Source organism: Pezoporus flaviventris, unplaced genomic scaffold (genome assembly GCF_033815535.1).
Source record: "Pezoporus flaviventris isolate CSIRO_AGI_PZ_B2104156 unplaced genomic scaffold, CSIRO_AGI_Pfla_v1 ptg000007l, whole genome shotgun sequence".
Classification (NCBI taxonomy): Eukaryota; Metazoa; Chordata; class Aves; order Psittaciformes; family Psittacidae; genus Pezoporus; species Pezoporus flaviventris.
The window spans coordinates 21,020,095-21,122,750 of NW_026892555.1; the positions used below are offsets into that span (position 1 = coordinate 21,020,095).

The 102,656-nt window shown below is 38.9% G+C and overlaps 3 protein-coding genes across 16 annotated transcripts; all 3 read left to right on the forward strand.

The window, feature by feature from the left end:
* Nucleotides 1–4,257: 4,257 nt before the first annotated feature.
* On the forward strand, nucleotides 4,258–16,089 carry FBXO43 (F-box protein 43). Of its 6 annotated transcripts, XM_061448034.1 has the most exons (7): nucleotides 4,258–4,617; nucleotides 4,949–5,025; nucleotides 8,649–10,174; nucleotides 11,065–11,167; nucleotides 12,101–12,286; nucleotides 12,378–12,636; nucleotides 13,589–13,644. In XM_061448034.1, the coding sequence occupies exons 3-6, from the start codon at nucleotides 8,697–8,699 to the stop codon at nucleotides 12,621–12,623; spliced, it is 2,013 nt and encodes a 670-aa protein (XP_061304018.1). In that variant the 5' UTR covers nucleotides 4,258–4,617; nucleotides 4,949–5,025; nucleotides 8,649–8,696; the 3' UTR covers nucleotides 12,624–12,636; nucleotides 13,589–13,644. The 6 variants fall into 6 exon arrangements, with proteins under 6 accessions (XP_061304018.1, XP_061304020.1, XP_061304021.1 ...); XM_061448036.1 differs by lacking the exons at nucleotides 12,378–12,636; nucleotides 13,589–13,644 and adding an exon at nucleotides 15,921–16,089; XM_061448037.1 differs by lacking the exon at nucleotides 12,378–12,636.
* An 8,270-nt stretch (nucleotides 16,090–24,359) lies between these two features.
* Nucleotides 24,360–86,755, forward strand: RGS22 (regulator of G protein signaling 22). 9 transcript variants are annotated; one of them, XM_061448020.1, is made up of 28 exons: nucleotides 24,363–24,750; nucleotides 25,412–25,440; nucleotides 27,945–28,007; nucleotides 36,122–36,343; nucleotides 40,710–40,795; nucleotides 42,201–42,366; nucleotides 42,717–42,879; nucleotides 45,733–46,402; nucleotides 46,956–47,117; nucleotides 48,078–48,258; nucleotides 49,645–49,784; nucleotides 50,317–50,422; nucleotides 52,278–52,403; nucleotides 53,967–54,068; nucleotides 59,976–60,170; nucleotides 64,421–64,513; nucleotides 65,025–65,191; nucleotides 68,099–68,261; nucleotides 68,876–69,034; nucleotides 70,840–70,899; nucleotides 72,899–73,060; nucleotides 75,877–76,056; nucleotides 77,577–77,717; nucleotides 78,906–78,977; nucleotides 79,738–79,872; nucleotides 80,420–80,554; nucleotides 81,953–82,072; nucleotides 83,596–86,755. In XM_061448020.1, exons 1-28 carry the CDS (start codon nucleotides 24,726–24,728, stop codon nucleotides 83,704–83,706), a joined length of 4,134 nt encoding a protein of 1,377 aa, XP_061304004.1. In that variant the 5' UTR covers nucleotides 24,363–24,725; the 3' UTR covers nucleotides 83,707–86,755. The 9 variants fall into 9 exon arrangements, 7 of the variants coding, with proteins under 7 accessions (XP_061304009.1, XP_061304010.1, XP_061304004.1 ...); XM_061448019.1 differs by having other exon boundaries at nucleotides 24,366–24,750; nucleotides 81,950–82,072; XM_061448021.1 differs by lacking the exon at nucleotides 78,906–78,977 and having other exon boundaries at nucleotides 24,369–24,750; nucleotides 81,950–82,072.
* A 12,325-nt stretch (nucleotides 86,756–99,080) lies between these two features.
* On the forward strand, nucleotides 99,081–101,981 carry LOC133266630 (cytochrome c oxidase subunit 6C). The gene is made up of 3 exons (XM_061448046.1): nucleotides 99,081–99,215; nucleotides 100,060–100,187; nucleotides 101,794–101,981. The coding sequence occupies exons 2-3, from the start codon at nucleotides 100,074–100,076 to the stop codon at nucleotides 101,911–101,913; spliced, it is 234 nt and encodes a 77-aa protein (XP_061304030.1). The 5' UTR covers nucleotides 99,081–99,215; nucleotides 100,060–100,073; the 3' UTR covers nucleotides 101,914–101,981.
* The last annotated feature ends 675 nt before the right edge of the window (nucleotides 101,982–102,656 follow it).

Consider the following 102,656-nt stretch of genomic DNA (forward strand, 5'->3'; position numbering starts at 1 on the left):
ATGCTACTAACCTTTAAGTAATCCTATTCTAACACAGAAATATGGCTGCAACCATAAGTTTCAAGGTTGCTCCTGTAACCTCTAGACAGATAATCAATACTTTTTTTCCACACAATTCAAGACTAGACTAGGATCTAGTTGTACATGTTTTTGTTTAAGAGTCTAATCAGCACCTAACAAACCACCTTTTTAAAATCTCATTATGCCACTCCATTTGAGGGAACTGGAAATAATTCATTAAACTCTACAGCTTTCAAGTAAGGTTTTGCTCTACCTTAACCACAGTGGCAACTCGATCCACAGGTGTTATAGCCTTTTTGTGTCAGTACACTATAGTAAGATTAACATTACAGTGATAATTATAGTAACAGTACGTTATAGTAAAATATACTATAGTAATTCATTAGCACTTGAAAAGAGCAATTTCCAAGCCAGAGAGCTGAACTAAGGACCACAGCTGCAGTAGTACACTGAGTGCTGCTCATGCAACAAAATAATACTGCTACTAAAGACTACAGCTATGTATTTTGCAGTGAGGTGCCATGGATTGGCCGGCCTCCACGTACCCTGCAACTACAAGTGCTGCCGAGGTGCCACAGGCAAAAGGCACACAGCGATGCACCCGGCTGCAGCCGCCATCTACCGCCAAGACGCGAGACGCCGGCCGAGCTATTACGTATCTGTGAGAGACGAACCCGCTACTTTACGTCCCGTAGCACCCACAGAGGGGGACGGCCAGCGGCCTTCCTCAACTGCAGGAACAACAGCCCGCCCCAGTTCCGCACCGGCGCCTTCCCTACCTCCCCGGGGGGCTTTACGCAGGAGCAAAGGTCGAGGCTAGGCCAGGCCTTTCCCTACTCGCCACGGTCTCTGCACCTCCCCGCTCCCGCTCCGAAGGGGACTACCGGCTGCGACGGGAGAATCCCAGAACCCCCAAACAAAACCCAGACCACCACTCGCCTCCACAGCAACTCCACCCGCCCCGCTCTGCCCACGGCGCCGGCTGATGACGACACACCGTGCGCCAGTGCCGCCCTGCACACCAGGGCGTGCCGCTGTGGTACCGGCCGGCAGAGCTGAAGTGCGCACGACACGGGTAATCTCTGCGCGGCAGGTTAATCCCGACACCTTCAGCCTCCTCCCCTCTCGGTAGTGAAGCCGAGAAAGAAATAAATGCTTTTATAACGAGTGTGAGCGTTAACCGCTTATGACGAAAGCGCAGAATATTCGGTGGCATTTGTTAAACGCTCAAGCTTTCGGCTGAATCGTATTGCCGGTGTGCGAAGAAGACAGCGGGCGGTGCAGGGGTAGTGCGACAAGATCGAGCGCACCCGGCTTTTCGGTGTGGCGGCGCCCGACCGGCTGTTCGTGCGCGGGTCGGGCAGCAGCGGGGCTTTTAACACGCCTGGGCTCTCGCCTCCGGATCTTCAGTTCTATGTAAGACACTTGGATAAAAACAGCATCTTGGTATTCATAGAATCTCAGAACCGTTTGGGTTGAAAGGGAATTCAAACCTCATCCAGTTCCAACTCCCTGCCAGGGCCAGAGACACCTTCCACCAGACCAGGTTGCTGAAAGCCTTGCACACTGGCAGGGATGGGGCAGCCACAGCTTTGGGCAGCCTGTGCCAGTGCCTCACTGCCCTCACAGTAAATAAATTCTTCCCGATGTCTAATCTAAATCTACACTGTTATAGATTAATGCCATTCCCCTTTGTCCTATCACTACATACCCTTGTAAAAGTATTTTAAGCTTGTGGGCAGTATCATATGTACCCGTATTAATCCAAATTTACAAGCCGCGATACAACACATTTTAAGTGTGAGTTACTATGAAAGAAGTTCAAACGTCGATGATTCCCGAACTGGAATAGCACAGACGAGACTTGGAATTTCACCGGCTGCACTCTCGGTCCCTGGCTCAGAGTCACTGGCGCTGCAGATTTGGAATCCTCGCTGGGCATTTAGCAGAATAACCCATCTTTGCTTTATTTCTGGAAAAAAATGCTTAACAAATACTGTTTTGAGAATATGCCCATTTAAATTACTTCATCATTTAAAAAGTTTCCTAATTTAAGGAAATGTATTTCTTCTCCTGAATACTGAGTATAAAATGTTTCTTAACCACCCAAATGCGTGGATGTGCATGAAGTTTTACCAGTGGTAATTTATTGATACTGTTCTCATAGTAGCAAATCACCTTCATACATTACCTACAGCTTATCTAAAATAAACTCGGCGAATAATAAATAGTTGCGCTTTTCCTATTTTTTTATTTAAGTTAAACGTAATGAAAATACAGTAGTGATTTCAGGCAGCTCAAATAAATACATAGAATAAAGGGAATGTGAAGCAGAGCCGGGGGGAAACCTGAACCCTTCCCTTCATGGTAAATGCATGCGAAGTAATAACCATCTCATAAATAAACAAAAAAACCACAACTGTTATTTCCGCACGCCCGTTTTATGTTTTAAAACGCGTTTGTCAAACCGGTAATTTTAAAAGAACTTGTCAATAACTCCACACCATGAAGAAGTCAGTTGAAGTTAGTTCTGTGAAGCTGCCTCCCGTATTAGGGAAGGAATCTTATAATTGCTTGATTATTGTCAGCTTTTACCTGTTCGCTTGAAAAACCAGGATGTTTTTACCAGATCTTAAAGGTTCGTCCCTCCAGTCTGTTCTGAAACAGCCCACTTCCCTCAGAGGAGCGCTTTAACAGCAGCCCGTGATCTGACGGGCGGATAAACTCTTGCCCTAAGGACGCTCCTTGGATTTGGAGGAGCAGAAAGGGTTGGGAGCTGTGTGGGAGACCTCCACTGTCCCAGAAAGGGAGACAGCTCTTGGGGAATTGGTAGGAAAGAGTAAGGAAAGGCTTGTGGCGGGAGGCGGGGAGGTGCGGGGTACTTCTAGATGGTAAACAAACGCGGTCAGAGCCAAGCGCAGCGTATGTTGCAGACTGTCTTACCTCGTTTTGTTTAGAAGCAGTGTTCTCAGGTTTGGAGGGTTTGGGTTTGTAGTGTAGGTTTGCATTTTTCTGATTCGTTGGTTGGTGGGTGTGTAACGCATTTTGTTAAATCGCGCTTTGTTTTTAGCGCGATGTCTCTGTTTATTGCATTAAATGCGGCAATTACAAATTGTTACTTTTTTTTTTTTTTGTCTATCAGGGTTTGAGTGACCAGACAAAACTTGCAGCTACTGGCCCGCTTTAATGAGCTAGCAGGCTGCCAATTTCACAGAAAAAAAAATCATTTATTTTATAAATAAATACAACTATTTGAATCATGTTTTCTTCTGATACACGTGAAATAGACGATATTACAGAAGGCACTTCTGGAAAACTTGTATTACATGCTGGAAAGTTTCTAACGATTTCTTCTAAAAAGGAAAGAGCAGATACCCTGACTTTTAAGCCCGTGTTTCCTGAAGCCACTCTGAGCCTGCCGGGCAGGTCGGCTGTCAGAGACTGGAGGTTGCCAGAGGGGAACGCTGCAAATTTGGGGATGACAGTATCTCATTTCGGCCTTTTTTTTGAAAGCCTCTACTTTGCTTCTTTAGATGTAGGTGTTGCTTTTAGAGTCGCACACGGCGATTTCATATCTCTCCTTCATTGTCCTGGTGGAGGAAGAAAACTGGAAGTGTGAAGAGGGAAAGAAGCAACAAAATTAGAGATAACCCGGAGTAATACTAGCGAGATGAAGGGGAATAACACCCAGCAGAAGGAGAACACTACAGTGATTTAATTGGGTCTTCTTTATGCCCCTGTGTAGCAAGCTCCTGCTTCCCCCCCCCCCCCCCCGTGTAGCCCCACGTTATCCTTACTGAGCTCACAAAAAAACAGGCACCCAGGTACTCGTGGGTTTGTTTATTCCTTTTTTTTTTAATTTATTCTTAATATACAGATTAATTAAAACTAAAACCATGCAAAACCTAAGCGGCTTCTCACTGTCTTCCACCCGACAGTTTATTTAGATGGCGCTTGACAAACGCTCGGTGATTGCTTTGTTTCTGGGCTGCCGGGTACAAACGTACTAATTACTCGCATTAATTAGCACCCTTATAATTCAACCTTAAAAGTTGTGGTGTAAAGTTCGTAATGTGTGAAAGTCTGTCGCTGGCTGAGATCAAGCCGCGTCTCTGCGGCCCCCCAGCCCTGGCAGCCCCAGCAGGGAGCTGAGGGGGGTCCCACAGAGGCGGGAAAACCGCGCCCTCCCCAGGCACCTGAGGAGAAGCAGGGCGCGGGGAGAAACGACTCGGGGGTGTCTTTAATGGTGGGCTGGGTGCGGCGGGGGCCGCAGGGCTGAAGTATAAAGTGTAAGGAGAAGGGTAAGCCCTTTCGTATCTCGGAGGAGTGGGCTTTCACGTTCGGCGGAGCCGTCCTCCCCAGGCTCAGGCCCTCAGCCCGCTGCCCTGCCCTGCCCTGCCTTGCCTGTCCCGAGGGCCGCAGCACGAAAGGGGTGGGGGAGGCAGTGTGGAGCGGTTGGTGCGGCGGGTAGTTCAAATCCAAGCGAGGGAAAGCGGCGGCGGCCGCACGCGAGGAGCCGGTGTGGGTGGAGAGAAGCGAAGCGGCTCCTCACTAAGGGCAACGGGCTTCAGAGCCGGGAGGAGAGCTGCTGGAGCGGTAGGAGCCCTGTTCTCTCTAGTCTGCAGGTCCTTGCTTTCAGCCCTCAGGGGGTCCCGCCAACCGGCTCAGCTGCACCCGGTGGTAGGGGGCCTCTATGCTCTGAATCCTGTGCCCAGCCGTTTGCCAGATGAGGGAGTAAAGCTGTTACTGTCCGGCATCCCAGGTGCCTGAGGTACCCTCGGGGGTTGGTCCCTAGGTAGCCGTTACCTTCATCGCTGGATAATTAGATATTGCAGTAAACGCATAGATGAACTGACAGTTGTGTCTTAGCTAGGTAACGTTTCTTTTGCACCTCTCTCTCTTCTCTCCACATCCTTTCTCACTTCAGGTAATCAGTAGCGGTAAACAATACTTTGACTATAGAACCTTTCCTTTGGAAGATTTGTAGTTGCTTCACAAATTGAGGTAAGTGACCCACATCTTACAGATAGGACCTAGCTATACCATCTTCAATATTGATACCTTTGAAGGCACTCATAACTTCCCTGTTTTTATATATGGATGCTTACAGAGCAGGGTCTTCAGATAATTTTACTGCAGATATGGTATCTGTTTAAATCACAGAGAAAATAAGTCTTGTACCACTGGAACTTTGCCTTTATCTGTTTTGTTAACAATGGTGGCAAGGACAGAAAAGTTCAAAGCATCAATGTTCAGTGTGTGTTACTGGGGAATGTAAATTAGTATTGCAAACAAGTGTGACTCCGTCCTATGATCTCTGCTTAAGTTAATAGGCACCATATAGGCATCACTGCCTTCTATGACCAACATTTTTATCTCTTTAGGACACTGTAAGACTGAGCTTGTCAGAAATTATGTCTTGTCTAAATACCAGAATCCTGTTCTTTATTTAGTTTGGGACTCTGAATATGAAATATTTTGTTCTGTAAATTGCAGTTGACTTGTAGATCAATTTGAGAACTACAAAATTGGTAATAGATGTGAAAAATGCATACAGCACAAGAATCTACATCTAGAAGATAAGGATTTTAGTCCTTCCTTGGTAACTGACTTGCTTGTATGACCAGTCTTCGCTGCACATGTGTTTTATGATGTCTAAGCCAAGGTTAACAACACTTTCAGAAATTACCTCAAGATCACCAAATGAAAAGAGCTTGATGTATTGGATATAGTAGATGAAAATTTCCCCTCATAAAAAATGAGTGTTTTATAATTTAGATAGGTCATAAGAGGTTTTACTAAACATCTCTTATGAATGTGAGTAGCATCTCATTTCATATGAGAGATGTTCAGCAACTCTGAAAGCCTTTCCCTTCTGTAAAATGAGACTTTTTGTTAAACTTAAATCTTCATTTGTACAAGGAAAAAAAGTATATACAAACCTCAGCTGTATACCGGGACTTGCTGTAAAGAAGCGTAATGGACTTTGTTCGCTACTGTATTGCAGCAGCTTGCTTAAAATTTCTTAAAGTTGTTCTCTCAGAATCCATCTAATAAGTTTACAGGCTCCTCCTGCTGGGCGCTAGCGTATTTACAACGTATTTACAGTTTGAATTACCAGCATTCTGTCAACTCTACTGTTCTGTTCTCCCCTACAGCTGCAAAAACTTGTTTTTCTATGATTTTTGTGTTATTTGAAGCACAAGTTTGCTTAAGTTATTTTATGCTGTAATATTTTAAATTTCCTCTGCTTTCAGTTGTTCATAAGGCTAAGTGATTGGAATGTCCAAGAATGAAATTTGAAGAGTGAGGTTTTCCTTTTGTTGTTTCTTTAGCATGTTGGCTGAACACTAAGTTTCTAAACCTGCAAGCCTCTGCACTTTTGTTAAATGTGTGTTTAGTTTCACTGTGTTTAAGGAAAATATTAATATTTTTAAAGGTAAGTGTGGGTATGTGATTTTTGGGGTGTGGGGGATGGAGGCATTGAGATTTTGAATAGCCAACTCGAAGTAACACTCAAAGTTTAAAGGTCTGTTTATCAGCGTTTTTGGTAGGAATATCTCCTGACAACGTTTGTGAACTACTGCACTTCCACAAATTTCAGCATAGAAAACTGAAAGCTCTATTCTTGCAGATTACACAATGATAATGCCTTATTGTTACTACAGGTTTCTTACAGGTCTTCCTCCTTTTATGAAAACAAGAGATGTTCTTATGTGGTTCTCTGCTCTTAGAGTAAATAATCATCTGAAGAGCAACTACAAAGACTCTTCATACCTTTTTCCTATATTTTAAAGTTATTTTCTAGTTCATAACACAGCATTTTCAGCCTATTGCCTAAAATGTTGAAAAGTGAGGCAGTTGAAATGGTAAACACTGCTTGGAGTTGGTCCTCCACTGTTAAGGAAGTTATCCCTAATTCATTTTGTAACTAGCTTAATGCTGTGCACTTGTGTTTCCTATTTGTGCTGTCATTTATTTCACAAAATGAAAGCAAGGAATGAGGACAGATCAGTGAGGGGAAAACAAATGTGAAAATAAGGTACCTGTAGAGGTAAATGGGAGAGGGAAAAGAAAAAGGCCAGACTTCAGAGTTTGTTGTCATCTTGGAATTATTTTTACATACCTTTCTTTTCTGGAAGAATTTTCCTCAATTATATGGATAGATTCTTTTGTTGTTGCTGCTTTAAATCTATTTGATTTCATACTAATCCAACATGATGCTGTAGGACTTTATGCCAAGTTCTGTTTGCTGTTCAAGATCCTGTTCTTTTTGAGCTTCTATACATTGCTCTCTCCTCCAGAGTAGAAACCAAAACAAAGCATTTTCTATACTGCAATGATCTTCTAAAATGCCTTCAGTATGGGTCAAAAAATGCTAATTAAATCATCTAAAATCATCAAAGGATAGTTCCCCTTTAACCCTTTGGCAATTTGGGTTCCCACTGCCTGTATTTGGTGTCTAGGGGCTTGACTAAGTCGCAACTTTTGGAATATTAGCTATGTCTTAGTATTTGGTGTTTAAGCCATCTTTAAAGTTTCCTGTGTTTGTCTGTTCTGAAAATTCAGCCACTATTTCCAGGCTTTATGTTCCAGAATACCAGTTCTAGAGGCCAGTAACATACCCCAGTAAAAGGTGCCAATTCAAACTTTGAAAGTCTTTCAATGTTGATGTGAACTGCTATGGTCTCTGTGAGAACAGCCCTTAGACTGGCATTTATTCATAACATTTTTTACTGTGTCTTGTGTTCAGAAAGCAATGACCTATTGCCACTCTGGTTAACGCATGAACGGCAGAAAATAAGTCTGTATTCTTATATCTCTTATTTCAATGGATGCATTGGTCACTTGTAACTTTATTCTAGGAAAATATGTAGTAGTTCTTAAAAGCTTTTATACTTAATAAGTTTGAAGGAAACTTTATTTCTGTGTGCGTGATGAGAGAATGTGTATAGCCAGCCCATCAGTTTCCTTAAAGTGTAAAGCTTCAGAACACTCAGTTTACACACAGAACTGAGCAAAAGCAGAGAGCTTCTTTACAAGATAACATTTAAATGCAGGTAAGAATGCACTACTGTTCCTGTTGTAACTAGAGGTCAGATTTTATTCCACCCAGGGACTGTAGGGGTCTAAATAAAAGACTTGTGGACTTGTGACTTCATGCTTAATCCTCTCATTTTTCTCAAGGAAAATTTGTCTAAACCTTCTTAATAGCTCCTGCTAGTTCTTAAGACTGAACTGTTAGTGGTTGGATGTATCAATATTGTAGTGCTGATAAGAATCTTGGTGTTGTTGGAATGAGAGGGAGTTTTGTCACCAGTTTCAGCCCAGATGAGATTAGCTGCTGTGCTACTTATTTGAAATGTTTTTCCTTGGATGAGGATTGGCAGATCAATTGGCTAACTAGATGTACATTTTAATATGCCTCCTGGTATACTGTGTATTTTAATTAGTCATTCTAACGATCTACTTGATTGTAATTTATCTTTGTGTTCAACTATAAGCACTATTTCTACCTAGGACTAATATAAATACTTTTTGTCATGGCTGCTAGCTTGATAGATTTACAAAAGGCTTTCTCACTAATCTGAGGGTGATTTGGTGACTACTTTTATCATTTGTTTCAGAAGTAACACTGGTATCCTCATTTACAAAGTCAAAGTACCAAGCAGAAGATGTCGGACAGTAGTTCCATAATGTTCAATGTTCTTAAAAGAAATAGATTAACCTCTCCCAGCAGCAGCTTGAAATACTCCAGTTTTAAAGACACGTGTTGCACTTCATTATTTTTGGACAGCAAATGCAATGAGCCAGTAAAAGATCCTGATGTAGAACATAGAGAAGGACTGAGTGCAACAAGTTTATCTTTGCTACAAGAGCATTCTGAGCACATTCGTCCAAATGTCCCCTTTCCTGTGTCACCATGTATTGAAAATGAAATTAATTCTATCACCTTATCAGAAAGAAAAGAAGCAAACAGAAGTGCAGATTTTTTTGAAACTCCTAAAGTGAGTAGAAAAAGCTCCTCACTACGCAGGAGGCTGCTTTTATGTAGGGCTGTTCCAGCTGACGCAACTGTAGGATGCTGTGAAAGACAAGCTGGTTCTTCAGGAAGCATCCCGGGGAAAATGCTCTCCTGTGTTTTGAGCTGTGAAGAAAAACTTTCACAAACTGCTTCAGATTCTCTAAAAGATAAAGGTTACAAATGTCTTACAACTAGTACTTCAAAAACTGAGGACTCTATTCCTGATTGCTCAAAGAGGAGACTTTCCTTTTCACAACAAAGAACTTCTACACTAGATGAGTCCAAATGTAAGGATCCCATATTGCTAGAACCGGAGTGTTTATCTCCAATTCAATGTAAGGATGTTATTGTTAGCAATGCTGATGAATTCAATGAAAGTGCCCTTATAAGTGTTACTGACGGGTTGCTTAGGACTCCTACTTACAGTGTGTTACCTGAGGCCAATGAGGGTAAGTTTCTGACTTCCATCAACAGTCCTATAGAGAACTTTAACTTTGAACTATGTGATATAAATTCTCCCCCTGTTAAGCTGGCAAGTTACCAAGATCTTTCAACACCTGAGGATAGTGGATATAATTCACTTCATTTGGACAAATCGGGAGACTCATTGTCTGATCATGAGGGATCTTTCCAAGAGTTATCCCAAAAACGTAAAGAAGATTCCAAAATTCTGGATAGTAAAAGAAAGACAAGAAAACTTGAACGAGTTAGAAGGTTATCCACTCTTCGTGAACAGGGCTCACAGTCAGAGACAGAAGATCGTCATGGCAGTCCTTCTACTTCAGCATGTATGTTAACAGAAGAAAGCAACTTTGTCAGTGAAGACCATGCATTAGTTTCAGAACAGCCTACTGGAGATGTAGTTGTAAGTCATGGAGATCTCTCAAGAACTCCAGCTCTGAAAGTAGTTCATGAAATTTGCTTGCAAAGACAAAGATCAGACCAAAATCAAATATTGGAGAATATTGATGGAACAGAAATATTTGCATTAGAGCATGTTCTTGCTGGACTTATTGGCAAGAAAATGGGCCTTGAAAAATTAGATATTTTAACAGAGTTAAAATACAGAAATTTAAAACATGTTCTTGCTATAGTTTTAGATGCTTTGACAGTGGAAAGTCTATGCAGGTAAGTACTACTGCTTCCTTCTTCCCTCCTGCCCCCTCCCCCAAAGAGGAAAATATGTGTTTCTGCAAATAAATCAGAATAACTTCTGGAAAGGTGTCAATAGATTTTGTTTGTAAGGAAATGAAAAAGTTTTGTTGCCATTAACTGAGTGGCTCTTTCTGTGTAGTTTTAAAAATATATTGTATGGGGGGAATTAAAAACCAAAACAAATGAAAAGCCAAGCATGGGAATTAGTAAATTTAAAACTAAATCACAGTATTTTTAAAATGTAAAATGTATGAAAATTTTATTTAAATGTAGGAAGTTCTTCTCATTACAAGTTCCCCAACAATGTGTAGTACTCAAAACACATTTTCTAGATTTTTTTCTTGTGTATTTAATTTCCTCAGTTATTTCTAAGTACAGAGATGCTCAAAGAATTTTGATTCCTGAGTAATGTTCTAGATTAGTTTTTAATTAATAGAGGCTGTCACTTATTTCAAAGAAATCAAGAGTGCCATGTGTTCCATAGTTAGAGGGAATGGGAGAATAGGTATAAAGGCATGGATTTTTTTGGTAACATTTAATGCATGAAAATGTTACTTTGGAAACAAACTTGGTAAGTGGAAGGAAGGAACTTAAATAATTTTGTAAGTCAAAGATACTCTGTGTTATTTATATTGCAACTGTTCTTTAGGCTCTTCTACTATTCTATATAGTGGTGTGTAAGAGTACATGAGAGCTATATTTCCTAACAATATGGTGAACTAGAATATAGCAGTAGTCTGTAAAATGACCAATAGGACATGAAATCATGCAAAAATCTTTTAAAGGTAGTCTTACTAACGTGACTTCTGTACTTCTTGGCAAAAATGTGCAGGTGAGTAACTTTTTTCGTTAATTTGTTCCAGCATTTGGGAAGTAAGCAAAAGCTGGCGTGAAATCATTGTACAAGATAAAAGTGCAGATAAGAGGAGAAAGTTGTACATAAAACACCTGAAAGAAGAAGCTGGGGTAAGGTTGGTCTCAAAGGTAATTTTTTTATGTTTTTTTTCTTCAAATGTGGACCAAGGCAGGTCAGAGGAAAGAGGAAACATGTTGTAAAGCTACAGAAAGGTAGCTGGTACATTTCCAACATAAGTATGTGAAGGATTCTAGTAGGAGAATGTAATAGCTTTTATTACTTTTCAACTGTCCACAGTCTGAGTACTAGTCTTTCAGCTATGCAAGACACTGCCCTGCCCCATGCCCCTTGAGAATCCTGTAGGATCTCTTCCTTAACTGATTCTGGCTTTAGATCTGAAACCTTGTTCACACCTTTGTGCCATACTTTTCCTCATTTTCCATTTCACTCTATGCTGTAGGAGGCAGCCTAGACTACTTCCTGTTTATTTTCAGGACTGCTTGTAGCAAGGCTTCTTCATGGTGTACTTGTGAACATCAGGACATGTAGGAGTTTTTTAAGGGGCATCTAGAAAAGCAAGCATGTTAATAGCAGTATATATATATATGTTTGGGTTGGTTTTGGTTGGTTGTTTTTTTTTTTCAGATCCTCCACAAGTGTATACAGACACACTTCACTGTAACCTTGCTTTAATTGTGATGAAACTTATACTTGCTATTTCCATGCTTGCTGTTGAGATGTGTCCAGATTTGGAAACATGAAGTCTTCTGGTAGAGAGTGCTAAAAGACAGTTGGCTTTTTACCCTGTTCATGGGACTTTGTTTTTAATAGTTCCTGTCTTTTGTTCTCTTACTAAACATAAATATTTAAGGAAAATACAGGCACTATACATAATTTCATTTCCTAATGTGTTGTTGCAGAGGGAAAACAAAAAAAAAGGGCAAAACCCAGCTGCAAATCTTAACTAAAACCTTATTTCCTTTTGTGTGTTTTTGTTTTTTCTTCTCTCTGCTTGCTCCCCTTCCCCCCATGAACTTTAACAGGAATATTTATTGAAAGCTGAAGATGCTGCCACAAGACTTAATGTCCTCAATAGATCTGCTCTAAGACCTGTTCAAGCTCAAGCCAGAACTCCTGTCTTACAAACACCATTTTCATACACTGAAGTTACACCTAGGAGATGCAGTTCTGTTCCCCATTCAAGCAGTAGACAGGAAGAATACATCAAAGTAAGTAGCTAAGAAACTCGTCATTTTCAGTTTTTAGAGACTTTTCATTTACAAGGTCTGAGCAGCTCTCGTCTCCCTCCTCTTGCTACAGGTTGCTAAAACTCTGTGCACTGATGAAGCTATAAAACCTTGTCCAAGATGTCAATATCCTGCTAAATATCAATTGATAAAGAAACGGGGACTATGTAGCAGAGAGACATGTGCATTTGAGTTCTGTATTTTATGTTTGTGTGCATTCCATGGGTCAAAAGAATGTAATAGTTCATCTGCAAAACAGAACAAAAAAGATGCTCCTCCAGGAAGTGCCCAAAGCAAAAGAAATTTAAAAAGACTCTAAATTTGTAAGACATGTAAGTCCATACATTTAATTCCCTTCCCCCTTCTAAATTCCTAATCTTGTTCATATTATTCCTAAATACATGCATTTTGAAAGTCTCAATGTGTTTTTGCTGACTTGTTAAGATAACTTCTCATGTATATATCTTAATTTAGCAGATTTTTTTTTTCTGAAAAAAGTGAACATTTCAAAACATTTTGTCATATTTTACCTGTTGCGTAGTAGGTGGGCATTTGCTAATATCTGGATTATTTTAATAAAGTGTCTTAAATGTAGTCTTCAATATCTGGCTTCCAGCACCTCATAGATGTTTAAAAATGCAATTTTTGTCTTAATGACAAATTAAAGAAAATTATTTTTTAAATAAATCTTTTTAATGGAATTTATTTATTTGCTTTAAGTTACAGTGAATGTTATAAAGTGGAGCACTAGGTACATACCCCCAAAATACTCCTACCTATATAAATGATGATACCTCAAAAGCAATATATTAGTTGTCTGAATTTTGTATTAGAATAATTACTTTGTTTTTCTCTTAGCCTCTGTAATGTAAGTCAAAGGAATAGCAATTTCTAAACCAAGCTGTACTATGTGAATGTTACATTGTACTGTTTTTTTACAGTTTTTGTCTTTACTTGAAAAATTCAGGTGATACTGTATATATTCACACATCTAAGCATGCTGTTGCATTACCCTTGTTGCTTTGAACTTAGTTTTATACTTTGCCTGACTTTGGCTCCCGGATACTGGATTATCTTCATACTTCTGCTTGAATTAGAGGATTATCTACTGCTAGAAATCATTCTTTCTCTATCTGAGGATTTAGTTAAGGGAATTCACTGATTTTTGCTCTTGAACTGAATATGCTGAGCCTTTACAGTAGAAGAACTCAGTCTGTCTCTTATAATACAAAAATCATTTGAGGTATTTTTTTGTTTGCCTTTTTTTTTCCCCTTGAAATCCAGGTGACAGAAGTGGACACAGTACCTGCTCTATGAAGAGGTAGTATCAATTTACTTCTATTTCCCCTTTCAAGGAGTTAACTCGTCACCAGCATCTTGCAGAGTGCTTGTAGTCAGCTGGTGTTTCTTCCTCACTCTTCTTCTGATTTTTGTCCTATGTGTTATATTTGTGATGATGCAATTTTACTGTGTTTGTAGGTAAGCCTTATCACTGAGCTATTTAAAAAGTAGTCTTAAAAAAACCCCAACTTTCAACTAAGCATAATAAGCTGTGTATTTGCCTCTAATATTTATTAACGTATATAATTCGGTTCAGGATGTTCTATAAACATAACTTCCTCATCTCTAACTGTTGTGATTTGTAATTTGGTTAGTACTTTCAGTGTATCTGACTTCTGCGGTAGTAGCTCCACATAGCATTTGGAAGGAGGAGAAATAACATGGTTAATAAGATGCTTATGGAAGTTTTGGTACTAAATCTATTAACCAAATATGGTATTATTAAAGAAGGGATCAGTGCAATATATCTGCCAGAATCCTGTTTATTGCATGAATAAAATTATCAACACTTTCATTCCATGCATACTGGTATTTGCTAAGCCTTTGCATTATACTTGTCTAGGGTTAGACTGGTAGCACTTGAACTGGAAGACTGAAAAAAGAGTCTGTATAGAATCAATTCTGAAGAAACAATTGAGGGGAAGGATTTGGGAGCAAGGTAGGGGTGTAAATTGGTTCTGGTATAGGCATTATTGTTTTTTAATGGTAGCATCTTGAATATCTGCAGTGTCCCTCCAATGAGGACTAGCTTGAGAGGAAAAAATCTTGAATACTATTTCACAATTTTGAGGTTTTTCTCCTGTTTTGACATCTCTAAAACTTTTTTTTTTCCCCTCTTCTAGATCTGTCTCACAAAAATCTTTTCTTGAATCAAATGTCTCTTGTTCAGTTAGGTATCACAAATGTAAGTATGCTCTGGTGTTCAGGTGAAATGAGTTCTCTGCTGTCATCCAGTGCTATACTTAATGTGTGGGGAAAGAATAACATATCTAACAGAGCACAAGCTATGTTATAGATATCTTGTAGCCTGTAAAAGTTTGGGTAAAAGGAAACAGAATTCTTTCCTGATATTTGATTGCTTAGTGACAAAAATGAAGGCTCTGGGGTAGGAGAGTGGAAGTAGCATTTGAGTCCTTGTTCATATGCATTTTCTATATACTGTATCTCTCAATTAGCCTCCATCAGATACCACTAAGCTATATCAGTCTCAACTTGAAATAAATAGAAAAGGAGAACATAGGTTCCTACTTTGTTAAAAAAACAAACACACTCCCCTCAAAACAAACAAAACCAAATCATCAACCCCCACCCCCTAAAAAAAAACAAAACAACACCACAAAGTCAAACCCAAGAGCAACACCCCTCTTGTCCCTGCCCCAACCCAACAGTCCATGAGTGTCAGGGGGTCTAGGGATTCATGTCCAGCATCTTTTTCTACTGGGCTGAATTAATTCCCAGAGACTCAAGGTCAGGTACTAATACAGCTAGCACAGGGAAGAAGGATGCAATTGGTCTTTAGCTAAACATGACAATGATCAAAAGTTTCCAAAAAATATTCTGACCATCATTATTCTCTAGCTCAAGAATTTTTCTTACAATTGACAACAGATTGTTGGAAAGGGAGGAGTGAATTGTCTTTCACTCTGGAAGATGGGGATGATGAGTTAAAATTAACGTTCAAGATAATATTTGGTTTGTTGGCTGCTGAAAGTCTTACTCTCGCAACGCTTATTTCCCTTCAGACAGACGTGATCTGTAGTAGGAGGAGTGATATTACCTACAGAGCATGCCCAGGGAATGCTTTAATGCATTTAGTTTTTTGGAGGTGATGGTTTGAGCCAGACCTGTGGGTTTAAATTCCTGAACAGAAATCTTAGACGTAACATTTTGCTCCTGACAAACGTTGCTGCAAGAATTGTACTTCATAAATCTTTATTTTTTGGAGCAGCACCCATAAACCTCAAGGTTTGTGAGAAGGGAACTGAAATTACTTAAGCCTCTGATCATTCTTGGTGATAAGAATGGAACAGATTAGGCAAAAAATTTGTTATAAATCTTTTGAATTGTTTATAGGATAGAGCATTTGTATGTTCTATCACTAGTTAGCTAAAAATGATAAAAAAAATTTGTTTCTTAATTTAAGGAGCTCATCAACACCTACCATATTATTTTCCTATTCCATATGCTGGTTATTCATTAGTACCCCTTAGGCAATTTAGGCAACGTAGGTTAATTTTAATAAAAGAGGTAACTCCCTTTCTTTCTGTTTCCATAGGCACATGAAGAAATACAGCATTGTCAGATTAGAAAAGGGATTCCTGGAGTCTAGCACCAAGCTCTTAAATCAACTCATCAAATTCTGCCTTAAAACTGGATATGATACTGTCTTATGACCTTTATGTTGGAGACCTTTTGCTCTACTGTTCACTTAATTGATTGCCTTTTTTTTTAAGCATTGTGATTCAAGTAACTATTCTTCCACTGAGACTTTTTTCCCACAGTGTTGTTATGACTGAGTGGTACAAATACCACCCCACTCTTTATTTCATTGACAAAAAACTCTTAACTTAGTCTCATCTCTTAGATACAACCTTTGTTTCTTGTACTGTCTTAATGACCCTTTACTGTTACCATTGGAATCTGTTCTTTCAGTCAATGCAACCAGTATTCCAGGTAAAACCTCCTTAAGATCTTGAATAACATTAGGGCTTTCTTTTCTGTGGCAGAAATAATTGACGGGTGCATATGAAGACTAGCATTTTTTTTACGTCTTCTGCACACTCACAATTTAGTGACTAGGTGCAGTACTCCCATGTTCTCTCACAAATTTTGAATACGTTATTTTTTTCCATAAATTCTTACTGAATCTTAAGTGGGTAACCTTGTACTTTATGCTCCAAAGCTTCAGGCTTTCTTCTTTCTCTACTTCAATGTTGCAATGATTTAATATTTGATGTGATTATATTTTTTTATAAATTAAAATTCTTTGTGGTGACTCTTACATGATTTTTGATGCAAAACATCTAGCAGATTCTTTTATCACTTGTCAGATGCCCAAAGAAAATCTGACTGTTTCTTGGGAATGATGTGTTTCTTTTTAGTTAAACAAAAACAAAGCTTGCTTTTACTTTGAGCTCTGATTAGTTGAAATTCTCATTACAAGAAGACTTAGCACGTTTTTTCCTCTTAACTTTGACAAGCCACTGTGCAGTGTTAGAACCTGCCCAAACTTGTCAGAAGCCTAAATGCTCATAAGGCCTTATTGAGTTGGGTGCTAATGGATGAGTAGTAAAGAAACCAACTCTTCAGTTGAAAATATGTGTGGCTTGGCATTCTGAATGAACTCATAAACACTGTTGAATATTAGACGCTTCATATAAAAATAGATTTCTGACTTGGAGACTGAAATTCAGGAGTTAAAATCCTCTCTGATTCCCCTTCTGCACTCTAAAACTCATTCTGAAAACAGTTCTGCAAGGGTGGTTGTGTCTTAATTCCCCCCAATCCCTGGCAAATCGAATGTGGAAACTGTGCCCGCATTTCAGCTGCTTCCTTTCAGTCCTGAATCACAGTGAAAAACCTGTTTCTGTAAGCTGTTTAAACATTGTGTCATGACTAGAACCAGCTGAAGCAGTAGAAGGATAATAACTTCTGGGAAGCAATAGTATCCTAGATAAACACAGTAACACTTGCTAAAAGTTATCATTTGGAGCAGCAAGGTTACTGCAGAATTAGTCAGCAGTTGTGCAGTGGTCTTCCACTTCAGCAAAAATGTTAATTATCATCCTAAAGGACTTCTGTTGCTGAAATGGAGAACTCCTGTCTCATTCCCCAAGTACTGAATTGGGTGTAATGCGTTATTTGGGGCCCGAAGAACATGTTTCTAGAAGTGCTCCATCCTGCTGGGACATGGTAGCTCAGTGCCTAGAGTATATGTAGACCATCACGATACAAAATGAAGTTTTCCTCTGGTATGAATCCATCACATTTCCCTGGTGTACATTTCAATTGATCAGATGCTGCACAGATTGTGGCAATGGCAACATCTTTGGCTCTTAAATGGGAATTTCAGTTGTGCTGGCAACATTCTTCCATCTTTCAAAAAATTTTATACACAAGAAGAACTCTCATGAAATACTGGAATTTCCGATTCACTTTTCCTTTATCCTTTTCCCATTGTCTACTCTGTGGTGTGCAAGAACTATTATTGGGATGCCTTGCTGTTGGAAGCATTTCTGACAAGATACTGTTCCAAGACTCTGTATCGCAAATAGGCATAGTGTGAAGGAGCACAGTGGGTCCTGTTCTCTGCTTGAAACAGAAATGCTTAGTGGTGCACTGTTTATGTTCTGGACTTTTCCTTTATTTTAAAGAATTGTCATAGAGTTGTCCATGGAGAACATTATACAACACAGAATGGATAATAAGAAAACAAACTAATTCTTGAAATGCTTTGCTCAGTTAACTAACTTAAATGTAAAGCTATCTTAAGTGTTGAACTGCTTTTCTCACTGAAAACAGTTCTTGATTTCAAATGACTTTCTGTTGGTAAAAACATTTTATCAGAAGGGGGCACCAAAGATTTTTCTTACAGAGAACTTCAGTCATTTCCCTTCTTGCTTTAACCCTTATACACTAACTGAACAATACAAATGCAAAATGTTTTGAACAGCTTAAAGCAAGGGTGGCCATAATTCCAGTCCCTAGGAGCTTCCTTTGCAGGGTGAAGCTGTGCTGGGCACACAGCCAGGTCCTACAGAAACCAGGCAAGATCATAGAATCATAGGTTGGCCTAAACAGTGGCTGCTGGCTCAGTTCCTCTCTTAGCAATGGGCTTAGATTATCCTGCAGTCTCGATGCCAGCCTGGTGTTGGCTACAAAACGTACCTCTCTCATGGAACTGTTGCAATTGAAGTATTTGAAAAGCGATAGTTTCAGGAGCTGCATGCTCTGGGTTTTATTTCCCAAAGAAAATAATAAAATCCAATATACTTTTACAAAGTATGGATAATATACAAGTGCCTCTTCAATCTACCATGATTTAAAATGATCACAGGAAAAATAACTTATTGTGTATGTCTTATACTTAATTGATGTTCTGATGCCTTTAGTGAACAAGAAAGGGAAATTATTATCTCAAAACTGGAAAGGGACTAAGTATTTCCATGGAAAATATTTTAAACAATATCAGAATGGCAGGATTTTGTTAGGTTTTTGTTAAATGAAGATCGGGTGAGAATTTGAAAAATTAATGTGTTTTTTATCCTTTAACTAAGTACTTTTGGAGTCTAGGAGAGCAGTAAGTAGGAAAGTAGAATACCTACAAAATAAGAAGACTGTAATTTTGTATGCTTTTCTGAAGCATTATTGAAATCTTAAGGAACACTAATTAGTTATGGATTCTTACACCTTTCTTAACATCTATTGTGTTGACACTGCTGTGTTCTGGGAGCTGATGTCCATGAAATGTGTTTCCTTCTTCCTTCTGATTTCTTCTTCTTTCTTCTCCCACTCTCCCTCCCCAAAACCAGATCAGTCTCCCAGTCTGCTTCATTAAGCTGCTGCACAAGCAGCCATGGTGGCATGACACAAAAAGGTGGGAGGTGATGATCAGTGGGATGTGCTGTTTCAAACAGCACTGCTGCTATCCACAGGCTTGATGCACCAGTAGTATCTCTGATAACTTAGCTCTTAGCTGGAGAATCCTGGGTTTGAGGACTGTTGTTGACATCTGTTTGACTGTAACAGATGGAAAAAAGATGGAAAACAGACTGGAGAAAGATATGCATGCTTTTAGTGTTTCTTGTTTGGTATATGCCACCTACTGTCAGGAGATGATCTTGTTAAAGGACCTGTTTGGCATTACTGGTGTATGTTATTCCTGTCTGCTGAATAGTCTTCATACACCTCTTCTGCTGGCCCTCTAGTTGGCTGGAACAGCTTTTAAGCCAAGTTCAAGGAACTGACTGGCTTAAACCAAGCTACAAGTAACACCAGAAAAAAGAAAAAAAAATCATGACATTTGCTTCCACAACTAAAAGAAAGAAATGGTGTTAAACCTGCAAAGCTTAAATTAGCACAGCCAAAATGTATTACAAACCACAGCTCTAGTTTATCCATGTGAAACATTTAGAGTAGACAGTGACAGCACGATCTTTTGTACATAGTGCCAAAATTTCTGATACACCACCTGATAGCAAAATCTCTGTGAGAAATAACTGTTGTAGTTTCTTCTGATCTGTATCTTCTGTTTCAGTTGAAAGCTATGCTATGTTAATTGTAACGGGCTGCTAGGAAAAAAATCTCTCTGCTTGCTGTAAGCTTATGTTCCATGGTAGTTCTTTTATGTTGTATGTGGTTTGATAGCTGTGGGTCTAGTAGTTCTTTCCTAATTTTCATATTTTCATGGAATGACTTTATTTCTAATATACTTCTTCAAACTGCCACAATCTTGGTGAATGTTTTTTTTTTCAGTTAAGTCTTAATGCTCTTTTCCAAACTTAGAAAACGTAGTGTGATACTCTCCCAGAGTTCCAGCAGTTATTTCTTAGGACACTCACACAAATTTGTGAAGGGATAACATGACTGCAGGTATGTATATAGAATTGTAGAATCATAGAACAGTTAGGGTTGGAAAGAACCTTAAGATCATCTAGTTCGAACCCACTGCCATGGGCAGGCACACCTCACACTAAACCATGTCACAAATACACTAAACCATGTCACTAAACCATACCACCAATTGCTGAATGGTCCTTCCAAATCTAATTCACTTTCCAGGTGTGCCTTGTATTCCTTTTGTCTTTTCTAAGACTTGTACTAAACAAAGACTTATACGAAACTTTTAGAATCATAGAATCATAGAATAGTTAGGGTTGGAAAGGACCTTAAGATCATCTAGTTCCATCATAGTGCGGTGCCTATTATATCATACCCCTGTAGACGTGCACACATCTCCACATCTCTAATTCCTCTTGTTTGTTCGCCATGCTACGGGCATTTGTATAGAGGCATCTGAGCCGAGATCCAACTGAAGCCGGCTCATTGGCTGGAGTGGCTGGAATATCTCTACATTGCTCCGAGCATTTATTATAGGTTCTGGCAACTGACTGGGTGTGTTGGGATGGAATGATGCCCCCCTCCCCAACACATCTAGTTTAAAGCCTCCTTGACCGGTCTGGCAAGCCTCCTACCGAAACTGCTCTTTCCCTTAGACCAGCTCCACCACCCCCCGTTAGACCTGGCCTACAAACTTGGGTCCTGTGTTCAAGACACCCAAACCCCTGACTATGACACCACCCTTTTAACCCTTTATTAACCTGGCTGATCATCCTAGATTTTTTTAGGTCCTCCCCTGTATCCTGGAGAATTGACAAAAAGACTATCTGAGCTCCAGAGCCCCACCAGAACCACCTCCTGCAGGGCTCTGTAGTCCTTCTTTATGTTCCCTAGGCTACTACTGTCTATATCTCTAGCACCCACATGTACCACCAGAAGTGGGTAATAGTCTGTGGGACTTACTAGAGCAGGCAGCCTCTCTGCCACATCCCTGATCCGTGCCCCAGGACTTTAAAGACTTTAAACTCTTTAAAATTAAAAACTTCTAAAACCCATTTAAACTTCTACATTGTCCTGGTAGAATAAGATTATTATAGGAATCCTTTGGTTGTTGGTGACACGGACAATTCAAGGAATATTCTCCAGTGACTATCCAAAAAGAGACTTCTGCAGAGGTCTTGCACCCCTTGGTGCAACTTAAGGCCATTTCCTCCTGTCCTATTTCTTCTTACTTGGAGAAGAGACCAATGCCCACTTTGCTACAACCTCCTTTCAGGTATTGTATTTGTTACTTTTTTGAATGAGTAATTAATTATGGGGATGTTCATAACTTCACTGTGACCACTGCCAGGAATCAAACACAAGTTAGCACCTAAAAACACAAGTGCACGTTTGGATTCAATAAAGCTATTCAATTTATGTCTTTACTGAGCAAGTCACAAGGGGACTTGTTCACCCAGCAATCTGACATAGCTTACATGCTTGTTTCTCTTAGTGCAAATTTTGTCCCAGCAGTTTTGATCTGATTTGCCTGAGTGATACTTTAGTTGATAAATTGCTGAAAGCCTAAATTTCTGAGAAATGTGGAGGAAAGGGACAACGACAGCGTAAAGTCTTCACTGAAAGTCCACTTTTCCAAATGGCTCTTTAGTAAGGAGCAGAGGAGGGAGATGTCAGCAGGAATGGAGAGAATCAATCTATGTTTTCCTCCCATTTGTCTTCCTGTGCAGATCTCTTTCTATACCGGTCTTATGCTAATAATTTGAAACCTATTTCTTGTCTTTTTACTTTCTCTTGTCTAGAATTCTCTGTCATGCCTAGCCATTCATCTTTTCTAAAAGGTCAGATGCTTTTTGGGATAGATCATGGCTTTGACTATATTTATGAAACATTCTGTAGATCTTCAGTTCTGCTAAGTTAAATAATAATCAAAATGAAAATAAGAGCAAGGAAAGAAAAATGTGGAAAGGGGGGTAAATCAGCTTAATCAGGGACTGGTAGTGGCAGGACAAGGGCTAATGGGTTAGAACTTAAACAAGGGAAGTTTAGATTAGGTATAAGGAAGAAGCTCTTTACTGTGAGGGTGCTGAGGCACTGGAATGGGTTGCCCAGGGAAGTTGTGAATGCTTCATCCCTTGTAGTGTTCAAGGCCAGGTTTGACAGAGCCTTGTGTGACATGGCTTAGTGTGAGGTGTTCCTGCCCATGGCAGGGGGGTTGGAACTAGATGATTTTAAGGTCCTTTCCAACCCTAACTATTATATGATTCTATGATTCATATCTTTGTTTCACCTGCTGGTGAACTTTTAACTGCAAAATAAAATCAAGACTGAAATGCACACACCCCCAGTACTTGACTAAAATCTATGTTGTTAACTAAGATAATGAGAAAATGATAATGACTGCTAATAGATTATTCATGAGAGAATACAGTATTTCCTGATGAGCTTAATCCAAAATGCAATCGCAATCTTTGAAGCACACTACACAGAAAACAAAAACCTATGAGTTTTATGCCAAAATATATCAGATGACAGGAGAGAAAAAGGACTTCTTTTTCTAATGGACTCATTTCCACACTTGAATTCTATCTAAGCTGAATTGTGGCTTCCACTTCTGATTAAAAAAAAACAACAAAAAACCCAAAAATGTATTCACCATGTTTCTTTGTTTTTGTTTTTTTTTTTCAAAAATTACAAGCAGCTAGGGAGGTTTAGGTATATTATACACCAAAGACTATATTTAAACCTGCATCAAAAAGAAAAAGGGGAAGGGGGTAAAGAAGTGCTTAAACATTTGAAATCATATTAAGTAGTTTGGTTATGAGACAATACAGTCTCATATACAGTTCAGTGCAATTCTACCTGTTGGAAAGGGTTAACTTCACATTTTATGGGTGTCCTGGGTTCAGCAGTAGCAGTCATTTTTCTCCTTCTTAGTAGCTGGTGCAGTGCTGTATTTTTGACTTTCAGCCTGGGAACAACACTGATAACACCAATGTTTTTAGTTATTGCTCAGTAATGTTTAGTCTGACCAAGGACTTTCTGAGTCTCGTGCTCTGCCAGGGATGAGGGGAAGTCAGGAGGAAGAAGAGACAGGGCACCTGACCCAAACTAGCCAAAGAGGTATTCCATACCACAGCATGTCATGCCCACTATATAAACTGGGTGCAGTTAACCAGAAGGGTTAGGTCATTTCTCAGTCAGGCTGGGTATTGGTCGGTGGGTGGTGAGCAGTTGTATTCTCTTCCCTTGTTGTTTTCCTTATTATTATTATTGGTAGCAGCAGCAGTGATTTGTGTTATACCTTAGTTACTGGGCTGTTCTTATCTCAACCTGTGGGAGTTACATTCTTTTGATTCTCCTCCCCATCCCTCTGGGAGTGGGGGGATGAAGCGGGGGGGGGGGGGGGGAAGTGAGCGAGGGCTGCGTGGTTAGTGAGCGAGGGCTGCGTGGTTGAATTGCCAGCTGGGTTTAAACCACGACAATGGGCTATCTTGTCATGCTATTCCTCTTTCATTTACATTAAGTATACCTATTTGAAATATTTCATAATCACAATAGAACAGAATCTTTGAGGGAACTTGCATGCAAAAAAGCCTGAAGCATTTATTCAGTTCTAGGGTCAGAGACTTGCTCAGTAGGGTGTTTTTCAGATCCCACTTGTGGAACACCTAAATTCCACTGAAATCCTCATACAGGAACCTGAATTCCTTCTTTGTATTTAGCTTTTGCTGACCATAACAGAAATGTGACTTTATATCCTAGAGTACCCCCTCAAGCCAACAAAGGAACTAACATTCTGGGAGTAGACTCTATTCTATATCTTTTAATGTCTTTTCTCCTTCTACCCAGCCTAATTATAAACTTTTCCCTAATTGTGGGAACATGTAGCTGCCTTTGGATTTCTGGGCCCTGGCAGTAGGAGGAAGCAAAGAAGGCTGTTACCAAGGCTGCAGGTTGTGTTTCTGGCACACTGCAGTGGGGCTGTTTATACATGTATGGATGCAGAATTATTTGGTATGTGATGTAAATCCATTGGTCATTAGTCATATGTTTGGGGATTTAAGGCAAAATCCCACATGGCTGGAGGCTTTTGCTAATGTAGGAGAAGACAGAATATCATTTTGGACTAAGAACTGCCTAGGCCAGTCAAGAAAAGAGCATTTAATTTCTATTCTTGCTACAAGCATCCTGAAGTTCCTAGTTCACAGGCATCTCTTTTGGGACCGTATCATCAGTATGCCTGATATCCAAGTCTGCTTCAGGGAGATCTGCATCAGCAAGAGAAGTATTTGCTTACTGCTCAGCTCACCCCATGCATTGTTTACAGTGTCATAGCAACGCCCCTTTGCTGGGAGACATGCAGCAGAGGCAGGCTGCCCTGGTGCAGACCAGCACTCACCAGCCAGGTCCAAGAACTCTGCAGCTTCTATTTCTGGTCTGCAGTAAAGGATTTCACCTTTGCAAATGAGATTGTAATCTTGTAGATGTGGGTGCTGGCCCTTACGTGTGTAGATCCAGGATGCAGTCGAAGAGGCTAACCACTGGTATGTAGTACTTCCCACGCAGGGGGATGGACCGAAACTATGTCAGACAGGGGGTCTGACCCAAGGGTGATTGTCTTAGGTACAGAGATGGTGATACAAAAGGGGGGGATTTTGAACTGCTAGGTTTAAATTCAGTAAAATTCCTTCATCTCAAGACAGAACTTTATTCCCTTCAGATGTAATCACGGAAGGCAGAATACTCTTCTAGAATGAGTGAGATTTTGATATCTGGTAACACCAACAATCACATTTTTAAAATTTTATCATATGATTCATAACATTTGCTCTTCGAGGCTCCCCCAGTCTCATAGAAATCTATATTTTCATTAAAAACCAGCAAGATTCTAGTAATCAATTTTGCAGAGCAAAGCTGACAAGTTAACTGATACGTATGAGAAATAATCTAGTTAAATAATACTTGAATTATATTTAAATCATTCTTGTGGTAGATTTTTTATTTAATCCTTTTATCCTTTTTATACATGGGTCAACATTACTGCATGTTCTTAGAGTTTATTTTATTTCCTCAGGCTAAGTTATTTTATTTAAGAATATCCAGGAAGGTTGTCATGCCTCACTACTTTTTGTTTCTGTTCAGTAATCATAGTTGAACAAGCTTGACTGTATTGCTTGAATAACATATTTCATTTTTGTATTTCAGAGCCTCCATGTATAACAGAAGAAGTGTTTGTAAGTATGCTTTATAAAGCTTGATCATTCATTTTGTCATGCAACTGTAGAACACAAAAAGCAAAAGACATTTTTGGAAACTGTTGCCTGATTTCTCAATTCTTTCCTCTCTGTAAGTATGGAGTACTGAGCAATTTCTTGCTATTTTTCTCAGACAAAAAAAAAATTACTTAGTTTGAAAATAATTAGAATGTAAAAAGTAACAGGAAACTATGGAGAAGACGGATGGAAATGAAAAGGAAAGTGAAATATGATGAAGGAATGAAATCATGAGCTCGAATGTTCAACATGACAGGTTTAACAATCTTCTTTATCTTTTCTGCTCTTTGCTTCTAGCTCATTGTAGGATTTCTCTGTTGTTTGCCTTTTTTACCTTATTTGTTACTCTGTTGTTTTACCTTATTTGAAGTGGCACAAGCAATGGATGAGAGGAAATGGCCTCAAGTTGCATCAGGTGAGGTTTAGGTTGGGTATTATGAAAAATTTCTTCACAGAAAGGGTTATAAAGCATTGGAACAGGCTGCCCAGGGAAATGGTAATAAAGAATAAACTAAGTATTCAGAATAAAAAGAATACCCCCCCAAGAATAAAATTAGTCTTTAAAACTAATTTTTGTTGTTGTTGTCTGAGAAAATACTATGAAATGACTCATTACTCCATACTTACTTGTTTGTAGTGGTAAATACCTCCAGAAGGAGTCACCATCCCTGGAGGTATTTAGAAGATGTGTAGACATGGCACTTAGCGACATGGTTTAGTGGTGAACTTGGTAGTGCTAGGTTAATGGTTGGACTTGATAACCTAGAATGTGTGAATATGCAAGTGCAACTATGCTTTCAAATGAAAATAAGACTGACCCCAAAAAAACCCTTCAAACACCAGAGGACAGTATATTGTGCATAGATGCAGTAAGATCAGTAAGTAGCAAAGCTTGCTTTAAAAAGATCATAAACATTTTATTGATTAATCAACCACTGTGTTTACATTTCTTGCTGTTATATGAGACTGCAGAGAATTATATCCTTAGCAAATTAAAAACACATGTTACCTGTATATTCTTAAGGAGCTTATACTTCAGCCAGTAATAAATGAGTTGTTTTGAGTAAGTCTTTCAACACAATATTTTAATGAGATATTATGATATCTGGTTGTCTTCAGATTCATGCTTATCAGTGTCAAATCTAATTTTGCATTGCCCAAACCAAACATAAGGCACACTGAAGCTTGTTTAGATTTTTTTTTTTTCTGTTGTTATTATTAATTATGTTAACACTTGCTGAATTGAGATTTCTGGGTCTGATTGATTGCCTAGTGACATTAGGGAGAGGATTTTCTGTTGACTTCAAAATGTTTTGGGTTAGACACTTTGGTAAATTCTCCTATTTAATCAATGCCCTAACATCTCTAGGTCCATGGTACTGCAAGTGCATTGGACCGTGGTCCTGTGATCCAAAAACCCCACTATCTCCGTTATGCAGGAAACATTGCTTTCAGTGTTGTATCTTCCAGGAATAAACGTGAGCTAACTTGCCTGTCCTGTATCACTCCCAGCAGCAATCACAAATGCCAAGGAATAAGTGTTGTCAGGTTAAAGCCAGACAAACACTTTTAACTTAAAGAGAAAAAGGATTTGTCACAAGACCTTTGCTGATATTCGTAAATACATTTGATTTGGGTGAATTCTCCTTGTGTTGCAAGACAGGAATAATAGAATATTCAAGAATCTGAAACTATTACAAACATTTAGGAGTCTTCATTATATTGAAGATAGATTTCTGAAGACCAATGAAATAATGTTCTACTTCTGTCTTCCGTTGAATGGAAATGGGGGCTTCGTGATTTTCAGCAGCGAAAAACATTGATTTTTACTGTGCAGTTTTTGACTCTGATTAGCAGGATTTATAATGTAGGGGTCAGAACAGGTACAAAACCCACCTGCAGATGTAGTCTTTACTTCTGACGAGGTCAACAGGAAACATTTCAGTTCTGTCAAAGAGATGGCATACACTGCTTGCTGGTGAGCCAAATTATAGATCAGTGACCTCCCTTTTATTTCCAAACATCTGCCAAAACATCTCCAAGCAGCAGTGTGGAAGCAGAAGCAGGCTCTAGTGAATGTTTAGACTCTTCTTCTTCCCAGATGCAAGAGAGAAAGGTTTAATGTTGGGAATTTCTAGACTCTTCGCTTAATGCACATTTTTTCGAAAGTAAATGAACAGATTTCCAGCACTTAGAAGCTGTTGGGTTTATGAAGGCTTTATCTGTAAATTTCTTGGCAAAGGATTTACCTTCATGTGTGTTTTTAAATTGCTAAGGGCCTCAGCAATGTGCAATGGCTGGAATACAACAACGATGCAATGATTATATTCTCAAAAGTGGGAAACAACATTTTGCAAAAGTTTACATGTCATATCTCATGGAAAAAACATTGAGGCAATAGTGCATTCAAACCATGTTAGTGCACATTAGTACAAGCTTTGCTTTGTGTTTTTTTTTCTCCATAGGAGGAATTCTTAGCCACAGATGATACGCTTGTGGAATACTTTAATGAATTTTTGAGTCTTCCGGTAAGTACCTTACAGAAATCCCTTGCAAAATATAAGAAACACCTGACTAAGATTAAATCAGCTTAAAATATTTTGCATTTTTCTACTGGGTAGTTAAATGACTTATACAATATATCTGTATTTTAATGGTAGCAACTCTTATTGTTTAATGTTATTATCAGTGTCAGGAAAAATAACAGTATCTGCACTTCTGGGGACAGATATTGTCTTGTAAGTTAACATATTTAAATCATGGCGCACTAAAATAATATGGATTGGAAATGAAAAAAACACATAAATACTTATTTAAATAGTATGAGGAATCCACATCTACTCCAGTATCACAACAAGCCAGCATAACAAATGTTTGTCCTTTTGCATTATTCTGGCAGTGCACTCGGTGATTAATAAACATTTTAGCTCAGAAACCAATTCTGTTTCTCTTCATGGCTGTGCAGGTCTCAAAGGTGGCATGCCTCTTCCTCTCCCATCTGCAGCTGGAAGGATGCAGCCTTACACCGTAGTTTGTGTGCTGATCTGGTTGCAGCTAGACCACTGTACCCAGTGCCCTATATTTAACCAGTTGTCCTATATTTTTCTCCTTTTCCTCATCAACTACCCTTCCTCCCCACACTGTTGTGACAGATGTACTGTCCTGCTCCCTTGACATGGCAGCCTCAACTTCATTTTAGTAGTCTTGGCCCTGACTATCCCCATTCTTTCCGTCTCCACACCTCACATCCCTATTCTCCCTCAAAGTGGCACAGACCTTTCCACAGCATAACTCATGGCTCCCGTGGGGTCTGATCTGAGGCAGAGCTGTCCCATGGTATGTGCCCTCCCAAAGCACTGCAGTCCAACAGGCTGTACTGTGAGAACATACACCTATTTCTGCAATTTGCTTGGCAGGAACCACCACCAGCATTAGGAAGGGGCAGTATATTTTTTGATGCTCCTTGGACTTAAGACTATGGTGTAGCCACCATTGGAATAAATTGTTATGATTCAGGCTTATCAAACTGAACTAGACACAGATGTGCTCTCTAAGCCACATCACAGATTTGTGTAAAAGTACACATAATGGGATTTGCAGAACTAAGGATGGCAGAATGGACTCTCCATACCTATTTTTTATCTTAAAATAAAATCTGGAGGTATTAACTCTGTATCAGAATGTGGGGTTTATGCACAGCAGCGATACTGACTTCCCTGAGGAGACTCAGCCTTTTCATATTTTCACCACACTGCAAGATTCCTAAGAATAATTTTTACAAAGCTAGGGAGACACAGATGGAAGAAAATGTGTGTGAGAGGGCTGTTCCCCCCCCCCCCCCCCAGCCCTTGCAGCTGTTCTAGAATATCTGTCTAAGTGTAAGCCTAACTACATAGCTTTTAAACCCAGGCCTCCTTCCTTGTGCCAGATTGTTCTTAGCACAGGAATACCATCCTCCATGCCTTTGCTGCTTATTTGGAAACTATGCTTCAAGTTTTCCTCAAATCACAAAGGACAGAGTGGGTAAGAAGTTCAGCTTCTTAGTTTCTGGGTCTCCCTGGATGTGCACAGATCTCAAAACGTTTATTAGAGGCCAAAATTCTCCTTGGCCTCAGAGGGCTCCTCAGCCCCTAGTCTTGGCGCAGCTCAGCAGCTCTGAACTGCAGTGATTGTCCAGGCATTCCTGACCGCTCTGGAAGCCCACAGAAAAGAGTTTACAGACACTCTTGAGTAAACACTGTTTTATGCTGGTAATCTTGTTAGGTTTCTAAGATGACACATGGTCTCTATTCTATATATTGACATATCTTCATGAAAGCATGCTCTATTAGCTACTTTTATCCGTAATGTTCTCATAAATGTTTTTATTTTCTTTGACCTTTTCCTGAGGATTTACCCTCTTCAGGATTAAGTTCTATTAATGCCTGAGTTCTGTGGTTTGAATACCTTATATTCCCAAGTTCCTTCTCCTTCTCAGAAGGCTTCTACTAAAACACCACATTGAAATTTCCATTGCTTTATTCTTGTTGTATTTATATGCAGTTGCCTGGGAACAGTATTACCCAGGTGTGCTAGTAGTTAGGCAACAAGTTAAACTGAAAATATTGTGTGACTTGATACCAGAAATCAGGGGTAGCATATGCTTATTTTAAGGGACTGCCTCTGCATTGATTTATAATGCACCGGTAGTGTATGGAAAATTGTATTACTGGGGACTTGCTGTAGCAGCAGCAGATCAGGGTTGTTTTGTTTTTTTTTTTCTTTGATTTACAGTATATCCTTTAAGTGATCCTGTTGTTATAATAATATTCAATACAATCTGACATGAATATCTAGGTACTCCAAAGCTCTATATACTGTAATGAAGGATAGTTTGTACAGAAAATACTTATGAAAGATAAAATAATACAAAAACCCTCATGAGGGCACTTGTTGCCAGTAGTACAATGACTTCACAATAGCAGAAACCAATTACGTGACACACAATCTAGTAAGTAATCTAAAATGAAAGATTTGAGAGAAACATTGGCAAGAATACACTTCCATTTCTAGCCTGATAGGCATCCCTACAGTTTGAATCTTTTATCCATGTATCTAAAACATCCAGTTTTAATATATTCACCCAAGAATGAAAATTCAGAAGCCAGGAATGAAAATTCAGAAGTCAAGAATGGCCATCCAGCTCAGTGTTGGAGGCTTCAGTAAGAAAGTGCAGTAATGTCAACTTTTTTCTCCTGAACTTTGTAAGCTGACTGCTACTTGCTCTACTCCAAGTCCATGCTGTGGCCTTACCTCGTAATTTTCCAGTTACCACTGATCCTGATGAAGGCACACTCCTCCTCTTTGCAACCTCAGGGAGTTGCACTAGCAACGAAAGTGCTAACTGTACTTCATTTGAAGCATATTCAGGAGATGACACTTTTGGTGGCAAATCCCTGGCTGTGGGTTTTGCTTGCAGCAGAAAGCTACCAAGGGATCACAGTTTCATCAACTTCAGATTTGAAGACTACTTCTTTTGAAATTGTTCTCATTATAAAAGCTCTCTGCTGAGTAGTCAGGATCCAGAATTTGGTGCAGGTGATGATTCTGAAAACAATTAAAGCCCAAGTAATAAACTTTGAGTGAATTGGTCTTTCTGAAAGCAGAATGGTCCTGAAAACCTGGTGCTCTCAAGAGCAGAAACAGCCCTGATCTACAAAGTAGCAAAAGATGGAAAGGACAGAAAGCAATCCACTGTGCTGTATAGTTCCAGCCCTTCTCTGTTTTGAAGATGGCTGTGACTAATTTGATGCATCAATGCATCAATTCAAAGCATCAGTGCATGCTCATTAGTTTCCTCTTGTCTTTTCTAGGTGTGTGGAGGGAGGTTGCAGGTGCCAATGCAACCTCCCTTAAAAAGGCTTTACATTAATAAGGCCCCACATGCATATTATGTCAAGACTCAGGACTAGAACTTGCTTGATATCTTTGACATTCAAGAAAGCAAAAGAAGCATGTTTTACTTTTTTTCTTGTTGATAGTGGGTTTATTCAAAATGTTAATTAGATTGTGATACGTAATTGTGACCTGTGTCTTACCCATCAATGGAAAGGAAATCCTGGACTCATTAAAGTCAAAGGGAGATTTGCCACTGGCCATCTGCAGTGTGAATTTTCCAGATACTTCATAGAACTGCTCAAATTCTCTTCTGGTCTGGACTCTCACTGACATTTAATTATGCTACACACACCCCTGTCTTAAGGAAGTTTTGGCAAAGCTCCTTGATGAGGCCTCTATTAATTCCCACCCTTTCAAGGCCTTAACCTAAGAGGCAGCCAAGCTGTGGTCATTCTATTTCTCCTGGAATCTAACTGCGTTGTTTGGGGCGGGATGTAGTGAACGTATTTACACTTTGTTAACTGTATCTGAAGTTATCTGAAAACTGTTAAGGCAGAGAACAGTGAGATTTATACGCCTGACATCCTCGTAACATGGTGATGGATGCTGTTTTGGTTCCTGTTTTGGGAGGACTGAGAGAAATTTGCCTTCCCTTCAGTTAAATGTATAACTTCAGGTTTCAGAATTATGTATTCTATTTATTCTTCAGCTGAAACCATATTCAATGTGCATTTGACAGTTAAATTTCTTTGCTGTCAAAAATGTACATGCAATGGTTTATTTATTTAATAGTATTGCTGTAATACAATCTGAAAACTGCTTTTTGTTGTTTGCTTGGAGATTTTTTTCTGATGCTGAGGTTACCACACTGAGTTACATTGTTCATACTGAGTTCAAGGGGAGAATTGTCTGAGTGAAACAGTTTGCAAAATCAGCAGACCTCTTATTTGTTGGTATTCTCAAGTCCTAGTTGATCCTATTTATTGTGTTAAATTCATAATGTATGAATCCCAAGCTTCAAGGCTCCTGCCAAACCATATTTATTTTTTCTTAACATCTTGAGGTATAATTTGTCTCTGGAGTTTTCCTTTTCCATCTTCAAGGGATCAAAAATTGGCCCAAACTAGAGAGAGAATGATACACTTAGTCTTTCCTTAGTGTATTTTACTTGTCTGTAAAAAGCCAAAACACTTGCCAAATGTGGGGTAAGAAAGATATTTCTTAATATATTAGATTGGCATGGATGACTTTTTCCCCTTCCTTCCTAGTGCAGGTTATTACCCACTCATTGACACAGGCATCTTCACTGAAGAGATTCATCATTATTGCAATGACCTAGAATATTGGTGGTGCTATAAACCTCTCTCATTACTGTCCTGTGAAACACTGTATGATTGTACAGGTCTTGGCTTCTGTGGAAAAGGTTTTAAGTTCACTACAGGGTATTGAACAGGGTTTTTTTTGTTTTTTTTTTTGTGGCTTGTAATGTGTGGGAATGGTTAGATAGTGTGTTTTGCTCCAAAGTTCTTCACATACCAGAAGGGAAATGGATTGACTGATCCTCTCTCCTTTATTGTAACTGGGAAAATGTTATCTACAAGAAATCACACTTTTTTTTTCTGTTCTCATTTGATTTTTTTGTCTTAACATTATCATTTTATTTTTGTGGCTGGGATGAGTTAAGGAGGTCAGGACTTACCTCTTCTTTTATTATGCTTATAAAGACATTCTGATTTATCATTCTAGTTTTTCTAAGTAAGCAAACTATTCCAAACTATTCTAGAATACTTTTATACGATCACTTTATGAGATGCTCTCTCTAGTAGAATTTGATATCTGTACAGAATCATAGGTCACTCAGGCTGGAAAAGGCTTTGGGGAGGTCTGTAGTCCAGCTTCCTGCTCAAAGCAGAGACAGTGCTTTAGTATTGAAGCCAGATTGCTTGGTACTTTCTCTTGACCTTGAAAACCTCCAACAACTGATTTCATAGTCCCTCCGGACAGCATGTTCCAATGCTAATCATTCTACACACAATACCTTTTTTCTTATACCCAGTTGAGATCTCTATTTCAGTGTATGACCATGGTCTCTTGTCCTCTCACCATGCACCTCCACAAAAAGCCTGGTCTACTTTCTCAGTAATCTTGTAAGTACTTTCAGGTTGTTGCTAGGTCCTCCTAGAGCTGCCTCTTCTACAGGCTAAATAAGCCCTCTTCCCTCAGCCTGTCCTCACAGGGAAAGTGCTCCAGCCTCTGACCAGCTCAGTGGTCTTCTGCTGGACTTACTTGAATATGTGAACATTCTTCCTGTACTGGGAACCCAAGACTGGATGCAGTATTCCAAATGCAGACTTATTAGCATCAAGTGAAGAGGATCTACTGGCTACTTTCTGACTGATACAGGAAGTATGTGATGGCCTTTTGATGTTCTTAGGTGTAGGTAACTACACCTTCGTCCTAACCCCAAAAGTCTGGACAAGAACAACCTTTTTCAGTCAAGTATGTAGTGTATGAAGTTTTAATCTTCTTATCCTATCAGTGTATGTTCTTTGTTCCTCCAGTATATTTGTCTTACAAAGGATTTGTAGTCAGACTCCTAAAACAACAACACACTTTACATTTGAAAAATTGTCGCTTGCATCTGTTTCACTACATTTAAGTTTTTGTGTGTTTTCTGTTTAGGTAATTAGAATGTATACTGAAAAAATGAGATCTAGAGTAAGTTATGAGGGATTAAGTAAAAATAGATGTGTGTGATAAACTAATGTTGTTGCTTAGTTTTCAAAGTTAAACAACATGGAACTAAAACAATCTGATCACATCTAGTCACGTAGCCCTGTATTATGGAATTTGTACTTTGTTTGCTTTTTTCCACAAGCAAGAGAGTTTCAAATCTTGAAAGACTGATGCACCTTGTTTCTTAGTGTACTTCTGTTTCTTTTTTTAAAAACATGAAAAAATAAATAGGGAAGAATACATTTGGAGGTTATTAAGGTTGCACAGTTAGTCACATGAATATTGTTAGCAGCCCAAATTAGGTTTGAAAGTAAATTAAATATACACATAGCAAACTGGGAGGAGGTCTGAACGAAGTACAGAGAAATCTACTACACATAAAAGGCTCTTTAAAATGCTGTTCAGTACATCTGAAAAAACCTCCAGAATACCCTGGAGAAAATTAATGCTAAAAGAGGCACAAGGTGTCAGAGAACAAAAACCAAGCCACGATTTCAGCTGAAGTTAGGTAACTAAACAGACCAATGCAATTCAATGCATGGCTCTGAGCAGTGACAGTCTGATGTCATAGGCACTAACCATACACTTAAAGCTCTCACATGCTACATGTTTTGCCAGGCTGAGCATCCACAGTGAGACATTATGGGATAAGCAGGGAATGTTGTAACCACATGTTGCAGCCACGTGATTCGATCCTGGGCATTACTCTACAAGACTTTGATCAATAAAGGGGCTTCAAACAGAAGCAACAAAATAGCTGACACTGACATGGTTACTTTGGACTTCTATAGGTGTGGAGAAGAATAAAATTGTCTGTGATATATTTCTATAATATATGTAGCATGTATTCAGCATCTATAGTATGTATATGAATTATGTCTATATTCTTATACATGTGATATATAAAAAGTTCAAGGAAATTAAAACCACAGTGCTTGAAAAAATAAAATAATCTTATTAAGTGTAGGCGAACGACAACTGTACAAACACCAGGTGGGATCATGTCTGGAATAAAGCCAAAAAGAATTTTGGCAGAGGGTCTGGATACGGCCAGGATTTTCTTCAGTTCTTAAATACAACATGCCTTCTTGTCTTCCAGCTCTGTGTGGAGATGCTTATATGCTCTGCTTGTATATCATCTCATATTCACAACTGTCTTGGGTATCCTCCATTACTTGTAAAATCCATCCATATTTTCCCTCTTAATTTTAAGGAAGAGCATTTGAAAGATAGTCTTTCAGGGAAATACCTAATACCAGAGCTCAAAAGATGAAAGATGACTCTGTCTTAATGTGTACACATGCAGTGTTTTTTTCTTGTTTTTTTTTTGTTGTTGGTTTTTTTTTTTTTTTGAGTTGACAGAAGTCACAGTTATGTAGCAGAAGTAGAAGTCTGGTCAACCTCATGTCTCAGGCACTATCTGAACTGGTGATGTATAATAACTCACTACAAGCCTTAAAAGTTCTGGTAGGTATTTGACCTAAAAGTAACAATATGGTGAAAAGCCATTCTTACATATGGAAATTTTCAGTTTCATCCTCTTCAAATGCATCTCATTTAAAAGGTCTGCTTCATTGCTAATCTTTTCAAGCCTTGATTGTTTGTGGCAATGAATAGGAGAATAGCACTGGAGATCTGATCCTGTAGGTAAGTAGTCCCCTGCTGAACAGTTACTAAAGTCACTGTGAATGATATATTCCAGACATCTGTGTACTGGGTCTATTATTTGCATATGAAAAAGAATGGTCTGTGATCTAGAATGAATTAACATTCTTCACAATTAAGCGTAGCTGAGATAAAAAGTAGGAATGCATTGGAAAACTACACAGCATAGAGACTAAAGAACAAGAATACAGCAAAAATTATTATTCCAGGCCCCAAACAAAAGTTACTGCGGGCAAGAGAAGGAAACCTCATAATACCAGGTTGCAACCTGTAGGATGCTCCTATACTATAAAAATTAACTTTCTTACATTAAAAAAGTTCCCTTATTACAATGTAATAAAATTTCCAAATATTTTTTTTGCAGACATTTGCCCAGACAGTTAAGTTTAACTCTGACTTTGGGGTTTTTGAAGTTGTTAATGATGCCCCACAATGCCTTGAAAGCCAGCTGAAAAAAAGTCTACATGAGCAGAAATCTCCAAAGCCCATTTATGATGCTCTAAGGAAAGTAAAGAATGATGGGCACCTCTCCAAAATGCGCACTGCTTCTCCAACCTTCAATATTGATGCAAATTACAACACTATGGTAAGCATCTTATAGCCCCTGAGTTTATATTTAGATCTTACTGTAGAGATACTGGCAGTAGTTTTTGTTGTGTTTGGCTTGGTAGCTTGGGAAAAATGTTAATTTATGTTAGGAAAACATAATGATGGGCCAAATTATGCCCTGCAATGCACATGTGTCTAGCAGACAAGTGAATGGAATTACAGATGTACATCCTGTAGCACAGAATTTTGAAGATTCCGTAGGGCAGGATTCAGTTGTGTGGTCTGAATACTTTTTAATATTAAAAGAAAAAATATTATGACAACAGTTACTTTACTAGTGATCCCTGGAATGTGCAAATTGACTGAAACTAATGCATCTCAGTCTTTCCTTATTAATTAATTTCCTTGTGTGGCTATGAGCTCATCTGTGGTCTGGCAACACATAAGTCTGTCTTCTATTAATTCCCAAAGGATTTACATGGTTACCATCAATTGAAATGGCCAGAGAAAACAATCTTTGGCAAAAAGAAAGCAAAATTAATGGAAAGATAGGTTGGATTTTAGAAAAATAATCTTGTTTTTGACTTGCCCAGACATTATCGATTTTGGTATTCTTACCTGTTTACTTTACTTTCAGGGCTTTCTTCAGCACCAAATTATTCAGGTTAAAATCAGGAGTTGAAGCACCATATGCACCTGAAAGAATACAAGACAGTATAATTAGTTGTGGGACTTTACCTTTAGGCAACAGCTTTTGAGGAGAAAAAAACGTTTCACTGGGATACTTGGTTTATTCTTTTCTTGCTTACTTTGCATAGGTGTGACTGCTGTGACTTCAGTTTGTTTCATTCAAGGCCAGGCTAAGGTATTTCTGTATTTTTAGAAGTGGCTGCTCTAAATTATGTCATAGCTGGAAAGCTGAGAGAAAAGCAAGGAGCTGTAGCAAACTGCTATTTTGCCTAGTATAAGCTTAATTATTTTCACAAAAGAAAACAGTGTTGAGAGAGGTCAAAAGGCAAACATGTTTAACAAAGTTATAGTAATGTGAGATAGCAATTATCTGCATCTAGACTGAAAAAATGCTGCAACGGCACAAGGCTCACAGGCATCCCTACCATGTTAAATAATTATTTTCACAAATATTTTGCTTGAGAGCACAAAACTGGAAGAACTATTCTTGATTTCTTACTTTCTCTCAGGATTAAACTGAGGAAACATTGTGTGCTTGTGCAAGTGTGGCTAACACTCTGTGGGATAACCTTACATCACTGCAACTGTGGATGGCCTTTCTTGACAAATTCAAAGCCATTTCACTATTGCTTACATCTTTCATGTGGTTTGGAGCAACACAGCTCCTATATTATTTAAGAATACATTGCTTTCTCTGGGCCATTTTCCATAGATGATGGTCTTTTGTGGAGTGATACGCCTCAGTATGCTTTCTTCTTGGGAGAAAAGGCTGAAGTTTTTTCTTATTTTTGACTCCTTCACTGGGTAGGTAACATACATTCCTCACCCAGTTGATAATGCCTTGGCATCTCAAGGCTGAACTGGAACAACATGGCCTGCACACCAGCATATCAAAAATTGTTACTGCAACTACACAAGGTGAAAGAAGCCAGCTTCATTCATTGTGCTACGCTGTGACAGAACCAGAAGAAGTCATCCCAGACCAACTGCATCAAGTAGTTCAGTTCAGCTCAAATAGGATTTGATCTTTCAGGCATCAGCTGATGCTAGCCTTTTTCCTTTAACTTTCTTCACACTGACTGAAGAGACTAACAGTTGCTTTGAATGTTACATTGCTACAAAAAAGTAGCAAGAGGCCATCACTGGCACATTTCTAACGAAAATGAGCTATGGTTGGAGAATCCTAGTAGGCATTTCAGGCTACAGCTTGAATTTAAACAAATCTTACCTAAGAAATACACCTACAGGTATTTTTCTCTGTATTTTACTTCCCTCTTAGACTGTTACAAATTTACAGATAAGCAAAAGTTCTCTGCACGTGTGCATGCACACTTGCAAATTATTGATACAGAGGTAAATACCTTCTTATCAACAGTCAAAATCAATCTGGTGTAAAATACATTAAGAAAATAAACCTGCTGAGCTGGGTAGAATTGATCACAACTATGGAAAAAACCTGGCTGGCATCCCACATACCTTACTTCAGAGAAACCCCAGTTCAGCAAAACACTTAAGTATGTGTTTAACTTTAATCAAGGGAAGTTAAACACATGCTTAAACTTAAACACGTGCTAAAAGCTTTGCTGGATTGAGTCCCAGCAAGGCCTAAGGCTGACTGGGTAAGGAAGCTAACCAAGGTAACAAAACTCATCAGATTAAATGTAGCATCTTTCTCTGGGGGAAGGGGAAAGAGTAGAGATTTTTTTGTTCTGATAGTATATATAATGTTGTGTACCAGCCATGTACAGACACAAACATGAATCACTCAGATAAAAAACCTGGGCTGTTATTCAGTAAATACGTAAATATTAAATGCCAAAATAAAGAGACAATCTTTTGTATTTCAAAAAAGCTTGTCAGTTACCAGAAAGAGGCATACACTGTGTGGTTGGGACTAATTAGTCTCTATCTCCACAAATTAGTGTATGAGCCACTGCCAACATAAGCTTTTCATATTTTGAAATATTTTCTTCTCTCTAAATGAAACCACCCACATTCTGAGTAATTCAGATTTTTTTTAATCCCCTACAGATATATATGAGGCAGAATAACCCTTGTCCCTAATGGAATATTAGCTCATGGAAATAAAATTTAAAATGTAATCTACACAACTGATAATTTGATATAGCAAGTAGCATTCATCTTTGCCCCAGCTTCACCTGTTTTTATGGACAAGAAGAGTTACTGCATTCTTCCAAACCATCAGTCTCACTTTCACTAGAAGGAAAAATGCACCTCAGATAAATAAAACAGCTCATCCCCTAAGAATGGAAAAAGTACACTCTTAAAAAAAATATTGAAGTATGCTGTGTGTCATTTCTAAGGGAAACAGCTATGGATCACTGCGGTCCATAGTCAGAGATCTTGCTCTCTGTGTAAGTTCTTAGGCATTGTTTTTGTTTGCTGGCTCTGTATTGCTCGCTGTTCAACACATCCCTTTCACACCCCAGACCACTCTTTGGAAGCACCTCCCTTTCTGCTTTGATGAGGCACTGATGCTTGGGCTGCCTAAGCAGAAATCTGTTTCCAGCCCGATTCATAAAATACTTAGGTTTCCATTATAAGTGTTACTTTGTGCAATGCAGTTCTGCAAAGCTCTGACATAAAAGTGAGAATCGTTTTAGCTGATAGGCTTTTTATTTGTTTGATTTTGTTTTTAATATCTACAGCTCTCTGATTCTCAGAGTCTAATTTAATATAAGGGTTTCTTAGTCTTCAGATTCTTGAAGAAAAATAGTGGGTTTTTATAAAATGTGATGAAGTCAGAAAAATTAGCTGTTTCCTGTTGCAAAAAAAAAAAAAAAATCTATTTTGCATTTTGATTTGTACAGCAAAAGCACGATCGATGCACATACTATTTCTGAAGAAAAAAAATCACGATTTGTTAAAAAAATTGTACGCTTATAGATGAAATCAGATTTAGACCTTTTTAGCTGTTGATAGGAAAGTAAATCAACTCAGTTATCCCAGCATGATAAAGGCTAAACTGGACCTCACTTGGAGTATTGTGTACAGTTCTGGTGTCCTCAACATAAAAAGGACATGGAACTGTTGGAGCAAGTCCAGAGGAGGGCCACAAGGATGATCAGGGGACTGGAGCACCTCCTGTATGAAGACAGGCTGAGAAAGTTGGGGCTGTTCAGCCTGGAGAAGAGAAGGCTGCGTGGAGACCTCATAGCAGCCTTCCAGTATCTGAAGGGGGGGCTATAAGGATGCTGGGGATGGACTTTTAGGGACTGCAGACATTAGACTGTAGTGATAGGAAAAGGGGTAACGGGTTAAAACTTTCCAATCTAAACTTCCCCTGTTTAAGTTTTAACTTATAAGGAAGAAATTCATTTATAAGGAAGAAATTCGTTTATAAGGAAGAAATTCTTTACTGTAAAGGTGGTGAGGCACTGGAATGGGTAGTCCAGGGAAGTTGTGAATGCTCCATCCCTGGTGGTGCTCAAGGCCAGGTTGGACAGAGCCTTGGGTGACATGGTTTAGTATGAGGTGTCCCTGCCCATGGCAGGGGGGTTGGAACTAGATGATCTTAAGGTCCTTTCCAACCCTGACTATTGTATGATTCTGTAACAACAATAATGTCCACTGCATATTTGTTTTCCTGAGAAAATGTCTCTGTAGAAGGGGATTGGAGTGAATCAGTTACATGGCAAACAAAGCAAGAAAGTCAAGAAAACTGCAAATCTTTGGCATTTCTTTTTTAATAGTGCCTTGATAGAGAACAAGCAATTCAGTGGATTAAGAAAGAAAGGCTTCCAGCATTTCTTGAAAGTGACTGTTATTTTGAATACAGGTATTACAATCTTTTATGCTTTTGATTTTAAATTTGTGTAGTTTTTCTCTTCTGTTTAATTTATCTTGACAGTACTCTTAATATGTTTTCTCCCACCTCTAGGTCTGTTTGTTTAATTTTAGTATTTTTGTGACCTGGATAAAGTAAAATCAGAGCCTTTTTTTTCACTCGGCTGTTTGTAATTTTCCTTGACCATGAATTACTGATTTCTGAATTTGTGTTCCACAGAGATATCATGGTAGTAATGCATCTTTCTCTGATCAGTATATAAGCCATGTAAGTGGAAGTTATGAATCCATAAAATCTATTTAGAAAAAAATAAGCCAGTCCTTTTTATTTCAGTTACTAGCTTTGTGTCTGTGGGACCCACTGTCAGACTTCCTTTTGCAAGGTTCTCTATGGGATGCTGTGGCATAGTTGGATGATGCACTGTTATATACCTGCTATATTTTTCCAGATGTCCTTTCAGCAGATGTTCTTCATGTATGCCTTTTTGAAGATCTGCCTCTACATCCTTCAAGGTTCTGTCTAGATCAAGATAAACCGAGATGCTAAAAGGGAAACTTGCATTTATAGATGAAGATACCCCAACCCTAGAATGAAATCCTATTTTCCTTCAAATAGTGAGGACAAATTAAACTGGGCATTCACTCATGGTCGTAGGCTCAGACATAGGCTTTGTTTTCCCTTCACATGCACCTTGGTTGGTTTTGTACTGCTTTCTAACTTAGCTAAGTTTTGCCCCAGTTCTTGAGCCCGGAACACCAACATTATCAACATATGGTTCTAAGATTGCCTTTTTTGAACATCCTGATGTTCACACTAACACAAGATAGCACCAGAGGGCTCTTCAGTCCTATGATGTCCTCAGACATCTGCCAGTTGAATACAATAGCGCCAGTTGTCAGTTGTCATCTGAAAGTTTAATTAGTATGATCACTCCTGTGGCATCACTGCTGGAAGATTGTTTGTATCAGGAAGTGTAGTGTCTGCTGATGATACCAGACTTCTGCAATCTGGAACAATAGTTCCATTTTAATGATCAAAATATTTGAGGGCTTCTTGGCAGGGCTTGGGACTGCATAGATACATGTAAGAGCATCCTGACAGAAACTGGTTTTACTGGTAAAGACTGATAATACAAGGCAGGTCACCATCTGTAAAGCTGGTGGACTACGGAATGGCAGTACTGGTGTTTATGAACATGACATAATATGGGTGAAATAGTATGATCTGTGAAATAACATGATCGATAATATGATCTGCTGATCATGACCTTCTCTGTAACAATTTATTTTTAGATGGGTCATGGGTTTTATTGCCTATTCTGGGGAAAAAAACCTCAACTTTTTCTCTGATTAAAAGCTAAAATTAGCTATTTTCTTGTCTCAACATTTAATTTCAGGCTAGCTAAATTGATATCACAGGTAGAATGGAGCAAGACTGGCATTAATTTCATTATCGATAATGACTACTATCCCTGGATAAGGAAGCAAGACCCAAGTCCTTCCCCTCCTGAGGAGGATGACACTTCGATGACTGTGAGAAAGTTAAATATATCGCTTGGAGTGGTAATATAAAAATGTTTAGTGGGTGTAACATCAAGATATATTGAATGCATTGGGTGAAATTATGTAAGTGAGGTCACAACATTATTGGACATCTGATTCTCTGAATATCCCTCATTTTCAAAGCTTTTTGTACTGCAGATGAAGGTTTTTGGTTTGTAATATAGCTAAAACACAAGCTGTGTTACAAGTATGCTCAGCTATCATCATACAGCTCTCTTCACTGGGAACTAATGGTACAGAAATCTACACAAACAAACTGCACAAAATGACTACAGACAGTAAGCTCTGCTCTCAGAAACACTGCAATAAACAGAAAAATTTGAATTGTTCTATGACATTTCTTTTCCTAGGCTACAGTTTCTCAGACAAAGGATTGTTTTACATTAGCAAAAGGAAGTGAATTAATGAAAACTACAGATTCATTCTCACATCCTATAGCTTCTAGTCAAACTCAGTGTTTGTCTGGACAGCGTGAAAGAGATGATTCATTAAGTGAAAAAGATAGTCTTCTGGGTAAGTAACAGAGGCTCAGCCATAGTATTTATAACAGAACTCTGACTAGGTGGAAAGAAAAGGCATTCCAAGAAATTGCTGCTAACTCGTTATATTCTATCAGACGATATCTTAGGTTTCAGACAGGGATTTGTTTCCACAGCCACAATGTTAAATGAAATTTTGAGCTACAAACCAAGAAATTTTGTGATAGTAGAAGTCTCTTTTCTTACATATTTCTGTTTCATAGATATCTGTAAGTTTCAGCTGTTTTTCTTGTTTGTTTTTCCATTTGATATGTTTTGAAAGACTTTCTTCATAGAATCATAGAATGGTTTAGGTTGGAAGAGACCTTAAAGATCATCTAGTTCCAACCTCCCCTATCCCTGCCTTCTTGTCTGGATTCTTTGGGTATTTGATAGTGTATGGTTTGTGTTGCAGCCATCATCTTAGGGTATTTATGAGAGGCACTTTCAAAGGCCTTCTGGCTGCCAATTTTTATGAATCTTATAGAATGTAATTGTGACAATCCTGTCAAATTCAACTGAAATTGTTCAGCAGGTTTCAAAGAGAGAGAATGCATGTGAGAGAACATAGAGATGAATTATGGACATACCTGCTTGCAGGTTAGGGACATTATGGGCATACCTGATAACCTTGCTTCTGTTAGGTAGGCAGTAGCAAGATGAACAGGGAAGTCTCAGCTTATGTTAGGAGTTCTCTGGCCCCAATTCTTGGGGGAAAAAGCTGCCGTTCCACTCTGAGGCTTGTTCTGATGGGACTATGGTGTCTAATGGCTGGATGGAAAATTGGAAGACATGATAACTCCAGAAGTCTGTCTTCTTCCTCAAACCTGTAAGGATCATCCCAGGATATATATTGCTGATGCATGGTTTATTAATGAAGTTATTGAAACTGCTTTTGTTTGCAGCTCATGACTTCACCACTAATTATTGCAGTGCTTTGAGCAGAGAGGTCACACATGCACCATTCTTGCAGAGCTTTTATGTAACTCTGTGTTGCAGTGGGCTGGGCGTAAGCCTACAGAAAGCCTCTCTGCCCTGTTTGCCTGAAGCTGTCCTGCAGTCAACAGCATTTTGCCTCAGTTAATATTTTACATCTAAAAAAATTATTTTATAACATAGACCTTCATTTTCCCTGTGCTTATTATTCTTCTTTATGCTAATTTCATGGGAAATCCAGCATTTTTTGTCAGAATTTCTATTCAGGCACAGTATTCACCTGGTGTCAGGCACTGGAAGCAGTAAAGGGCATTAGTTAAGTTTCTCAGAGTCAGCCTGCAATTAGAAAGGGTTTGAATTCCTTGCTCACTGCTTCAGTTGGATCAAGGTTATCAATTAATGTCTTGAGCAAAACCCTGATCCACTTGACTTTTGATTATTCAAGAACTGTGTTTCTCCCTCCCTAATTGCCTCAGGTCCTGTTAAATCATTCTTTATGTTTCAATTTCACAGAAATGTGTTGAGAAGGTATAATTTTAGTTTGTCAAGTGAAAACATTTGAATGCAATTGTCTGTCTGTGACAATGGCCAGCACTAGTTAGATGAAGCTTCTTTTTTGGAGAAAGATGGAAAGAATGTTTAACTACCATTGCCATTTATTGACCAGGCCACCATAGATGGTTGCACTAGCTGATGACATTACAAATGTGAATTCAGTGGATCTGAGAGATTTAGCCCTTTTCTGTCGCAACCTTATGTAGGACATGTGCTCAGAGGTTGTATCAGTCTCCTCACTGACAATGTTTTGCCTACCTACAATAGTGATACAACACCTGCATCTTGGCTTTAGGGAAATACAGATTCAGTCTATTCTGTAGTTTAAGCACTGGATTGATATGAAGATATTGTAGAGCCACAGCTGAACTATGACTTTTTGTTTTTTCTTTATTTCACTTAGATTCTGCTGCTGTTCATAATACCTGTAGTTATTCTGCTCAGTTTTATAGGACTGACTTGTACAGTGACAGCAGCATTAACCTAGCTGAGCAGTATGCATAGTCAAGGTCATCTTTGTTGACATGCTCCAGAACTACTTGATTTGCTGAAAGTCTGGCAGAAGTAGAAAATGTATTTGAGCAAGTTAAATCAGTGAATTTCTTTCTCAGCAGACCAGGATGATGGGGCATGATTAATAGCATGGAGACACTGAGGGGCTGGGAAAAAAGGAATTAAATAGAGAAGTGTAGGCAAAAAAAAACAGGGCTGGTCACTGTTATAAACTTGTTAGTTACGAAATATTTTTAAATCTAAATGAGCCATTCCTGGGTGGCAGATTGGACTGCAGGATTATTAAATGTTTCCAGAGCCCTTGACATAATCATTTGTTTTGTTATCCCATGTATGTCAAGAATTTACCCAATTGACAGAGGCCTGTTTGATGCTTTAGTCTTTTCCAATAACCAACTTAAATAGACAAGAATTATCACTTACTAGTTTTCTCAGGCCTAAACAAAACCCAATCCTGCTACATACTGTGACTTTGATCACACTATGATCACAGGCTCAGGAAGAAAACAGACCTTGCAGCACAACAAGGTGGTTTAACAAGTGCTGAGGAGCTGGGTTGTTCAGCTGAGTAAACAAGACAATTAACTCCAGAGGAAGTTACTCCTGAACTCTCCTGCTCTGCTGGAATTCAACAGGGAATGAGTTTCTGAGTCATGGGGCTGAATTTCTAAACCCATAGCAACGGCAGAAGCTATTCCCTGCTCTGCAGTGTGACATGGTCTGATTGTTCGGCAGTAGAGCAATATAAAAATATATTTGCATTTTTTAACTTGGAAATGTTGATATGCAAGAGAACGGTCCTGAATCTAAAGAGTGTTCAATGATCTTTTCTGATTTAATGCAGAAGCAGGTTCCCTGTCTAAGGAAGCCCACCAATGGAGTTTCCTTCGCCCTTCAAGGAAAGCAAAAGCCATCATTTTAAGGAAGACATCCAGAGAGGCTGAGGAGGGCTCTTCTGTGGCCATTGCTGAACTACCTGCTCATACTCAGTTAAGAGTGTATGTAGACCCGAAATGGGACAGTGCAGCAAAAAAAAAAAAAGAACAGGAAAGCGTAACTATTCAGACACCAGGAGAATTCATACCAGATTATACCCAACTTGTAATGAAGGAACCTGCTTCAGAATCAACTCACCAGCCAACTGCTGACATTCACAATAATGTGGATTTCCACAAACAGCCTGAACTATTTATACATGAGCTATCAAATAATGAATTTGCCCGTGGCACTGCAGAGTCACTCCTTTCCCAAAGTTCTCCATTTTCTGTCTTGGACTCCCACAGAGATGTAAGAGAACAAGACACTGAAGAAGTAAGCTTAAAATCAAGTTCTGAAAGTGGTGGGTCAGACAGTAGAGCCTGGTGTATTAGTCACAGGACTTCTGATACTGGCAACAGACATGAGTTTGAGAGATTCAAGAAGTTCATTAAAGGAACACTTGGGGAGAGGTACTGGTGGCTCTGGATGGATATTGAAAGACTAAAGGTGCTCAAAACCACTACAAGGCAGCAAAGGTACTTCTCATTATTTAATGGTTATTCCCATTGTTTTAATACTTGTAACCCAGATGGATTAATGCAGGTTTTGAGATTTCAGAATAACTTGTAAAGTTTGAATAGTACAGACACATTTAAAGTAATCATGAGTGTCATAAGTTAGGAATGACTCGGTTGAAGCCGATAAAACCGTTTTTGCAGTCATGTTTGCAAAGCTTACATGAAGTCAAAATTACCATAGTATTATGGCATTGTTTAGAAAGAAATTTGGAAAACAGGTGACAATAAAAAAAAAACCAAAAACCACCCAAAAACTTAAATTCACAAGTAGGGCATTAAGTATAACAAACCGCTTTAACGAATGGCTCTGTGGAACTCAGATTGTCTATTCTAAAGCACTGTACATTTTACACACAACTTGTCTCTAATTTGTGGATTTTTTGTCTTTTGGCCTCTGCAATTTTCTATTAAAAACACTTTGCATGACAGCAGTTTAACCAGTAGGGTGATCTGTACTTGGTTCTGTCTAGCATTTGGTACATGCTTATATGACTATTTTTATTGACTCAAGGCAACTCAATAAGATGAAGAAACTGTATCTTTTGAGCAGTGGAGACTACTTCCTCAGTTCAGAAGTGTTACTCAGACTTAACTTGTTGCATGGAGATCAGTGGAATGTAAGGCATTTAAGACGGATTCAGCCTGAAGTAGTGAAACCTCTGCTTCTTTACTGGTATGAAAAAGTGAACATAATATATTTTCCTTTTCTTTAATAAGCTTACTAGGTTTATTTCACTTCACTTATCCCATGGCAATTATGGGGAGCAATGTCATCATAAATACTAGCAGATGTTGCATCTGAATTTTTAGTTGATCCTAAACTACACTGCAATCTGCTGACAAGTCAGGTAGATCTGTCTTACTGAGCCCGTTATTTTACTGCCAGAGCATCTGAGCTACTTTGTGTATAATTATCTTGGATACCATTCAAGTAAACTTTAGGCTGCAGGTTAGAGAAACCCCTCCAGGCATAGAAGGTTAATTCTGTCCTAAGCTATTCCCCATACTGCCCTTCTCAAGTTTCTGAGGATGCTCTGTGTATACATCTATGTGGAAATTGACCCTGAGACTTTACTCTTCAATGTCTGTCATACAAAATGCCTTTTGCTTTATTGACAGCTTAAACAAGGATACAAATTCTAACCTGTTTCCAAAACATAAGCTAATTTTTTGAACATATTCTCTCCTCCCCAAGGGGGTCAACAAATTGCAGACATAAACAAGTACCTGCAATTGTGAACTTTGCTGTGGAGCCTCATGAGAGTTGTGGTGTATGTTCTATGACCTACAATCCTTCCCTATTATTTGCTGTAGGATGGATGGGGCATATCCTACTGCAGACTCACACAAAGGCAACTATGTAATGGTGCAGAATTTGCAACCTAAGTTTATTTATGTTTGGCTTGGTTTTAGATTTGGAAGAGTGCAATGTCTAAACATATCTTTAACACTAAGTGCTTTTTAAATTTAGGTGCACATAGCTCCATATTTTGATACAGGAAACACCATTATGGGGGAGGGGAAAGAAGCCAAATAGCCCAGTATTTAATGTTTTGTGAAAGTTCTACTTTTTAGATTTGTGTTTTGTTTTGTGTTTGGGTTTTTTGTTTTTTTGTTTTTTTTTCCCCTCTAGGGGTCCCAGATTTCGTGTCACTGATTCAACAGCAATACAAACTGCCAGTGCAAAACTGAAGATGTGGCACACATGCCAACAGAGACCAAGGGTGGACATTGATCCTTTTCCACATATAGTATCATTGCTACCATTGACACTTAAGTCTTGCATGCCCAGGATACCACCTTCCCTTTCTCAGGTAGGTAGGATTACAAAATAGAAAAACAAAGCCTTGTCCCATCAAAAATAAAGATAAAACTCCTTGAATTCAGTGGAATAAGAATATAGTACTTGATTCTTATGAAGCCAAGATTTAGCAAGCTGGTCTGTGGCAGATGCTTGTATATAAAAATGCAACACTATTTTACTATACTTTATGCAACAGGATGCTATAAAACAAGTCAAATTATCTTCTCAGTTACATCCTGGCTATTTCATAGGTCTTTTGGATTGAAATGTAAAATGAAGTATCTATTGGCACAGATTATGCCCTTCAACCAGTTTTATCTTAATTCAGATTAATCCTTACTTCACTGTAGTTACCCTGAATTTACCCATTATGTTTGTAAAAAGGACACAGTTCTTATCTTCTGTTGCCTGCATCCTTCAGTCAACTACACATGATTTTTGCTTCTATAGAGGGTCATAAACACAGACGTTTTTGTAGCATGTCACTTGCAGGTGGCTACTTCAGTTTTGACTCTTGCTTGAAAGCCTGAATTTGAGAGATAACTGCAATGAAAGCTCCTGGTTTTCAGCAGCACAGTGTTAAGGCTCAGGACAGAATGTACCTGGAGAAAGTGACTCAGGTCTGTGGTTCCAGTATCAAGAACCATGGATCTGTTCACACACGCATCTCTTACTTTGAGTTGGATAGTTTCAGGCTACAGTTTTATTTTTTAGAAAGCAAATTCATGGAGATACTGGAGGAAAAGCAGTGGGACAGATTTCCTGTTCAGAAGAAGCTGGGTTCAGGAGCCAGATTCCTGCTGATCACAGCAGGAATGGGAGCCAGGCACAGCTGCCTCTTACAGAGACCCGTTCTGGCTTCACAAGGTGTGCTAATGATCCAGGACTAGCTGTAGGTTAGGCAGACAGGATCCTAACTCTGCAGGTTTTCCAGTCCCTGTTGAGTTCAGTACTTGAAGAAAATGATGACCTGGCACCCATGCACCTCACAGAATCAGCTGATGGACTGTTTCTTGCTGCTTTCCCTCCCCTCTCCTCCACTCCACTCCCCTTCCCATCCTGAGTGACTGTATCTATTTTACAGTGACCTACTTAAGGCAGTCCTAGTAAAGAGTCACAAAACATGTTCAGGAGCTTTTCACCTGACATCTGCTGTAATTTCTACCTGTTAAAAATACAGTTTTAAAGCTATAATGGTTATTACGATGTGCTGAAAAATCTTGCAAAATATTCAGAGAAGCTTTTTGCAATTTGCAGTTTTCCATACTGTGATTGACAAGGAAAAATAGACCTGAAAACTCTTGAATATTTTTTAGTAGTTAATGAGAACATGTTAAGGAAACACAAAGGTGGAAAAATAACCAGAATTGTCTTATTTTTCTATTATTTATTTTAGAAAAGTAGAACAAGCTCACCAGCAACTTTATTAAAACCACCTATGTCAAATTTCTCTTTGAAGAAATCATCAAAATTATTACCTACCCTACCATCAAGACAGAGCCCCCAAAGGGATGACATTTCTACCAGTAGAAAGTGGTAAGTACAGAAGTCCCTTGTACTTCTTTCTGCATACCAGTGTACCTCAAATACTTATGAAAGACTTTTAGATCCTACTGTTTTAATGAATATTTTTCTTTACTATAATGATCTGCTTAGGGAAGCACACTTATGGTACAGATTACATGCATGGAGAATTCCTCCCTGGCTGATTAGTTTCCCATTTGTTTGTGCCACCACACAGAACTGTTTATTTCTCCAAACACAAGTGTTTTGCCCTCATTTGTGTAATAGTTGATATTCTCTACATACATTAATATTCTTTTAACCTGTCTCAAAGCACTTACCCTCAAAGACATGCTGTATCAGTGATTTCCACAGGGCTGCATGAAAAAGTAGTCCTCTACATTTCTTACATTTATTGTAAGTTTGAAATCTATAGGTACTTTTTCCTCTACTGTTCACTATGTCATTCTACCTCTTTCCATGCCCCTTCTTAGTTGTTTATTTTATAAGAAGTCCTAGCTTTTCTTAAGTATGTATTGAAAATTTTGTTTATTTGTGAATCCAGGCCAAAGTCAGCCAACAGAGACATGATTTATTGCTCAGCTGTGGATGACACCAAAGACTCAAAATGCCAGGGTCATAGAAAGTACACCTATGCTGAGCTGCTCCAAGTAAGTACTACTTAAAAATACTAGTAATCTTGAATCATGGGTTAAACCACTTTATTCTCTAGTATTAAAGGGGAAGTAGTCAACTATGGGGAGAAATTGCTTTGATTACATAAATCTCCATGCCTTATGCAGAGGTATAATTAGAATGTCAGCATTTTCTGTGTGGTATCTTTCACCTATCTGGTAGGAAATCATGGCATATACAGAGGTTTATTTTCACTAGAAAATGTTGATCTTCTCCATGGTGACCATGTGTTCAGTAGGCTATTATGGAAAACTCACTGAAGAAATGCTTCAGTAGAATCACTGCCTAGAAGAGTATACCAGACTTACAGTGAAAACTGAATCTGCCCTAGAAAGTCATTAAAATAATAAAATCCTGAAGAGAAAAAATGCTCCACTTGTACTATTCCTCTTTGTTGCTTGTGTAATCCACTCTTTTCTTTGTTGAATTATTGCCTGCTAAGCAGGCCCTCAATCCAGCAAACTTCAGGAGGCACAGGCTACACAGTAGAGCCTCTTCTCAATAACTGTTAAAATGCTGACAAACTGAACATATGCGATGTCAAGATCTGGCAATTTACAATATATTCAAAACCCTTCATGTTTGTGGAATGGTCTTAAAACAGCCTGCTGTTTCAGTGAGATATTGATACCCATGGTCTCACAACTAGAACAGTCCACCATATTATGAAATCTGGGCTTGTTTACATATGCATGGAGTTCACTGATCACTTGAGCACATGATTGATTGTTTTTTTACATAAAAATCATACTTTATTACTTCACTGCAACCATTTTACTTCTTTGTTCATTTTGACAGAAGAAAAGGCTAGTCTTCGCAATTAGGGGACATTTGCAGTCAGAAACTTACATTCAGGAAATGTTCACACCATGAACTATTAGTTTTTATACAACTTCATAATTCAAAATTTCCCTCTAGCTGAGAGAAGAAAATACTATCCATTTACATGTACAAGGCTAGATGGGAACCTACAGTCACTACCCCAGTTTGCCATGATGCAAAGGGGAATGCAGGAATTCATAGTTCAACTTCATACTGGGGAGGGAGTTCTTCCTAATCTGCTTCAGAAATCTGGCTTTCTCCTACCCTTCTCCATCACTGTTACTGTTGGGAAAGAAGCTTGTTGTCAGCCCCCAGACTCATTTGCTCCCACTTCAGCTATCAGAGACAGCAAATCAGTGAAAGTTTCTCTCTTGTGATCATCAGAAACTTACCATTTTGTAACCTCCTCCAGCTTCTCTGTGAGCATTGTTAAAATGGATATATCCTTCCTCAAATGCTTCAGGATTAAAAAGCATGGATTTCTTGCCCCCTAAATACTCATGATTTTGTTGCTGATGTCAGTATGTAAGCCCAGAAAACAAATCTTTTGTTCCATGATAGTTAATTGTTTTGAGGCTTGACCAAATAGCCACCTGTTAACTTAATCCCAAACATGGTAGCCTGACCTCAGTCAGCTTTTGACAGCTAAGTAATATGGTCTAGTATCCCTGGAATTCCCTGAATTCAGAGCTAGAGTTAATGACAGAAATAAGGCCGGATTTGCTTTTCCATTTCAAGTATTGAAGAACCACCTAAAGGTTACTATGGCTATTTTGCTACTCTGTGTGCCTTCAGTCATCAGACTTATTCCATTGGATGTGAGTACCTGGTGGAGAAAAGGTATGGAGAGTTATGATCAACTGCATATGTAATAGAAAATTGAGTCTAATTTATTGGGTTGAAGATACCAATTGAACACACTGCATGGCCCTCCATTGCAATATACTGACATTTGAAAATAATGAAACCTTCTTATTCTTGCTGTATAACCGTATTTTATTTGTCCAGGGGAAAAGTGCTTCTGGCAGCGCTGTCTTAAGGGGATCAAGAATGGAAAGCATGCTGCAGTCTCTTTATTTGGACAACAGAGCAGGCTACTACTTCACACAGTTCTGTGAGAAGTCAGGGAATAAGGTATGATCATTTTCCTACCCTGTGATAATTTAGTCTACAATTGACTGAATGCCAAGTTATAGAGGGCAGCCAGACTGAAAAAAAAAATGGAGAAAGAAAGATTGATGACTGGATGAATTATTACTTATGAGACTTCAATCCCTCAACAACAATAAACTGTTCATGTGTATATTCAAACTAATGACAGGTCTTAACCAAGCTGTCAGATCCTAACTGTCTCAGACCGACTGGAAATCTGATTGTACCATCAGGGATAAAAAAAGACTAATTGTTCTTAAAAACTAGCCTTTAACTTGGCAGAAAAAATGAGGTCTTAACCCACAAAAACATTTTTTAAAAAGATGGAAAATCTGCTCTGCTATTACTCATGATAATATACCTCCTTCTTACTTGTTGGGTTAGTGATGTCCAAAATCTCCAATGTTTTAAAAACGTTCTTCTGCTTCCATGAAGCTTCTTGGATTTCTGGGAAACATAACACTATTTCTTCGCAGTAGTCAGCAGATCCATCATTCATTGCTGGGTGTAAATTGAGGATTGGTTGGAACAAGTTATGAATCTGAGTCAGTGTTCAGTGGCTTTGCAGAAAAATTGAGTCTTTAGGGGAAACTTGAGTGCAATCAAGATGGCCATCTGTTTCACTGTTGGCACAACCCAGAATCCAGCAGCAGTAGCTAAAAATGCCTTTGGCTACCAGGAGGCAAGAGCCAATATTTCTAAAGCTGAATACCTTAATCTAAAACTGTTAGATGTGTATAGATAGAAATCTACATAAAAGTAACTTATTTTTTCATCAGAGATAAGCACCTACCCACATGGCCTGTAGTCTTTGCAGGTGCCAGACTCCTTTGAAAATTATTTCCTTAAGTTTCAACTACAACTGTGGAGCCTATTTCACTCATATGCCAGGTCTGGCAGCCTACAGTTTGTGGAACAAAGTTCCCTGCCCTTATCTTTTTGAGACACTATCTTTATTGTTCGGTGGTAGGGTTTTCAGGGTATTTTCAAGATCCAAACCCCATAAGCACATGGTTAAAAGAGAGGACCTGGGGAAAGACTCCTCCTTCTGAAATAACTTTTGATGTTTGTTTGGATTTATGAAATGAGGCCAAGACACTGTGCCTCAGAAATGCATGTAATAAAAATGTAATGACTGTTCCAGTAACATACATCAAGTACACAATATTTAATTGTTTTGGTTACTGCTGCAAAATGCTATTTCACCAGGGTACAAATCTTGCATGTCCATTATCAGCATTTCTTCTTTAGTGCTGGCTTTATGCCACTGAAATGTGGTTACTCTTCAAATGTTAACTACAATGTTAACAATTTTAATGGCCAATTATGCATAAAGGATTCAATAAAAGATATAATATCACAGTGATGATGCCATTAAATATGTTGTCCTTCTGCCAATATGCCTCAGAAGATTAAATCCATCTTAGATTGAGCTTGATTTATGGTGACCCCAAGGAGATAAATAACTACTTGCATTGGAAAGTGAACCTTTTATAAAGCTGTGATATTTGGGTAGCAATAACTTACAATATTTTTCATCTGTAGTTGTGGAAGAACAGCGTGTACTTTTGGTTTGACCTACAAGCTTATCATCAGCTTTTCTACCAAGAAACTCTTCATCCTTTCAAAATCTGCAAGCAAGCTCAAGTAAGTTGTAAATAATGTGTTTTCCCTTCAAAAATACACTTGTTCATTCCCTTCGAAAATACATTTATTCAGTGTAAAGACTGAAAAGAAGATAGAAAGCAGAAAAGTTTCCAAACCTTGACAACCTACACCAAAGTAAATCTGGATTGTGGACAATAAGAGAAGCTCTTTGGATTGGTTCCATGGTATTTCTTGATTTAAATGTTAAACATGCATAGTTTGATTTCTAGGCTCTGCTGCCTGTTCCAGTTTTATCTATTACACTCAGCTTACCTAATCTCCCCTTTGCTACTCTGTGTCATATTTGAAACTATCTGCTTAGTGTTAAGATCAGAGATAATATTTTTCTAAATCATCTAATTGTGCTTTACCTTTGCTTCGACCTGTGTGAGTTAGAATTGCAGGGCTCACAGTCCAGACCTTAGATAATGACCTTAGTCTTGAAAATGGATCTTTCACTGGTCAGTTCTGCTTTTTCTGATTGTCAGGGCATCAATATGCTCTTTTTGCAGTTGTCATCCTTTCCATTTGATCTTTAGACCCTCACTTAACTGTTGAGAGGAACTGGTATTTCCTATAAACAAGCACCCTTAATTACGCATGCACTGTGAGTCAGGGAATTAACCGAAAGTTAACTGGCTCATCACAGGCCATGCGTGCTGATGCTGTCAATAACTGCAGAATACTCTGAGACTGCCAGGGAAGGAGGCTGCAGCAGTGTGATATCATTAGAACTCTCAACTTTTAAAATTACTTTGTGAAACTTCGGTCTGTTTTCCTTCTGCAAACCTTGTGTAGGAGTATATCGTATCTGCGTATTTCAATATATGCTGTAATAAGCAAAGCTACTTCACATGTCTTTCATGTCTTTGAAATTAATATCATAGAGAGCAGTGGCTTGCTCTCTTTGTATGGTTTATGTTACTGAGTGTCTGGACTTCCTTCCATTTGTCTTCTTTTCCTATTTGGAGATTTTACTGGGGCAAATGACAGACTTTTGTGTATTTGTCCAGAATTACCACTTGAGTGTTATTTGTACAGAAACACCAAGCAGAGGCCGAGGCTTCCTTCTGCCACACACTGGCTAACTTAAACTGCTACTCTATTTAGTTGTTTTTCCCTCCAGCTCTACTTATGGCCTGAGGCTGACTGTCTCCCCTGACAGCCCAGCCCAGTGGCTAGGGACACTGCTCACAGCAGGTTAACCATACCTAGATTGTCTTCATTTTCCTATATGTTTTGTTGTAGGCCAAATCTTAGCTAATGGTCCATGGTAGTTTTCAACTTGGTTTCATTTCACACCAGCTCATATTCTTTCTGCAGTGGTTGCATGGCCCAGGTCCTTTTTACTTATTTCCAGTGCTGGCCTGGTGGTGACAGCAGAACATCATACAATCAGTGTTACCAGGCAATTACAGAGAGCTCCATACACATGGCCATTAAAGTAAATACATCAAAACGAAATATGTGAAACTGTTCCATTAGCATAACTAACAGCTGAAATGTAACATAGCAAATCAACACATGTGCTGTAACATTTGGTATCATTCTGTAGCTTGCCTTTTAAGGCTGCACAAATATAATTCTTGTTTTCACTGGAACACTGTAAAGAGTCAAGCTGCAACCAATCTACAGGGTCTGCTTATCGAAGAGATGCCTTCCCAAATTATGTGCTCACCTTTGGCACAATAAGATAGTCATTCCAAATATTCCTAAGAGAATGTGGGTCAGATTCGCGCAACCCATCGTCATGTATATTTTACTATTTATTACAGAAAGTCACATCCAAAGTATTCTGTATGTGTTCTGCCTGCTTCCTATTAGAAACAAGAGCAAACCCGGATTGCTGTGTATCTGTTAGTCATTGTTTCATTTGTTAGGCATTTTTATGATAGAGTAAGAAAATGCGTTCCAAGGTATATATTCATTCACCCAGGAACAGAAACTACAGTGAGAATGAAATGTGATGGATAAAAATAACGATGAGTACTGGTAATCATCCAGGAACATATATGGTTATTCACTATAAACATACACACATGAGTGTAAAATAAATTGAGAAAGAAAAGCAATAAAGAAAAAGATATTGTAGTTTTGGATAAAAAATAGTTATTTATAGTTAGAAGATTTAATGCAGTTATAGCAAGCACAATATTTTAACACTAGAATCAATTTAGACAAAGGGAATTATCATCACTGTTAACTTTTAGGGTCAGACATAAGATTTATGTTAGTGGAATGTGATGACAGGGTTAAGGCAGTTTAACCTTTCCATTTTAGACCAGCCAGTGCATTGTATTCTTCCATCATATGATTCTGTTGAGCAGCTGCACAAGCCCATCGTTTAGATCAGATCAATATTCATGCCTTTGGCAGCAATACAAGGCACTTGGAGTTCAATATTTTTCGTGTTTCTTGCTTCACTCTAGTCATTCTGAAATTGCTTACCAAAGTCTTCTCATGTGGGGCTGAATTCACACCAAAACCCAAGGCCTAAGCAAGTCCTGATTTGGAAAGTCATAAATGAGGCTAAAGACTTAATCTGAATTTCTTAAGTGTTCTGTATCTTCAGATTTGTGCCATTATAAGATGCAAGCTCTGATCAAATTTCCAGATAGGTTTCTGGGTTTAATCCATCACTTATCCTAATGTAATTATAGGAAAATGTATAGCTGGCAGGTAGGGAAATTCTTTATGTGTTACAAAAGGAGCAAAATACTGAATAAATAAAGTATGATGTGCACTTGACATCGCATGCGTAAGATTTTTGTATGAATTTGATAACCTTTAAGTTCATTTAATGTCATTTTTTCCTATTAATGCTTTAGGAGATTAGCCAGTAAAACAGTTTCACTAATTCATTGAGATTCAGAAACCCACAAGACTTCCATGACATGGGAGTCAAAAAAGGCTATGAATATTCTTTTTTAAAGGATAAAATGTATTTTCCCACTATCTCTTGCTAAGTTCATTTCCCAGTGTTGAAGTCTGTGAACACAGCCACTTTTCCTCTATTTTGGCATGTCTAGAACTTGTATCAGTTGGTTTATCTGCAGTCCTTGCATGCAAATCTAGATCTACAAATGCACCTGAACCCTCAGCAAGGACACAGGGAAGGATGCTCCTTCTTTTTTCTCCCGTCTGCATTCACTTTGTCACCTTGTGAAGTTATCTTTCTACTTGGTGGGCCAAATCCCATAACAATGGGTTCTTACTAGAATTCAAGAAAAAGATGGCATTATGCCAAATCCTCAGACACTGTAAATCTGCATCCTTCAAAAGTGAAGAGGCCATCCTGATTATAGCACTGAGGGTCTGGTCCTTTATGTTAGGAAAAGTGGACTCCTGTAGCTAGCCTAACCACCTCTAAATTTCTGCTTCACATGTATTAGCCCTAACTATTCACATGTAATAGCCCTAACTATTGTTTCTGGGAAAAAAAGTCTGTATTTACCATGCTCCAGTTTTGCATGTGAAATGATACAGAACTGGGGATTGGGGGGGGGGGGGGGGGGGTGAAGGGGTGGGGTTGTGGGGGGCATAGGGCAGAAGGAGTTCTGCAGGTAGAGCAGCCTGCAAAAGCAGACCTTAAAATGGCAATATATTGTGACAGTGTTTATGTGAACAGATTGTCAACAGTTTTTGACTAGAGCTTCCTTAGTCTGGGCAATTTCTGACTCTGTAGGCTGAAAGTTTTTGTCAGCTCTAAAGAAAAGTAGCAAATATACTCAAGTTAACTCATTTCATACAAAATCACAAGGGGAAAAAAGAGTTTCATCCAAGAAACTTGTGCAATGTTTGTTTTGATTTTATTCTTAAAACTATGCTAAAAATGATCAGCCACTTAAGGAACCTGGTTAAAATATTAAGGACGTGTTTTGGACCCTTTTCACTAATTTATAGATCTCTTGTGTGATTATATGACTCATAATAGGTGGAGCAATGTAGCCCTAATGATGAACAAAATGGTTAACCCCTCTATTTTTGAAGATACTATGTCTTGGTATCATTGGACTAGTCCCTTCTAATTTGGCTATTTTATATGTTAAATGTTTTGGATCAGAGTAGAACATGATGTAAATGAAACTTTTCTAGTGTTAGGGTTTTTCAACATAACTTCCAACTTTTTGATATCACTAATTGTATCTAATTAATGCTGTCTCTGTTAAATTTAAATTTATTTGGGGATTTGCTGAGGAGGGCATAATTTAGGATAAATGTGATTATTCTCAACTTGCTATGACTCTTCTTGTGGATGTCCTAATTCTTTGACCTTACCCTTACACCTGGGGTCTTTATTGCACTGATAACATGGATAGCCACAAACCATCTTTGTTTTCAGTGATCAGATCTATGTAGAAAGGGGGTGGAATGCTGCATAAAGAGTAAATATAGTAATCATAACAACTTCTAATTGGGGAATGGATGTCAGCCATCATAGCCCTGTATTCCTCAGTGACCTGGTATCAGGAGAGTCTAAAGGGTGTGTTTCAAATCGTTAAGGTCCAGAACAATAAGAATGTAGTCTGGTGGTTTTAAATAAAGAGTCTAATAGAACAGAATTTCATTTAAAACAAACAGAAACATGATTATTCAATGTAATCAAACATTCTCTCACTATGCTTGAAATTTAAACACAACAGTTTTATTACTGCTGAACATAGAGTAAATATATTATTTTCTTCTTCTCTACCACTTTGTACATCTGCTAGTTACAGCTAGATTTCAGCAACATAAGGAAAATGCAAATTATCAGAAACCTGCATTCTTCACTGTCAAAACTGTGTGATAATAAACAGTGAAGGTGGGCTCCTCGAGGCCATCCTAGAGACAAATTTGATTATGCTACTAATCTGATTCCTTGAACATATGTTTGAATATTAGTTAGACTTTGAAAATATGAAGAAGAGAAAACATTTATAAGTACATGACATCTACTATGGCAGATTCTTTTTTCACTCGCTTTCCTAGCTGCAGTAAGAATCATGCTGTATTAGAAAGATACTCTAGAATATCTTCTTCCAAGATATTCCTGGCAGAAAGTGCTTTTTCACTGAGTTTTCAATGTTCTTTTTCATGGCAATTTCTGAAACATTTAAAAACCAAGAATTTGACTTAGGGGACTATTTGGACGAAAAAAAAAAAGAAATAAAAAAAATTACCCTATGCTTCAAGAATGAACTGATAGAGAGAATGAAACACTCTCCAGGTTCAGCTTTCTTCTGTCTGTACATGGCAAACTCTGTGTGCTCCACAAAAAAGCATACTGTAATCTCTGCTTTGCTAAGTATTTAGAACTCAGTTGTGCAGTGCTATCTCCTGTTATGGATCCTATCCCATGATAGTGTCACTCATATCAAAGAACTGTGCATGAGAATCTCCACATAGAATTACAGAATTAAATCACTTTTTCACTTTTTCACTAATTTTAACCTTAGATTTACAAATTCCCATCTATTCAGAAGAAGACACTTTCACAAGTTGGCCTAGCACATATTCTGCAAAACAGCAAAGCAACTTCATGAAGAATGCAGTTGCTGTAATGGTTGTGGTTCCTGAATCTAACAAGGATCAGTCAATATTTCCAAATAAAAATTACATTAAGGGTTAATTTGTGATCTAACTTTACTTAAAAAAGTAAAAATGGCAGGGAAGTCAGTTATGGCAATAACTGAATTTCAGGCAAAATTGTAATATTGGTGAAAACAAGGCAGGTTTCTGATAGGTTAGTATCTATCTAAATAGAGGTTAGTATAGGTTAGATAGGTTAGTATCTTAACTAGATATATGTTTAGAATATACAGCAAGGCAGTATGGGACAAATATGCATTAATTCTCTCCTCTAATGGACTGTGACCATTGGAACAGATGATGGCTTAGAATAAGTTTTCTTCTGTTTTATTGTAGTTCCTTTATGCAACTTACATTGCCCCATCTGCCAGTATGGACATTGGACTTCATCAGAGGAAGAGAAACATGATTTATCAGAAAATTGACCCAGCTTTTGAAGATCTTTTTGACCCAGCAGAAGAATATATCCTCACTGTTCTGATAGAACCGTGGATGAAGATGATGGAAGAAGACAAATATACTTACGGAAAGGTAACTCATCTGGATGATACAGCAAAAAATTCTTATGATGGTGGAAGAAAACTACAAGAGCCTTCATATGCAACCCTGTTACATTTCTAGTCAGAAAGGGAGAAGTATTATGTGGTGTTTTGCTCACCCACTCCTTTCTACACTGATGAGTGGAGCAGGCTGGGCTTTTTGCAGAGAGCAAATTTCTCATCCGAGAGGAAGGTGCAAGCCTTGTGGACCCCTTGGTCTGTGAATTAGGGAGGAATGTACCTTACTATGGCAAAATTTCTCTTTGTACTCAGGAAGTGTCATGTTTCTGTAATCTTACCATTGATCAAATAAAAATAAGCTGTGTTTCTAGAGCATTAGTACCATGATGTTAGGCCCATATTAATTCTATCATCTATTTCCTGGTGTTCAGAATTAAAGTGCAGCTACTACTTAGCATAAGAGGAAATGTGATATGGTAATCCAGCTGTATTTGCCCTGAACACTTTTTAGATAGCTGCCCTGCTGTGTAAGGTCTAACTGTGCCCTGCAGGCTTCCTGAAGCAGGTGGCTCAGTGGTCTACTCAGTTCTAATTTCAGAAAGCCTCTGAAGGCTTGAATTAAGCAGGCTCATGCAGGTCAGAGGAAATGGCTGCAATCCTGACTGTGCTTTTGACAAATCAGAAATGGTGGAGCAGTGGTGGATGCTGTGGCTCTCTGCAGTTCATACTTTCTTACAAGTTACCAGCTGCAGGTCAAACTTCTAATTCCAAGTCTTTAAGATCTCTCTCTTTTAGGTACAGAAGGAGAAACTTACAATAAGAAATCAGGAGTTGGAGGGTGGAAGTTAGTTCTTGTTCCTATTTTTCTCCACTATGACCTTAGCATCTCCATTTTTTACAGTAAATATCGTTACTTACAGCTGATACTTCTGTCAGCATGTAACGAGAATGTGCATGCATGCATTGACCCCACAAGATTCTGAATTCCTTTTGTGGCAGTTTTGTAGTACAGTGTATTTTTGTTACTATGTTGTGCATGCATGTATGAATAACCAGGAGAACAGATACCCAAAATAAAACTTGACAATGACCTTTTAAGCCTATTAAATTGTGGCCAATATTAAACATTTAAGAATATAGTATAAGAACAGGAAAAAAAAAAAGGCAGTATTGCCAGCTTCAGCACTCTGCAACTGAGGAGACGAACGAAGCAGTGGTCTTATCCACATTTTTATGTCATAATAGTCTTTGATGAGTAGGTTGGTTTTTTCCCCCCAGGGATTTATGTAAATATGTCTTGAGTAATTTTCTATCTTCAGCCTCAGTGCAGTAACGGGTTCTGTGTTTTAGCCATACAATAGGAGAAAAAAAAGTGTATCTTGGTTTTCTTGCAAACCTCTCCCTGATAATTTCACATGGTGCCCTAGTTTTGTATTTTATGAGGAACAGTGTACAATTGTTATCTTGTATTCTTAATGTTGTTATGCTTTTACATGTTTTTGTTTTACCCCACTTCGGTTACATCTCTTTGAAACTCAGGAACCCTAGACTATTTGTCCTCTCCTCTCACAGAAGGCATTCCATACCTTTATTACACTTATCACCCCCATCTGTTAATTCATATATTTGTGATGAGATGTAAGCAGTACTCAAGATCTGAATGCACTAAGGATTATTCAGTGGCAGAATCATGTTTTCTGTTTTGATCTTTGTTCTTTTCCTAATTGTTCCTTGATTCTAACTGCCTTTTGACTCCTGGTGAACTTTGAGTGGATGTGCAATATGTAAGCTAACAGCCATTTGCAATGATTCCAACATCTCTTAACAGAGTAAGAACAACTAATTGAAAGCCCAATTTGGAGCTTATTAGAATGACTTAATTTTTGTTGTCCTTTAATTCAGCTGCCCTTTTATCATGCAGATACTGAAGTGTCCTGAAATCCTGCAACTCTTCAAAGTCAATATACTTTTTTTTGCCCTGTGTTTGCAAACTTTGCTGTATCCTCACTCACTTCCTTTTCCAGATGATTTCTGATGTTTAAAGAAAACAACCTCAGAGCAGATCCCTGTGAGACTCTAATGGGAACCCCACCCCACAATAAAATTTATTTATTTCTGTATTTTGCACTTTCTACCTTACAATTAATCCACACAGGGGCTTTCCCTCTCATCCTGTGATAACTTAATCTCCTTCAGAAATGTTGAAAATTTGAACTTTGAAAAAAACCTTATCAAAATGAAATATACTAGTCCAAACACATCTGCAAAATATTCTCTTCACTTTTCAGCATCTTTTCTCAGCTTTCAGGTAAATTATTTTTTTCTAAGCTATTTCAGCTATAATTGTTCATGAACTGCAGAAAACCATGTAATTGATCTATGATTTTATTAATATGAAGTTTTTGGTCAGACATTAATATGAAGTTTTTCTATCAGACTAGTTTTAGTGTTTTGTAAATCTATATTTTCCATGTGTATTATCAAAACTAGTAGTCTAGTAGTTGATGCCAGTCCCCACTGAGTCAGGTCATGGACTCAGCCAAGTATTATACATCATTTTTATACAAAAAGGACTCTGCTTTTGAGCACTCTCCAAATACAGTGCTTTCACTGCTTCTAGTGATTGAAGAATTCCTCCAAAGTAAGAATTGAAAATATAAACTTTTGCTTTAAATTAATGTGTTTGTCAGTTTATACCTCCTTGAGTTAACTGAGGGATAGTCTATTGCCCTTTCAGTTTAGATGATGCTTTGCTTTGCACGTGTAGTTAGGTGCAGACTTCTCAGTGCCCTAATAACACAAACATCTTAATCAGAGCATGAAAAAACAAAACTAAATACTTTTGAGCACACAATACATGTGTTTGTGAAGAGTTATAATGCATAGATATAACACGACCTGTTCTAGGAGGCACTAGAGTCTCTTTGTACTAAGCACAGACTGATGCTTAGGCACACACTCCTTCTCAGCACAAAGACAAGGTCTGCTTTACGTTTTGTTCAGTCCCTGGCTCTACTCTTCCCTTTTGTTCTACCATACAGCAGGATGTATTTGGCCCATTATGAAACAAGATACTTTAACAAGAATTAGGTGAGTCCAAAATTGTTTCTTTGGGACATAATCAGCATGTATCTACATTTTTACCTTTAAATGAACATGAAAGCAGGAGATTCCCTTTTTATTGTTGACTCTCATCCTGCCTCTATCTGCTTTCTGTTTAAATTATATAAAAAATGTTTTGGATTATTTTCCTATTTACTTTTAAACTATGTTTTCTTTTAAAGGAAAGAATATCCAAAAGCACTTTATAACAGTGGAATAGAATTATTTCAAGCCTGAAGGCATTCAGATAGCACAGTGATTAGTGGGTGTTCACATGTAGACAAAAGCATAATGAATATTAATTTAAAATCGGCCTTCTCTCTCTTGCGCATAAATGCGTGTATAATAAGACCATAGCTTTCTAATCTTTGTAGTGGGTGTGCTGATCTGTATAACACATTGGCTTAATTTTGCTAAATATCCTAAAAACTGCATTTGAATGGTTTAGTCAGCTGAGAGGCTCATCAAACTATTCCTTATGCAGTTACTGATTGTTTTCATGTAACATCGAGAACTGCTCTAGTTATATACATGAAGCTTCTAATTAAATTAAAGCACACCAATGCTTCATGAGTTCTAACCATGGGCAACTTATTATTTTAAAGCATTACCTGGTATAAAACTAAGAAGGTGCCAAGAAAGTCTGAAAGCTTTCACCTTTGTTATTTAGATATTTTAGCATTCTTATTTTAAATTTCCGTTTCTGGAAGTCTGTGCCACTCTTATCTTTTTGACATTTCCCACTGAGAGTCACAGTTTTAAAAACTTTTTGTGATTCTCAGTGACAGTCTGATACATAATTTGCTGGTATAAGCAATCAGGTGCATTTTATACAATATACACAGCAGAGTATATACACAATATACACAATAGATTGTATGCACAATATAATTTAGCAATTTTTTTTTATACAAAGCTATTTTTTAAAAGATAGCTTTTTCGTGGTGTTCTGTGGAAATCCACGTTATCTTACACAGATATGAAGATTTTGTTCTACTAGAGCTTTTAATTGAATTGTTTCTCATAAAGATGTAATGTCTAGTATCTTCTAAACATCAACCTCATTACTGCCAAATGTATCCTTTTCTATCCCCTGTCACTGGCAAGGTGCCTGTTCAGTTCTCTCCATCTTTCTATAACGTGTACTGTAGGGATGACATAAGATATTATTTTTATTAGGTGGAGCTGGTGGAGGAAACTCGACAGCTGGACTCCGTATACTTTAGAAAGCTCCAGGCTTTGCATCAAGAGAGTGGTTCCAAGAAGCATGAGGTAAGACAAGTACCTACTAACAAAAACAAACTCATTTTTCTATCAGAAAGGGTTGAGTATCAGCAGTGAAAGACTGACTACTTGCCAGTTTGGAGAAGCTAGTAGTCTGACTTCTACCATTAATTCTGGGGAATGATTGACAGGTATTGTGTTAATTACAAAAATAGGTCTTCTGCCAGTAACATCAGCATCAGACCACTGTATGATTGGAGGCAGTAACAGAGTTTCCACAGAAGTCTGTGGAATGTATTTTGGGCCCTTAATCTTGAGTAAATACCTACATTTCAAGTAAATTACCAGTATATATTTGTTTATTTGATTATGGAACCTGGTATGTTTAAAGCAAACATAAAACTAAAGCTGATTAAGAGCTGGAGCTTTAATTTATTTTCTCAGCAATCAAAAGCTGTTCTACAGAGACAGAAGTTATCTAATGCAAGGATTATCAGACTGAGCAAAACATAGAGATGAAAAAAAGCAGTTATGCAAGTGAAAGAATTTCTTCCTTCAGAGTACTGTTGCTGACACTGGTCTGCCATCTTGCCCTGATGCTCTCAAAGAAGACAAGCACTTGAGTCAAGTTCCCAAAGAATTGACAGGTCCTAATCTATCTGACCTCATCCATGACAAAGAGAAGTTAGAACACTTCTGGGCTTTTCTTAACGAGCGTTCTGCTAGGTATGTTTTTTTGTTATTATTATTTTTCCCATTTCTAAGTTCAGAAGAAATTTTTGCTGGGGATCTTGGCTATCTAAATGTTCACAGATTTTAGCCTTTTAAAAAAATGTGTTTGTATATTTATGAAATACACATGCACATTGTTCCTACAACTGAATTGCCTTAACATTTTGGGGTAAAAAGTCTCCCTACATAACATGCTTGTATTACAGTTCTGCTTTCAGTTTCTGCTTTCATTAGTGGCAAAGCCCTGAGGAGAACAATTAGCCTACAGTGAATAAAAATTTCTCTTTTTTAGTACAGACTCAATTTAGTGCATTTTAAAAATTAAAGCTGGGTATTATAACAATGTACAAATAGAAGACAGACACATTATTCTTACAGTGTGAGAACAACTGCAGTTTTGTGTTTGCACTGATCTAAACAGAATTAAGGACCAGCTTGTAGCAGATACAGTTTATGCAGGGTTTTTGGAAAAGTGCGCCCATTTGTTTGAAAGTGAGCATCTAAACAGAAGTTCTAGTACTAGCAGAAGTAAATGTGATTTTGCCCCCCCCCCCCCCCCCAAATCTCTATCCTGTTTTAGGAAAAGGCAAATATACTTTTTAAGTAACTGCTAGCAAGTTCTGAAACTGTCACTTCCTTCCTTTAACCTGGGTTCCCATAAACGGATGCTTTACGTACTGCCTCTTGTTTCTAGTCAAGCACTGCTATCATTTTAGACCAGATACTGGTCAGCTCTTCTGCAAGTGTCCAGAGATAGACATCTAGGACAACTCCTCTGGCCAAAATTCAGTGTCATCACTTCTGCAGGTCCCTATGTTCAAGTGAATTCTGAGTTAGTTATCTAGACCAGTGGTCTCCAAATGTTCTTGATTGTGCACCCTATCAGTAAAAAATTTTTGAGCATGCACCCTTGATATATGTATATTTATTTTTTATAAATTATATACATGTCCTACTGAAGTTCTATTATTTTCTTACTGTTCCCCAATGAACCATCTCTTTGTACACCCTGCTTTGGAGACCACTGGTCTAGAGTTTGCCTCTAACTGGGTAAATGGCAGAAATCACCAGATAACAGGTCACTGGCTAAGATCAGGTCTTGGGACAGGTACACTGAGTTACCCTCGGGACTTCCTGCCTCCCTGTTAATCACAGACAAGTCCCATTTTACATGATAGACCCAAGCAGAGAAATATTTAATTTATGGAGAAATTTTATTTTGTAAAAATTTATAATGAATTAAAAATTTGAAAAAAGTCTCACAAAACAGTGTTTCAGAGCTGAGTCCAGATCTAGTAACTCTGAAGTCCAACCGGCATGCTACAGTTAAGATACTTAATGGTACTATAAGCTTGAAGTGATCCTACAATTAATGCAGTCTAGAAAATTTCAGCAAAACCCAACAAATATGTCATTTGCTTCTTAATCAAAATGTGTAATTTTGTTATTGCCTAATTACAAGAGATCCAAGTTTCAGGAAGGACAGACTGATTACCTCAGCACAAATTCTTGTTTGAAAAGAGTTCCGTCAATAAATATTTTGTTAAATATATAGGACATATTCACACAATTGCAAAGCAGTTACTTTACCCATTACTTTGGGTTAGTGATTTACCACCTATTAGTCTTGCCAGACTGCCTATTCACATGCTCCTGATCTGTTGAAAGGAAAAAGTAGAGTATGGTAAGACAAGCCACCACTGTAAACAGTTTAACCTAACACACTTTCCAATTAGATATTTTGCTTTTTAAATAAAATGGACATATTTGATTGTTTGTCATTGGCAGATGCCAAGGAGTAGCTCCATAAACCACAGTGACTTGGATCACTTGCATTTGGGTGAACTTACGTTGTGATGAACTAGCAAATGAAAGAATTTCAGTCTCAATAGAACTTAGGTCTCAAACTACTTTTGAAAGTGGACATCTGTTCTTAAATCAGTTAGATGCTTGTGAAAATTTTATTTCTAGATTAATTCTTTGAAAAAAACAGTTATTAACTGAATGGAAAAGTGAAACAGATTTGTCTTAATTTAATGTTTCATATTTTCTTCTGCAAATATAGTGAATATCCTTATTAAAGTGCTCACAAAACTTCAGATAATAAGATACTATCAGAAAACAGCCTATAAATAAAACTGAAACTGTAGGTATGTCACTTATTCTGTCCTCTGGTTTAAGGAACAAAACCAATATATGTTCCATTAAACCAAACTTAAATTAACAGTGTACACATAATCAAATATGAACAAAGTTTAAGAATTGCATATGGTGATTAATTATCATTTACTATGAATATTGAAATAAGTAGTAGAACCAGTGATTTATGGAGAGGCAGCCTACACAAAGCCATAGAAACAAAAGCTACCATAAATTGTTTTTGTCTGATTGACTGCAAACTGACTTAAGCTCTAGCACTTCACACAGGGTAGGAACAGCGTGATTTCTGGGGCTGATGTTTCCAGATGTCATCCCTCCTCCTTTCTCAGGCAATATGACAAGGAGGCAGAACAGGAAGTGTCAACTCATCTCTTGGTGGCTCACAGCCTCAGTACTGCTTCAAATTCTCATCTGTTTCATTTTTCATTCTCTCTGTGAGCTCTGCACTATGACTCTGGTTCACAGTCCCTGCTGGAATTAGCAGCAACACACTGCGGAGGTTACTTCTTTCAGGGTACCTCACAAGGGACTTTAAAAGAGATCCCAAAGATGTGTTTGATCTGCCTGTTCAACAAGTGGCATGGTCTCACCAGATGGTACTAGCAAATTAAAAATGACATAAAATTTCAGTCCAATCTGACCTGATATTTCTGGTGGCTTGTGATTAAAGTAATAACTCTCCAGAATGTTGATGAAATTAACTCAATATTGAAAAGACATTCTGTTTAAATTTGTTTGTAGCATGGATCTCATGTGCTGGCTAGATATTGAACAGTTCAGAGAGACGCTCCACAAGGATAAAGAAAATAGGGAGGAAAAATCTAAAGACATTAAAAACAAGTACTTCAACAAACAATACTTCTTTGGACCCAACAGCCCAGCTACCAGAGAACAACAAGAACAGGTACCAGTTACAAAACTGTTCATAGAAAAAAATCACACTGAATATGACTGAGATAAAAGTCCATAAGCAGCTTTGCTCCAGGTTTTCCCCTGGCTATCTCCTAAAATTTTACCTGTATTTTTTGGCCAGAAATCTGGTTCTGGTTGTGGCAGTCTCTTCCTTCCTGTTCAGGCTCTTCCTCCCACTCTCCTTACAGAACATCTCTCTTAAACCCTGATCTGAGGCTGCAGCCAGCGCATGCACAAAAAAGCTCAGAAAAAGCATAAAAATGGCTGTCAGGTAGAGTGACTTGTTCCAGGTTCCTATCTTAGTACATCAGTAAAGCTACAGACAGCAAGTCTGAGCTGTGGTACTCTGATATGTCTTGATACTTCAGAAATTTACTTGGTCAAGCTGGGGTAGTATTTGCTGGAGTCTGTATTCTATTATAGGTAGGGACAAATGTAATCTGTTCCCTTTTATGAAAAGTACATGTGAGCCTTGGGTAAGCATGCATTAAATGCTTTGCTTACAGTTTAAGCTCATGCTTTGCTAAATCAAGGATGTAGAAAGATGAAGGATTTTTGGTATACACAGAAGTTTATGTCATGTGTTATTGTATTTGGATTGCTCAGATAATTCATTCAGGTGGAGGATGGGGACAAATCCTTCAGGATCAATTTTCAGCAACAGTTCTGCTAGAAATTCAGCAATGTGTCCAGAAGAGATTAGAAGAACAATGGCTGCCATTGTTCCTGGCAGATGAGCACCATCGGGTGGAGGGACAAGCAAAGGTAATTTTTTAAGAACAGCAACACATCCAGACTTTGCGTGTTGTTTGGCTCATAATTCACTGTTGGGATAAAATGGTTCAGATGAAAAGCAGCTCACAACTCACATTCAGTTAATGTTTAAAGAGACACTGTTGCATGTACAGGTTGAAGTATTTAGCCTGGTAACTGTGAAGGTAGTTCCTCTGAACGCTTAGTCTAGCTGACAGTATTATTGTTCTATCCTAAATGTGAAGAACCTGGTGTTAGTTTTGCTGCCAGCCAGGCTGCCAGAAGAGTAATCTAATCTTTGCCATAGTGCTTTACTGTCTATATGACATTTTGCCCTAGCCATACCCTTACATACAGAAGAAACGCTGCTTTGTATAAAAGATTTGCCCAAGGGGACAAGAACACAAGCAAATGAGTGGGCTTTCCCTGCTGTATTCTCTCTCTTCCTCTCTCTTTAATGCTGCCTGTATTCTCCCATCTGGAGCTGTGGTGTAGAAATTACTCCAGGGCTTGTGAAATCTGCTGAGTGGGGATGTTAACTGCTACAAGCCTTGTTTCAATTGGTTACTTCAGAAAGTTGCCAGAAAACTGGGAATGAGGAGCCTTTCACTCCTGCTGGCTCATTAGAAGGACTGGGGAATGGGCAGAGCTAACATCTGCCTTTTATGAGTGTGCCTATGTGGCTGGGATCTATGTAGGGAGATCGTCCTGATGGTGACAGATGCAAAATGACTTGGCTTTTTGCACTTCCACAATTGCTTCTGAAATGCAAATGTCACATCAGAAGGAAACTTGACAGTTCCACCAAGCAGACAAATACGCGCACTGTGGTGATTCATAAAACTTGTTTTCTATCCTCTTTTTAATATCAAAAAGGTTATCAGAAGTGTTGTTGGAAGTGCATATGAACTGTAATTCTTTTCATTGATTCAGAGCACTAAGCAATCTGAGAAGTATAGGTTCTGATAAGACAAACAGTGATTTTAATAAAGAATATGCTAATTAGAGCAAAATTTCCTAACCCTCTGCCCTTTTCAGCTGACCTCTGCCTCCTTTCCAAGCCCTGGCACAAGACCATGCACTAAGGCTAAGCTGCTTCCAGGTCTGGAAGCTAGCTCATGCATCTTCTTGCACCTGCTGCACTGTGCTGGCAGGGAGAATAGCCCACACAGTTTGGAAGATGCTGTATTCAACAGTTTATAGGAAATACATACTTCTAATGAGCTTTCAGTCTTTCTACTCCATTGATGTCTGAATTCTCTTTTCTCTTTCTTATTGCAAATTCAGAGGATGAAAAGGTCCTTTGAAGAAAGTATTTCAGAAGGAATGAAACCAGATGACATTCTCAAATTGGCTTCATATTTCACAGTGACCAAGTACAGTGGCCATGCTCGGTAGTCCTTACTCAGAAAATCTGCCCTTGATTTGAGGTGTATTTTTCCTACAAAGAAGCTGTGAAGTCAAGTCTGTGTTTCTGATATAGCTGTCCAAAGGAACCAAAACAATTTCATACCAAAAAAAGAAAAGAAAAAGTCCCAAATTTCTTTCTAACATAATTGATCCCTCAGAGCATTATGGATAAGATAAACCAGTGGAAGAGTGCAGTCTGACTGCTACTGCCTGTTGCCTTCTTTAACTTCCCTCTCTTGATGAGCATGTGCTCATTTATAGCTGAATGAGGGATGGCATTCAGTGTGGGTCCACAACACGATTCAGATATAAGCATCCATATGAAGATGTATCAACTATAATAGTTACTGAGCTGAACAGGAAACAAGAAGAATTAAAAAAAGCAATTATAATCTGTTCAATCGTAGATAAGGGACATAACTGAAGATCTTTCACGACAAAAACAGAAGACAACTAGGCTGTGGAAGGTAAGTGAAGTTTCCTGACTCTTGTGTCTGCAGTTTCACCGTCTTTTTCATTTGGACCTTGCACATCCTTCACAATTTCCATGCTGACAGTGTGTGGCCCAAATGTAATGCTGTTGAAAGCAGGCATGATTGTATTGGCTGCAGTGGACTGATTGCTCACATCACTGGTGAATTTAGATCCCTGCTGGGTGTTCATGGTAGATTTCTCTCCCTTCCTGGCTGGGGAAGTCATACTTGAAAAAACATGTCTCTTGTCCTGGGCTTTGGAACACTAACCCTCCTCAAACTGATATTGTACCTTTAATTCACATTTATCTGTATTTTGCATGCAATGGACTTATTGGGACAAGCTGTTCATTCCAGCATCTGGTAGTTTATTTATTATTGCGAGTGGATTACGTGCAGACACAAAAGGGAATGTGAAGTATGCAGTGGAGTGGGCAGGTTTAATCGTATCTCACAGTATCTGTTTCATTCAGAATTGTATTTTAATCTTATAGTACTGAGATAATATCAATTTTAAACATCTTAAACCTCTGTAATAATACATTTCATCAGATGTTTGCCAGTTTTTTCCTCTTGAAGAGCAGTGAACTCTTTGTGATTGCCAACACACAAGTTGTGTACATTTATTCAGTTGAACTTTTATTGTCTGTTGAAATCAAACTGGAGACCCGGTCACCAATTATTCATGCAAACCATCAGCTCAAAAGGGATCCGAAGGGCATGTGGGTTCTGTTAGCTGAGTTTTCCCTTTGTCTGTCAGGAAGATGGTTATTTTCCCTGTTCTGCTTCAAGGTTGACCCATAAAATAAGCAGTGTTCATATATTAGTATAGGGATGGGAGCAACATTTTGTTCTTCCCTTTATGCACATGCCCCAGAAACATGTTTTCCAAAAAGTTGCCTAAATCCTGGTCACAGGGGGCAGAACATGACTGGAGAATTGGAAGAGGGGTGAGATGATCCCATCTTACTGTCTAATCTGAGCTGACTTTATTTTAACCAAAGGACCTTTTGGACAGCCACCACTCACCCTTTTGCTAGGGTAGGCTCCTACCCCTGGCAGCCTCTGTGGCAGGACGTAAAGTATAACCCCTGTTCTTAAGAGAAGCTGCAGAAAGACCTTCAGGTTAGAGTCAGGTTAGATTTCCAGGGCTGTCTGCAAGAACTAAAAATGCCTTTGTCCTATGCTGACCATCGAACAGCACTCCATCCCTTCAGGACTTCAAGAATTTTATACTGTTACAAGACAGTTATCATTCATCCATCTGATAACAAAAGTGGGTTGTTTGGCTTGCTTCTCAGTGACAACACAAGAACTGTTTGTTCAGGAACGCAGGCCAGCCTGAACTTATTTCAAACAAACTGTCTCTGAATAAGCCATTTTTCTTTCTCCACCCTTTCCTGGCTGCCTACCACTCTGTGCTTTGCAGCATGTCTCGATGACTGTGAAATGTCTCGGCTTTAAATTTCCTTTTACTATTGGTGGCTTTATTCCACAGAGAGCAAACTCTCCAGCTTCTGTTGGTGATCATTGCAACACATTTCAAAGCTCATTTTGTTGGTGAGATCCCTGTCAGAAGCATTTTACAACTTTAAGCTATGTGGTTTTTCTGTGTCTTTTTCTTTGTTGTTTGTTTGCAGAAAACTCAAACTGTTCTCTAGAAAAGTAGCCTGTTGCCATAATCAATAACAATAGCTGTTTCCATACTTTATAGTATGTAGTCATATGGTCTAAATCATTGTCAGTCATTTCCTCTCCCATCACGTCTTCCAAAAAATGCTGCCCAAACCAAACTGGAAAAAAAAAAAGAAGAAAGAAGGAAAGAAAGAAATGAAACCTTGCCACATTCTATTCCATCCATGCCATAAACTCTTAAACTACTGAAAGCTAGGGTCAGTGCAGATAAGAATCAGACAGTTTATGCTAACTATCGCCTTTGTTATTGCTTTCTGAAACAAAGTTTATTTGGTGCATTTATTTCTTCTTTTGACAGCAAGCGAACAATAAGTGTGTTTCTTCATCTAGTGAAGTAATTGCTTTCCGCAAAGCACTGTTGAATCCAGTAACAGCCAATGAATTTCAACGTTTTGTGTCACTGCAAGGAGATCTACTGGCCAATGGATTGCTCTTTTGGCAAGAGGTCCAGAAGTATAAGGTACAGTGGCGAAATGGAGCAAGGGAGTGTCACTCAATTTGTAAGCAAATGCATTCAATACTGCATATTAGGAGAATTTTAACAAAATATCTCTAGGTATTTTCTTGTTCATCGTAAAAACTATTTCACTGTTTAAACCTTTTTTCTTCTACAAAAATTCTCACTTCTTAAAGGTAGATATTTTAAATTACTTGAATGTATTATTCCTACAGTTCTTTATGTTTTTCAAACTGTAATATTCTTCTGAGTCTCTAAAGGGACACTACTAACTAGCTAATGCCCAGATTTTGGTATACATCTGCTGAGCAGTACAAAATACGTGAGCATTAAAATGTTCATTCTGTCTTTCTAGTTGCATACTGTTAAATAATGGGATTATTGCTGAATCCGGCAATCACTCAAAAATCAGAGAAAACTAAACTTTTAAATTCAATCAAATGTACAGATACAAAGACAGTATCTCCATAAAAAGCTTATATGTACAATGCAGAACCCAGCTCCCTTGCATTTTGTAGTCACTTTTGACTGCAGCTGAAGACATGGCTGAGATGAAATGTGATGGGGAAGGTCAGCAGGGATTTCCACTCTCCCAAATACATCACCCTTTGTGAAATTGCTGCTCTGTGGGGTGAAACACAATGGGAAAACTCTGGAGTGAGCTTTAAATCACACTGCAGTCTCCTAGCATCACCCTGGACTGAGCACAGGGACACCACATATCTTTCACATGTTCCTCATTCCTTTTGCTTCTGCGATGTTGCTGATGCAAAGGTGCTACCACAGTGCAGAGCCTTTCCTGAACTCCTAACCATAGGCTGTGTGCACATTGCATGCAGGAAGCATGAGGTTAGAACAGGCTCAGAAATTAGGAGGTAAACACAGCTGATGCTGCAGTAGCACATGCATCAGCATCAGCACTGGAGATCCTGCTGTAGGCATATGGGTGTAATTTCATTGTCTGATTTTACACATTTGAATTTGGGGTCTGCTTAAGAAGCTGAAGCTCCTTTGTTTCCAGGGCAATCTCCCCTCACATCCCCAAGCAAGGAATCATTGGCTGAAATGCTCTCTGGGGGTGCTGCTGTCTCTCATTTTTAGAGTGAATAGCTTAGACTAGAAGCTTGACATGAAGGCACCTGAAATTCCAGGGCATAAACCCTTCTCAGATTTATGACTCTTCATTGCTACATTGTGGAGGACATGTGGAGTGTAGTTTAGACTGTTTTCTTTGTGGATCTACTCTCTGAAGAAAGGCTTCATTGTTTTTTGTCCCACCCCCTCTCTTTCATTTGTTAATTTTACTTGTCTTCTTATCAAGATAAAGTACAATCTGACCATATTTTCACATGCATGAGATTTGTCGTGGTTTGCAGTTGATGCTCTTTTATAGAAGCAAAGGGCTAGAGTATTAGGAGTGTTGTGGGTCAGGCTGAACTGGAGGCACATTGCCAAAGACGTGGGCAGCACTTTGCACAGTGCATGCTTGTATTGTCTGAGCTCTATCATGCCATCAGTTTAGACAGAACTCCCTCTAGGAGTCAATGACTGCATCGCTCCCTGTAACCCATCAGGCTGGCAGCACATCTTGGGACAATCCCCAAACATTTTTTATTTCTTAAACAAATACAAAAAAGATAACTCTGTGGATCATTTCCATCTGCTCCTCTGTGCTCATGTCTCATCCCTCTTCATATCATATGGCTTGTTTGTCTTCTCACTACGGCTCTCTGCCTTTTCTTCTATGTTAGATGAACAAAGGAAGCCATAATATATTCTTAGGATATATTGAATATGTTTTTGTATTGCCTTACTTTGTTCATTGTAGCTGTTATCGTTCTTTTTTCCATCACAAAACTATTCATAATAATAGAAGCCAGCTCTTTCGCATACCACATTTCTGGTTAAAAGCCCTGTTTTTAATTTCTTTGCAAAGTAAATATCCAGCCTCCTATACCAAAACTAAATGTGTATTCTTCATTTAGAGCTCTCTTCCTGAAAATTCTCTAGAGGGCTCATTGTGTCTCTAGTAGATAGACGAGATGATCTCCTAATGTTACAGAAATTTCTTGGTGTTTATGGATAGATGGAAGGTTTGTGTTCCAAAGCATTTGAAGGATGTTCACTGAATTATTTTTCCTTCTTGTCAAAGTCCAATTGTAGCACTGTCAGAGTGTGAAGACACAGTAATAACAGGCTTTACAAGAACAACAATAGGATCACATTAAAAAAAGGTAGCAAACCTCCAGTGTTCCTTTGACATCTCACCCTTGTAAGTTCAGGTTAATTTTATTTTCTGTTCTGCCCAGAGTTTTTTCAAACACTGAGGTTTTGGGAAGCTAGAAAATGAATGGTGAAACTAGTAGATTTCAATGAATGGAAGATCATACTGGTAGTTTAGGGCATGGCTTTGCCTTTTAGTTACCATGGGTATGCTAGTCATAGCAGGCTCATTGTGAGAATCAGTGCATTTCATGCTTGTAGGTGTGTTTCTCTTTTCAGAAATGCCTCCTATTTGACAGTAACAGACTGAATGCAGAATAAATACTATCATGTTTCATTAGAACGTGCAGGCAGAGATTATTACCTAAAAGCAAAGATTGCTATTATCTGCATTTGCAAACCAGAAGGCCTGCTCATGTCTTAACTATGTCTTTGACCGTGCACATTTGCTAAAAGAATTTTGTCCTACATACTGAAAGGATCTACTGTGTAATTATTTTTGTATGACTATTACTCTTTGATCACTGGGCCCCTGGAAAGGGTCTTGCCTCTCTCTCTCTCTTTCTTGACTGAATATGCTATTTTTCATCTTTCAGGACTTGTGCCATTCTCACTGTGATGACACCACAATCCAGAAAAAGATCACCACTATTATTGACTGCTTTATTAATTCTGCCATACCTCCAGCTTTGCAGATTGACATCCCAATGGAACAAGCAAAGAAAATTTTGGAGCACAGGAGAGAGCTAGGACCTTACATTTTTAGAGAGGCACAGGTAAGAAGCTGGGAGAATCTTTATAATGGGTCTGGCTAGAGTCTGCTTGTCTGATTTTAAGGAGAGTCTTTGTTGCTCATGTGACAATTTGGACTCCATACATAAACATGGGCATGAAGGAGAACAGTATAGTAATGCATTTCAATGAAGATTGTACAGTGGAGATGACAGAAAGGCTTCAGATTTACTGCTCAATAAACCGGGCAATCTCTGACAGCTGGCAAGGCATTACCCAAGACTGTGTTAGGAATTCTGGCAGTAGAAATCACTTATGTCTATGTTTTTAATTGCTCGCTCTTTACCACTTGGTTAATGAAGGCAAAGTAATTTGTAGGTAGAAAGTTTGTAGTTTTTGTAGTTTGTGAAAAAAACGCAGATGTGAGTAAAGCACAAGACAGCTTCACTTAATATCTTTCCCTTTATTACAGAAAGCCTGTATTAAATGGCAGTAGACAATTTTCTCTCTGATCTTCGTACTAATCAGACTGAACAGGAATTTGTTAACTTTACTATAGACTTACTATTTTCTTATTCCTCAATACTGTCTTCTCTGATCAATCTTCTAAACTTAAGAAAGCTAGTTCTTCTTGTTTTCCTTAAAAATCATTGCCAACACCTTTAAGCATCAACTGTGAGTTTATAAAGTGTTTGGACCACAAAAGACGAATGGTTTGTCAGAGAAAAGTGTACCTATAGGTCCTAAGAGAAATAGAAGTGTCATTTCAGCCTGTGTAAAACCCACTGAACTCCAGAAACATGGCACAAAACCAAGGGAAGAACTTGGCCAAAAAGCTGTGACAGGCACATGAGAGGGACTCGCATGTCACTTTCAAATCCAGAAGCAGTGAGGTGCTGAGCATGTTTGGCTCCTTTGAAGCCCAGTTTCTCAATGAGAATTAAACATCTAAACAAATTGAAAAATGTGAGCCTTAGTACGTGCAGCAACAGAATTGACTGACCCCCTCTGTTTGCTTTTGTAAAATTGTTTTTCTTATTCTAGTTCAAAAAAGACCCTGTGAGAGATTATATCATTTAGAAATTATCCAAGATTTGCTCATAGATCTGTAATGTGGTTTAAGAGCCTTTCCAGAGGCAAAAAAGTATTTCCTTTCTCTTAAGGAGGGGAAAAAAGCCCTCCTCCTAATGAACTGAATATTTGAAATACTTGAGCAGAACAGTGGTGCAAAGGCAATTCTACTGGTGTATATGTTATCAAGAATACTTGTAAAAAATGATGGATGTTTTCATTAATGCAAACAATTGTTTAGGGAAATATATAAAAAAAGGAGGTGCCTTTTAGCTGTGTTTTAGGAAGATTTCTCACCAATAATAAACACACTGATGAAAAGCATGTGCTGAGCAAAGCTGGGCTGAAATGTCAGGACACAGTACGTGGGAGGAACAAGGCTGTATATTGAAAAAGAAATAGTTATTTCATTCTCATGGTAAACTACATTTTATTTTACAGTAAACTGTTTTCTTAATATAGTCAAGATTGACTTTTTTTTCTTTCTGCACAGATGAGTATTTTTGCTCTTCTGTTTAAATTTTGGCCAAAATTTTGTAAGCTTCAAAGCAATTTGGCTAGCGACAAAATTCTACTTGCCTTGGAGAGAAAAAAGGGAAAAAAGATGCAAAAGAAGGAAGATGGAACAGCAGAGGTAAGGTTCGCAAAGTTTCGGGTGGCAGCTGACAACCACATAAAAACTCCTTCATGAGCAAGCACACATGAATTGTAATATACCCTCAGCCTGATCCAAAGCTACCAACATCTTTTTGTTAGAATTCAAGCTTTACATGCAACCCAGTCCTAGGGCGATTAGTTCCCTATCCTGCCGATGCATATACATATGTTTAACTTGAAGCAGATGAGCCAGTGGAATACTCCTTTTGTTAAGCAGAGAGGAAAATGTATTTTAGTCATCTTTTGTGCCAAGAGAAGAGCGAAAAAGAGGGCTGAATTTAAAAAAATATAAATCTATGTATGGTCCATGTGTACAATGGACAGCATGCACTGTCGTATTTTAGAATATACAGTTCTGGGTCACTATTGAAAGCTAAACAAAACAAAACAAAACCAGATTTCATATCTATTTTTCAGAGGAAGCATTTGAAAAGTCTGCACATTATTAAAAAAAGCCCAACAAAAGTGCTAATTGCTTTGTCTTTGTCTTTTCTTGAATATTTCTCAGCTTTGACAGCGAATTTGTTAGACTGTTCACAATGAGTTTCCAGACAGTTTCAGTGTATTAACAGAACTATGACCTCTACAGAGGAATGCTTGCTTGTAAAATTGTTTTTCTTGGAATTTTGTTATTAAAATATAATGGATTTTTTTTCTATTGATTATAGGCTTTGCAAAAGTTTATTTTTTACAAAATGCAATTGTTTGGCCAGCTTTGAGGAAAGAACATTCATTTAAGGGCAGAGAAATTATTGGACTTGCAAACCATCATAAGTAGCATTAAAAGACCTGCACATATTTTAAATACCATGTACACATGTGTTGAGATGTTACTCATGATGAGAACCACATGAGTACCTGGACAGATAAAGACATATATGCCCATAAGAACATGTACACATTGTGATCCTCTTTCAGACACATGAAAACTGAGGACCAGTGAAGCATTACTCAAGGCCACACACCAGTGTCAAGTGAAGCCTAAAATCCAGGAACTCATGTTCCTTTCTCCAAAGCACGTTGCCTCCATACAGATATATCTGGCAAGGCCATTGGCAATACTTACAGTACAAGAATGCAATATTTCAAAGTAATGCACTTCTGCATTTTCACAGACTTATATTTTCCATCTGTTTGTTCCCTCTCTATAAGATTTCTGATTAAGATCAAGGAAGTAAAGAACAAATCTTGGCCAGGAGCACAAAAGCTCAGCTTTTATGGAGAGCAAACAGGAAAGGTGAATTACCCTTCTAAGCTGGGAAATAGGATAAGAAATTTTAGAAAGTGACAGGCAGAGAATGCACTTTAGTAAACAGTCTGCAGACTACTCTCACAAAAAAAAAAAAAAAAAAGAAAACCAAATACCTTGTAAAATTTCTTGAAAGAATAGGTGGAACAGGTAAGTTTTTAAAACCCTTTTCCCTTCCTGTTACTGTTTAAGGAATTTGCTATTTCCTGTTCTCTTGCCTAAGATTTCTGTCCTCTCGGTAACAAAACTATTCAACTGATTCAGTATCCCTGAAGAATACTGATAAGGTTCATCTAAAGTAAGTGATAGCAGGTTCACTTGGCATCTTGTAGAACGTGATGATTTCTTGGCATTTAAAATAATGTCTGTGCTCCCCAGTCTTGCCAGGCTCATGCTGAAGGACAGTAAAGCTCTGGCAAGGGTTAAAACCAGTATCTTTTTATATATATCCCCCCATCTCTGGCCCCACAAATCAGTTGCCATTTTGGGTTTATGTCAAACAGAAGAATGAGCAGCCTGAAAGAGAAATACTACTTTCTCTTTCCTCACAAATATGTCCCTAGGGTGCCAAATCTACCTGGGCTCACCTCAATTTCTGAACTGACAGGGTAGGAGTTGGACTTTTATGTAGTAAAACAGAAAAAATGGGCAGACAAGGAAGTTTTCACTGGACAACGATGCATGACTTAGTATGACTTAGTATTATTTGACAATAATTTTTGTGTGTGCCTAGTTGTTATTTATGGAGCAAACCGTATCAAAGGCTACCCGGCAATTGACTCAGGGCAAGGGAGGAGTGGCTGACAGCCACTCTCCCCACGGCGAGGGACGCCAACCAAGCACGGTACAACGCAAAGACCTCTTATCTGGAAAGCAGAAAGGGGTAGGTACAGGGTGAAGTAAGCTTGAATGTTCAATATAATGTGATTACTTCAGTATAGAGCTGAAATAGTTGTTTTGAAAGATACTGCCTTGGGAGAGTATGGTTTGCTTCCATTTTCACATATTTGCCCTTAGTGTGACAGAGCTATACGGACTCATCTTTGGTTCATCTGTGGATTTGTTCCTTTATTAACTGCTAGATCCACATGAAATATACTTAAAATACTTTTTACATATATCCCTCCCCCCATCCCTGGCTCCACAAATCAGTTGCCATTTTGGGTTTATGTCAAACAGAACAATCATGTTCGTGAGGGAGAAATACTACTTTCGCCTTCCTCACAAATTTGTCCCTAGGGTACCACATCTACCTGGGCTCACGTCACTTTCTGAACTGACTGGGTAGGAGTTGGACTTTCATGTAGTACAACAGAAAAAATGGGCAGACAAGGAAGTTTTCACTGGACAATGATGCATGACTTAGTATGACTTAGTATTATTTGACTATCTCAATAATTTTTGTGTCTGCCTATTTGTTATTTATGGAGCAAACCGTATCAAAGGCTACCCGGCAATTGACTCAGGGCAAGGGAGGAGTGGCTGACAGCCACTCTCCCCACGGCGAGGGACGCCAACCAAGCACGGTACAACGCAAAGACCTCTTATCTGGAAAGCAGGAAGGGGTAGGTACAGGGTGAAGTAAACTTGAACGTTCAATATAATGTGATTACTTCAGTATAGAGCTGAAATAGTTGTTTTGAAAGATACTGCCTTGGGAGAGTATGGTTGGTTTGCTTCTCCATTTTTCACATATTTGCCCTTAGTGTGACACAGCTATACGGACTCATCTTTGGCTCATCTGTGGGTTTGTTCTTTTATTAACTGCTAGACACATACTTAAAAAAGTATCATTAGTCATTTTTTGCAGACTTCCTTGATGCCAGTATCTGTAATTTGTTGTATATACAACTGCATTTTACCTCCAAAGTACATTTTGGAATTTTTACTTTCAAGTAATAGTTTCAACTTCCGCTGTAAATCTGTACTTACTCCTTCCATGCCCTTCGCAGAGAAAGGTAAAACCATAATCATTGATTTTCCTTTTCCATTATTTCCCTCACCTCTGTTTAATCTTCTTAGCAGTAAGTTTATTTGTTAGTAAGTGGTATGTCATGGGATAAGACACTGGTGCAATGTCATGGGATATGACATTGCCATAACATTGCCTAATTTATTATTCAAGACATTATTAAAGACGTCACTTAATTCACCATTCCCTAGCAAATATAAACTGCAATATATTATTATACATGCTACTGTTATATTTGCTTTGGCATCTCCATTCCATCGAGTGGGCCACAAAAGTTAGTAAGCTGGCTTCTAGAGAGAAGAAAATTGCCTGGGCAGTTCTATACCCAAAAGTCATCCTTACAGATGATGGGCTCATAGGACAGTGGGTGTGATGAGGAAGGAAAGGCACCTTTTTATAATTTTGGTATCATTGGACAGAATTTACAAAGATGCAGCCCCAGTAAAACACTAAACCAACATGAAAATGACAAATAGTTAATCACCAGACCACCTTACCAAGGGTTACAGTGCCTTGTCCTTCACTTTGAATGTTTTAAATCAGATTGCCTGTTTTCCTAACATGTATACTGTAGTTCATTCACAGATACTGGACCAAGCTGGAATTAATCATGACAAATCCAATGTTCTACATTTATACCTGAGGCCAAATTAGAGGATCACAATGGCCTCTCTGTCCTTAAAATGCATTCTGTTTCAGATCTGCCCTCTCACTTAGCTGTATTTTGGAGCAGGTATTGAATCTGAAAGGACGGTAGTCTGCAGGAGTGAAGAGGTCAGGAAACTTTGCTTAGGACAAAGAAATGCTTTTTAATCTTCTGCTACTTTTCATTATGCCAATGTGAGGAATTATGAAACTGGGCTTTACAAAACGTTACTGCATATGACACTATCTTGTTCCCAACGTTAATTTTTCCTTCCCCAGATTTAGCTTTTTACTTTAGCTCAGTAATTATAATTTCCACCTAATTATGAGTACTTCTTATTAGCAGGGTAAAGAAGGGGGGACAAAACCTGGGACAAAACCCATCAGTTTGCTAAGCAGTGCTTTCACAGATGAGACTGGTGTGAAGACAGGACAAGCACCATTTTCAGTTGGACATGAGTCACAGGTGAATAATAAACATGTTGCTATAGATGTCATCATTCAAGAGAGGGGAAATGTCTTGGAAGAATGGGAGGGTGGAGTTTGGTTTTGAATGCTACTGTCACATGGTTCTTCAATAATTATTTATTCTTCTACAACTAACTTCATTGTTATAAGTTTACTTACCTTATAGGTGATTTTTTTTTTAAGATTTAGGTTCTGAGGAGTATTACTATCCAGCAACATATTAAACTCTTTATGTGTGCAGATTTAAAGATCATTTTAATTTAAAGATAAATTGAAGACAATTAAGTTCAATTCTGGAATAAGAAGCTTTAAATTACTTGTGAATTTCATGTCCTGAAAGAATTTGGTTTAGGCTTGAGTCCTGTTCTGCTCAAATGTCAAAAACGGAAGCTGAACTCATTTAGGAAATCCAGGTACTTGAATAGAAAACCTGTCAGAAAACAGGTTTTTAGTATTCCAGAACAACTCTCATGATGTATCAAATCTGTAATGAAAAGGTAACAGTCACTTTATTGGAGAAACAGGAAGAACAGACATGCCACCTTGGGCAGATCAAGGGATCATTTATAGCTGAGTTGATACTGCCATAATGGGGAATCTGTGCAACCACATAATCACAGCTATGATGTGATGCAGGAGTAAACTGCACTTTGGTCACTCCTTGTATTCCACTGAGCTCTGCCCATGGCATTATGTTAGCGATGAGCAGAACATAGAAATAGGCAGCCTGAAATACCCCAAAAATCTGAAACCACCTTCCAAACCTCATAGTTAAGCTCACACTGTTATCCCTTAAACAGACCTTTTTACCTTTGCTCATACTTACTTTTTAAAAAAAAACAAACTTGAGTTGAGTGAGCCAGTATATCACTATCATATGTCTGAGCCCTCAAGAAGAGGCCGAAGTACAGTTCTCATACTGATTTGAGAGAGTGACCTTAAATTTACACGGAACCTGAACTGTGGTTGTTGCAATGTAAAGAGCAATTGTTCCTTAGAAAAGGGAAGGATGAGATCTCCAGTTGATCTGCCTGTAGCAGTAGCAGCATTCTGCTGGAGAGGGCAGGGAGAAATAACTGTGAGATTAATGAGAACTTTGATGATTTGAGGAAGGGCACACAGGAAGGATGTGGCAGGGAGATTAAATTAAGTCCTCAATAGCACAAAAGACTGATATTTTGGGAGGGAAAAGGCCTGCTGTATTAAGGTTTTGAAGAAAAAAGGAGAGAGAATAGCACTCAGATCAGGGATGGAGAATAAATGAATATAGACATCATATCTATCAAACTTGCTTAAATTGCCTTTCATGGTGTTTCGAGATTCACTTATTTGCAGCAACATATTTTTCTTTTTTTTCCCCAGGATTCCAGTATTATCGTGACAAAATTTCTCTTCTTAATAATTGTAATTATTCAATATCAGGGATATAACATAAACAAGATTTTTGTCTTACTGTTGAAATTGACCAGGAACTGCAAGTGATATGATCTGGAGGCTGATCATTTTTCATGGTTCTTTCAGGCTTCCTGGTCCTATTCCAAGTACATAGAAGCCTTGGAGCAGGAGAGAGTACTTCTTAAAATGCAAGAAGATCTGGAGAAAGCTTCATCATCTGTCCTTACAGCTTGTTAACCAAGCTCTGCGGTTTAGGAGAACAAGCTTGTAGCTTAGGTGAAATTCTCACAGTGTTAAGGATTTTGTTCTCCTTTGGAATTGTGGATATAAATCTCTGCCTCTCTTACGCTGTCTGCAGGGGAGTTGCTCTCTGCACCATACTTGTGAGTGACAGTAGGTTTCCTAAGAAAGGGAAAGTGAAAGTTGTAGGCTATCAGCATTGCCTTTACTGCAGAGAGGAATATGGACGTTTCTTCATTCTGCAGAGTGACATGGCAGTCCTATTTGGTTCACATACGCATTTCACCTCCCTGGCTTCTCATGCTTCATCAACTTACATACAACCAGAGAGATGCAACTTTTTTCTCACCAGTTTGTCAGTGTGCTTTGGGGGTTGTAAGAGGCATTGCTTCATCCTTGTTTCAGCTGTGAATATCTTCTTAGGTCTTCCCAAAGGATTTGATGATCTGTTTGTTCATTAAATAGCTCAATTTAGCAGTAGGGCTAGCAATAGCACTACGTAATATTAAACCCCTTCAGTTTCCCATTATTTTAATTTTCTTTTCATATGCAAATACCTCATCTATGTCCTTCCCCAAGCCTTGAAACTCTGAAAAATCCACAATTTCTCCAAAGATTAGTGTGATGTTGGAGAAACACTCAAATCTTCCCAAGAAGCAGAAAGTAAGTACCAGATGCCAACAAGCGAGCTTTGAAAACTGGGTTCTTAAAAGCTAGTTTTCCTGCTGTCAGTGCTGATGCTTATTAGTAGCAAGTTATCCCACTCCAAATCACATTTAACTGAAGCTGTACAGCCTCAACATGAAGGCAAGATCATTCTTCACTCCAGTCATGGTAAGCGGACTTAATGCTGACCAGATGGACTTTGTTGCAAAATGGTACTCTCTGAAATGCTGTTAAGTAAGCTTTCCAGTTAAAGTACTTTAAATAGGAGTGTGAGATAACTGGAGGAAGCTCAGACCCCATGGAGTTACTGGCAAAAGCTTGACACAGAACTAGTAATAGATCATCTCTGCCAAAGCCAATTAAATATTAGAATGGGAGAAAGAAGTGGGACAGCAAAGAGGTCTGATAAAGACAGAAAATGAGATTCTGCTTGAAAGCTTGAATTCCTAGATGGAACTATCCCTGGGAGGTTTTGGTTTGGTTTGGTTTTTCTTAAGCCTATGCTGAAATTAGATGGACTTGAAAAAATTAACAGAACTTGGACTATTGCTGCCCTTCCTCCTCTGCTCCTCTTTCCTCTTCTAATTCTGTACTTCAGCACTGCTATTTTAGGGAAGTTGGTGTCCTGCCCTTGCTAGTCCTCTTGAACTTCTCAGTGTCTGAACACACTCTTCCCATGGCAGCATTTTCTTTATGCGGCTTTAGAGATAACTGCAGCATTCCTAGGTTTTCCTCATGTTCTCTTATTGTCCTCCTATCACCTCCTCTAGTTAAAGTCATCCAGTCACCTTGGGTCTTATGCACCCCTGCAGGTGTTACTGTATTTCATACATTTATGCCTTTTGTACTGCAGTTCTGCTTCACACATGGCTACATCACTGTGGTGTGTCCTTATGCAGGGGCTCTGGTCCTCTTCTGTAGCTGGGAAACTTCCAGCTGTGCCCAGCGCTCAACAAGGGCCTCCAAGGCAGCTGCAGCTCTTGCTGCAGGACAACCCAGCAGTCCCTGGCCCTCCCTGTATTCAAAACCTGAAGTTGCATTCCTGCCAGCCATCAGGCTGTGCTATGGGCTAACACAGTGATAAAGTAGTGGTCTTGAGCTGTTGGAGAGGTCTCTCCCAACAGCTTCAGTTGCAACTTGCTCTGCAATACCACTGGAGATTTGCCAGCCCTGCCTAGTCCCTCCCAATAGCTTGTGTTCCCACGAGTAGTTTCCTCTTCCTCCACCATGACCCACCATGTCCTCAGCCGTGCTCTGCAGTGATCTGATCGCTCTCCTGGTAGGGTGAGGTATCTATAGATGACTACTGCTGCTCTTGATGGAGCAGCTTCTCTCCACTTTGCTACAAAGGTGTCCAGACCTTGTGTATTGGCTATAAATGGCAAGGTGCAGGCAGCAGGGGGGCTGTAGGCGCAGCCTCTGTGAGGAAAGTCAGGGGCTGCTCCATGCCAGACACAGCTTATTGCAGTCAGCTCCAATGGACCCATCACAGGACACAGCTGAGCCCCTTATGGTGGCACCTTGGGGAAATGTGTTTAAGAAAGGAAAGAAAGACAGAGAGGAGGAAGGAATTAAAAGAGTGAAAAACAACATAGGGAACACCAAGACCAGAGAAAGAGGAGGAGGTGCTCTACGGTGGAGCAGATATTCCCTGCAGTCCCGGGAGGACCCATGCTGCAGTAGAGGAAAAGAATGAGAAGAAAGAAGGGGCTTCCAGTGCCTCGCCAAAGGAAATGAGTGCAACTTGTGATAACAAGGAGAGGAGAAGAGGTGCTTGGAGTGAACTTGAACCTGGGAAAGGCAGGAAAAGTGTCTTCTCTAAGTGTGTAAATGTTTGTTTCTTCTTTTTCTTGTTTTTGTTTCCTACTACCTGAATCAGTAAGGATTTATTCTAATTGACAATATATTAATTTGCCCAATTCAGGTCTGTTTTGCCTGTGACAGTAATTGGTGAACAACCTTCATCTTGATCCGCAAGCTTTCTCTTTCAAGGTTTTTCTCTTTTCTCTCCTTGTCCTGCTGGGGGGAGTGGGGGAAGTAAGGGGGTGAGCAGCTGGGTGGGAGACTGGCTGCCAGTGAGGGTCAACACAACCCGACCTTGTTTTCCTCATTTTGATGCATTTGTTGAAGGACTGTTCTGATGATTTCAATTGGCTTCAACACAGCAATGACATTCCTTTATCTTTTGCAGTCAAATTAAAATCTCTCTGAAGGAAGGGAATGCTGAGACATTCAATGAAGGTGGTCAGGAGACACAAAATTAATGTGCATGGAAGGTTTGTCCTTACATTTCTGAAGCAAAGATGATGACCTGGAATATTATTAAGAACCATGTGACATTAGTCAGGGGTAGAAAATAAACATCTTCCAGTGTGTTCCATATCAGCATGATTGTGATGCTGACTCTTGTGTTACTTATTTATTTAACACTACACTTTGAGGTTCAAATTAGAGTAAGATTCCACTGAAGTATGCATGGTACAAACAACTAAGCAGTCTTGGGCCTAAAGATCTTATAATTAAACCCAGTTCTTCAGTGTGTGATCTAATGAATAAGTGAAACACTGCACTGAACTGACATCCCTGAAGCTGTGTCTTGGCACACTATGATCTCAGTACTACTATTCTCGCAACTTCTGTTCATCAAAGATAACTCAAGAGGTGTCTGAGCTATCATAAAATCAAATGCTGTTGTGGTTTATTCCCAATCCTGTCTGATTTCTGGTCTAAAGTACATCTGCTTCATTTCTAGTTTTGATCCACCTGAAAGGCATAAAATACATTAGGGGACAAATGTGATTGAGAACTTTTGTAAAATGTCATTAGTCCCAAGGTATTGCTTACCAGAAGGTTGCAGGAGCTCTTAGTGCTTGTGCAGCACTCTACTTTCTTGCTTCTTTTCACAATTTTAAGAGTTCAAGAAAGAAATGGGTTAGAGTTTATGTTGGGACTAGGGCCAAAGGATTAATTGGGAAGTTAAGAGGGGACAGGGGCAGAATTAACTGCTAGGCAGGGGACAGGATGACGATAGACCTCTCCACATTTTCCAGACCACTTTAAACACCAGTCCCTAGCCACAAAGTTGTTGGCTCCATTCATCTCTACATATGTGTAACGCATGTAAGAAAAAAGGCACTTCAGTGAGCTCCAGCTTGCTGAGTCCCTGAGGACTACTCCTGTGTTATGGATGGGATTGTCTTCCGTTATCCCTCTCAACCTCTTGGGCAATGAGAATGAGCCATGCAGCCCTGTCTCAGTTGTCAAAAATAAAGTTTTTTAACTTGGAGCTCTTAGACCATACTGCTAAGGACCATTCATGAGTGCTTTCCTTCTCAGTGTGAAGTGGCAGCTGACTAATTGTCTTTTTATTTTTGACTCTTGACACAATGACCAAGAGTTGTATGGGATTTCCATCAGGAGTCACTTCAAACAGACTGTCAGGGAAGAAAGACATTCTCTTTTATGGAAATAGCTGCCCTGCTCATACATCCTTGCAGAAGGAGCAATGGAGGTAATTGGTTCAGTTCCTACTTTCCCCACAATCTGCAGAGTTTGCTTCATGCTTATCCCCATTCCTTCGGTGTTTGGATTGTTTGCTTGTGTGATATAACCTGAGAAAGATGTCTTGGGTAGAAGCCACAAGAGAGTAAAACATAAAATTCTTGTCCCCATTTTTCAGGTTTTCCCAAAATTTAACAGAAGCAGTAAACTTTAATGCACAGTATGTATGAAGAGGGTGGAATGTAGCATCTTGTAGCGAGTAGAGCACATGTGGTACTGTGTGGCCTACCACTCATTAATGTGAAAGGCAAAGAAGAATCATGAAATACCATAAATGCAGTGATGTATATCAGTCTAAAAAACATGTGAAAGGCCACCTTCTACTGCTGTGGTCAGAACAGTGCACGCAACCAAATGCTGTAGCTCAGCAGTCAGTTTCAGTTTTGTTGTATTCTTGCCTTTGTGGCATTTTGAGACAAATAATATGTAGACAGTGCTTATCTTATGCTGGTAGCTTTGACTTGAATCATACTTGGTTTACTTCTAAAATGAAAAATATTACTGAGATATTGTCACAGATGATGAAACCAAGTCTTTGTGAATATGTTCCAGCCTTGCCAAATTGTTAATGAAAATTTACCAGCCCCCACGCAAAATCTACTGTCCCAGACAGTTACTATGATTAATACCATACACATCTATCAAACTTAAAACCAAAGGAAAATAAAAGTACTTTCTGTACTTCCATGAGAGAGTAAAATTTCACAAACTGGCTCTATGCACTCAAAGTTCCGCAAACCAATGACAACCTTCAATCCAGTTTGCAGTTCTGTCTCCATGTTAACTAAAATATATATGCATGTATATACGTGTGCATACACACACACATGCACAGTCACTTATAGCCCATGTCTCTAGTATGCCACTGAGGAGGATAACATGTATTAGTAATGCTAGAGACACAGGTCATACCATTATGCCAATTTAATGTGTTAATTTCAAAGAAGTATTGAGCAACTGGACAAGGAATATATTAAGAGACTTGGACCCTTTCATTTCTGGGTTACTGAATCTAATCTGATGCAATGGTAAATACCCCATAACTGCTATTTGGTGATACATCTGTAACAGAACCATGGTTTTAGTCTCGTGCTGAGAGAGCAAGTAACGACTACTGCCAGTTCCAGCACAGAGTTTGAGAACAGGTACAGAGATTAACTAAACCTTATTGTTCTAAATGAAGACTCCCTTCAGAAAGCCTGCACTCCTACTGCCTTTTTACCTTGTTCTTGAGAAATATTCCCTGTCAGGTTGCTGATCTACATCTATATGAACTCAGCAGTTCTAAAGGGGTAGAAAGTTTTATTCAACGATTCTCATACCTCTCCTTTTAGATAACTGTTATTCCTTGTTTGTTTTAACTATGTATACTTTGGGAGTTTCAGAAGTCTATAGCAGAGCAACAGTTCTCTGTGGAGTTTGCTCCTACAGACAATAAAAACAATTCTTTTTCCAGAAACCTGCAAACCTAGAAACAATTCTAGGTAAATTTATGCTTTAGTGGCATTCAAAATACACAATCCAATCACATTCATTCAAACTTACTTCTGTTGTTTACTCCAAAGCAATGCAACATCTTGGGACTATTTTGGATTTTGTTTAAGCCATCACTTGGATTTTTAAATATTTATGCTTAGATGCTAGTAGTGTGTATTTCACTTTTCTCCCATCAGACTTGGCATGTTTATTAAAACATTTTATAATCTTTGAGGGTGCAGTCCTGATGCTGCTCATGCAAATACTGTTGGTATCAACACAAGCCGTGCCTATGCAACTCAGGAAGAGGCTTTATACATTTTGCCTTGACTTCTGTCTTGCTACTGCATGGCACAAAGTATCAGACTAAGATGAATTCCTGAAAATATGTAGCACTGGATTATGTTATTAAGGTGCACACTTACACATTTATGACAGTGGTAGTGGTCATTTAAAACAGGGAAACAGGGCAAAATGCTTTCTCATTTGTATCCGTAAAATGCTGGTTTTGCCATTGCCTCTGTACTCCTCAAGTTTTCTTTTGAGGTGTGCTTTCTTGAAGTACTATTAACAGGGAATGGTCTTAAAACTCTAAGTAAGTTGTGAATTCATTTGTCCCTTCCAAGGTGTGGAAATCTCGTATTTAATCATCAGGCACTGAGACCAATGAATGCAGAGAGGTACTTTGCAGACACAGCAATAGACCAGGTTCAGCAGACTGAGTTTCTATGTACTGGTTCTCTTATTATACAGTACTGGGTGGCCAAGGCTAGACTGGTTTGTGACACACCTTCTATATCTTTTACGTGAGAAGAATCAGTGTGACTTGCTTTGCAAATAAGATTGACTTAAAATAAAGAGAAACCTGAATTAATAAAGTCTGCAGATAAAAGCACCAATGAACTGGGTATTTTCATAAATGCAGGGCGCTCGGTTTCCTGCTGAGTACTGGAAAATGGCAGGTGTCCATTGCTCCTTCTGTGCTTTTAGCCTTGTGTGGTATCACAGACATGGGGACATTTTCTATCCTGTACCACTCGCATGCTTGTGAAATAGCCAGCCTCAGTCCCACCCAGTGCTACTGCTCTAGTCAGAACTATTTACTTTAACTTATGTGTGTGTAAAAACGATTGAAAAGAGACCAGGTGTTTCAAAGTTCTCTCCCAAACTTGGAAAAGAAAATCCTTAAATTATTTATGTTTCTAATGTTAATAATGGGCCATGCTGATCACTGTGCAGCTGTATGCGGCCAGTGGAGCTGCAGAAATCCAGCTTGAATTTAACCTGTTTGAACTGTGCAATTACATTCAACAGAAGATTTTTGTTACTGCCTTTTACAGAAATGCTTTTAGTCAGTCACTGTGAATCATGTCTGAATACAGCTAAGATGGGGTTAACTGGTATTTATTTTTTAAGCTTATGGAACATTGCTGGGTTCAATACATTCAGTAGCTGCTGTAAAAATGTTAGGGAAAGACAGGTTTGAACAAAAATTTTAGATCTGAATCTGTGCTCACAGTTCAAGCCTACCTCTAATGACCTGATCTGGAGCATACCCAGGATTTCAGAGAGTTATAATTCACATCTGTGTTTCTAACTCCTTCATGCATGATTGTTTGAATGTGCACATTTGGAACAGGTCCACGTCTAACAGGCTAAATTGTAGTTCCCAAATCAGAAGCCACATGGTATTGCTATGTAGTTTTTCATTTTCCCTTTTATTACATAGCCTTCAAATAAGGTTCTGCCAGTCCAGCAGATTGGATTAACACAAAATACCGAAGTCTACATTTTCTGCCTACCTGCTAATGAACTCTCACATTCTGATTTCTACCAGTGATTTGAGAAAGCCTTTGCACAATGGCCACTCCACCAAGTAATAATTAATCAGAGTGCTGGAGCAGACTGTAATGATGCAGGACCCACCAAGCTGTCCTAGTATGGTAAGGGTAGTCAACGCACAGATCTCTTATTTTTAAGATTCATGGAGCCAAGCTAATTTATATGTCGAGCACAGGCTGCATTTACTTGGATTTCCCTCTATTTCTCTACTAACTGAAATATTTTAGTTTCATGGTAACATATGTGAAAGCGTTGACAACAGTATTGCTTATTCCACATGTTAATTATGTATTTGTTCAGAGTGCGCATTTCTCATGTTAAGATTTCATTTCATGTCAAAGGAAAAGTTGAAATGTAGTTAAGTGGATTTGTGCTTTTAATTTTAGATTAAAATTATAATTTTTTTTTTCTTCTAAACCAATCTTGTACATGATTCCTCTGTACCATATGCATTTGAAAATCTGGTGTTGGCAAGAAGTTTAAAAAGAAAGTAATATTCACTTCTCAGAAAAGGATTTTTGAACAAAGCAGACCAATTGTGCCATTAATGAGAAAGTTAAATGAAACAAATGACAAGGCAGACAAGAAAAAAACACAGCATCACACTCAAGGAATGCATAGGCACACAATAGCTTATGCAATATCCCCCATCTGTCAGAATCAGTAAATACAGATATATCATTGGAAATATTCATTACGATCAGCCATGGTGCCTATGGATCAGTAAATGTAATCAACAAGCTTACAGCACTCTTAGTAGTTTTCACCTGTAGGCAACCATGTTAATTTCATCCCAGCTGCAAGACCCAACTGATCAGTACTGGTTTTGTAAACCCCAGACCACAACTGGTTTGAATACCACTCACTCCTGAAAAAGGTACTTTGGGAGTCGAGTCTGTCACATCTCTAGAGTGTATATGTGTACGTGCAGGCATTTACACGCCTATAAAATCAGCACTTCATGGACTTGTGTTTCTGCGCAGATATAACTATATATACATTATATACATATATGCATAAAATTACCTTGTTTGGTAAACTATTTTACTGTCATAATCACATAGTGCTTAATTTTGTTGTATATCACCTTTTTCCTATTCCAACTATTTTCTTATATGTGTCCTTTTTTTTTTTTAAAGAAAGGTCTTTGTGTTTGTATTCGTGCTCACTTGCATTTGAGAGAATGCAGCCATTACACTTGCCTTGTTGAGGATTATGGTTCTTTCCAGAGGTTTGCATGGCTGCTGGAAAGAGAAAATAATGCACTTTTTGGGAGTTCTTTTCCCTCTAGATATTATATACAAGAAAAAAATTAATTTCTCTTTTTTTTTTCTCGCAAATGAGAAAGTAATTAACAGCACGTGTTGGGCCATTCACTAAAGGCTATGATAAATGATCTATTATTTTCAAGCTAATGAATGGAATGTTTGTTCTAAAAATGGAAACTGTATGATTGTGTTCATCTTCCAGTTATGACCTTTCAGTTCAAAGATCGTCTTAACTCCTGGCTGCCTGATCCTGAAATTTGCTGAATGTATTGAAAGTTCTTCTCTTAATTCAGATCTCCAGAGCTTCGTAGGCAGTCGTAGGCCTTCAGAAACACTGTGAAAGCAAGGCTTTGTCCTGCAGCTCCACACAAAACTAGGTTAAAAAAAACCCAAAGCAAAACAAAATCAAAACTCAAGGCTTGCCAAGGTAATGTAGTACTAATCACAGATTGTATTCCAAGACAATAGTTAAGCATTGGAAACAAACTGCCCAGAGAGCTTTTGGTATCCTTATTGTCATCAGAGGGGTTCTAAAACCAGGTAAGATACACCTATCTGCCAGGGATGTATTTTGAGACTCATATTGGGGCAGAGGAGTGAGTAGACAAACTCTTGAAGGACTTACTTTTTTCTGAATCCATATTCAGGTTGTTCTGAATGCAAAAGCTTAGACTTTGCTGAGGAATCTTATGAGAGTCAAGGGCTGTGACACTTCATTTGCTCTGCACCCGAAACTCCCACTGAAGCCAATTATTCAATCTAATTTAACAAAGACCACAGCTTCTCTGGCTGTGCAATTGTTGGTAACCATCAACAAACTGATTCATCCACAATTGGGCCAAATGTTACAAAATCTGTTTCTGAGTTCTTGTTTGTACCCCCATCATAAGATTACACCAAAATTAAAGCATGCAGTACTTGAACTAACTTCAAAGGCTGAGCTTACACTTCTAGCTAGTTCAGCCTTTTTACTGGTTCATGTTTTCCATTTGGCTTCAACATCCTGTTCCTTACTGATGCCCTTCTAGAGTTTCATTTACAAATATTACATCCCTGGTTAGTGAGCCATGCTAATTAATACTGTGGTGGAGGCTATGGATTATAGTAATCTCATGCCTCCTGCTAGGAAAAACGCAATTTTTCCAGACATTTACATGTAATGCTGTATTGAACATGGCCAAATTTGTCTTAGGAAAATGAACTCATTTAATCAAAATATATTCAACCAAGGTTTCTTATGCTGTTATCTATTGCCAGTTTTGTTAATCATGAAGCCCAAAAATTTCAATGCAGTAGAAACCTGAGAGCCACAATCTCCTAATTAGATTATTTCAAACAAAACACTGAAGTTAAAACAGGCTGGTTTAAGTATACATATTTTTAAAAGTTTATGCCAATAACAAGTTTGCTAAAAAAACACGAACAGATGATTTGACTACTTTCTGGAAGCCCCACATGTCTGACTGTGCCTCACCTTTCAAACCAGGGACCACAGTCTGACACGGATTTTAGCTCCACTGGAGACTTTGGTCAGAGACTCCCTTGACTGGAACTTCGAGTGTTGCCTAATTTACAATTGTAAATTGATATTTACAGCCATCAAATACCAACAAATATGAAACAAAAGCTATGGAGCCTTTACACAACATAGCAATCCTAAGTCAACAGGTTCTTCCAACACCAAAATAAACAAAAGCAATGGCAGTTTTTAGGAAGAGCGGTTATCTTTTATTAGACCTGGTGATGTAATTGGAAATAACGGAGGAGCTTTCAGGCTCACAATTCATTCACCATGTTAAGAAATACATCATCCCTGGGGTACTTATTATTTTATTTTTGTTTTTAACTCTGTTCATGTACTCTCTTTTCACAAATGGACACAATTTGGTTGACATGACTTCAGTATGATGATACAAGTCACAACAAACCTGAAAGAGTTTTCCTCTAGACTCTCCCCCCTTCTAGACTGTCATTTCAGACCCAGAAAACTTGTCAACATCTCCTAACACTCACCACGTCATCACCTCAACACGAATGAAAACAGACCAAAATGAGAGGTTTAGAAACCTATGAGAAAAGGTCTAAAAACTTGGTACAGGAAACAACTGCAAAGTGGCATTTTGTATGTAACCTGGCCAGGTTTTTTGTCAGAATGAGCTGTACCGGGTGAATTGAATAAGAGGCACAGATGTCTCTAGGTTAAATCCTATACAGTCATTCTCTCAGGCTGCAGTCCATACCTGAGCAAGGCCTCTTCTCTCCTCTCCATGCAGCTTCTTCCTCTGAGGGGAGCACACTGAGTCAGGACCTGCCCAGAGCAAGCATGTTGAACCTAACCAAGGAAGGGGCTAAAGACAGTGCCTTGTGGAAAGTGAGTCCTACCTTCTATTTGAAGGAGACTTTCCCACTTCACAGCCACTGTTTTATACCCACAGGTAGGTTGGTCTGTCATTTTCTATAAGAATTAATTTCTTGAAAAAAATTGCAGCTGTACAAACAGCAGTAGTTGGCCACTTTCTGCTATCCTGGAGGTCAGATAATCACTGGTCACATCAAGGAAAAACAGAAGCTATCAGAAGGGCCTGGTCTAAACCCTGTGAAGGTATGAAGAACACTCCTTGTTCCAATGGCTTTGGACTACTGAAGGGCACCCACAAATCTGCTGATTAGACTTACTGTAATGCATCCATGACCAAGGAGGAGAGTACTGGTGAAGGTACCAGATGCATGCACGTACAGACTGACCAGGATTGCTGGACAGGACATGCAGACATTTTCTGCCATACAATCATTTCCATAGGATGGATGATGTTTGGAGCTAGAAAGTTTCACCTTGTGTGAAACTAAACCATGCCACAGCACATCCTCCAAACTGTGCTTTGAAAAGAGTGTGAGAAACTTGGCCTTCTGTCCTTGTGTTACAGTCCTTGCTTTCATTTTCAAAAGGAGGAGCTCTGCTCCTGCGCTGTTCTTACCCTGGACACTTGCCGGAGCTGACCCAGGATAGGAGTGCTTGTAGACTACATCTGATGGGCGGTCAGTTGCTGAGCTGGGAGTGGAGGGACTGAATTACATGTAACAAGTCTACGGGTTGACTGGAGTATTTGTCTGTATTGGTGGTTTAACTCCAAAGATTCCTGGTAAAAACAGGATAAGTAATGAAAAACTTTATTGGATAAGGTACCTCTGCGCAAATACAGATTGGTATAGTGGTTGCCTTTGATGAGTTTATTTCCAATGCATACAGGCTACATAACATTTTAAACCACAAAAGACAGACTAATCATAGAATAGTTAGGGTTGGAAAGGACCTTAAGATCACTTAGCTTCAACTCCGCTGCCATGGGCAGGGACACTTCACACTAAACCATCTCACCCAAGGCTCCAATTGGCCTTGAACACTCCCAGGGATCGACCATTCACAGCTTGTTTAAAAATCCAATTTATCTAAACAAGGTTTTCCCATTGCTAAAACAATCAGTGTAAATTTGTTTCAGAGAAGGCCTCTGAACGTGGAGGACTTCAGAGTGAGAACAATACAAACCATACTCCAGAAAAGGAAGCGGGTGTCACATGAAAATGTCTCAGCTGTGGAACCTGGTGTGTTTCTAGCTCTTGGGCCTGAATACACACATTAGCCATGTCTTGACTGCAAGTTGGGAACTTGAGAAATAGTTGTCTCTCCTTAACAATATAATTCCTGATGGTACCAAACACACGATTATTCACATAATTATATCACTATTTGAGGTGTATAAAATTACAGAAATCTGTCTCTTTATAAGTTGAACAAACTTAAAAAATTAGTTTGGTTTTTTTTTTTTTGAGATTTTTCTATTTCAGAAGCATGCATAAAATCAGCAAAGGCTTGTGAAATCCCTGTCTGCTTCATTTATTCTGATCTGAACTCTTGCTTTTTTCCTTAATTTTTTTTTCCCCTCCTTTGTTTATAATGAACTTTTGGAAGTATAAAAATATTTTTCTTCCCCTACTAATTTTGACTTTTTCCACTTAGGAATCATTGATTCTCCCTCATTTTTTTTTTTTGTACAGCTGTCATTCCAATTCTGCTAAATAACTTATTGTGCCACAATATCTTTCTTTGTTCCACAGCACCGATTGATGTCGACAAAACCATGGCAAAAGAGTGTTTGATTAGTTAATTTTTGTCACAGAACTGGGAGAAGGAGCACAAATGTATGTGCTTTCGTATGTGGCACATAGCATTGTTTGATTTTTCTTTTTCTTCTGTGATAGAGAGGTAGATTTTATAATAAACTATTTAGGAATGCATCTGGCTCAGGGGATTGCTGATGTCCTATGTGATCTTTTTCCAGTAGATTGGTTCTAATTTGATCCAGATTATGATTATCTAAAGACTTTTTGTGGCATATGCAAAATCACTTGATTGTCACAGTCCTGTTCCTAGTTGGCTCCTGTCCACACCACAGAAAGTACAGTCCTAAGTATCACAGCTGGCACTCTTTGTGGAAAAAACAGGGATCCACTGCCTGAATTTTCTCTCACTAAAGTCAGAGGTAAATTTTATTTTAAATTTCAGTGAAGCACAAGCAAGAAACGATTTAGCATTGATGACTTCCTGCACTCCTCAAAAGACGATCCCTTTCAAGGATACCATGAAGAAGTATTAACTGTTGCTGGTGCTACAGTATTTTCGAGATGAAAAGAGGACTGCACATTCTAGTCTGGTAACTGTGGCACCTTTTGAGCAAACAGTCCTAATATTTATGTCCAAAACACAACTGGAGCAGGTGCCAGAAACCCCAGGGACTGGATGGACTGGGAAGGAAATAACTGCTGTTGCTGTATTGTATGCCTTGGTGTTTATTTGTTTTGATGCGTTTGGATGCATAAGGTCTGCTCAGGTCCAAAACCACATTCAGATTTATAATTCCTTCAGAAACTGGAGTGATAGGAGCAACTCTGTGCACTGACTTAATGGAGCTGATTATCCTTTCCTTCCTTTCATGGCTCTTTCTTCCAATGTACTCTCCATCCTTTTTTTATCCCTTGATCGCACCATCCTGAACTGCCCTTTATACGGAACAATAAGGAGTTGGCTGTATATTCCACACCAATGACATCAAAGAATAATAACAACTAGCACTTCGTTTAGCATCTTAACTATAACACAAAGATGACTAGCTAGCACTGTCTCAGGCACATATTTTCTTTGTATGTGACCAGTTTTCACATACATAGAAAAGAATTCAATGACCTGGCCAGTCATGAAGTAAGCTACTGAAAACAGCAATCAAAAGATTTTTTTATTTGCAGACCTAGGTCCATCCACCAAAATACTCTCTCTCACCAAGACTGGCATTTATGGTAAAATTCCTCATCGATAATTTATAACAATAGTAACCACAAAACCTGCTATGCTTTTATTCCAATTGATTTCACATCCTCTTTTTCTGACATTGTGAAAAACGAGGGCAAGTTGAGTGCAGATTTTAAGATGCCCTAGACAACTCTCCCTGCCATTTCTTTCCTGGTCTCTCTGAATGACTGCACAAGCTCTCCTCAAGAACAGCAGTATGCTTGTGGACCCAGATATTTTCCTTAGACCCCCCACAATCAAGTTACAGATCTATCTTGCCATTCCTTCTGCAGGACGTCATTAACATTTGTCTTTTTGTGTTAATCCACATGGGAAGGATTCTTGGGCAGACATTCTTTATTTTGGTCTCAACTATTGTAACAAACTTCTCTTCATTTTGAGGAACACTGTCCAAATTGCATCTATTCAGACTGCTGTAGCAAAGAACACTCCCAGCTTGTAGCCACGGCTGTACGATTTCTCTCTGCACTTTTCTACTGACACTCTCCTCTTCTTCAATCCCATCAACGGAAAAGAAACTTCAGTTTAAAGGGCCATCTCCCCTGTCATTTGATGTCAGGATCTGCTGGCTTTGGCAAGGGAGCGCAAGGCTTTAATGAGTATCTCGCTGCGCAGGAGGGGCTTCAGTTTCTTCAAGGCAGGAATTCACAGCATTTAGTGGAATTCCCCCCGAGACTCCCCAGGAATAAAAACGACAATACCACATGCAGGCAGTGATCAGGTGGAATCCATGGGCAAAGCACACATGTGCCTCATTTCCGAGAAAGGTACAAAAATTGGCTAAAGGATAGCTAGAAAGGATTATCAATTGCTTAATTTGTTTCTAGGCTTGGCCAACCCTTCTTAGCAAACTCTATAAATGATTATTATTTCATGCACTCTGGTATTCCCGCCGTTTTGGTTTGATAGCCACGCTGGAGATCTGGAAAAGCGACTGATGTCTCCTGGAAGGGCAGAAGGCACCGATTTGTGTGGGGAATGGTTGGGGCAGTGGCACCATGAGGGCTCTTGGTGGGCGTGAGGCCTGCCACCCGTCTTGGCTCAGCACGCTTCACCAAGACTGCTCCATGCCGCTCCCTCTGCTCTGCACCACAGCGGCGCGCAGCCCGCGCACAGCCCTCGGTGGGCACAACCATGCCCCCGGCGACGGCTCGCAGCTGACACCGCTTCCGCGCGGGCCGCACCGCCCCCTCCCAGCAGATCGCGCTCTGCCGGGTTTGGGCCCAGCCGCTCGCCGTACGCCGTCGCCGCCCCGCGCGCATGCGGGACAGCGGGGCCGCAGAGGGTGCCCTGCCGGCGGTGCGGAAGGACGTTGGTGCGCCAGCGCTGAGGTGAGGTCGTGCTCGCTGCTCCCTCCTCGTGCCGCGGGTCCCCTGCCCCTAGTGCCCCACCACAGCCCAGCGCCCGCCGCCGCCGCCCTCCCCACGTCTGCCGCCCGCCCCGCAGCCCGTGACCTCTGCGCGTCCCTGAGGTTGCGGGGACAGGCCCTGCGGCCTCTTCCTGCGGTAACGGCGGGAGGGGGGCCTCGCGGGGATGGTTACTGTGAAGTGGGAGAGGAGGGTGGGCAGCACCAAGGGCTTTGGGGACAGCTTGGTCTTCTCCCGGGCTTCGCTACCGCTCCGGGGGCCTGTCAGCGCAGGGGGCAGCACCTTGCGGGCAGCCGCAACTGACTGAACCTTGCTTTAGACCATGTGGGGTTTTAGTAAAATCCTACCGGATAGGAGGATATCCTTTAATGCGATAAGGGTTGCAGTTACTTAAAAGAAACCCCAGACCACTACACGCGCTCGGGAGTTCAAGAGGCATGTGCTTTTCCTTAGAAATGAATAAAATGTGATCAACGTTATGAATGTCATCTGATGTAAACACCAGGACAGCAAGCCTGAAATGACAGATCTTGCAGGAAGAGAAGAATTCAGTATGAACAGTGAAAGCCTGTCTTGATCTGGCTGTAAAAAAACTTATATAGATTCATGTCATAAATACATTGCCCTTGAATGTCATCCCTTAAACACTCTCATTAAAAGTCTGATAGGAGCGCTGTTGCTTGTACTGTGAGCGTAATTGTTGCACCATACAAAAAGCACGATCTTTCTAGAGTAGAGCTGCAGAAAATTATTTAAGTAGAGCGTATTGTCCCATAATTCCTTTTCTTTTTTCCTTTTTTCCTTTTAGGAAATACAATCACCATGTCGTCTGCACTGTTACCTAAGCCACAGATGCGGCGCCTTCTGGCCAGGCGGATGAAGCTTCACCTATTTGGGGCATTTTTTGTATCTTTGGGATGTGCGGCTTTATACAAGGTGAGCTCTGCAGTCATTCAGTTATAAACGGGGCTCATTAGAGTGCTTTAAGAATTCATAATATTTCTTTGTTGAGATTTGGTTGAGCTGTTCATCAGAAAGCTTTAGTAATATATTTTTGTAAGCATGTTTCCAGAACATAAATAAATCTTCTAATCTTCATTTGAAGAAATCATATGACTAACCTGATGCTTTAAGCTGTGTGATCAAGATCACGCAATTCATGACAACTTAACCTTGAGTCTCCTTGTCCTAGACTACTCTTAATCATGTACATTAACTCTAGATAGTCTGTGTCTCTGTCACAGTATCTAAGACAGTATCTAAGAGTGTTGTCAGATTCTTATTTCTAGGCTGACTTCAGAAAACTTGCTCAAAAGCAGTTTGGAAAACCCATCCTTGATGTCAGTGTGGGGAAGGCTGATGTGGTCATTTTATCCTTTCTTTTGAAGAATCGTGGAAATGGAACATTACATTTCCAAAAACACCCCACCCACTTATAGATCGCTTTTCATGGTCCTTAAGAGACTTTGGTAAAGATATGAGTTGTATTTGTTCTTGTGTGCCTTTAACAAATGATTCTTGGATCTCATACACACAGCAAGCAACACAGAGTTACTGTGGAAGAAGTAGATCATGGTTTGCTTGTTGAACTCATGCAAATGTGATTTGCAGCATTTGAGTACTCAGGAAGCTGTTGATAAAAGTGACTAGAAATTAAGCTGATTTCAGGTTGTTCGTCACAAAAATATCCCAATCTATGTACACTTCTCAGAGATCAGCAAACATCTCAGAAATGAGTTTGCACAGTTTAAGTTCAGCATGTACGTAAGACCTCTGTTAAGAGGTAGGCAAGCTTGGTTTTTGTCAGACTTACGATATTTTTTTTATTAATAGTTAATAAAACATAAAAGGTTTTGTACTTTCTTTGGCACTCCCACATTAATACAGTAGTAAGGCAGCAGACCATATTTAGAATTGAGTAACATGGATCTCAGTCGTGATTTACTTTATTACATGTTAAGATACTTTTGGACAAACCCGCCTTGGACTTTCCTTCACATCTGGGGGCTTTTGAAGCATATCTGTGTGCTTTGTGTGAATGAGTATCCAACGAGTCAGGACTGTTTCTGTTGGTGAGCTGTATGAGTGGCTTGGAGGTATTGTAAAACTTTACCAACTTCTGTAGCTGATCTACAGTGTAGCTCAAATGTAATTGTTCAGGACACCTTTTTATCTGGAGTTAGAGTTCTGCAGCTGCCCACAGGCATAAAACTTGCCATAATGGCGTGTTTTACATACAAAAATATTAACAAGGAGGTTATTGGACACTTAAATGTCAATATAGGTGGAGTGTTTCTGGATCTTAAAAGTATAACGTGCTATCTTGTAACAGACTTTCTTTTTAAGGTTTTACTTCACATAATTGTTTTCTTGACCAGTGGTCAGGTAGACTGAACTGTGGATTTGAACAGAAATAAAATAATATTTTACTTATTTGAGAGAAAGGCTTTTAAGACCAATGATACAAATCATAGTGCCAATAGAAGAAAAGTCCTGGTTGTAAACCTTGGCAAGGTCTGATTTTCTGTGTGTCACTTTCCAGTTTGGAGTTGCTGAGCCCAGAAAACGAGCTTATGCAGAGTTCTACAAAAACTATGATCCCATGAAGGACTTTGAAGCCATGAGAAAAGCCGGTGTGTTTGAGTCTGCACCACCCAAATGATGGCATCCTGATTTACAGGTAGTAAGCTACTCTGCAGTAGAACAAGAATAAATTAGGTTCAGTGAAACATCTTGCTTTCATTTGGAGGTTCTTTCCTTTTGATCAAATAGAAGGATGCTCCTAAAGAAATAGGATATAAATTGCATTTGAGATACCTCTGGGTAATAAAAATACGAAGAAATATGGGAGCTGGGGAGAGGGAATAAGGGCAGAATACAAAGCTCTTGATACCTTGTGGATAATTTGTTTAACTTCCGTGATACAGGAGACTTGCAAAGAGTGATGCCAGGCCTTTCACTCCTCACGCAGCCATGGAGAAGAGACTTGCCTGATACCACTGTTATGCTGCTGCTGTGACACCTTGAACTGCTTAGCTTTAGGCTATCTATGTGTACTACTTGGGTAATTGGGGTAGCACAGTGAGATGAGATAGAGAGGCTGTCTCTCATAGCATGCATCTGAATGTAAGGGAGAAAGGCAGGTTCCACACATCCTTTTGTCTTTTGAAGTTGGTGATGGGGAAAGATAACTAGTCCTGAGAGGAAATATATTTAAATATATACACACACACACATATATAAAAATTGCAGTGGCTCACAGCTCTGTGTGCTAATATTCAGATTTTTGCCATCCTGGGTGAGATGGTTTAGTGTGAGGTGTCCCTGCCCATGACTGGGGGGTTGGAACTAGATGATCTTAAGGTCCTTTCCAACCCTAACTATTCTATGATTCTATGAATTAAG

Coding starts and splice junctions, on each gene's coding strand:
- LOC133266630 (XM_061448046.1), top strand. CDS start 100,074: ATGTCGTCTGCACTGTTACCTAAGCCACAGATGCGGCGCCTTCTGGCC. Junction 100,188..101,793: donor GATGTGCGGCTTTATACAAG/GTGAGCTCTGCA, acceptor GTCACTTTCCAG/TTTGGAGTTGCTGAGCCCAG.
- RGS22 (XM_061448019.1), top strand. CDS start 24,726: ATGCAGTCGAAGAGGCTAACCACTG. Junction 42,880..45,732: donor TGAAAAAGATAGTCTTCTGG/GTAAGTAACAGA, acceptor GATTTAATGCAG/AAGCAGGTTCCCTGTCTAAG. Junction 79,873..80,419: donor TATCTGGAAAGCAGAAAGGG/GTAGGTACAGGG, acceptor TTATTTATGGAG/CAAACCGTATCAAAGGCTAC.
- FBXO43 (XM_061448034.1), top strand. CDS start 8,697: ATGTCGGACAGTAGTTCCATAATGTTCAATGTTCTTAAAAGAAATAGA. Junction 11,168..12,100: donor ACCTGAAAGAAGAAGCTGGG/GTAAGGTTGGTC, acceptor GAACTTTAACAG/GAATATTTATTGAAAGCTGA. Junction 12,287..12,377: donor GACAGGAAGAATACATCAAA/GTAAGTAGCTAA, acceptor CTCTTGCTACAG/GTTGCTAAAACTCTGTGCAC.